Source organism: Thunnus maccoyii, chromosome 13 (genome assembly GCF_910596095.1).
Source record: "Thunnus maccoyii chromosome 13, fThuMac1.1, whole genome shotgun sequence".
NCBI classification, from domain to species: Eukaryota; Metazoa; Chordata; class Actinopteri; order Scombriformes; family Scombridae; genus Thunnus; species Thunnus maccoyii.
In genome coordinates, this window is record NC_056545.1 from 20,909,598 (window position 1) to 21,014,767 (window position 105,170).

At 39.9% G+C, this 105,170-nt stretch overlaps 4 protein-coding genes and 2 long non-coding RNA genes across 12 annotated transcripts; 1 reads left to right on the plus strand and 5 right to left on the minus strand.

Moving 5' to 3' along the window:
- Window positions 1-988: 988 nt before the first annotated feature.
- Window positions 989-28,315, minus strand: LOC121910711 (sodium/potassium/calcium exchanger 3-like). Its single transcript, XM_042432002.1, has 17 exons — window positions 27,826-28,315; window positions 21,029-21,139; window positions 12,340-12,416; window positions 12,040-12,114; window positions 11,825-11,909; window positions 11,096-11,199; window positions 10,940-11,014; window positions 10,823-10,848; window positions 7,870-7,923; window positions 7,614-7,756; window positions 7,352-7,518; window positions 7,026-7,263; window positions 6,567-6,733; window positions 6,327-6,441; window positions 6,111-6,223; window positions 5,880-5,945; window positions 989-4,734 (listed from the first exon to the last, which is right to left on the minus strand). Exons 1-17 carry the CDS (start codon window positions 27,926-27,928, stop codon window positions 4,624-4,626), a joined length of 1,830 nt encoding a protein of 609 aa, XP_042287936.1. The 5' UTR covers window positions 27,929-28,315; the 3' UTR covers window positions 989-4,623.
- A 7,798-nt stretch (window positions 28,316-36,113) lies between these two features.
- Window positions 36,114-68,889, minus strand: zmp:0000001168 (signal-induced proliferation-associated protein 1). 6 transcript variants are annotated; one of them, XM_042431873.1, is made up of 16 exons: window positions 68,563-68,889; window positions 51,496-53,094; window positions 51,173-51,297; window positions 50,900-51,088; window positions 49,831-50,005; window positions 49,388-49,491; window positions 48,277-48,434; window positions 47,161-47,767; window positions 46,798-47,072; window positions 45,577-45,969; window positions 44,419-44,545; window positions 44,171-44,303; window positions 42,862-42,960; window positions 41,884-41,956; window positions 40,569-40,647; window positions 36,114-39,139 (listed from the first exon to the last, which is right to left on the minus strand). In XM_042431873.1, exons 2-16 carry the CDS (start codon window positions 52,604-52,606, stop codon window positions 38,996-38,998), a joined length of 3,792 nt encoding a protein of 1,263 aa, XP_042287807.1. In that variant the 5' UTR covers window positions 52,607-53,094; window positions 68,563-68,889; the 3' UTR covers window positions 36,114-38,995. The 6 variants fall into 6 exon arrangements, with proteins under 6 accessions (XP_042287807.1, XP_042287810.1, XP_042287809.1 ...); XM_042431876.1 differs by lacking the exon at window positions 68,563-68,889 and adding an exon at window positions 56,652-56,734; XM_042431875.1 differs by lacking the exon at window positions 68,563-68,889 and adding an exon at window positions 53,768-53,904.
- On the plus strand, window positions 43,219-45,975 carry LOC121910624. Its single transcript, XR_006099693.1, has 3 exons — window positions 43,219-43,294; window positions 45,598-45,700; window positions 45,888-45,975. It is a non-coding gene; the product is annotated as an uncharacterized LOC121910624 (long non-coding RNA).
- Window positions 68,890-69,416: 527 nt separating the features above from the next.
- LOC121910890 lies at window positions 69,417-70,513 on the minus strand. The gene is made up of 3 exons (XR_006099751.1): window positions 70,431-70,513; window positions 70,120-70,214; window positions 69,417-70,029 (listed from the first exon to the last, which is right to left on the minus strand). It is a non-coding gene; the product is annotated as an uncharacterized LOC121910890 (long non-coding RNA).
- Window positions 70,514-72,555: 2,042 nt separating this feature from the next.
- Window positions 72,556-82,389, minus strand: LOC121910636 (histone acetyltransferase KAT5). 2 transcript variants are annotated; one of them, XM_042431895.1, is made up of 16 exons: window positions 82,282-82,389; window positions 82,134-82,200; window positions 80,603-80,671; window positions 80,327-80,463; window positions 79,983-80,051; window positions 79,742-79,894; window positions 78,953-79,126; window positions 78,787-78,861; window positions 76,735-76,797; window positions 76,171-76,419; window positions 75,976-76,065; window positions 75,742-75,882; window positions 75,522-75,615; window positions 75,263-75,422; window positions 75,074-75,155; window positions 72,556-74,460 (listed from the first exon to the last, which is right to left on the minus strand). In XM_042431895.1, the coding sequence occupies exons 1-16, from the start codon at window positions 82,309-82,311 to the stop codon at window positions 74,326-74,328; spliced, it is 1,788 nt and encodes a 595-aa protein (XP_042287829.1). In that variant the 5' UTR covers window positions 82,312-82,389; the 3' UTR covers window positions 72,556-74,325. The 2 variants fall into 2 exon arrangements, with proteins under 2 accessions (XP_042287829.1, XP_042287830.1); XM_042431896.1 differs by lacking the exon at window positions 79,742-79,894.
- Window positions 82,390-87,928: 5,539 nt separating this feature from the next.
- On the minus strand, window positions 87,929-98,881 carry abcg4a (ATP-binding cassette, sub-family G (WHITE), member 4a). The gene is made up of 14 exons (XM_042431330.1): window positions 98,653-98,881; window positions 93,767-93,884; window positions 93,472-93,604; window positions 93,336-93,386; window positions 92,968-93,113; window positions 92,744-92,867; window positions 92,406-92,520; window positions 92,174-92,313; window positions 90,884-90,982; window positions 90,609-90,777; window positions 90,422-90,522; window positions 90,176-90,334; window positions 89,334-89,452; window positions 87,929-89,170 (listed from the first exon to the last, which is right to left on the minus strand). Exons 1-14 carry the CDS (start codon window positions 98,879-98,881, stop codon window positions 88,945-88,947), a joined length of 1,929 nt encoding a protein of 642 aa, XP_042287264.1. The 3' UTR covers window positions 87,929-88,944.
- Window positions 98,882-105,170: the final 6,289 nt, after the last annotated feature.

The window sequence follows — 105,170 nt, forward strand, 5'->3', positions numbered from 1 at the left end:
TGAGTTCAGTGGTAGGGATTAAAATAAATACAGAAAAGGGAAAATCGGAGTAGCGTCCATCTTTTTATAGGATCTGTTACAGAGGCTATGATTGGGTTGTAGTTCGTTGGAACCAGATCTTCTATTTAAGGCGTAATCTTTATTCCTAAGTATTTAAAACCCTTGGGGGGAGTTTTGGTTGTTTTTTTCCTTATAAAGAATAGGAAATTTGAGTATCTGAGAAGATAGAATTTTGAAACCCTTGAGATAATGTGCTAATTTTGAACTACCTGAATCAATGGCATCATGGCTTTAGTACCTGATAATTTGAAGTCCTCCACTCAAAAATGTGTTTTTCTCATTGTTGCTGCACTTGGATCTTTGAGCAGAATGATGAGTTTGACACTAGAAGCCTCCAGTGTACAAACACTGAAAATGGACTTTACAGTGAATAGGTGAATAGATGCCATTTTAAGGTTTTTAATGTGTTAATTGTACTTTTTTTGTAGAAAAAGAATATCAGACATGCATTATTATTCAAAGCAGAATAATTTTATATGTCTTAAAACATGTATAGAGAGGATCATTGACTATGGAAACATTTTCATTTAGTTTAATTTCTCCATAATAATAATCACACTCACAATGATGCTCAAACAATTTGCTTTGACTTTCAAACAGTAAAAAAGTTTTCTGTATCCCAGAACAGAACTGCAGATCAGGTTTGTGTATGTTTACTATGTCTGATTATAATCAAGACTGATATAGAGAAACCCGAGGAAGATGTGTGAATTGAGCATTAGTATTATATGAAGTGCTGTTGTAGAAAGGCAGGGTAGGAAAAAAATACCCCAAACAACTTAAGATCTGTGTGTATTTCTGGCTTTCTCCATTAGATGGCAGTCATGGACTAAACTAAGTTCCCTTTCTAACCTTTCAGCTTCAATCAAAGCCTCCATCCATTCACTACCACTGCTTCCTACACAAAATAACAGGTGAAAGAGATGAATTGTTATTGCACTTTTTTTTTTATTGCACTCAAGATACAACAGTCCTCTATGATTCAATACGACCTCTAAAGCATTAAATTTGAACTATAAAATATCTTCTACCTCCAACACCACAGCAGAATAAACAGAACATTCTTGGAGTGCTGCGAAACCACAAGTTCAGCTGTTTGGTTTGGTGCCGTTGTGTCTCTGTATGAGATTATTACCAGGTTTGAATGCAAGAGCTTACAGCAGAGACTCCAAACAGCCAAGTGAACACAAACTGCTGGCGAAACACAATGAGTTGTGAAGGTTGAGGGTGTTTAACAAGCATGAAGACACGCAAAGACAATTTCTGCCTCAGCTAAAGCAAATAATAAACTCAAACTGTTAAATTAAGAAGGGAACTAACAATTATTTTCATTCACTGTTGATCATTTGTCTAATTAACTATCCATTTAGTCCATAAAATGACAGAAAGTATTTAAAGTGTTAGCTCAATTTCCCAAAGCTCAAGGTGCTGAAGTTTTTGTTAGATTCGACCTTTCGTCCCACAGAGAAAAGCAGTAAATCCTCACATGAGAAGCTGTAACTAGTGAATGTTTAAGTCATTTATCAAGAAAAAATGTAATCATTGTCCTCTGCAGGAAAGGTCACACGTAGCAGGGACTGTTAACAACCTGCCTACAAAACTATTCCTCAAACCTAGACTGCACTTTACCCTTAAAATGTGTAACTCCTGTACTTTTATTTCTGTACATTTTAACAGCTCTTCTGTCACCCGATAACCTCTTTAAGATGCATTGATAGGTAACAAAATTCCTGGCATGGCATTTGAGCAGATCTGATAAGGTGTGTTTATATGCAACTTCACTTTTAAAACTTGGGCTAAAAAAGAAAATATGACAAACAGATGTTGAGAATTGTTTTGCTAGTTGGACAATTTAGTGTCAAAAGGGATAAATACTTAATGTCATTTAAGATAAGTGGAATTTTCTCTCCACTAAAATACAGCACTTTGTCCTCACTGTACACTGAAATCCACAAATAAATATTCTAAACAGTTATTTTGCTTTCAATAGACACTGTCAGCTTCAAGTGAAAACTCATTGTAGCTGTTAACAAAACAGGATTGACTGCTGCTACACTCACAAATTGAAATATTCTAGCAGTTTCTTAAAAACATTTTTCAAATGATGGCGCTTAGTTTTCCGTGTTCCCTTGAATGAAATAAGGTTGAGTGTATAAACGAATGAATACTGAAATAAAAAGAACATCTTAGTGCTGAAGAGATTTTAAGACACAACTGCAATTGAATTGAAAACAAAGAGAGTGCTACAGCCTTTGTATTCCACAAACTGACAAAATATGCATTCATCCTGTTACAATAATTCACAAGTAGGCATACATGATCTATTTCTTTTTTAAATATCAAAAACACCACAAAACTAGTCTGTCAGACATTCATTATTGTAAAACTATGTAAATTATTTAACATTTACAAACAGTAAAAAGTATTGTCGAGTAGACAATAATAATAATTATACAGCCATTTGAAAAATAAAACACCCCGATCCCTTTGGTGGAACATTTAGTCTTGAATTCACAAGTTTCATAACAGTAAGTACCAAAAGTGGCAACTTGTTGTCCTCACCACACTAAAAATCATTATATAATCTAAATTATGTTCAGATTGTTCTGTTTTCCTAATTTTCATATAAGGACAGAAGAGCAGCAGTGTGAATATGGAATATGCAGCATTGCTTGCCATAACATGCAAACAAACACACACACACACTCACTTATGTGTATTGTGGACATTATGGCAGATTTGTCTGCTTCTGTCCTGATGTGCTAAAAACAAAAATGTTCCACCAAAGTGAAATAATCTCATAAAATGTACAAGAAACAATACAAACATCGATTGTCGTACCTAAACGTGAAGTATTACAACTAACCTGCACTCAAAGTCATCAAAGTTGGTGACACTCATAGAAGTACATTATATATTAGATTTCATAGTAATAAGACTTCTAAAAATACTGTAACACTGTTAATCTCTTTACGTACATTTAGCTGTACCAATACTTGCTTATAAGTAGTGAGGCAAAATGGTCAAAATATTGTCACAATAATGTGCATTTTCATATCAATGTTTCTATTCTAAAAGTATTCTGACACGTACATGTACATGTCCTGTATTGTAGGACTTAAGTAGCTCACCGTCTGTTCAGAGGTTGTTCGCTGTAATTCAGTGCCACCTGCTACATTTGAATGCATGTTAATATTTCCACACAAACAGTAAAAGTCTGTTAGGATGTACATTCAAAACATACAAGGGTACTGAAACCTAAGGCCAACAGACAATAAAATTAATCTGGTCATTTTTGTAGAGTTCTTGAGTAAATTGTCTCAAGCATGACATGGCAGATTCAAGTACCTTTTGTTTGTAACATCTGTGAAATCTTCAGAGAAAACATCGTTCCAGCATTTTAACCTAAAGCTGTTTATGCTGTTGAGACGGCCTCCAAAACCAGGGTAACACGTCAAATAGAACAAATCCCTTTAATACCGGTAACTTTGTTAATTTGGTCTTCAATGAGTGAATTTCTCCTTTCACTACATAGCCTTTGATTTCATCCTCTTGTCACGCGTCCTGGTCCCTGATGTATTTTAAAGACAATGTGTTCTGGACTGTAGCCAAGCAGGGTTTTTATTGGGTAGTGTCATTTCAACGCTTCGTTACCCCTACTGTAAATTACAACTGCAGCTGTTAACTTCATCATGTGCCAAAGAGATAAAGGCTATAATGAGCAGAAATGACTTTTGCTTTCCATTTTGTAAAAAGCATTTCATTTACTTGGCTGCGGCTGCATTCAGAGCATGAACATTAAAAATATAAATAAATTAATTCAACAGTAGTCTCAAAGGAAACAGAGCTGCAGTGACGGGAAGCAACAGTCCCTAAAAGAACAAGACCCTTGTGCTCACTGCATGAGATATTAACAGGTGATGTGCTTCAGTGTGCATAATCTAAGTTTGTGAACAAGTAAAAGGTTGTACTTGTGTTTTTAGACAACTAAAATATAAATATATGTAGTTGTGCAGCTGTGCATTATAGTGATTTTGAGGAGTTGAGAGGAGCCTCTGAGCCTGTAAAACTACTGTACTGTATGTACTACTGATTATTGCTTTAATGTGAAGGTGATAACACAGTTTATTAAAACAAAACATCATTAAAATATTAGACACTACATCATTAATACTAATGAGGCACAGAACTATTGATTTGTCTTGTAAATCACATTGTTTTAGTTTATGTCACTTCCAAATAAATCTGCTGCTTCCATCTGCCATGTCATCATTATTTTGGTACGTATTATATTTGATACTTAGATACTGACTGCTTTCAAACACTGCACTGTACGAAAAGAAAAAAAAGTGCTATTGATAAAATAAAGACTTCAGTGTGTGTTTGTGTAGTTGCATGTGTACAGTATTACCATATTGAATCCTAAAGAGGTGCACAGAAACTCTCACGAGGAACACAACAACAGTCACTTTTTTTTTTTTTGGCTTCAGGAAAGAGGACTTGTGGTAGATAGGTAGGTACTCAGCATGTTGTCTGACAGGGTTGACCTTTGACCTTAAGGCCTCACAGCTGCCCGAAGAAGATGGAGCAGAGAAGGAAGATGGCATAGAGAAACAGCAGACCCAGACCCAGCCGGCGATCCAGCTTCCAGTGGTTCAGATGAACGCTCATCACCTGGAAACAAAGAGAGATGGCGGTGAGGAAGAGACAAAAAGATGCATTCACCTTGAACACATTTTTTTAAACCAAATTTTAGCTCTATAATTTATAGGCAGTATGAGAAAAATGATTTGTGAATCCTTTTGTGTTTAAAGCAGGCATGAAGTAGAGCCGTTGATGCTGGATTTTCTGATCAAATATCAGTATTTATTGATTTTTTTTTTTTTTACATTTTTGATAAGCAGGAATCTTCTAATAACCAGTATGAACAGGAGGAATGATCGAATTGTGACCCTATCCTTTAAATCTGAATTAACTGATTTTTGGCCACTTTGGGGCAGAGCTATGTTGCTAGGTTGTTGCTAGGGCAAAATGCTAGCACACAGTTGCTTTTTTATGCATGCAGCAGACACCGAGCTACATTAGCATTAATTTTGAGTGGTGTTTGTGTCCTCCTGATGGATCTAATATTCACTCTCCTTTTAGCTTGGTTTTGCTTTCCACAAACTGCTGAGGGAAATATCTGGCTCTTTAGCTGCTAAATGCTCCACTATGTTCGTTAGCTAGTTGCTAATTTTGCTGAAATCAGTGAACTAGACAGAAAAGTTGTGGGACAGAAAAGCAAAATAACGAACTGAAAGAAGCTGAAATGCTCTGTAGAGCTGATGGGATCAACAGCACAACACCGTATATACCTAACACATATTATTGGAATTTCTGTACTGTACATATATAGTATAAAGAAACCTGCATAGTGAAAGTGTAAGGCCTCTATGTTACTTAAATCATAAAAAAAATACCATTTATATAAAACAAAATATTTAAGCAACTGTTTCTGTTTTTTCCTATCACAAATCTTACAGGTTTAATGAAGTTAAAACACTCTGCATGACAACCACACATTTAAAATGTTCGGTTATTTCATCAAACGTGCCCTGTGAGCTGAAATTCCTTCTCAAAGTTACAACCAGAGGACGTGTTTGCATGCAGATTTGAATAATATCAGGAGAGGGATGGAAGACACACAGTCCAGCTGTAGTCCACCATGTCTTAAAGTGAATTAAATCCAACCAAGCTGACTTATTTCACACAATGACAAACATGGACACCTAACAGACATCAAAACAACTGTGAAACTGTGGTAAACTGTTTTCACTCACCGTCAGAAACACAGACGCCAGCAGCAGGACGACAGAATACACCAGTCCTTTATTATTTATGGAGATCTGTGAAAAGTAAAGCACATGTCACATTTATGAACCTAAAATCTCTCTCTGTGTATCGATAAGTCTCTCTCTCACACACACACACACACACACACATGAGTAACCCAGAAAAATCTGCGTCGGAAGGAAAAAACAACAAGATTGTTGTAGAGATAAAGTGCATACTGATGATCCGTGGTCCACCACAAGGGTACGCAAAGCCCAGGGGAAACCCAAACCCAGCAGGATGTCAAAGATATTGCTGCCTATGGAGTTAGACACTGCCATGTCCCCCATGCCTGAAAAGAGACGGGAAAAGTGACAGAAAAATGCACCACAAGGAGGGAACAGGAAAAAGATTTGGAGCTGGAGATTCAGGATAAAGAGTCTGACAGTTTTTACCTTGTCGAGCTACAATCAGACTTGCCATGCAGTCTGGCACGCTGGTCCCTGCTGCCAGGAACGTTATGCCCATGATGTAGTCTGGGATGTCTAGTGTGTAGCTGATGATGGTGACCTGTTAGAAACATTAGGACACATCAGCTTGTAAGCAACTGTATTTCTGTGGTAAACCAAAAGCCTCTTGAAGCTCAGAACTGGAATTGTTGAATCCTAACTGGAGTGATTCTGCTTCCTTCTTACCATCCACACCATGAGGTAGGAGAAGACGGCGATCCACAGGGTGGAGGCCACAAAGGTGACCATGAACCAGCGGTGCCAGCGTGGCAGAATGCAGTTAGGTACAGTGCAGTAGAGCAGGAGGCCAAGAGGCCACGTTATCACCCACTTCACCCGCGCACAACAGCCACCTGTGAAGAGCAGGAAGTCAGACTCATGGAATCTGTCAAATTGTTGACTCATAGGTCATTAAACTCAATAAACGCTACGATTTACAGTACCAATGAAAAATTTGGATGCACTTGAATGAGAAACTGTCCAAACTGTTGACTGGTACTGTATATAGTTAACATATAATTTAGAGTCTTGAAAAGTTCACCAATTTGAGAATTTTTAATTAGTAAAATCAACAGTATTGATTAAAGCCAATATTCATCACACATAAAAAACTATTGAGTGTGTCAAGTGCTGGATCTTCCTCACCTGGTATGCGCACGGGACTGAAAATCCCATCTTCATCATCCTCCTCTTCCTCTGGCTGGCTCAACTCTACCCCCGGCTTGTCTCCTGACTCTGCATCTCCTATTCCAGGTCTCCCGCCTCCGTTCTCCAAACTGCAGGATTCCGTCCTCTTCAGGCTGTTGCTGGTTGACTCCCCTCGTGACCCGGGCCCGGCCTCGCTGCCACGCTGGTTTTTCGAACTCTGGATCAGCCTCTGTCTCTGTGAGAAGAGAGCGAGGAGTTTTTTGTTGGAGAGCCCCGAGCCGATGTGTGTTATAATGTCTGCTGTGAGTGTGTGTGTCAGATACCTCACTGATGAGCATGCGTCCTGCCATGGAGAGCCTAGTGCGAGGGGAGAAGTGGGGGGTGATCATCATACGCAGGCCAGCCTCTGAGAAGGACAGTTTGTGGGGGTTGAGGATGAGGAGCTCATCCACCATGACGACAGGAGGGGGCTCCTGACCATAGGCTTGACCTGTGGAAAAAGTTTGGAGAAGACAGTATTTTAAACTTAAAATTTTAAAAAGCCCTTGGATATGGTGATCAGCTGGAGCAGTGATGTCTTCTGACCTTTGTTGAGGAGCACCATGGAAGTGTTGCAAGCGGAGGCATCCTCTCCCGTCTTGTCGTCTCTGCGATCCTCTGATCTGAGGCAGCACGGCCCGACGCTCCTGAACTGACGCGTCACAAACACCATAATCTGGGAGTTGAACCTGCGACCAAACAGATGCTGTTTACTTACATCTACATGTGCAAGTGTTTATCAGAACTCAGGTGTGTGGAGGCTTGATGATTGATGAGGGAGTCTGGTCTCTAGTGAACTTACTTCATGATTATAATGTAGATCCCGTACATGGTCATGAGGAGCAAGGACTCCCACCTGCACAGCAAGTAGAACATTTAGATTTACACAGTTGGTGTTTGCACTGTAACTGAACCCCAATTAAACGTTTCATAACACAAATAATAGTAAGTTAACCTTTAGTCTTTCTTTAATCATAAATAAAAAAAATTGAGAATAATAACAAAGGTGATGGCAGAAGGATGTATGCGCACAGGATTTATGTGAAGACAAGTGGTGCATGTTGTCATTATCTGCATTGATACATAATCACCCTCCTCTACTCATAATTATCTTAAAGCAAGTTTTCTTTCTGATTAAAATGCACAAAGGTAAAATGTAGTATAATCTGCTTACTATGAACAATGAGGTCTTTCATGAGCACACTATATTCTGCCAAAGTGAGAACACTTTCCCACGAGAGATTTCTGTAATTGTGTTTTTATTCTTGCTTTTCTCACTGGTTTGAAGTGAGCAAGGCTCAATTAAAAAATGTCATGTATTTCTGTGCACCAATCAGCGGTTAGCCACATTTAAATCAAAATGTGATGACTGTTGCAGGGTTGTTTGGTTGTACTGCAAGCACTGTCGATCAAATCACAGGCTAACACTTTATTTTACAGGTCCTTTAAATTTTATACTAATTTCTTGGAAATGTTCTGTGTAGTTTGCAGGTATTTAACAGTTAAATTTTAGCACATTTTTTTTTCATAGAAAGTGGTGCAATTTGGTACAAATTATAAGAAAAAACAAAAAAAAAGTGTTAAGTTGGTTTAGCTTTTAATTTGCTAAAATTCTTAATAAATTAGACTCAACAGTTTTTAAATGACAGAAAATACTTTGTTTTCAGTGTGTAGTTTTGTGTGTCAAACTATATATTAGCATATCAGGTTGTTTCTTAAAAACTCTATAATGAGCACACTTCCCATATACTACTAAACTACATAACCCTTTTTAAGAAATGACCTAAGAATTAAGTTACACAGCAGCTACTTTTAGGAAATATTGAAGAAATCTAATATGCTACTGACACACAAAACTATACACTGAAAACAAAGTATTTTCTTTCAGATAAAGAATTGTCGAGCCTAATTTACTAAGAGCTACATATGAACCAAAATATAATGAGTGGGTACTTAACAACTAAACCAAATTAACACTTTTTTCTGTTTTATCTTATAATTTGTATCAAATTGCACCTCCCTCTCTGTAAAATGTCAGAAAAATTTAAAAAATGCTATTGCTCAAATTTTCAGGAAATTAGTATAAAAGTAAGAGATCTGTAAAATAAAGCATTACCAGTCACACACCCACACAGTCCTAAAGAAACGAGATTAACTGAATTTAAGATTTTTTTTTCCTGAACTTTACCTTTGATTGTTGCTTATTTGGTCACAATTAAAAATACTTGACATCTGAAATCAAGTTTTCAGAGTCTCTAAGCTGGAGTTCCTGTTTAGCACTTAGTTACATTTACCTATTTTTTTTTCTTAAAAATAAGAATACAGTAACTGTAAAAGATAACAGAACTGGTGCATAAGCACAACTCTATAAAATGCATCAACACTTCATTGACTTCTCCAACAAACACCCAAACTGAACTTGTGCAGACAGGTGTTCCACTGAGCCTGGATACAGACTGGAAGACCACACCACTGCTGCGCATGTGCAGACTCATATCTCAGATATTCAGAGCATGCAGTGATTTGGCAAAGTCAGCTAAAACACAAATCTGCCAAACTGCATTCAGAAGAACAGCAGTGAGGTGAAATACAGCGGGGCAAGCTCAGCTTGGCACACTGCGATTCAATAAACGGTCTGCCGTACATCACTGATGAATCCACTGTTAGAGCTGACATTAAGTCTGTGAATAAATCTACAATTTCATTAAAACCACTGACAAATACAACAATGAAAAGCCATTTCATACAAAAGGCTTCAGGTCGACAGAATAGAAAACATTCAGGACAGGCAGCTAAGAAGCTAAGCAGGCATTGAAGAGCACCGAATGAGCCTGTTAACAAGGAAAAGCGAAACAAAACAAATCAATCTAAGCTTCAAATCCACTGTTCATGTGTGAAGTGGCTTCCACACCATCACCAAGTACAAGATGTCGGCTGCCACTGATGACACACACCTCCTCAACACAAATTAAACAAATGAAAAGTCATTTTACAGCAGATTTCAAATTGAACTGATCTCCACTCATCACCTCTGCTGGCTCTGAAATGAGCTGAGGCTGACCGGAAACACATATTCAGGTGTTTTGTTATTTGTCGAGTACAAACCAGGAACCCAAATCGATTTAAGTTCCACAATCAGTGATTATTGAACTTGTTGACGTCCTCATCTTCATGATTGAAATAACAGTCATTTGTGAAAGAGGTTGTGACACCAATTAGAGCCTGAGAGGAAAGAGAAATTTGAAGATCTGTGTCGGTGTGAATACAGATTCTCGCTGTAGGAGTGCTTGTATGGAAATGTGATCATATGATGTGCATTGTTTGCTCTGTTAGTAGTGAATGATATTTACAGAGTTGTACATAGTCAAAGGATTTTTAGTAGAATAATAAAACTATCAATTTGCTGTTATAAATGAGCCTGAAGGTGCATCTTTGAGATGTTTTCAATCACCCTCCTACCATCAGCTTCAGTGTACAAATGACATGAATGTGAGTTCATGTTAACAGAAATGTCAGTTCGTTTTCCATCCATTGTAAACATGTAATCCAACTCTTCTTTTTAAATCACATTTCAGGTATAGTTTGAAGACTTTTCAAACAGACCAAGCCCAAAAATTAATCTAAACTGGTTTATACAGTTAGTATCTACGAAAACAAGTAAGCAGTGTAAAATATCATCTTGTGTTCAACATCGAGCAGTTCCTACAACAGCATTTATTCAAGGTAGTGAATGTGGTATACATATGTGGACTCACCAGACAACCATGGCATCATAGATAACCTAGAGAGAAAGAAGAAGATACATTTTTAAAAACATAATGTGGAAAAGTAAAAGGTTAACAGAGATTTCACTGACGAAATGCACATCTCACCATGATGAGAGTCAGTACAGAGAGGATGTAGTAGGTGGAATCTCTAAAGAGGGACCACCATGTCAGAGCCACCGTCTGTGGAGAAGAGATAAAAATGTTTAATCACTCATTAAACAAGTGCATCCAGTATGAGTTTAAAAAGAAAAGTTTTTCTACCTGGCCTGCAAAGATCCCACTCAGGCCGATGATGACCAGGATGTTGAAGACAGCGGAGCCGACGATTGTGCCGACTCCGACGTCTCCTTTAGTGATGAAGACACCTGAAGGCGGGCGACACAGGAAGGAGGAATGAAAGTCAAATATGTCCATTCAGAATCTGTGTTTGTTTGGTTTCAGATTAGATCAAATCCTCGCAATCTGTCATCTCCTATTGGTTTCTGTGGCCGAATGACACTCTTATTTCCACTTAAACACACAGTCCACTCAGCTCTGGCCTCACATGAAAAGATGCAAAAACAGTTATTTTATGTGTTGTTTTTTTATTAGTTTTATTTGATTGTTTTCTCCTAAGTTCTTTGAGACAAATCTGTATCTAGAATACAGATGAATTTGACTTTCAATTAAATGGACTGACAACATTTATTGACATGTCTGAAATAGAGAGATTAATTTTTTTTAAAAAGCCTGACAGTAAATTAACTACGACAATACTTTTAGATATCCTGTTCATTTGAAGGGGATTCTTTATGTTGTAATGTATATAAAACACTGATGAAAATAAAGAATATGTTTGTGTATGTAATTAAACTCTGCTGACATCTACTGGATGATTCTGGCACTGCAGAGGATGGGAAGACTATTTGAAATTTCTCCGTTTAAGGGGAAAAAAAGGACATGCTCTCTGGCACAGCTGGCACAGCTGTCTAGAATGACTGAGCAACTAACCAATGAGAGAGGTGAAAAGCTCTGGAGCAGAGCTTCCCGCAGCCATAAATGTCGCTCCGGCCACATCTTCACTGAGCTGCAGGTTCTGAAAGAGAAGAAAAACACCCGAGACGGATATAGACTTATTGAAATGGCTAATAATTGGTATAATCCAATTTTGATCTGTTAAAAGAAGCAAATTATATCTGCAGGCAGGCTGGTGATGTTTTCCTCACCTCAGATATTTTCTCAAGGGAAGGAACAAAGTAGTCGTCACAGACGATGGCCAGAGCGTAGAACATGTAGATCGCCTAGAAAGTAAAGATGAGCTCAGATAAGAGAGTGGACGGACATATACACAATCTCCCTTTGTATATAATATATCTACTGTGTAAGTGTTGGTTTGTAATACTTGTGCAGTGCAGTGATACACATCTGTTTATAATGATGTCAGATCTCAGCAGGATGAGTCAAGGACATAAATAAACAAAAACAGACCCAAGAAAAAATATGCAGAGTTCAGGTGAGGTACTCACACAGAGCGCATGAAGAAACACGGCCCCTTTCTTCCTCTGCTCCTTGTTGAAGATGTCGTCTGGAAACTCATGAATGGCTGCAGGGAGACAGACAACAGATTTCATATCGCATGAGTTAACTTTTTAAATATCTTTTTCCAATCTTAAACAGATGTTCATTTCACTAAAAGCAAAATGTGACAAAACAAACTAAAATATACAAATTATCTGGGCTATGAGACTTACAACAGTCTCACAAACTGCACAGGATTTGTTCATATTAGACAAAGGGGATGTGAAATGTTTCTCTTAAAGTTGGGTAATGCATTACACAATTTACTTCTTGTCCTCCTCCTCCTGTTCTTGTATAAAAAGTTTCACTGTAAAATGTATTATAATGTTCTCTGTCTCCTGATTCCTGATCATGTACATCTGCAAAGCTTCATAACCTCTGTTATCATCTTTCTTTACATTCAAACATTTAAGAGAAGAAACTAAAGACCAGGAGTCATTGTTATAATTGTGTGTTCATCATACTGTGTGTCTCATTTCAGACACCATTTCTAACAACATGTTGTGTTGTCATGTAGACAATGTTTGTTGCTGCACAGTGCAGTGAGACAGGAAGTGAAGTGGAAGAGAAACTAGCAGCTGCTTCCTGTTCTTACTTGAGTGTACGAACAAGAAAAAACTGTTAATGACAGCTTAGCTTCCCCTTGTTCCCTTGACGTTACAAAACAGAGCCTCGAGAGTGTGGTACAGCTCCAATTTACAACTCTGAGCTGAGCTGGATGAATTTAAACTACTGGGGAGCATGGAGCTATTAATAGCTCCTCTGCTGTGTGAGACAACAGCGGGTCGACAAGCGCACAATAAGCACAGGGCAGCCGTCACAATGCACACTGCTGCATGGAAACTGAACAACAGACTGCATGGATTAAGAGAGGGTCCCTTGTGATCAGGGATATGAGATCTGATCTTTGACACTGCAGTATCAGTGAGTGAGAGGAGGAGGCCATATGGTCCCGAGGATGGGACAGCAATTTGGCCCTGTTGAATTTGAAAATGTAAATGTTTGTGCAGTTGTGTTTACACATTTGTGCGTGTGAAAGAGTGCAGAGCTGCCTGTCTGTCTGCATGCTTATTGTGCCATAAACAGCATTATGTGCATCCTCTCACTTTCAACATCTACAGTGAAAGCGAGTTTGCAGGTTGGCTCTGTCTCTCTGTTTTCTGCTCTCTTAGAGAACTGAGGAAAAAGCCTATCTTCTTTGTGTGCTAGCTGTTGTTGCAGTGTAGGGCTCATCCAGTAAATCATCAAGGCTTAGCATGTAAACTTTCTGTCATCTTATTGCACGAGAGAGCGAGCCTTGAATGTGAAGCTGCGCTGTATGCGTCTTCTCAAGCGGCCTGTCACGCTGATCAGCTGTTGGACATCTGTGTTCGCTCTGTGGCTTTGTTTCTTTCACCCTCTTCTGCATCCTGTCTAACAGCCCTGGAAGTCTTCCAGTCTGCTTTCTAGCCCAGAGCATAAACTCTCAGGTTATGCCATCGGTGGAAACGCAGAGCTGCAACATGTAGCTCAGATGGACGCTTCGCAGAGTTGCTCTGGTGAAGGCAGTTGCTATGGTGACCCTCTCCCTGGGGGCAGCTTTTTTTTTTTTTTTTTTTTTTTTTTGGATGGGTGGCAGTAGGAAGCCAAAGGCAAGGCGATTGCGTGAACAGTGAGAAAGGGGGAGGTGAATATGAGTTTCCCATGGTTTGAGTTTATGAAAAATGAAAAAAAGAGAAGTGACAGCAGCTCTGGACCGTAATGTCTAAAAATATTTATTTTTCCTTACAAACCCTCAGGAGAGGTCTGAGAGAGTGAGGGAGGGGGAAGAACGGCACAGAGACACAAAGAGAAAGGGAGACACAAACAGCATACTGGTTTACTGAAGGCTGCTGGACAGGAATGTGCTTTGCCATGACTCGTATGCCATGGTTTCACAACACAAAACCGCAAGCTGAAACACCCGGGTTAAAGATGATAGCACATCTGCAACTTCCCAAATCAGGGATTTGAGCCAGATGTGCCATCGGCTTGATAAAGTCAGTAGTTTTGTAATCAGAGGTCGAGCCTCTGTGAGTTTAGGGGAGATCTGAGCTGCAGCGTCGATGTACGGTTACTCTGACAATACAAGCACCTCGTACTTAGACCCGTAACATCATGTCTCTCTGTGCTTTACAGCCAGATCACAAACTGCCCCCACAACTCCTTCACCTCTGATCCAGTTCTGACTGTCGCTGTCTTCACAGCAGCTCACATGTCTTTGTTTCATTCCTACACCATCTGAAGTACTCTTAAAGAGATAATCCACAAGTGTAAATAGCGCCGTATATTTCTTCAACCTTCTCACATTTATTGCACACAAACTGCTGCTGTTACATCTGTGAAAACATAAAGGACATTACTTCATGTGCAGCAGGGTGCACACAGATGTTAGCCAGAGCAGCAACAACTTTATGAACTGGCTGAATCACTAATATATGTTATACATCACTGATAAGAGGGTAAAGCAGGAAATACATTTCATTTATTAGCAAGACAAAGGAGATCCTAAATTATGACTTTAATGTGAACACCTTCTAGTAATTTTGTATATATAAGCTCAAAGTTCCTTCATTTAACCATGCGAGCAGCTCTGTGAGGCTATACTTTGGCAGAGTGGTGCTTTGAGCTAAAGGCTAACATTGGCATGTTAACATGCTCACCATAAAATACTAACATGCTGAAATTCAGGAGGTATAATGTTTACAATGTTTATCTTAGTTTAGCTTGTTAGCATGCTAACTTTTTCCAGTTACCAGAAAACACAAAAGGTTTTGGACATGGACCAAAGAATTGGACAAATTGAAATTTTTGACCTGATAATACCACTGGAGGAAACGTCAGGGGGTCATCGAAAGGGGGTGGGGATAATTTAGTATTACTTATTTTTGTTCATAATAAAATGAGCATTATTCATGGTCAACTGACCGACTCGACCTCCCTTCAGCCTGGGGGTGGGGGTGGGGTGTCCTGGGGGAACTCCCACAGAATAAAATTGTAATTTAAAACAAATTTCCTGCATTTCTACAACACTTAACCTCTTGGATTAAGTCAAAACAGTCTAGATCAGTTAGATTGAGGGTGCTATGAAAAGAAGAATTATTAGGAGAATGGCTATTTCATATTAGAAATTATATATATAAATACATTATGTAGCCTAAAATTTTAGCAGGTTGCAGGCTACTAAGCCATCTTCAAGATCAAACAAGGATGAACATTTATATAAATTAAATAGCCTTACAACACATCACAATATGATTTGGATAATTAAACCTGGTTAAACAATGTTAAAACTGAGAGTTGCTATTCTTAATACTCACAAGGCCATATTCAAAGTCTAACAATTGCAACAAAGTAGAAACAATTTGGATAAATGAAATGGCCTCACAATTATAACCTAAAAATCTATTATTGGGAATCGCGAGAAAAGTTTCAGAGCGACAGATACACAGAGCGTCCCCATAACCATAGTAACTCGCTCTCTCTCCTGCCTGCATGCACACGGCATCAGAGGAGAGGGAGAGACGCTGTGCTGCCGCCAGAAGAGCCGCTGACTGAGATTACTCTGAGCAACGTGCATGGGAGTAAATTACAATATAATAGATTTATGTATATTCCTTGCTTTCCCCCTGATCGTCTGAATAACTCACTGCTGCACGATGCTGCTCTGTCTTGTCTGTCCGTGCACTGTCAGTGTCCTCTTTTGACACCATGAAGTTATCAGTTATAAATTTATTTTTCACTGTGTGAGAAAATGGACGTGAGGCGTGAGAGCCTGTGAAAAGTGTCAAGTGCGTGAGTCTCACTGTCAATGCATAAGAGTTGGCAGCCCTGTTGTGTACCATATTACTTGGCAATCCATCCAACAGTTACTGCGAGATTTCACTCAATACCACATGTGAGCTCATTGTGGTGCTGGAGGAAAAAATCAGGGGATCACCAAAATCAGTAGGATCCATTGCCTAGCAACAATGAATGTCTGTAGATGTTCAGATATTTCACTGGATAAGTGAAAACTAGAGGAAGGTTTCAGGGGATCACCAAAGTCAGTAGAATTCATCCTCTGGACACCATGAATATACAAATTTCATGGCAATCCATCCAATAGTTGTCAAAATATTTCACTAATAGCCAAATGTGTCAACCTGCTGGGGATGCTTGAGGAAAAGTCAGGGATCAAAGTTAGTAGGATTCATCCTCTGGGGACCAATGATGTCTCTACAAATTTTACATCAATCCATCCAATAGTTGTTGTATTATTTCAGCCTGAACCAATGAGGTGGACCGACCGACTGACAGACTAACATTACCATCCTCAAAGCTATGCCGCTAGCATGGCTAAAAAGGGATCACTACCTTTCAAAAGATCTTGAAGCTCTCTGATTATTTCTTCAAATGTCAGAAGAGGCAAAACTTTTATCTACTATCTACTAGAGTCAAATGTGAGGTTAAGTGAGGTGATGAAACTAGTATTATTAAAGGTGCACCTGAAGAAGGGTAGTGTTAAATTATAACAGAAACTAATTCAGCGATGAAAAAAGCACACTGAACAACAATTTTACATATTAACTCCAAAGCACTATAAAAGCCAGGAGGCGCATGTTAAATGGGACACTGTTTGTCAAGTAGCAAAGCGTAAATTTGCCCTAATGCATCTGCTTTCAGCCGTTACACACTAAGTGTCTGCTATATAAGACTTTATTAGCTTTTAGTTGAGTCCACATTTATAGCAAATATAAAACACTGTTTGCTGTTTAAACACTTGAACACTTTGTCTTTTTCTTATCTGAAATCGGTTTATGTTTCCCTGTTATGGTGAGAACAAACCTTTCTTATATATGTATTTTAGCAGAGTCCAGATCAATAAAGCCTGTGCAGTAGATAAGATCTTCAAGTATATTTGCAATGCCAAGCAAATTCTTCCCATGGTATTAGAAGTGAAATCCCAACAAAGTGAAAACAGCGGTGATGTGAGGAGCTAAGCTCTCTATCTGAGTCAATCTGCTGCAAGAGGCTTTAGACTGTAGCTGTGGGCAGTGGGCGGTACAGAATAATGTTATCGATCAGAAAGTCTGCAGGGTGTCCTGGAGTCAAGCTACGGTATCGACTGGCACACCGAGTAAAGTCGTATCATGCCCCAACCAAACCAACGTTAATGTATCAAGCACATGCACAGACCAACAGCAACGAGCCTGCATTTTTCATGAGGAATCAAAAAATAAATATTTCATCCAGGTGTGTGATGTAAATTCAATTATGCATTTGTTCTTTGATTTCGCTTCCCTTTGAGGCAGTTTGAATACAGCGCCGATGAAACGACAGCAGGCCTTCAAACCGCACCAACCACCTCGCCTATCAATAAAAACACTTAACATGTTACACTGTTGTGACAGAAGTGAACAAAAAACTGCTGGGGATGTAGCTCAAATGGAAACAGTAAAACAAACAACTTTAAAGAGCAATTTTTTAGAAACCTCACATTGAGAGCCTTAACCTGTGCCTTTTATTCCTTAAATGTTGAGTCATTTTTGGGAACGGAGTACATGCCTTACAGAGAAAACTAAAAGGAGAGAGTGAAATCCAACAGTTACATTTGCTGCTGTTTGCCTTGTGTGGCATCCATAATCAGACTGCCCTGATAAAAGTCCAAGATCATTTGAAGACAATTTTAGTTAGATTATCTGCCAGCCTCTCTTTCTCAACGCTTTCCCAAAAAAACCCTGAAAACATGGCTGTGGAAAAATACTATTCTCAGCTGACTGTTGCTTGCCAAAATAAACAACATAACAAGCCTCGACATCACACACAGTATGAGCCGTTTACTTCATTTACATCATTTGAATTCATTTGCCTCCCCCCTCTTCTCCTCACGGTCTATTTTTAGTTCTTCGCTTTGCACTTTTAATGCTTGAAAGACAGAATTGTCTGGGTTTCAAAATTTAGCATTCAGTTGCCTAGCAACAACGGTCTCAGCGGCCTGTCAGCTGAAGGCGGATCACACCGTATCCATCTTGTTAAGCAATGGAGGGATGAAAAGAAAGAAAGAGAGCCTGGGGCTGGACGTTACTGTGCAATCCCCAAGATAATATCCCCCAAGGTCCACGGCAGGCTTTTTAATCACACTACATATTATGCAATCACTGTCAGACGGCCTGCTGAGGAAGAGGGCGGCAACCTGAGCCTGGAGCCGCGCTCATTGTCTTATAGTATGTGTCTTATAGTACCTGTCCAGCTTTTTGTTCGCCTGCTTGTCTCCAGCGTATTACCACGATGAAGTATCTACCTGCAGAAGGCTTGTGTGTTTGTAAGAGATAATGAAGGAGAGCTGTTTGCAACAAGAAACTCAATTAAGGTTAAGTGTGTTATCAGGTAGCAAAACACAAATGTGCTGTGCAGAGCAAATGGAGCACTAGTGGAAAGATTATTTTCTGTCCTCAGTAAGTAAGTCTCCTAAGTGAAAAACACACCTCTAATTTAAGAGGATGTGTGGTAGACAACTAGACAGCAATGTGCCTGTAAGTGTGAATTCACTCTAAGTGCCAGATCAACTGTCTATGTTCATACACCTCTGAATATATAAGCTCTTTAAAACTATAACCAATATAATATATTATTTACAAAGAGCTGTGGTATTAAATTTCCACATAAGATCATCAGCAGCTAAAACGATTATAAAGAAAATGTTGTAAAAAACTAAAACTACCATCATAGCTGATTGTTTTGTTTTGTTTTATGCATTGACCAAAGGGTATGTTTCGAGTCGAGGCTACACCTCTATTTTATTGTGTTAAGTGAAATTATTTTAAATCAAACCTTACATTAGGCCTGCGACTAACAATTATTTTCACTACCAATTCATTATCATTAATCAATGAATTGTTTTATCTATATAATGTCAGATAATTGTGAAAAAATGCCTGTTATCATTTTTTAGAGCCCATGTTGATGTCTTCAAATGTATTCTTGGGTCTGATCAACAGTTCAAAATCCAAAGAAATTCAGTTTTACCATCATGTATAACACAGAAGAGCTTCAAACATCACATTTGAGAAACTGCAACCAGCAAACATCTGCATTTTTGCTTAAAAAATGACAAATTACAATCAAAAATATTTGCAGATTCATTTTCTGTAAACCGACTAATCGATCATTCAACAAATTGTTGCAGCTCTGCCTTACAAACAGAAGAACAGCCATGTTGTGCCAGTGTCAGATGCACATTATATAAACCTTTTGCAAATAAATGAGGGCACCCTGACATGGAGACCATTCCCAACTCCTGTGACAAGTAAAATAAAGGCGCTTCCCAGTGAGTTTAACTGCATATTTTACTATACACATCCTCACATGCAGGCGATGTCAGGCAAACGTGTTTCACTCAAATCTATTTTTAAAAGCTCAAAATTATTCATTGTGTGTGCATCTTTTTTAGGTTGCACTTCCTCAGTGGGCAGAGTCCACTTTAGGCCTGAACAGACTGCCTGCATGATATTTCATTAGCATAACTTGATTTGCATAATTGTCTTTGAGAATAAGACTGAAATTCTGTACTCAGGTTTCAACAATGAAGGTGCAAATAAGTGTGCAGTTTGCACACAATTCAACATTGTGACTGGCAGCCTCCAGTAATATTAGCACAGTATTCACTTAGTAAGGCAAAAGATTTTTCATTGTGCAGCTGTGTTATTCTATCTACTCCGTGCTTCTCCCCCACACATAACAATAAAGAGATTTCCTCTCCAATGTGAATTTTTAATAATAAAACTGTCAGCAGTGATGAATGCAGCTCATGTTAGCCAGCCAGCTAATCAGCTTGGGAACCAGAGAAACAGAGGTCTTATTATGGCTGTCGATTGGCTGCGTGTCTCAGTAATAAATTCATGAAGAGCAGTTTGAATCTGCCTAAACTATTCAGGGCACAACCAGACTCCAACAGGAAGCAAATATAAGTAACTCGGCGTCAGCTAAAGACAGACTACCTTAGAAAATCTAATCTGACTTTCACTCTGGCAGCCTCCTCTTGCACACTTCATCTGTCTCCTTGAATCTTTCACTGCACAAGCTTGACACTGGCTACACACTCCTGACAACTAACACTGTTCGGTCCGCGTGACCTTTCAGTTCACCTGCAGGGGAGAGGCATAATTCTCTGGTACACTCCGCCTTCCTTGTTTACCTGCACACACACCACATACACATGCACGTATACACACATGGCAGTAAAATGACATCTCTGAACCATTTCTGGATCTGAAATTGACTCCCTGTGCTTTCCGCATACTATATGACCAAATGAACTTGTTCACCAATACGATGAAGCATTTGAGGTCTTGTTGGGTGCGTGTAATTCCAAATACTGAATTAGGTGTTTGCAATACAACAATATACTGTATTGGGTTGTGATTGTGATTGAAGCATGTTGTTTCATTATAAAGTTTGTAAAATATTACAACACATATCGATATTGTGATATAATATTACATACATTATGATAGAAGATATTATCCATATTGCCCGCCCTGACACTGAATGATAAGTCTGCGTAGCAGACTAGGAGGGTTTGCTGGTCTGTCCTGGAGCGACACACAACATTTATCCAGGTAGAGAGGAGTGACTCACCTGCTCGCGGCTGCTCTAGGCTCTGGTTGTCTGATTTCTCCTGCATCAGCCTGCGTGTCCATCGCAGCGTCCCGCCATTCACGCCTGGCCGAGACCCCGAAGACTCCGTCTCTGTTATAAAACCACACCAGAGTCATTTTAGCAAACAACCAGCAAGACCTCACACACTGTAACCACAGAACTAAACCTCTGTATTTTGACTTATGGCTGAAACTAACAAGTGTCTTCATAATTAATCTGTGGATTATTTTTAAGATCGATCAACTGGCAACCATTTTGATATCGATTGAATTGTTTCAGTTATTGGTTAAGCGAGAATGCTAAACATTTCCAAGTTCCAGCTTCTCAGTTGTGAGGATTTGCTGTTTTTCTTTTTTCCTTTATGAACGTAAACTGATTATTTATAAATTTTATAGACCAAATGATAATCTACAAATCAAGGAAGTAAGTGGCAGGTTAATCAATAATGAAAATAATCAGATGCAGCCCAAATACAATGAAACAAAATAATGAAAAATGCTCTTGGCTGTGATGATTTCCTAGAGTGACTTCTTCAAACTGCCTGTTTTATTTATTCAATGAACAAAGACAAAAACCAGAGACGCAGAGAAGTTCTTAAATTTGTGAAGCTGGAATCAGTAACTATTGATCAACTATTCAATTAATGAACCAATCATTTTATCCTTTGTTTGATTTAGTGTCAGTGGTTTTCCAAAGAACCTCTGACTGAAAGATAATAACCAAACAATTTATCTTGTATTTTATTAGTTTGGGTGTTAAATTAGTGTCCACTCATCCTCAGAAAACCATCCAAGTATTGTTACTGCTGCTTTTCTCCAACCTAATAATCGTGTGCAGAGCTATTCTTGTGTCGAAAGAGGACTAGACAGACTATAGTTTCATGTTTCTGGCTGTGGGAGATAGCAACACGTTCAGTAATTCAGCCCATGCTGCAGTCAGCTGTCCTGAGCCATCATCAGTACTGAAATCTTTATGGTGTGTATTTCAGCTGTGTGTTTCATTCCTCGACAGCTAATCTCTGTTTTTACGGCTTTACTGAGGCGACCTCACAGACAGATCTGTCTCATCATCTCTCTCATCTTTTCAACGGGGGAAGGGGAGGAATACAGATATCCTTCACTGCCACCCACAGAGATCTTTCCACCAAGGGCTGGAGAAGATAGGGGCAAGGTATTACACCCTGTACTAAACACTGTCCTCTTATTTACGAGGCAGCTTGGTCCTTGTGTCTGATGCATTTCGTGATTGCCAGGCGCTGTAGTGTCCCTTTGTACCTAGCAGCTCAATGAGCCAATGCATTTCACGAGGGCAGCGGTCGTGGCTGAGAGGAGACGTGAAGGCTTTCATGTTGAGGTATCAAGAGGAGCTCGACTCGTATGAAATTCAAATGAGCTCCTGTCACTGATGGCTCTGCACCATCTTCACACTTATAACTGGGTCTAAACTGCATCCTGTCTCATTAGAAAACGGAGAGATAAAAATGGAATGCTTTTGCAGATTTGAGATTTTAGTAACTCAAGAAAATCCTAATATGGTATGGACAAACAACTTATAAAATACAACACTTACTGGTGCTGATAGTTTATATAAACTGGGGGCTTTTTTCTACTGTATTTCTCATTAGAAATACAGTAGCTTTTAATGAAAATAATACTGAGAAATAAAGCACAACATAAATTTCTTGCACAAAGGTGAAACCCTGATGATGAGCTGATCTGACTGTAAATTAACTTAAACATAGATTATCAGTATAGTATTTTTTTTTTTCAATTATTCTAGCATTCCTAAATTCAAGATGGTTAAAAAAGCAAGACTCCCTGAATCCTCTGCAAGTCTTTGTATCTTCCAGTAGGTTTAAATGTGCTGGTGTTGCTAATCCTAAACTACCCAGCTGTCTTGTGATCAATGTAGTTAATAGATGACAGCCTAAACAATCCACACTTGTGAAATAAATGGCATTTATTCTGTTCTTTGTCCTTAACGTTTAATGTCTTAAAAGTGTCTTAATTTTTATGATTGTATAGTAGGTGGTCTTTGTTTCAGGCTATTTAAAACTGGAGATAAAGATCACAACCTTGCATACTTTCCAAGCACGTAGTACCACTGTCTTCACTCTGACCCTGACCTTTGCCCTAAAAGTTTATCATTTTAGCAATCCAAGCTGTAGTGGTTGTTGCTTCAGACAAGACTGTCTGCTAAATGGCTGAAATGTAAATATAAAGGAAGGAGGTTAGAGAAGGATCAGTGAGCAGAGAGAGATGAACGCTGATGAATTATGAAACCTGGTGTTTCTACGGAAATATCTTCATCTTGCTGCCACACTCCTCAACATAAACACGCTGGTTGAAAGCAGAAAGGTATGTGTAAATACCATAAAATGAAGTGAAAAATGACATAATTCATTCTAATCATAAATCCTGCTACACAATAGTATAAGCAAACCTCTAAGCTGAAGCTTTTGCTCAAATTTTTTTTAGTCTTCTAGCAGAAAGAAGCAGAAAAGAAGTCAAAATCCCATAAATACACCTTGCGGAACTCGTACAAACTGCTACAAATCATTACAGTAATTAGCACCTGTTTGATTTTTACAGGGACTGAAAGAAAAGTTCAACACCATATACTTTCAGCTGTTCCTTTCAGGGAAGACAAACCACTGTTGCCTCCTTCTGTAACAGAAACAACATTTGATCCTGTCAATCACACATCGACTGGACAGACCGGCTTCCTCAGGTCTCAGTTCACTGCCTCCGCAGGGCTAGACTGCAGTCTGTGGTAGTAAATGTCTCTGACTGTGAAATCCTCAATAGGGGCAGTGCAGGCGAGCAACCTGAGTCTTTAAGACAATAATTTATAAAAATAATATTTGTATTTCTCAACACTTTGAGCTCTGTTTTCATGTGGATTACAGCACAGTCCTCCAGATCTCCAGTCTGACATTCAGACTGAACACTTATAAAGTGTCATGTTGCAGTAAACACATGCTGAAGAGTTGATCAGCATCTCATTTGACCTTTAATGGGATCCAAACCACAGTTACACAATGAGCATAGACAATACTAAGTTTAAAGTTTAAAAAATCCTAATGAGGAGCCAAAGCTCAAATGAGGATTCTGTCATGAGCGCAATTAGAGAACAAATGTTCCTCCATAAAGATGTAAATCAATTTCTGATGCTTTAAGTGACTTTAAGGCTTTGTTCTTGCTGTATCACTGCTACATGGTGGCATCTTTCACTCCAGATGTCTTTTGTTGCTGTATGTGACAATTTGCTTTTTTCAAAAGGCTACTAGAGTCAGCTTTATTCCATTCGTCACACTATGTGTATAAGTTTAATGTAATTTCAACATTTTACCATTTAATCTGATAATATTTGTTTATAGAAAAATGAGCCAAACTCATGCAGTGTATTTGTGCTTTCAGCCCATTCATCTAGCCTAGTTGTCTCTGGGTCAAATCCCTCCTGGAGGGCTCCAAAATCAGAAATTTTCAAATTCTACAATTAATGACTTTAAAGTGGCTATAATCAATATTTTTATATTAACAATGGATCACATGACTACTTGTACTACTTGTACCACTTGTAATGCATTGACAGGTGTAGCTTGTAGTGACAAACCCACAGATAATTATCATCTGACTGCAGTTCCCGCTCTACTGAGCTTCATAGCATCTTTAAGGTAGTTTTTTTGGTTTTGCCCACAACTTTACCGTTGCGTTTGACTCTCACTGCTCTCTTCAGCCTTGTTTTCTGTTGTAACATGCAGCTGTTCTCAGTGAGAGCTCTGATCAACTGATTGTATGCTATCTGCCCAGCACCCAACAGACAGACAAAGGCAACTGTTTGCAAGTTGTACCTTCATAAAGTGAAAATATGTCAGTACTGTGTTTACAACTTGTCTCCACTGCCCCCAAGTTGCCAAAAAATCAGTTATTGTTGGTTTAATATCTGCTAAACTGTTAAAAGGCTTTTCATACTCAGTGTGCAGCTAGCGCTGTCTCTCGGAAAATGACAAATTTTGTGTTGGGCTACAACTAACAATCATTTTCATTATCCATTATCGATAAATTGTTTTGACTACAAAATGCCTGAACACAATGAAAAATATCTGTCTCAGTTTCCTAAATCCATGGGTGATGTCTGTTTTTCTCAACCGTCTGTACAAAATCTAAACATATTCAGTTTACTATCACACAAGATCAAGAACAGCAGCAAATCTTCACAAATTACATGACGTTTGGCATTTTCTGCTTTAAAAATGACTTAAATGATTAATCGATTATCAAAATATGTGTTTTTCTGTTGATATCCTAGTAAACTAATCGCCTTATCATCACAGCCCTATTATCCAGCGTGCTGTTAGACAAAGTCATGACTTGGGACACAGTCAGGATTTATGTGTCAGCTGTTACAATCACTGCTGCTATGTTTTTTCAAATGCTTTGAAAGGAGTCCACCGCTTGATTGTATAAATGACGAACAGCCATTATAGAGATTAAATCCTGGCTAGTGAGGCTTGAAATGTTCAATTAAGCAATGAAACCCCACATATCTAAATATGGAGAACGGTTGGTCATCTAGAAGAACAAATTCAACTAATTTCTCTTGTTTGCTTTGCTGCTGTCTGGACATTGCTTGTACAGCTTTGTCATATTCTACCATAAGATTTTCATCAAGTTTGTGTTGATGAATAATACTTTTAAACTTTCTGTTTGTTTTAAGTTCTTTTTCTGATGTCAAATCCAGTGTTTAGCCAGAATCAGACCGATATTGGTACAGAGAATCGAATGAGCACGTCCATAAATGGTTATACAAGCAGTGTTATTCAAGATGCTACACTATGTGTAATATTTTCCGAGTATATTGTGAGAGTAACCCGCCTGTCGCCCTTACAAACAGCAGACTGCATGCTTTGCCCTGTGCTTTTATAGGGTTTGAGTTGAGTGGCCTTGGTCTTGGTTCAAAAAACCTCTTCTGGTTGATGGCACACTCATAATTTAAAGGTGAAGTATAAATATTAATGACATGGCTCATTCACCAGAACACCCTTCCATGAAGGACAGCATGCAATATCAGGATGAGACCAAATGTAAATCAAACACTCCTGATAGAACAAGTTCACTCATTCACATCTCTGTAATGCACACAGGACTGAAGAGAAAAAAAAGTCTTGGTGCTGAAGTGTCGACGAGTGTTTGTGACAGTGTGTGACGACATCAGCAAAGGTGTTGAGAGGATAACGAGGTGCAGGAGGGGGCTGATACCTTTAGGTGTGTTGCTGATAGATGAGACATTAAAGCATCTGGATCAGATTTCACTTATTTCAATCTGTAACATTAAATAATAACCTCATTTTGGCCATTAATGATGTGACCCAGAATGGTACTTAATATTACAGAGGTTGTTGATTTAAGGAGGTTTAAGGAGGTTTAAGGAGAAAGAAATGTAGAGAAGAAGAGGTGGGTACATGAATCGTAATGAAATCTAGTGATTTATGTGGCAGGAACTACAGTTTATGGCCTTTTATAGATGTACCGTACTCGCTGTGTCATATTTTTAAGTTCATTTTTTTATTATAAAAACTGACGGGGTAATGAGTCCATGGGGAAATCAGATAATCAGGATTATGTCAATAACGTGTTATAAATTCAGTGAAATGATTGTAAATAATCCAAAATACATACAATAAATCAATCTATTTTTCTATGTTTAACAAGAATTTATTTAAAACACATTCTTACAGTGACAGCCTGGGAAAAGACAAAAATTGGACGTGGAGTACATCTATTAAGAAAAAAATAATCCTTTAATATACCAAATAATACATTTCTTCTGAGATAAAAGATGAAATTTCAATGAATACCTGTTGGATCTGCATTAACCGATAACTTATCTACATTGATTGGATCTAAATATGTCAAATTCGTGTCTCATGTAATCATCAAACTGTCATCTTCCTGCAGTGTGAATCATGGCCCAAAGGGCAGATGCTGGGAAAGGTTAGCAGTCATGTTGGAAAATCCTAAACTAAGATTTAAATATTTAAAGCAGTGCTTCAACTGTCTGACATGCAGCACTGTTTGTGACTTTGCAGAGAAAAGCTTTGCTTTAACAATGACACATTCCTGGACAGCAATCAAGACTGGACTTTCAACTTCTGCACCTGCTTTCTTTCTTATATAGATTGTTACTTGTCATTTCTTCTTGGATACATTTTCATGAAGAATGTCACACCTGTCTACTGTAATATTACTGATCACACCTCTACACCAGACACTGTGTATTTCTTCATATAAAAGAAGACTTTTACATCCACATAGAAGCATAAATAAGGACAAAGCACTACATGTTCTGAATACATACATACAGTAGCTCTTTGTTTAGAGCAAGAATAATTATATATGGATGTGTTTTAGACTGTGTGTGGGTAAAATGTTTCTTACATTTATTCCTTTCCTTAGGACTGGTTATTTTACATGGTTCCTCTTCATTTTCAGTTGTACAGTAGATCAGTCAGTCAATCTTTTATCATGTTATCTTAATATAATATAAAATGTGGGCTCCTTTCTTCAGGGTACACACACATCAAATGTCTATAAATTCAAATACATTCAAACAGTGATCAATATGTGCATATGATGATAAAGTATATCGTGTTTTAGATTAGGTTTTATAATTATTATTCATTTCCATTGTATATCTAAGAACGCACATAGGATTATTATTGCTGTGCACGCTCGCAGGCGCGCGCAGCCTGTATGTCTATATTAAGGTCTCACCTGGTGCCTGGATGACCTGTGTGAGCCAAAGGACGGCGACCAGCCCGACTCCACAGCAGCAGAACCGCTGGAAGGGCCGCCGGTGCCTCGCTGCTGCTCTCATTCCTCAGCCGGCCGCATATCCACGAAAAACATCTGTTGCTCTCTCTCTGACACTTGTTTCCTCCACTTTCTCTGCAAACAGCTCCGGACAAACCACCAGGACCGCCGCTACGTACCTCAAGCGGCAACAGAAGCAAGCCACTTCTCTGCCAAGTTGCTGAACAGTGTCAAAAAAATTAAAAAAAAATTTTGAAAAATTCAGCGCCTGGTTTTCTCCCTCCAGACTCAGAGCAGACGCTGCGCTGCTTCACTCCGCCAAACCTCCAGGTCGCACATAGCGAGTAAAAAAGCTCTCTGCGTTCATGTGTGCAGTCTGAAAGGTCGACAGCAGATCCCACAGTGAGGTGCAACAACAGGAGGCGACATGCTCTGAGCTCTGTGTGCTTTCACTCTCTCTCTTTCTCTCTCTCTCTCTCTCTCTCTCTCTGTCTGTCTCTCTCTCTCTCTCTCTCTCTCTCTTTCTTCTCACACTGTGTGTTTACCTGCATGGCCACCAGGCGGCGACAAACTCAGAGCTCCTAGTTCACAAGAAATGTGTGTGACACCTTCATGTTTTTGAACTTTTGGACCCCTGCTGAGCTGCTAACAGTATATTCGTCCCCAAGCATTAAAGACTATGTTCACAATTTTTCAAGTCTGTCTTAAAACAACAGCCAGGTGCCCATATGAACTTCAAAACATCATTCCTCCTGTTCATACTGACCATTAAAAGATCTCATTTAAATGCACTTGCAGTGCAAGTGATGGGGGCCAAAATCCACAGTCCTCATTTTGAGCAAAATGTATTTAAAAGTTTATCTGAAGATAATGTGAAGCTTTAGCTCTCAGTTAGTTAAATAAAGTAGATATCTTCAACAGTCAAAGTCTTTTTAAGTAAAAATGTCCCTCTTTGTGTCTTGACGGTCAATGTTTCCCTTTTTTGTTACAGATTGTAACAAAAAGGGGGAATTTGGCACTAAAAAGACTAACTCTGAAAGATATCAAATGGATTTGACTTATTCATATTAGCGCCAAGTAAACTTTTAAATATATTTTTGCACAGAAGGAGGGTTGTGGATTTTGTCACCCATCACTTACAGTGAAAGTGCATTATGAAGGGATCTTATGATGGTCAGTATGAACAGGAGGAATGATTACACTAAGAAAAACGTGTATCAATGTTCATGCCTGCACCAGACTATTGCTTAAGGACAGACTTGAAATACTGAATATCCTTTAAAGCATACAGAACATAGGGTGGACACATTAAAGGCAGCACCTGTTGGGGATGGTCCTGCAGAGTCCCAGCACTGCAGCAAATTTTCCATCTCTCTCTTCTGCCCTCACCTGATTAGCTCTTGAGTAGCTGAACACACCTGATGCACTTTATCAGGCATGAATAGAGCAGGCAAATATGGAAAATATACAGTGCTGGGGCTCAGAGTGAACACCACTAAATGCATTACATTATTCCAAATAATCATCAGTATCAAATGCAGTAAGTAAGTGGTACTTCAGCAATTTTGTGCTGTACTTGCACATAGTTTGTGGACAGATCAAAGCAGCAGAGGCCAAGATATCCTGACCTTTAGCCCTGTATATGAGTCAGACTATTCCCTCATCGCAATATCTTTCAAACTCACCCGTTTTATAACGCAGACTTTCTGTTAAAAAAGTGTCCACACCATAGACTGTATATAAAGAGGTCCAAACTGAGACAACTGATGACATCACTAGTTCTTCAGATTTGACAGAGCTCCTCCAGAGCCACAGAAAACTTTACAACTGTTTTGACAGACTGAGCGGTACTCTGCATGATAGGTAAACTCGATGTGTAATCATGACCCTTTAAAGGTGATCTGTAGAGATTAGCAAGTAACAAACAAGTTATTTTTACATTCAGGGGTTCTTTCCAGAGAGCATTGTGTGTTTGTGTGAGGTCTAACAAACGTGTCAAATGCATTCCGTGTTTATCTTTGTGATTAACATTAATTTGTCTTGCTTTCCTATCAAGTGTGTCTGTGTATATCTGTTGATCTCAGCATCAAGCAGCCACATACAATTGCCCTTACAGGCATAACTTAAGTTAACTTAACTATACTGAATTTAATTTGATTGAATTTCCTTCCATAAAACATTTGTAAAGCTGATTTTTGGAATATTTTATATCCTGCATTGTTATTATCCATATTTAATTGCTATGCATCACCGATCAGTGGGATAGATAGATCACTGACCGGTCTGCCAGTATGGCGAGATGGCTTGTGGCCATCACATAGTAACTTGAATCAAGTTACATCACGTAAAATTATGTATTTCAACACATTTTTACTTCAGGTGACGCAAATCAGCTTTGAAGCCTTACAGAAAAAGGGAAAATATATTAAAATCTACATTTTTTAATCCTCGGTGGGAACTTAACCTGTGTGATTGACCCCAAATTGGCCGTATCAACATGTATGAACCAAACGGGATGTGTCGACCCATGGAGATTTCTTTACCCAAGGACTAAGGAATTTTCATTTTTCTCTCATGTGCATCACTTGTACACTAGAATAGTTTATTTTTTCATTGACAAGACTCTTCTTTCTTTTGTTAAATCAGTAGAATATAAAGCCATTGTGATCTCAGACCATGCTCCTCTCATACTAGAATTGTCCTTCCCATCTCCTGCCACCAAACTCCCTCTCTATTATCAGACAAATCATTTGGTGATTATATATCCACGTCCATTGATCACTTCTTAGTAACAAAACTGATGCTGTTTCTATTTCAGTGCTTTGAGAAATATTGAAAGCTGTTCTCAGGAGCTGAATTATTTCATAGGTCTTGAGGTGGGAAATTAGCAGTACAGATTTCCCTGAATATTGATCTCTGCTCCCATTCTCTCATGAACCCATGCAGAAAATGTTCCTGAACATTTCAGGGATAGACTGCATGTGTGAAAGGGACTTAACTCTGCTCACGTTGTTAAACAGCGCAGGATCAAAGTGCAAGAACCGACGAAATCCATTTTAGACCTGGATCGACAATACTCAGACGCACCTACCTCAGAGTTATATAAAAAGATATTTGGCCTCCAGACAGAGTTCAATTTAATGTCTACTGCCAAAGCATAACAACCGTTGCTCCATACACGCAGGACTTATATGGAGACGAGGCGAGTCGGCTCCTTGCTCATCAAATAAAATGTAAGTCTGCGTCACATATGATTTCTCAAATTGTGGACTCCTCCAAAATTTAACTACACACCCTACTCTCATTAATAATACATTTTCATCTTACCACTCCAACCTGTATACATCAGAAGCCCCTAGTGACATATCACCCATGAATAATTTTCTTAGAAACTCCTATTAGTACAGAATTAAATCTGGAGTTATAACAAACCTTACTTATTGGACGAAATGGTAAGCTCTATTCAAACTATACAAAATGGCAAATCCTCAGGTCCTGATGGGTACCCTAATGAAATTTTAAAAAAGTTTACACATAAATTAGCTGCTCTCCTTTTGGAAATGTTTGATGATACCATGTCTATAGGCTCTTTGCTGCCAATGTTGACCCACGCATCAATCTCCCTTTTGTTAAAACCTGGCGAGGAGCCTACAAACTGTACCTCCACTGTCCTATTTCGCTTTTGAACATGGATGTTAAAACACTGGCAAAAATTGTAGCAGGCTGATTGGATACTGTTTTGGTGGATATTATTTCAGAGGACCAGACAGGTTTTATGAAGGGCCGCCATTCTTTTTCTAATGTACATACGTCAGCTCCTAAGTGTTATTAATTCTGCATCTTCACTGGACACCGCAGAGGGAGTTATCTCATTAGATGCAGAAAAAGCCTTTGACGGGGTGGAATGGGGATATTTATTCACCGTCTTGAAAAAATTTGGTTTGGGGAAAAATTCGCCTCGATGGTCTGCCTTCTCTATTCCTCCCCACAGGGTTGAGTCTGTACCAATAATCTACGTTCTCCATACTTCCCCTTCTCACAAGGAACTTGTCAGGGCTGCCCCCTATCACCTCTTTTATTCACCATAGCCATTTAACCCTTTTCCACAGCTCTGAAAGCATCCCCTTTTTGGGGTGTTGAATATTGTTTGTTCTTATATGCAGACGACCTATTATTGTATGTCACTGACCTTGTTGTTGCTTATGTATCCGAAATATTAGATGTATTGAAAATATTTGGTTCTTTCTCCAGGTGTAAATTAAATATCACAAAAGAGCAAGTGTTTTCTGGTTAACAACTTGGCATTAATGATCAACCAAGGAGACCTTCCTTTTCATTTTTCTGAAACTAGTTTTAAATACCTAAGTATAAAAATCACTCGCTACATTAATCTCTACAAAAAGAGAATTTTACAACCCTGGTGGAAAAAGTGAGATCAGACATCCACAGATGGAAGATTATTCATTTATCTTTAGCTGGCAGAGTTCAGTGTGTAAAAATGAATGCTTTGCCCCGACTTCTTCATCTTTTTATGTGTTTTTCTGGACACAATTCTGGTCATCCCCCAATAAAATATTGTTGAAAAAAAAAATCTAGTCTTATTTTCTAACTTCCGGCTCTTGAAATAATACAAAATAAAAATGCTGAACTGCCCTGCTGTCTGTTTTGGGAAACAAAAACTACTTGTCACACAGAGACCTTCCAGAAACAGGGTGAAGATAAAGAAACACTGCTATCTACTAATAATAATCCACCCTGCCAGTTTCCAAGAAAGTACAAGTGCAAGCACTGTACAGTAGAAGTAGTCTGGTTAGTGTCTTCTATTAAAAATTAAGACCTTAAAAAAGGCAGATTTTCACTTGAGTGATATGAAATTTTAAAAAATGAAAGTAGCCTTATCCAACAAAAGTAAGCCTGCAGTGCCCTAGTGATTTTTCATTTTTTAATGTTTAACTTCAGAGTTTATAACAAGAGGGCAGGACTTTCTGATTAGTTTATGACCTGCATGGCTTGTTATATGAAGTGCATCACTTATTAACTTTTTTTTTGTTTATTTGTTTGTTTGTTTGTTTTTAACAGAAACTTGTTTAATGTGTGTATTAGTGTGTTGCTTTGGAGCACAATTTCAAGGGCAGAAATTAAAGAAGCTTTGTTTTTAAATTTGTTTAGATTTTATTTAAATTGTTTGTTGAAAGTTACTGTATGTCTGTAATGATTTTGTTCAACATGAAAAGTGGAAATACTCCATTTAATGCAACTGTTAAGTTAGATTAACAATTGTTTGCATTTATAAATATTAGAAGGGCTGCTTTATATTACATGTACCTGTCTATGTGTCCAGATGCTTATATTGATCAAACCAATGAAATCTGACTTATATATGCAATGTTTGTCTCTCCTGCTCACTTTTTATAGTTTTCAATATATTCGAACAACATGCAGAAGGAAAATGTACATGCACAAACAATGACACACATAAGTCTCATTTATGGCAGAAACACAGCAGTGATGTTGCAGAAAGGCCTCATCCACTTGTTGTGTATGGAGCAACAGTGGTCTGGCCATTTAAAATACAACCAGGAGTCTAAACACACTCACACCAGCACATGGCCTCTGTATTTACAGAACACGGATGAGTCAAACTGGCGTTAAGCCCTTGAGCTGTGTGTGACACATAGCCCTTCGTGAAGACTCCATCCTGCGCTCCAACCCCAAATAAAGACATAGGCCTGTGCATTGTTGTCATCAGTTCTCCTCCTGGTGTCAGGGCAGTGAAGATAAAGCGTTTTTCTACGGCTGGTGTTTAGGAAAGCCTTCCAGAGGACAGAGTCCTGGGAAATGTTTGTATGATGTTGTCGTGCTGTATTATGATCATAGAACAAACTTTGGAAAATGTATTTGTCTTACCTCATGCAGATGGGAATGCGCATCCAAACAGTATTTTAAAACTGTATTATCACTCTAAATCTCTGTATGTGTTATGTGACTGCAGGATGGTTTTATTTTTATATCTTGGCTCTGAGTCTCAGTCAAAGATGTTGTATATTATTGAAGGTGTTGATGTTGCTCTGACATGACAGAGCTGATGCAGAGTCCATAAGTATGTTAGTTTTGGGTGTTTAGTGAATACGCTGGCAGACAAAATGCAGAAAAGATACAAGTAAGAGTTGTAGCATGACATGTGGTGTATGAAAGCATAACAGTCCATCATGATTGTGTGATTAAGGTCAAATAATTTCAATAATCATGAACCAGATTAAACCAAAAAGTTTCTATAGTTGTTCTGTCAGCATTTCTCAGTTCCCTGTAGGATGTTAAATAACACATAATATCTCAACAGTCTGGTGGAGTTTTGAAGGGGACAGAGCTTTGTCCAAAGTGTCAAACAGGAAGTGAGACTGTCTGTTTATTGGATCCATTTTAAATCGGTCCAGTGTGACGATCACAGAGATTCCACTTCTTAAAATACAGCTAAACTCAGTCAACGTCAATACTTTCATTTTCAGTCCACATATATATAGTGCTTAACCCCTTATAATCCTCAGCGCCATTAGTTGACAATGTTTTATCTTTACTGACAATGAAATCACATTCAAGTCGAAGGCTTGAGATTAAATCAAAGCTTTTGAATCCTTGTCAAGTTGCTTCAAAAGCAAAGACAGTTTATTCAGAGAGATGTCATCAGCTAATGAGCAGTAAGCTACAAGATGAAAATACATTTTTAATTAAAAGCTGATCCAAAATGTTTGTGTGTGTGTATGTGTGTGTGTCATGCAAAAACCACAAAAATCTGATTTAGAACACGATGCAGTGTGATTGTGAAGAGATGATTGGTTTTTAATCCTGATTCTCAGAGCTGCTGGGTTTCATTTCAGCTGTGGGATTGATTTACACCTGGAACAACGCTGCAAATAACCAGCTGGCAAGACAGGAAAAAAATACTTGTATCTTAGTTGCACTGGGCTGAAATTTACTGTGACATTTTCGTTAATACAGATCATGCTAGCTGTTTGCTTTTCTCTACATTGTGTCTTGTCTGGTGCTAGTTCTTGTTTTAGTGTAAATGCTGATCTAGAATAAAAACCAAATAATTTTATCTGAACTTACAATTAAATTAAACCACCTAAAAGCATTTCCCTTTTATACCAAAAATATTATTTTATTTACCGATATAAATAGATTGAATACTTCTGTGTACTACTCATACTGTTGCTTGTTCAACAATAGAAGCTTAGTGTTATAAGACCTCTAACCAGGAGCCTGCTGGTTCCACAGAGAGTTTATATTTATACATACTTCTTTTATGTTCTATTCTCCTCAGCCAATCTGATTTGGCCGCGACCTCCATCTGACACCAATCATCTCTTTGCTGTCAAACCTCAAAAGTGTTTCTTCCTGAGCTGCTTTCAAGTTGATGTTTCAGAGCTGCCGCATCCACCTCCCATGTTCATCAGAGTCCAGTTCAGGAAGTGAGAGCCTCAGAAATCCTGCTCCTGAAAAAATCCATCCAGCTCTTTCAACAGAGCTGTAGTCACCATAGTAACAGATCTGCCCCATCACATTATTACTATAATATGACAATAATTCCCTCATTTACATTCCATGAAAATTATAAATTCACAGTAGGGGCTAATTGACTCTGACTTTGCTGAATGATTTCAATAAAGACATAAAATGTAAACTAATAACACCCCTCATTTAACTTCAGTGATGTTAACAGAAGTTGTGCAACAACTTTTCTGTTGTACAAGTCAGTTTTACTATATTTCAAATGGCCTGCAAGTTACCAGATTTGTTGTTTCACTCAAACACCAATTCAGCCAATAAAAGCACTTAAAATATTTTAAGTGATCTTGTTTTGTGGACCACCATGTTCTTTCTGCTGTCTGGTCTGTGTGTGAATAAAATCCCGGATTTCCCTCGGGACATACTTTTTGCTGTTTTTCTTCCACAAACTAAATGGAATGACTAACATCCCCCACAATCATGCCATCATTTCCTAAAGTCAGCTACACAAATATCCCAAAATTATGTGTCACTGTGTAGACAAAACATCTGTATCAGCTTTGCTTTGCACCAGGTTTAGACTGTTGCATTTCCAGATTAGGTCATGAAGTAAATCATAGCAGATTTATTTTCCCCTTTTTTCTCCTTTTAGGTCATTACCATCATCTTTTTGAATACTCTGTTGGGTTTTCTGAGACAATTTATTTTTAAATATTTAAATACCAAAATAATCATCCCTCAGGGGAAGCATACGTGGTTCAGCACATTCATGTCAATTTAAACTTGATTTCAATGCATCATCACTCATGTTAAGCACCTTTTTCCTTTTAATTCACTTTTTAAAAATCATATATTTGTCGGTTTGCTTCTTTTAACAATCGGTGGTACTCATTGAGCTGTAAACCTTCAGTGATGCTTGAGACCAAACAACACACATGTATTACTATCTGTTGTTTTATGTGTCACCCAATGACTTTTCCTCACATGGCAGATGAAAGACCAGCTGTTGTGACGGTCTCCTAGAAATCCTTAATCATGCCACATACACACACAAAAAAACCCTCATCCAGTGCAACCAAAAGACAAAGAAATGAGATCACTAAGCTGGGTTGACATACATTACATTTTCAGGTAGGCACAAAGTCAGAGAAATAAGCCTTCACATAACACCAGTTTGACCATCCATTCTGAAAGTTGCACTCATTAAGGCGTACCTAATGGTGTTTAAGACCTTATTAAATATGTGAGAGCTACAGCTGACATAGCTCAGTACTAGAATGATAATAATAGTCACATTAAGCAAGATTTGCAGATAGTATTTTGTCATATGATGGTTGTTGGTTTTCTAAAAAAGAAACTAAAGTGTATAACCAAGCCCACCTTTCCTTTCTGCTCTATTTCACATTTTTTCCTCGCGACTTCCCTCCAGTTTAAACAGCTACAAGAAGATCCACATTTGCATGATTAATAAGTTACATTTTTTATACATACACACATACAGAAGGGGAGCTTGGAAGTTTGCTTGGCACATTCTCATGCTTGGCCAACCTCCTACAATCTAAATAACTATACAAGACACAGTAAAACAGGTCTTCTCACACCGGCTTCTCCCTGTTAACTCATGAGGCTTCAGCATGTACAGGAGACGAAACAACCTGCATGGCCACGATGAACACTTGTCTGCATAATCATCCTGCAAAAGGAGGGCGTACACGACCCAATGCACTAAGTAACATGGAACAATTGAGCTGTACATACAGTATCTTCACATACTGATAAAGTTTAGATTCATAATTTAATCTGTATATACTGTATCTTAATATGCTGGTACCAGGTATTCACAGTGACTCTAAAATAAAATTACAAGAGGAATTTTGTACAAGAAACAAGAGCATTGAGAGTCTGAGTGACTGGCAAACGTTTGGCATCTGTTTATGTCAGAGTTGTTCAGAGTTCATAGTTTGTGGTTGGGTCAGTTCCGCTTGATTTCGGTGGGATTCAGGAGAGCTGCCTGGGCTTTATCGTTGGCACTGAGGAAAAGCAGTCCATCTCCTCTGAACACACTTTGTTATTGGCGCCGTCAGCAGCTGACACACAAAAAGGTGAGGTAAGGTGGTGTCAGGGGGATGAGATCTTATCCACCTTCTTATGTTGAGCAGGGTATAACCCGGGCAGGTTAAATAAAGTACAGTATGTGCCCTGTCCAGTGCTGATTTGACAAAAATAAAAGTGCAAGAACGACACAGAAACATACACAAACACACATCAGGGTGGGAATGGTAAGATTTCATCTATTGTCCTTACCGCTACCACTCATAAGCCATACTAAACAATTACCCAAAATAGTCACTGTAGACATCCGCCAAACACAAAACATATTTAAATACAATATTCTGTATTTTTCACTATTCGTTTAAGGTGTTTTATTCAGACACCTAAAGCTATTTTGCCAGCTGAAAGAAAAGCTGCCATTTGGCATTTTGTGGTTCAGGCCAGCAGGAGGAGAACTTCTACAGTATGGCTGCTACAATAGTGAGGTTAGAAGAAAACTGCTACAGGCAATCATGGAAGGAAGCTGAAGCAGTTCTTTCCTGCCATTGTCTGTGTCTTCAGGAGAGGTATAACCCTTTTCAGTTTCTGTTTTCACACACCCCTCCAGGAGGAACAAGCATGCTCAGATCTTTTTTTTTTCTTTTTCTTTTTTTTTTTTTTTAACATTTCCAGTTTATGTCCCTTTCATTTATGGGGTTTTAAAAATCGTCTCTCCCTAAAAACTCCAGAATTTCTTAAATACAGTACTACTGAAAAGTGAAGAGGGCAGAGAGTGATGTCCTTACATAACAGACCTTGCTCTGAGGCTAGTCAGTTAGCATCATTACATCTTTTGAAGTAGAAGGCTGCCTACAGGCCTGTCATTGTCACGTTCCCTTTTTTTTTTTTTTTTTTTTTTTTTTTCCTTTTTGTGTTTTGTTTCAAGGCCTTCCACACTATCAGCGCCACACGCAGACATTGCAACTACACGCCTGGCAGAGAGAATAGCAATACTACTGTTCACATATATTATTGGTGATATATATATACAATTTTGGTCATTTCAGATAAGACACCACCAAAACATGCTATACAGTGTCTCTCAGTCTTAATTGCCACTCTTTATGCAAGTGCTATTCAGCCCAGCTTGTCAAGTATTTGAAGCAAAGTACAGTAAGAGATGCACACATACAGTATACATACACACGCACACACACACACACACACACACACACACACACGCACACATGTGGCACACATCCACGCACATTATCATACACACACCAAGAGAAGCACTCTGGCATTGCGCAACAACACAGCAGCCTGAGAGCCGTTTGTTGGTCAGTCTGTGAGGGTCATGAGATGTTTAAAATGTCATTATTTTCTTTTTTATGAGTTGATTTGCATACTCCCTCACCAACAGGCAGGTCCAGGGTTCAGGACTGAGACTGTGGTAATACACGGATTGGAGAGGATACGTGTGTGCGTGTGTGTGTTTGCTTTAGCAAATATGTACGGACGAAATAAGTGTACTGAGTGCACAAGCACGTTGTACGATTTGCATCTTCGTGTGTTTGTGCGTGCTGTGGTGAGGCTAACAGGGCTTGTTGACGTTGCACAGCAGCTCGGTGACTTTGATGAGGCGGGCCACCGTGCTCTGCGACTCCTCCTGCAGCCGCTGGTTGTTCTGCCTGAGGCTCTGCACCTCGGCCTGCAGCACCGCCTTGTCCTCTTTCTCCTGAAAGACATCGGCACACAACAAAACAAAAGCCGTCTCTCAGATCGCTGTGGCAGGAACGGGAGGGGAGCGACAGGTTGGGCAGGCTGGCTTTAAGGAAACTAGTGGGCACACATAAACACAGAGCTTGAAATAAAACAACACAGACAGTGTAGAGAAGCACATCGCACTGCAGAGAGGGAGAAGAAACCCACACTCCAAAACAGTACTGAAACAATCAGTCACCAAACTCATCGTTTGTTTGACAGAACTGATTATTTGTTTTCGCCATTTTCTCTGTGGCATCTCGAAATTGCTTGTTTCAGTCCAAAAAAACATATTCAATTTACAAAAAATATAAAACAAGGAAAAGCTTAAACAATTAATCAGCTGTTGAAGTTGTTGTTAATTTTCTGTAGATCAATTAATCAACTAATTGTTTCAGCACTAAATGGATATTTTGTCGTTATCCTTGAGTTCATAATCTAAATAATTGATTGATGAGAAAAATCAGAATCGAAAACAGTGACAGTCCGAATCAAGAACTTTTAAATAATAAACTTTCCATATAATATAATATAATATAGTAATAATATAATAGGCTTTGTACACACAGTGACACATAGTTTTGTACACACAGAGACACATACTGTACAGTATTGACAAGAAAAATTTCAACACAACGCTCACTTGTCTGCAGTTGACTGAGGTACTCTATTTGCTGAAGAAGACCACAAGATGTGGCTGAAAGCTTCAGAAAACACAAGTCGACTTTGTGTTGAGAAGTATTTTTTTTGTCAAGCAGCTGTTTCCAAAGTTCATAATAAACCTTCAAGCTCATCACATACAGTATTTGTTCACATTTACATGAAAAATAAACAGAGCAACACTGTGGTTCGACTAAAACAGAAGCCGTAAATTTTGTCTCTCGATGACATCATAGCGATTAGTTTGCTGGTTTGTTTCATCAGTAGTCATTTATGTTTGACAATGTGGATAATAGCATGTATGTAGTAACATGTCAACACTGGATCATGTTTAGTAGAAATGTTCAGAAGAAAATATTAGAAAATGTTGATTACAGCGTTCAAGGATTTGTTTTAAATAACAGCAGTAGCAGCAGATTTACTGAACAAAAAAAGAAATATTCCAAAAATCTGAGATTGTTACTGTACAAAACTATTACAAAATAATTGATAAAAATGCCTTTGAGTGTTTTTGTATTTAATGCATCTCTACATTGAGTCAGCGGTTGCATGGATGGGAGGATTTGTCCAAGTAAACAAAAGGCTGCATCAGTGAACTCAAACCATCTTGCTCCAGCGACAGAAGCTGAACAATTGAAATACTTTTTCCTACCTGGTGACTTTCCCGTGCAGCTCACTGAAAATATCGTGACAGAGGAAAAAAAAAAATAAAACGTTTGAAGCATTCATGAAAGTCAAAGCACCTTTTGCAGGTCATCCTGCAGCTTCTTCAGCATGGCCTCCAGCTGCGATACCTTCTCTTCTAGGTGGCCTGGAGAGTCACTGCAACAAAGAGAAGCAGTGACACTTAGTCAAAAGCAACGACTTAATTTGAAATTTGGAAAATACATAAATGAAACCAGAGTCAATATGGTTTCAAACCAACAAATCAAGAGGTATCAGCCGCATTTTAAAGATGGTTTTCTTTCGTTTAAGAGAAAAAAATCCTTTCCTCCTCCCTTTATCTAATACAGAGTGAACTTTTCCATTTGCTTGATTAGTCGTGGAGCCGTCTGTCATGCTGGCAGCCTCATAGCTCAAGACATCGTCCTTGCTGCCTTTAATGAAACCTGAAAATACTCAGAGATCAATTAACAGTAATTGCTACGGCTGACAGGACGTGAGTGAGCGCAGTCATCCCATCATGCATTTCTTCTGACTGCGGCTCTACATAATGACTGCGCACTACACGGTAAAGCCCCTGCAGTCTCCCAGTGATTTCAAAAGTATGATGATGATACTGTATTTAGAAGAATGAGGCCTCTTCATTACAAGATTTTAGGTCAGCAGTGTGTTTTTAAGTGTCATGATTAATGATATGGTTGTATACTTCATTCTTTTGGTTGGTTTGAACAAAACAAATTAACCTCATGTTATGTAATATGTAACTATATGTAATTATTGTAATTTGCAAGTTGAGGCTCACAAACAGATGCTAACGAGTGGTGATTTACTCCAAATATTGTGCTAGTGTCTTTTTTAAGCTTTTTACATGTTAGCTGGATCCAAATTTAAATGCGTAATAGTTACCCATGCTGATCTCTACAGTATGTGGGTGGACAAAAACTGAGCTGTAAATACTACAACTCTGGACTGAGGAAAAGCTTTACATCTGTGTTTGCTTATTTTCTATTGATTCGTTTTCTCTTTCGCTTCTGAAAAATAAGGAGCTGGGAAAAGTATGAAGAAACTAAACAAAAACCAAAATGAACTGGGGTGGGAGTTATACAAACAGATGACAAGGACAGTGAGTCAGACATGCTGCGTGTATGTGTGTGCATCTACGCCTGCATGCGCCTAAGTCCATCACTGAGTCAGCAAGAGGGCTTTCTTTATGGGGGAGAGAAGCCATCACATTGAGTCAAACAGTTGGATGTTGGAAGTCTAAATAATTGAGTGAGAATAAAGGAGTATAGGTCTTATGCAATGATTCAGACAAAGAAAACCAAGAGACTAACTACTGAGATATTCAACAGTCTAGTTCATGTGCATGTACATACTGTGTGTATTGCAGCCCACCTGTCCTTTGAGTCTTTCAGCTTGCCGTCTGTCTGGTCACCTCCTGCTTGGGAAGGGTCTCCGGCTTTGCGGTCTGGGATAAGGAACAATATCCACATTATAATGATTTAAAACAAAACAGAACACAGTCATTCATACAATTTCACTTTTCACTTTTTATATAAATGCATTGCACTCATATGAAAAAGTCTGTTTTGTTTTCCAAAATACACTGGATGACCAAAAGTATGTGGACATCATGAACATTACACCTATACTGTATGTGATCAATGAACACAGATGGAGATTAATATGCTGCTATATCAGCCTCCTCTTAATGGGAAGACTCTCTACTGGGAAGATTCCCTACTGGGAAGACGCCACCAGAAACCTGGCTGCAGGGATTTGCTCCCGTTCAGCCACAAGAGCATCAGTGAGGTCAGGCATTGATGTGTAGCGATAAAGCCTGGCTCGCAGTCTGCGCTCCAGTTCATCCCAGAGGTGTTGGATGGGGTTGAGGTCAGGGCTCTGTGTAGTTCTTCCACACCAAACTCAGAAAACCTTATCAGTTCTCTATGGAGCAGGTTTTATGCATGGGGACATTTTCATGTTGAGACAGGAAAGGGTCTTCCCCAAACTGTTGCCACAAAGCCAGAAGCACACTATTGTCTAAAATATCATTGTTCTGTTTCATTAAGATTTCCCCTAATATGTAAGAGGCCCAAACCCTGAATAATAGCCTCAGACCAAAAGTATAAAACCAGGGGTCAAAATACTTTTGCACATATAGTTTATATACAAGAGATTATTTTGCCAGTACCTCAAAAATTTACTTAAAATTCAGGGTGAGATAAAAACAGGGAGAATAAACAAATCTAGATTTATCTTGGTGTCTGTTATTGTGCTAAAAAAAAGGCAGCTTTCTGTATGATTTTACACAGACACACATATGTATATATTTACAGTAAGCGAGGTGTTTATATACACATAGTTCCTCACCCTCTCGTGACAGAGCCTCCAGGATGCTGCGGCAGGCTGTGGCCAGGTCAGCGATGGACTGCCATTCCTCTTCGGTCGAATCTGTCGTTTCTGAGAGAACTGAGAGAAAGACACAGAGATGAATTAAGTTTCTGTATGAAACATATCTGAATATAATGTACCTATAATGGTAATGGTACAATACAGCAGAGCAGTGCGACTGCAGTTTTTACTGCATGAGCAGCCAGATTCACTCTGGCTCTACACTAACAATGAGTCACCACTGGGGGATGCTGCTGTGTTAATGTCAGATTGAGGCAGAATAAGAAGGGACAAAGAGGAAATGTTATGATGTATGCAGCATGCCTGCAGGGTTCACCGAATTATGTTTCTGACTTTTTAAGACGTTTTTGACACCAGTTAAGATTTGAGGGCTACTTCTGAACACAATTCTGTAAGTGGAAGTAAATATGATCAAGACAATGATCCCAATATCATTTGAATAACCAAGTATTGGTAAATTATTTCTAATTTTTATGCCAACTCTTAAAAAACAACAAAAAACAATGAGATAAAATATATTTCAGACACCACTATCGCTCCTATTTTAGTTAGATTAATGCATTGGTATTTTGTTTTCAAAAAGATGTGACACTTTTTAAAGACCTGAACCCTTCCTGTGAAAGAACATAATGTAAAAAGATCAGATGCTTCAGAGGCCACCCCCACAGAAATTATAAGAATCTGATGAGATGATGAGCAAGTATGCTCTTATGGCGGCTAAATGATGAGGCTCATAGTCTCAGCGGAGGCTGAGCAGATGGTGTAAAAGGGGTTTCTTGATTTGGGGCTGCCTAAAACTCCACCCCTCCCACTACCCATCTGTCCCCCTTTTATCCCAGCCCTGGCAGGGGGTGGCAGCAGAGCAGGGGTGATATTAGATTAGTGGAATAGGGGGCAGCGCAGATGAAAGAAGGGGGACAAAGGGGATGCAGTGGGGAGCAGAGGGAGGATAATGAAGAGAGGGGTTTAAGGCAGAGAAGATCTGGAAAAAAAGGAATTTGAGGCTTAAATCGGGCAGAGATGATTTGCAAACATGTGTAATTGTTCCATTTTGGCATCATTTGAGCAGTTGTGTCAGCTGTTGAGAGAAGAGCTTTGTTTTGAGTCCATGATCAGGGTCAAAGTATCTCTGCTATTAATTTTCCTACATTAATCTTTTTCATTTTAAATGCTGCAACCATTCGTTTTGCTAACTTAATAACAGTGCAGATAAATTAATATATATGTATTTAATTGTTTAAAAAATTAGCCAACGGGAATTACTTACTCTTGGTGATGGAGTTATGAAGACTTAGGGCTCGTGAATTTCTTTCAGCTCGGTCCACACATGACAACCGGGAAGTCGAGAGAGAGGAGTCACTAGCTGAAGCTTTGTCTTCACCAAACTCAGCCCCCATGAACTGAAGACACATAGATGGAGATAGACATAGAGATAGAGAGGAAATGACACTGTCAGAGAGGGGAGGGGTTGTTGAGGAGAAACCACTCAGATGTCCTTTCGTTTCGGTTTGTCACCTGTTCGTCCTCCAGGGGAACCTTGGGTTTGACAGCTAGGATCAGATCAGGTGTGGCGTCTCGCAGCTCCCCGACGTTCTCATAGATGTGGCGCTCCACCTTCCTCCCCACGTTGTCGTACACGTGCCTTTACACCGGGCAGGGAGGGAGAGACGTGGTGATGGTGGTGGTGGTGATGGGGGGAGAAACACAAAGTAAATCTGCTGTTTATGCTTCGTGACATTTTTATCAAATCCAGAGGTCAAAGCAAAAAAAAAAAAAGAGCACTCGGACAAGTAATCTCCAGGATTGCTTTGGTTTTTGGCCTGATTGATGTTTCCTATCCTGCACTCACAAAATGATCCATCAAAAATATCATATCTGATCCATTTCGGTCAAACTATTTAGTTCTGCTTTGTGTGACAGTAAAAAGTAATCAAATTCATTCCTGTGAGCAGCAGAGTTTAATATCATCCTAGGAATATTTCCTCTTCCTCCTGATGAGGCTTTTGGAGTTCTCGGGGTAAAACCAAGCAGCGTGCTAAAAATAATTTGCCAAGCAGATCTATTTAGGTGTCCTACATCTTGTTACATATGTGTTCTTCTCTCTCTAAGCATTTAATCTCAGCATTGAATGGAAACACATGTGATTTCCTGTTGTTGTTTACTGAGTTGTTGTCCATTACTACCGTCTGAAAAAGCTAAAAACTTCAGATCGCTTCTCATTTTAACTCTTTGCTGTTAAATCATGAAGATCTGCTGCTTAACAATCCAAATAGTTAGATGCCAGAATTTGAAAAGGCAGAAAGAAAGTGAGTTTCACATGGGAAACATTAAAAAATTGCATTAAGTTAACACACTCTGCTCTGCTGTGAGTGGTGTGAACCCTGTTCGGTGTCCTTTCTCAGTGCCTTGTCCTTTGCAGGAAAAGTGACGCACTGACTGAGATTAAATTGTGATGCGTCAGCTTCAATTTGAGGATATTTTCAGCCATGCTGGATGATTTAAGAGCTGTAGACCTTTTTAGCTGATGGTCTCCCCATTTGCAGATGTATCTAGATAGATTATGAGATCTTGCAAAGCAGTATACAGAAAGAGCTCTATTTTTCACAATAATGTCTCCATAACACTCATATGTCAGCTCAAATTAACAGCGTTATGAGCTTTATTAGCACTCACCCATCACATGTATCTCCATAGGACGGCTGTCTCTCTAAAGAGTAGCTGCGTGTGAGCTGCAAGGTGCTGTCCTCCTGGCTCTGATTGGCCGGTTGGTCCTGCAGAGAAGTGGCTCGTAACAAAGGTAAGCTGGGCGGTGTGAGGAGCAAGCCATGACTTCTCTCATTTTGCTCCTTATCAGACAACTGCTCCTCGACCTCTTCGCCCTCTACCTGCACCTCCATTATGTCCACCTCATTGACTGAACCCGCCTTCAGCTTGTCTTCCTCCTCCTCCTCCTCCTCCTCTTCCTCTTCTTCCCTCTCATCCAGCACCCAGGCCTCTCCGGACTGATCCTCGCCGGGCTTACACTCTGCGTCCTTGATGGCTTTCTGGTACAGCTCAGAGAAACTCCTGTGGAACATAAAACAACAAGATACATATTAAGAAGAAAACCATCACGCCTCTCATTTCCTTCCAGCTTCTCATTGCACCGTTGAGTCATAATTTATCTAGAAAAAGCCAAAAACAAAAGATGAGATGGAAAAAAAGCTCTATATTTGTCTAAGCTTCTGTTACATCCCTTTGAAATCACAGAGCCTCCACTACCTATCAACAATAATGACACATTTGTGACAATTTGTGCTTTGTTGTCACAGAACAAGCATGTCAGGACTGAAATATAAATAAACCAGGGGGGTTCTCTGAGGATATTTCTGCTGCTACCTTTGAAACATTGCTCTGAAGTTAACTGAGAGCTACAGAGGTGTCTGGTTTAATACTGGTTTTATTTATTTCAACAATTCTGTCCACACCAGGCTACAGCTGTTTCTGCCTTTTCTTTGACTTCAGTTGAATGGAAAGTATGCTGCACACAGACATCATGTGCCAGTATTATTTAAGATCATTAGAGGGATTGATTAGTTGTTAGCCAGCTGGTGTGACACTGACTGCAGGTCGTCATCAATAGCAGAGCTGTGACCCCTAAGTGGCATCTCCCTTGTTTTTCTGAACTGACTTGTCCCACTAACCCCCACCTTCTTATTTGCTGTCGACCTCTCTCTCACTCCCTCACTGGGACTACACCTCACTTTCCGCGGCACACTTTATCCCCATGAGTCTCTTCTCCAGTCTCACTGTGTGTCTGCTCTCCACCTTGAGTCTGTTGACCCAAACGTGCCCTCGTTAATGTTCCCTCTCCTCCTCCTTCTTCCTAACCCTCTGCTCTGCAGCCTCACCCACCTGCGAGGCTTGCCGTTCTCATCCGGTGGAATAACAGTGATGTGGATCTTGTGTGCAGTGCGGAGCAGCCTGGTCCTCTCCTCGGGGCTGAGGTGAACCAGGGAGTGTCCGCACAGCCGCACCACACGAGCCCATAGCTGTAGGCCTCCGCTCTCAGCGTAGCAGAACCGCTGCAGCTCTGTCACAAAGCCCTCTTCGTTCATCAGGAAGCCGGGCTGCCCCACTCCATCACGCAGGGGGGTGATCTCCAGAGCCTCGCCGCCCCTGGTAACCAGCTGCGGATGAGAAGAAGAAGATCTAAACCACCAACTGCAAAATTTTAAATCAGCAGTGAGATAAAGGCGGAAGGTCAAAATCACCCACCTCAAGCCTCTGCACCACCTCTTTTATATCCTCCGCTTGGTTCTCCATCACACTGATTGACACTGACTCCCCACGTTCATAATAGATATCCAAGCAGGGCCCTCCATCTTTAGTCTCTGTGACTGCCTTCCAGCCGATGACATCCCGGCAGGAGCAGTTAAACACCACCCTGCGTGTGTACCTTTCAATGAGCACCACCGACTCAGCCGACACCCCAAGCAGACAGGGCAGCTTGTGCTCTCCTGCCTCCCCATCATCCCCGCTGTTGACCATCACAGCCCACACCAGAGCCCCGGCACTGTGCAGCTCGGCCCCTTTGGCTCCCTTCAGCTTGTCTTTGCGCTTGCCTCCCAGGGAGAGCAGGGGGAACTTGGTGGAGGAGTCGATGGGTGTTGTGGTCACATAGTTTTCGGCCAGGTCCTTCAGGTATTCTTGCCGCGTACGGGTAGCCATGGAGCGGAACTTCTCTGACTTCTCCGCAGCGTTTTCAGCGTTCACTGCCTTCGCCAAGAGGAAGTCTCTGAAGGCAAGCGAGCGAGGGAAGCGGGCGCCCTTAGGGAACAGTGGGCCAAATAATGGTATGTCTTTAGAGCGTGTCACAGCCACCCTGAGAGGGAAAGAGGAAAAGAAGGAATGACAGAGAAAGAGAGAGGGCACAGCGGAAACATTTAATCTGTGTCTGTATTTCAGTGCTAGAGAGTGTTGTGTGGTGCTCTCTGTGTACTCATATCTACGCAGGATTTGCCACAGAGATGCAAAAATTTGTGTTTTCCCCCGAGCTGCCTCACAACTATTATTATGTAAGCTAAACTTGCATAAAAGTGTATGTAGTAACACCTTTCTTTATTGCATAATGCTGATGTCAATGGATATGTATCACTCATGATACAATGAAGAAAGGTCTGTGCAGTATTTTTGATCAGTCTTCTTTTAGTTAATTTCACTACTTCCTGTGACACATAGGCTTGACATGAATTAATGTCTCAAGAGATTTCAGATTGGAAAAGAAGGGCAAAGTAACTTTGGGGATGAAAAGACATTTTTATTTTTATTTAAATACCTGCGTATCAATAATCATATTTTGAATAGAATATAACAGATAGGCTCAAATCAGACCTGTAATAGGTGTTGTCTGTGCAGGGCTCGTGAACTTGAACGATGATGAAGACATGTTGGAAGTGGGAGCGGATGGACTTTGGAGTGAACGGCAGAGCGCCGGGTTCCTGGAACACGATGGTCACGATGTCATTACCGATGTGCCGCTTTCTCAGCAACTGATGAAAGAAACAGAGACAAACAAACAAACAGGCCAGAGTCATTACAATTAATTAAAACTAAGAGACGAATGAAACAAATGAGACAAATGATAAAAATCAATAATTAATTGGGAAAAGAGTACAGCTGACGTCACATACCTAAACCTAACTGAAATAAAATAAAAAATAAAATACAGAGCTGTAAGTACTCTTTAAAATAACTTTGTTGGGCCATGACCAGTTTTCCTGACAGAGGAAATGCTATCGCCCTCACTGTTTGCACAACTCAGTACAAAGAAAATACTGTACTTACGCAATTGAAGAGTCTCGTCATTTCAAATTTAATCATATTGCATTTGTAAACCTATTCTAAACTTGTTACTGACAAGAAAAAATGCCCCTAGATATGAAAATGGATTAAGATAAAGATATAAATACTGAATAAATGATATATTGTATGTTAATATATATAACTAAAACTACTCACCATGAAGCAGACAGTTTAAAGAGGAATCTCACAGCTTTGTCGCTGCCATGTTTTTTTTTTTTTAAACCTTTAATCTACATTAGTATGTCATGTCCAGTTCCTTTGCAAGTGACAGCAAATTTAAAGGCTTACACCATAAACCGCACACAAAGAACTGAGCAGGAAGGCTGTCTGAGAGACGATGCTGAATACATTCATGGTGGGAGTGAACACTGGGGGGCAGGATTTTTATGTCATGCTTGTTGTTGAACACAGAGGCTTTTTCTAAAGCATTTCCCAAAAGCATGAAAGCCTGAACACAGATGGGTAATGAGTGTTTAGCCAAGACTGATGCTATTTCTTTTTTAGAATAGATGTGAAACATTTGAGAAAATTGCCATTTTGTGACCTCCAAGAGATAAATTAGGTTTGGGAGAGGACAGGGAAACAAAATGACATGACGTATCTCTGTAAGGTAGCTGAAACATTTGTGGGTTTATTTTACCTGCTGTGTGTTGTTGGCTGTGTAGGGCAGCATAGTGGACACATGAAACATAATTTCGTAGTCCTGGTAACGCGTGTAGAGGGAATGTGTCCCCGTTGAGTCCGCTGTACAGACACAAGACACACACACGTATCACACAAAGAGACAGAAGTAGAGCTTCAGTGAAATCAGTCGACATCTCTGAATGGAAGACCAAACTGAAACTGTCACAGCCGGGATGAAATCTGTCCCATTTGCTGTTCTCTGCTGCTCACTGAAGGGAAAACAGCTCTGAGATAATCAGCAGTGACTATGCTACTTTACAGGCGTTACTCAGATTACATGTGGCTAGATAGGAGTTATCTTAGGCTTTCACTGGTGCACTGATGCCCTTCAGATAATGGGTTTGCGACAAGGTGAGATGCTGCCAATAGATCCGGGTGTGGTGCATGTTTTCAGCTCACTCTTGTTGTCCAGCTGAGCTCTGTACTTCTCCCAGCCCTTCAGCCGCACCCGCTCCCCAAGCAGATCTAGGAACTCCTCAAACGCCGGCCCCGAGCTCTCGTTATTGTACATGTCTTCCTCCGAGCTCTGCCCGGCCCGGCAGTACATCACCCCGACCTTTCTCTGGAAATTCAGCTGAATTAGAAGACAGAGAAGCAAAGAGTTTATAATTAGCATCCACTACACACTGTTAAATTTGCATGTTTACACCATTAGTCTAACCCTCTAATAGAAGTCCTGAACATTTGACATCTTACTTTACAGCTCAAAAAGGTTGTTTGGAAAAGCACATCTATATAGTAAAATGTTGTACACACACTTATACAGTATATATTAACCCTATTAATCCCTCTCAGCTTTAATTTCCAACAACGCCTTCAACTCATCACTTGGCAGTTTACTGTTTCCTTTTCTCAACTACTCAAAGGTGGAGCTAGGAGCTGCGTGGGTGGGTTTCAATGTTGAGCCAAGGGTGTGACGGGTCATAAAAATAAAGCTTCTATTCATGGTGATAGGGCTCAGTGATTAGCCATTCACCAGAAACAGTGCATTTGCTGGTTGCAGTTTCTCAAACTTGCATGTTTTTCTTAATTTTCTTCATATCATCGAAAGTTGTTAGTTTTTCTTTTGTCGTGTGTTTGTCAGATAAAATAAGAATCTTGAGGACAATACTTTGGGCTCTAGGAACATGTGACAAGCACTTGTCATTATGTTTAACATTTCATAATAATTAACCGAAAAAAATTGACTAATCATTCATGAAAATAATATGGCTATGTATGGAACAGTGGGCACGGTGGCAGGAGGTAGTTGGCAGAAGGAATTCATAAATGTAATGTAATGTTTCACACATTAAAACACCTGATTGATCACTGTGGACAGTAGATGTTATGGTGTCAAAGTTACAAATAAATGTTTTGACTCTGGACATTCCAGCCTGACCTTGAAAAACAGCTTTCTGATGCTATTTAAAACCATCCATGTCCTGAAAAGCATTCACAGGCAGCAGCCTTTAGTAGCCGTACTTACCCCCTGTTCATCCAGCTTCAGCAGAGTGTCCCGGACCTTGGGTGAGTTTGAGGCCAAGCGAAGGCAGTGCAGGTTCAGTTCAGGCATGATGAACTCCAGCAGCCTCTTGGGAGACAAGCCCCTCGGGGTGGTGTGACGAGCGGCTGAGGGCACCGACTCCTCCAAGATGGAACCTCGCAGTGTCTTCATCTGAGGAGAGGAATCATGTTCATCGCATCCAGTCAAATCAATTTCACACACACTGAACAGGAGGAGAGGAAAATGCCGGTTTACCTCTGTGGTGCGAAAGATGATTCTGTAATTGTACTGAGCACCGCTGGATCCTTCCTTCTCCTCTCTACGGAAACTGATGGCCACAGGACCGAGGCGATCATCCATACCAAAGAAATTCTGATGTTCTGTGATGACGATAAAGAGAAGAAGAAAAATAATGGAGGCGCTTTTATGAGCATCATAAATTATAAGATAAGAAATGTGAGAATTTGTACCCTGATGAAGAATTGATAAGTGTATTCCTGTGGTATCATTCTCTCCATTGACTGGGCATAAACAGAATCAGCAAAAATGTAAGATGACTTTCATGTCGTAGCACATACCTTTCATGTAGAAATATTTGCGATAGTAATGGGCTCCCAGATCTGCATGCTCTATAAAGTAGTTGCTCTTGCCCTGCTGTTGGACGTGACTTTCTCTGGGCTCCTCCAGGACCGACACTGCGTCATTGGGTGTTCGCAGGCTCGACCAAAGCCACCGCCTGCCCTGGGATTGACCCAGACCCACCTGTTCTTCTCCCCCCGTCTCATTGCGAAAGTGAGGGCAGCTGAGCAGCAGCTCATTATCATTGCCATCACCTTCGTCCAGCAGCAGCGATTGCTCAGGGTCATCTGCGTTCCCCCCGTTGCCTCCCCCACCCTGTGCAGGTGAGGACGGGGTGGCCTGGGAGAGTGGGCGCAGCTGGGAGGCGGCTGAAGCCCCTGAGGTGATATTCTTTTTCCGTCCAATGCTGTCTCTGTTTGTGGCTGCCTCGGTGAGGTCAAACAGGATGCTCTGAACATCGTAGTGGGCAAAATTCCTCACCCAGGCTCCGCCACCGAGGTTATCATACGGGCCAGGTGGAGGGATCTGAGAGTACACAGGTTTGGACTTCTTACCTAGACCTTCAGGCTTCGGCGGTTTGGCAGGTTTCGGGGAGTCCCCTGTGGAAACAGACAGACCCCGAAAGAAGCCATCAGGCTCCGGAGGGTTGCCCTGCAGTCCTAAAAGCAGGAAAGGGTCTTTGAAGCGGAGAGCATTTGGACTCAGGGGCCCCTGGTCGTCTGCGCTTTGCTCCTGGGCCTGAGTCTGTCTCTCCAGTGAGGACAGGCTGCCGTATTCCCTGTGTAGCAGCACACCCGAGTCCCCCTGAGCCCCTGCACCTGCCTTCTCACCAACCACCCGTGCTACTTTGCCCCCCGCCTTCCCAGAGGAGTCCAAGTCTCCTAAAGTTACATCGCTGTTACTTCTCTGCATGATGTGGCCTCGGCCCACCGACCGCAGCCCCACGAGGCTTGGAGTGAGGCTGTCTCCATCAGCTCCATCACCGTCCCTCCTGGGCGGCCACTCCACTACACCTACGCCCTCCCGCTTGGGGTCAAAGTTGACAGCGGCAATAGGTGGTCGCACGTTCTGACGGCGAAATTTGCGGATGAAGAGGTCGTCTGACTGCATGGTGCCTGAGAAACCGATCTGGTCCAGAGCTTTCTGCTCTCCCAGTTAAATTTCTGTCCTGGTCTCTATGGTGCTGGTGTGGTGTGTGAGAGCTGTGCACAAAGATGAAAAACCCCGCTGAGTGAAAGCAACAAATATAGTCCTCATTTACACCACTTAAGATGGTTGAACTTTCTCAACCCTTGGGCCACACTTTGTTATCACAAGTCACCGAGTTCTTGAGTGTAAATTAAGTTCTGATGAGGAGAGTGTGCAGCTGTTTCTCGTTGCAGGGGACCGTCCAGGTGTGCAGATGTGTGTTTTGGTGGTACACCAGTTGCAGGGGGCTCCTTCCTGTGGAGTGAGGATGAGAGGATCATCACTGGAGCCTGACTCTCCGCCCTCTGTGTAGGAAAGGCCCTGCCTTCATCGACACTTTGAACATGACATCCATTCGTCTGCACTCTTCAGTGCCTGCAGCTTCCCTTTTGGTCTCGTCCACTGGCCACCTGTATAAAAAAAGAAAGCAATGCCATTTTCAATGTAATCTTTCCCATCATTCACCCACGTTGCTATTATCGCAATAGACAGCTTTATATTCAACCCAGTCAGTGAGTAAACAGAGACACTTTGTGGAGAGGAATGGTTTTGATAAACAAGTATTGAATTCCAACAATAAAGCAGCCGCCAGGTCTGACGTGTGTTTTATTGTTGGGTAATGCTAGTACCTCTGTTTTCTTTCATTATTATTCTTTCCTTTACACACTTTCCGTTCCAAAGTTTCCCTAAATAGTTCCATAGCGGGCCTAATGCTCCACCACATCCACCATGCACACGCTCACAATAGACAGTCTTAACACAGGGGAGGGGGCCTTCCTGGCTTATTGAAAGTGTGCCAACATGCAAGAGAAATGAGTGTAAACTGTCTCTCAACTTCACATATGTTCGCACAACAACAGACTCTCGGTTTTGTTGTTAATTCCGGCACCAGTATTTACAAAAAATATAGAAATAATAACAAAAAGAAACAGTGTGAATAATACCAAGACGTTGTTATGTATCAATGAAGAGGTAAAGAGTCATTTAAAGGCAACAGCTTTGTGCTAAAGAATATCAAGCACTACGCTTCCCTTTTTTAAGTCCTAATACAGTTAATCGCTCAAAGTTTCGATTGGAACTTACCAATTAAGAGGAGTTTGTGCAAGATAAAGTTCATCTTTTGACGCAGTTGCCCTGTGTCTGACCAAACTGACGTCAAGCAACTGAAGCTGAAACCTTTTGTCGTTCTCAATAATATCAACCTTCTTCCTGTCTGGTTTTTTCACATGCATCTCTTCTCTCGTGCTTGCACCCTGAACAGCAGGTGCAATGGTGCAGAGCTGTTACCAGAAACACACACACACACAGACACACTCACATACACATAAAATGCTAGAGTAAGTGAGGAAGTCACAAGAAATCTTTGTTTCCCTTTCTTGCCTGCTCTCACTCTCTCTTGATTTCCTTAAAGTAAGAGAATATATTAGCAAATCTTTACATTTTTGCAAATCTTTAAACAAAATATGGAAGATGTGTGACTTGTTAAGACTGGAGGTTTCATTTTGTGTCAAAATATGCTAATGTGATGAGGTATTCACATGCCCTTTTAAAGACATGTAGAGGCGCTTGAGGTGGTCACCACTGTTAACAGGAAGTGGCTGACTTCAGATTCAGCTTTGTACTGAGTTTTTTAACAGTCATGTCCTGGTGAACTGCTATTGTTTTTTACTGTCTGATTCAGCATTTGATCACTTCCAGCTTCATCTCCTTTGCTTGTTTTCTTTATTTTGGTCAATAATAGCCATCCAAATGCATGAATGCTTGTGTTAAATATAGATTAGTCTATTTTATTCGATCTTGTTTCACTTGTTTTCTTTAAAATAACAACCGCACGAGCTGTGTGACATATTTTGATGTCTCCATATAATTTTTGGAAGGACACAGTTTGCTCTGCTATGACATGATAGCCTCATCCCCAGCTGATTCACCTCCCAGCGACCAGTGTCTTAAAATTTGCAACATTTGATGAACATATATTGATAAAAACATTCAAAATTCACATACATTTAAATGCTAATACAAGTCAGGACTGGGGAGGTGGAGCTAAATTGATAGAAACAGACAGACTGCTCATGTGTATACAAAGGGCTATAACCATGACTTCAGAAATTCCCCCACCAGCTACCAAAAAAAAAGGTGGAGAAAGACTATTATTCTTTCTTTAAAACCTGTTTTATTGGCCTAGAACAGTCACATTTAAGAACACTGACTCCAAAAAATGAAAATGAAACTTAAAATATTTACCATTTTTGTAATATGTAGAATATAAATTTCTTTTTCAGGTCATTTAATTTTACAATTTTTTTGTGAACACCTCTGGTAGGTCAAGGCTACTCTCACTCACACTGCCGGACTAGATTTCCGGCAGTGTGTGGTTCCCCATCTGACATAGGAGCAGTGGTTCACACAGAGCAGCCTCTGTGTACCGTCTGTATGGTGCCAGGGCTGCTGACATTAAAACCCTGCTCATGTTCCTCTCTGGGAACCTTCAAACTCTTCTCAAACGTCATTCCCCATGTGGACACAACGTGTGTCTTTCTGAAATCATTAGGTGCAGCATCATCTGCGGGTTTCACAATGCCTTCAAAAAGTGTGAGCAATGCTCTTTCTCCTCTGTTTCAAAGAGGGAGAGTAGATTATTAGCAGTGGGATCTTTTTCCCCCCCAAAATTAGTTTGTCTTCATGTTGATCCAACAACAAAACCAACTTTCAGGGTCAGAAACACTCCTGCTCTCCACTAACACTGACACTTATCACTCACTGCCTTTGTAAAAATCACATACTCCTGAGCTTCTTAAGACCCCCAACCCATGAATCAGTCCTTGTTTCCATAGCAACCGGTCTGGTGCCACCCTCTAAATGTGGTATCCAGTCCACCAGTGCTTTGTAGTAACCCAGTTTACTCTGCTCAGTAGGTGAAATGGCTCCACTTTTGTCAGATGAGCCTATGACTGATGATGTTTATGTCAACGACCCCGTTCATATTCCTCAGCAGACTATTACAGAGCCAACAAAGACAAACAAGGAGGAGAAATGAGTATGTCATGATTTAACTGCTCCCTATTAAAACACAGGAGAATGGCTGTCTAGTTTATTTGTATCTCAACTCTTCAACAACACATACAGATATTGTATAGATGTGTGTTTGCATCGATGTTAATGGGTTTACTGGCTGCAGAAACAAGCTGGTTTAGGCAGATATAAAAGCAACTTAATCTGTGCCAAAGCACAGACACTATTGTACTTCTCACGATAAAACTGGATACTTAGACCAAAAAAAGCATAAAATCTCAAACATGAGAAAAAGTGCAGGTGGCACTCCATCAGGAAACACTTACAATACGCTACAGTGTATGCAATGCCAACCTTGTTAAGGTTGTAGCTGTGCAGCATCTTATCTCATTTTTGTTATTTTGTTAACTTACTCTATACATATGCTAAGTGCCAAGCATATTTAAGAGGCTGTCTGTCTAATAAAGCCAAGTTAAAATAACATTTGTTTACAAAACTCTCTCTATTTGATCCTCTGGATTGCTTGACACCAGTGAAAAGAAGTGGCTCAAACCTCATAAGACATCTGTAATGTGCAAAAGAGACTTGTATGTACTAATCAGCTATGGCTCTGGTACCTCAAACTATCTGGTCAAAAAAGGGTATAATACACTAAACTACTGGTAGAAATAAGACAGTGATTATATAATATATATATTTTCAGACTACAAACTAAATGAAAAAATTACTGGCTTTTTAAGTGGCTTTGAAGAGTAACCGCAAAGAACCTGGATCACCAAGTTATTTGCATAATTAGCATCTACACAATCTTTTGGGTGTTTCTTTTTCATCCATGTTTACCACTGCGAGGGCAATAACCACATTCTCTTTGAATCAGAATCAAGCACAGCAACAGAAAATGGCACTTTGTGGAAAGGAGCCAAATGTTTTAAAAGCGAGGCGGTCTTTTTCTTACCATTACTGATATGTGATGTCTTCCATCAAATCTTCAGTCATCCAGACTAGTGTTTAGAATACATATTAACACCTCTCTTCCAATACAAAGTGTCCTCTGTTACTACTGTAGAGAAGTGTGTGGTGTACCTTATGTAGAAGTACAAAGTGAAGAGGAACTGAAGTGTTCTGTCCCTGCCTCCTTTCTGCACAGTTCATTAGATAACCCGTTGCTTGTATTATGAAATATGTTTTCTGCTGAATGCATTAGGCTGACAATTTAAATGTAATTGTACATCCTGCCAACAAAAAATTAGTGAAGCTTTGTCATTTAAACAAACTTAAACAAAAATGTGCTACCTTAGAAAAAAAAAACACATAAATTATTAACAAACAGCTTAATGTTTTCCAGGGATATTTCTAGCTGAACAACCGTCCGACTTTATATCACTCTGACTTAAACCAGACCCTAATATTATAGATCATTTCGTAACAGCAGAACTGACTGTGAGTGGCAATAAAAAAGAACTTAAGGATATCATGAAGGCTTGAGACAATAAACAGTAAAGGAAAACTCTTTTTTCAAAAGCTCTCAATCCACCTGATTGTAAATGGGTTCTGCTTTTGGTCTGATGATGCTGTGTCTCGCCTTTTTAAAGATTGTTTTCATAGCAATGCACAATAACACCACATCATTCTTGAGTTTTGTGTCATGAACGGGTTCAATGTGGATCTCCTCAAGTATGCAAAATTTGCAAAAAGATGAACATTGACATTATGGTGTAGATGCATCATTTTCTAAAATAATAAGTACATAAAGCCAAAACATACAATCATCCACACAGAGATATCTGCTATTGAGAATATTTTTAGCCATATTAGGCAGCTGCACACGTCAATGGTGCTTACTCTTGTACAAGGAACTGAAGCAAATACTGTTTCCAGTTAAAGTTGCATAAACTCCCCCACGTCCACATCACACACACATTTCTTTAAATCAGTCGGTGCAGGAGTTGATGGGAAGAGTGTGTGACCCTGTGTGTCCTCTGAGCCACAAATCTAACACCACATCAACAGGAACTTGACCCCCACTGGAACCACGTTGAACACTTTGTATTAAATGGCTTTGAGGAGGAACAGCACAGACTTTGATTTGACTGTTGTGCGATATTCTCCTGCCTTGAAGCTGATTCACCACAGCGAGGATCATAACTTTGACATATACTCATATGGTCAGACTACTTCATAGAAACAGCTGAGTAGCCCGTGCAGAGCTATTGAAGCGTTGCATCAGTTTATGTAATGAACAGCATAAAGCAACTTCTTTGTTTCTCTCTTCTGCCACAGGATCATTCCAGGGGAGGGATGACCCAGACATGTAGCCGATGCTCTCCAGGATTTTTTTTTGAAAGATTTGGAGCATTCACTAAGACCACTGGGAGGCTGCTGCCCTCCACAGATCTCCTTATGGTACCAGAGCCACTCTCAGTCCCCGAGAAACTCAATAATGCATGTACAAAGCAGTGTTTAATCCTGCGTCTCAGAGCTTAAAAGTCCAGTGGACAGTAATAACCTCAGTATTGTCCTCACATGTTCTAGATAAACTAGACTTATTTTAGTGCTGAAAAAAATCAATTTCTGCGTGTGCTAAGCTCCTGTGTCCATCAGGAGTTTGTTCCTGTGTGAAACCCTCAAATCACAAAGAGAAATCTGAAATTATTCTGTGGAGTTGAGGATTATATCTCTTCCTTTGCACCAGATTCGGTTTGAAGGGCCATGACTACCCAGGGTAGATGTTTGGTTTCACTGACAACAGTTAATGACGTCCACTTCCATGTTAAATCCGGGACAAAGTTAATGGGTCTCTAGAGAACGATGTGAGGACACTATCTGAAGTCAGAGGAGAGTCATACTAAGCACACACCATTTTGGGGAAGTCATGGCCGCCTGACATACTTTGCACTTGCTCGTGCAAAGTCTGCGTCCTGAGAAACAGGAAGAGATGACTGACTTCTGAACTCTGAGAGGATGGGTATCGACGTCATCATTTCTACTCAACACTTCCACACCTATGACAGCCTGACTGCGACACTGCGGTATGAATGAGCAGCTTTTCTAACCTCGACATTCAGCGCACTTAATGCTGACGGTGCAGTCGTTTGAAGTATTTAATGGCGGAAAAAAAGGAAGATCTGATATAAACGACTGAGATCTGATCTGTTTTCCCTTCAGGTGAAGCCATGAAAATCGGCTTAACAGCTTAGCAGCAATTAGATGTGATCAGTGACTGCGGCCTTATCAACTCCATCACATCAAGTTTAGAAAAAGCCTTTGCAGTGACTGTTTATACTTGCAACTTATTGTCATGCTTGTTGTTTTTCTGTCAAAATTGAAGGCTGAAGTTGCGAAATACTCTGCCCGCCTGCACATATGAGGCAAGCAGTCTTTCATAGTGCCAGACTCCCATGTTGTCATCTGGTTTTGACATGTGAGACGAAATAACACATAAAGATGGAGAAGTGAATATTTCTTTTGGCTTAGAAATCCTTTTAAACGTCCAGCCTCAGTGTGGAGGTCAGCTGTCAGTAGTGTCACTGTCTATCCTTTTAGTTAAAAGCTGCCTCGCCAATTCTAAACCACAAGGTCTAAATCAACTCCCTAATAGTGATTGATTTGGGGAAATTTAAAGCCAGGCTCAGACTCACTGTCATTATTGATCCCACGCAACCCTGTTACATTCAAGATCAGGTTGCATCCCCGCTTTGCTGCCCGATGTGTGACACCGAACTGAGAAAGAAAATTAGTTAATTCTCATGCACAACACTTGCCCTCCCCCCACTCACCACACTGCGGACGGTGAACTGGGCCAAGTCCAGAGGCTGGTAAGTGGATGGTACTGCAGCACTCTCTTTTTTTGTAATGTGTTGTATCTCTCTTTTTCCATTCAAACAGTTTTCAAATGTCAGTCTAAGTTATTGCTCCCTAAAGAAATATTATCCTGCATCACTGGCACCTGTCCTCAATAGACTGACTTTAAAAAAAAAAGAAAAAGAGGATGACTGTCAAGGTGGCAGGAAGAAAAGAGCAGTATTTTTGAAGAATCTTAGAAATACAAGCCATAATTGTGAGCAATATTTTGCAGCAGGCAGGCGTTCTTCCCAAAACATATGACCGTAACTCACAGTTTGATCCTGTCACTGGTAATCGTTCATGTCCCTGCTGTGCGAGCGACTCTCCACACATTTTCTGCCTTAAATGTTACACTTGTATCATCTCTAACAGAGTGATGCTTTTTGAACACTTGCTCACAACACTTCAAGGTGATGCAGACAGATAACAGAGGAACAGTTACAGAAGTTGTTGACTAGGATGACTGCGGCATCACAACATGGAGAATTTAAAGCGATCACTACACCTGCCCTATTTTATGTTTCTCTTGTCATTTATGGTGACAGCATGCTGATGCAAACTGGATTTTTCAAGGACACTATGAGAGCATGTTTTCCCCTCCAAACACATTTTTACTTTATCCGAAAAAAATGTCACTGATATTTACTTTTTCAATGTCAAAGAAGAGGCATGATTCAGTGACTTGATGATTCAATTCATGAGTCAGTAAAATGCTGTCCTTGTCTGCATCAGCTCTGTTGTTATGGTTGTATGTGGAGGTCAAGCCTCCCTCCACACAATAAAATACCTTTAATTTCAAGAAGAGCTACCCTCCCTTACATGTGTCCTTCAAAAATTGAAAATAAGTCCTAAGCCTTATAAATTATTAATGAGGCCGGGTGAAAGCGGGCGAGGGTCACCAAGTTGTTAATTATTCATTGCTGCTGGGTTGCTCCCTTGTCCAGTCTTGTGCTGTTGGGGATGCACACACAGACACAGCTTTGGTGAACTAATTTGTCATGATTTATGACCAAGTCTGTGTTTGACTTCTTTGTGCATGTGTGTCTCATGTCTTACAGTAAACCAGTGTGGCTGAGGTCATCCAGAGTGTGATTTCAGCAATGTCTGGTCCAGTTTCAGTTCTTTTTGGGATGTTTTTGACATGGTTTACTCAGAAAACAAGTCAGACACTATGACGGTAGAAACCCAAATGCTTCACAAATCAGAGAATGTGGACATTGTTTTTATTTCTTACTCAAGACGCATACATCACAATACATAATCAGTGAACCTCCCCCTTCAGTATACAAAGAGGAAGTAAGCTCAGAAAAGCTCCTTCTATAGAATCGTCTATATTAAAACCTTACTTCCTCTTGCAATAAATAGTACGACCTTACACTAATACTCTCTCGATTACATTTCCAAACACTATTGTTTCTACTGTAACCTACGTGCTGCTCTGCGACAGCAAAAGAAAGTACCTAACGCTATTGTTTGATATGTTATTTGCCATGACATCAACACTGTGTGCTGGCAGAGCACTGCCACTTCCTGTGTATCTGAAAATACACCTTGTGACAGACTATGTGTGTGTATGTGTGTGTGTGTGTGTGTGTGTGTGTGTGTGTGTGTGTGAGGGGATGGGCTGAGAGGTTTCAGGCCTAAATGTGAGAAAGTTTGAGTACTTGTCTTTGTATGTCTCTGCTGACTCTATAAAATAGTGTGCAAGCCTTATTGATGCAGCACACTGTCCACTACATTGACAGGAAGAGCAGCTGTCCTTCTGTGACGGTTTTGTGTGTGTGTGTGTGTGTGTGTGTTCTGCATGTGTGGGCGTGTGCAACAAGGAAAGGAACTGACCCTCAACTTCATGACTGTATCTATTATGTTGAGCTCAACGGTTCACTGTTACTCCTCTGTCATCCGTGCAACCAGCTCTGAGGCAGAGGAAAAGAGATTGCCCGATATTGCTTTACAGTTTTTCTCAGGTGCTTTGGCTCAATTCTCGAATGGCAGTTGAAGTGGTCAAAACAATATGTGAGATTCTTTACAACATTTTGTATTTGTGCACAACAGAAAGAGCATTTCTTTGTTATCATTTGCAAATGTTGTCGCACATTCAGGCAAATGACTAAGTACAGTTGTCTACAAATTTGAACAATTATTGGTTGTATATGTTTTTGTGAACAAAATAGATTATGTTTCTTCTCAGTTGAATAGTTTTACTCTCAAAAATATGTTACAATTTTTTCATTGTATAGGTCATCACATGCAGAATAGTCCGTGTAATTGTCAAAATGTGCTGAGCCCATGTTTCATGAATTGCATTGATATGGAGTGGTTGTAAAATCTGCTAAACTGATAAATTTGTTGTCGGGTGAAACTCGAACTTCACTTATGAATGGGGAGTTTCTCACATCTTAGATCAACCGATTGGCACGTGCCATCCAGTCAGTTTACAGCTGTAAGTCATGAGTATACGTATTGTAAAACATATTGTGAAAGAGTGAAGCATATAATCATCGACCACCAAATATTGTGGTCTTAACTTGCTGCACTGAATGCTGCATGATGTGATATAACAACAGAAGCGTGCAGAGATGGTTGTGGCATACAAGACAATTCTTCCTCTGTTGCATTGCAAGTGAGAGCATAAGGTGTGAAGTCAATGAGAATCTGTAACCAAACAGACAGGAGACTGTGATTCCCAGCACTGTAACTTTATTTTGTTACTATACTGCTGCATATAGTAGGTATGTTTTGTTTTAATTTTTAGTTATTTTTCTGTTTATTATATTGTACTGTGTTGTTTTTCCTCACATTACATGCAAATCTAAGTGCTCTTTTGCTTTATAAAGTGGAATACCTGCAGAGTTTTCACTTCGATACACAACAGCAGTCAGTTCGCTTCCGAAAGATCTGGTCTGGTACAGCAGGCATTCAGCTTCAGTGAAAACATGATGGACCACACTGTTTGGAAATTAGGAGATGAGGAACACACTTCCTCAGGGTCCACTTTCATTCTGACAAAACATCTAAACATTTTGACCACCTTGGTTTTACACAATGTCAAAGGAACATGTTATTTTGGTGGCAACTTAATCATTGACACGGTAACTTCATTTTGAAACATGAATTAAAGGTTTTAGGTGAGTTATAGCCTTCTGCAGGTTAACTAGAATGTTTTGCTTCATGTATGAGCTGTTTTGGGAAACACATCTTCAGTGCTGAGAGCTTTAAAACTCTTTCAAGAAATATACCAAAGCATGTGAGAAAAACTGTAATAGCAATCTGAACTGTTAGCCTACCTTGTGCACTTTTCAGAGGAACAGATGCTGACCTCCCTCGCTTCCTCACTGTCCCTATTGTACAATGAAATGAAGCTGAGTGCCCATGAAATGGCTGCAACAGTACCTATGCTCATCCCCATTTCTCAGCTGAAAATCTTTATTTGTGGGAGCAAATCTCCTGAAGAAAGCTGTCTTCAGTTACACTCAATAAGTGTTGTTTATGACTTGCGGGTAAAGGCCACTTCTAAATTGTTGCCATCAAACTTACAAGCTACACCGGCTCCGTCTGTGTCCATTATGATCTTAGTGGACACAAATTGCTATCATTATTTGGTGAAATTGACTAGTCTCTTGTTTACTTTCATGGTGCAGGCATCGGTACAGCGATCCTTTCTGCTTTTCTGCTAGTTCACACACCTCTGACATTAATATCAAGGCCCAAACACAAATTGAAGAGGATGGCAGCAGTTGTGTAGTGAAGGAACCACTGCAAATAGTACCTCTAAAAGTCTCGCATTTGCATGAAAACCTACACCTTTACCTGGGAGCTAGTGTAGCGAATCACAAATAATCATAAGGATTAAAATGTGAAAAAAATATCCTACTAAGATACTGTTTTATTGGGGGGGGGGGGGTCACTGTAAATTGGCACATTGCAGGCGAGCACTTGCTGCAGCTTACAGCCTCTCCTCTGCTTGTTGGCCTCGTGTCATTTACACCGGCGGCTCTGCACCTTCTGACCTACATAAAAACAAGCAGCTCATGCACCATTATGCTAACTACAGTGATGCAGATAGCAGCCGATTTACTGTAGCTTTGCTGTGATGCTCTCGTACATCTAGGCTATCATCATCAAGAAGGTTCTGTGCCTCTGCGGATTTAGACTTGTGAATGAAAACATGCAGACTTCCACGTGAATTACTAGTGTGGACTAATGCTTCCATGGAATAATTCACTGAGCCATTACAGCACCTTGCTCAATTGCAAAGTTTATCAGTGCATGCCTGCAGCCAATATTATTCCTGCTGCTAATTTTTTCCCACTAAGGTATTAAATTGACACATAAAGGCTATGACTTCAAGGCACATATTTGTGTCACATTATTAAAAATGAGCAAGAATAAGGGAAGTGTGGCAGGACTTCATTTCAAAGGAAAACACTCCTCTCCTCTCTTCCGTAATACACCACCATGGTCACATCTTTCAGTTTCCTGTGTGAGGTTTCTGTTTTGCCCTGTGAGAGCAGACAGACAACCCAGCACTGAGAGGTATCTGCTCTCTCCTCTCACTTCTTGATTGTCAATGCCTTTAACCACGCAAATGAAACAACTGAGGTTGCAACTTCCTCCTCATACAGACCCAAAAGGTCCTTTGGTGGTAAATAACAATATGCTGATAATCTTTAATTTGTCATGCATGAGCCTGAGAATAGAATATTTTCCATTAGGCTTCTTGTCCGCCTTTTTTGATCTGTATCTACCAAAGCTTGGCGATGAAGTGACGTGGTGCGAGCGTGAATAGTTGGCCCCGATCTGCTTTCAGTGGCTCTGAATACCCCTGAGTGCACTTCTCCTGTAATAGCAACGTGAACAATGAGAAGGAGCCGCTGCACCACTTAATGGTTTATAATGTATGTATGACATAATTGAGAGGGACATTGTGATTAAGGACAATAAGTTTCAGTGTATTTCTGAAGGGCATTTCTCAACATGTGAACGCAGTAGGCTACATGTTTATAGGGATTCTTACACGTGAGTTGTCTAAATATAACTTAAGTATTCACAGCAGATGCTTACATAAATATGTCTATAAAAACAGCAGCTTCCACATATTTTAGGACTATTACATCAAGGTTTTGTTGTTGAAAGTACCTGGCTCCATTTCTTATTCTCTCTTTAGCTCTACATAGAGCATCGAATGACTAGCAAAACTCTAATAACATCATTTATTTAAAATAGGCCTCAAACTCATCTTTTACCAATAATGATTATGTTCTTTGTACTTGCAGGACCCATTTCTCTCTTCATCTCTGACTTCATACTTCAACAGCCGATGGATTTTGTTTTGAAGAGGATATTAAAGAGAATTATTCCCGTGTGTAATTTTTGAGAATCTAACAAAATCGTTTTGTGCAGAAAATGTGTGTTGCAAAATCATTCAGGGACATTTTGAAAGTCTTAAAATGCTACATTTCAAAAAGACAACAGCTATTGAGAATTGACTCACCAAATGATAAAAATCTCACTGAATATTTGTCATACTAATTTATCTCCACTGTGCAGTCCTGCTCTGTCCAACTCACTGAATGACTCATTCTTACATCTTTTATGTTCTTTCTTAATATCACAAATTACTACTACGCAGCCACAGAAGGGCAACGGCCTCGAACAAAACTAATGATGCCTGATCTTCCATTAAGACCAGTGGCTGCAGGGGACAGGTGACAACAGAGAGCACAAGCTAAGAGGATCCACCCAGTGGCTTACGCTGCCGGCATCCTGCCATCCGACGAAGGGAAGGCTCCGCCTGTCCAACTGCCTTCCTTGCTGAGCCCCCACAGGGAGCCTGCTGGGTGTAGCCATGCAAAATGGCTCCAAATGAGAGGAATGATGTGATGCTGACTCAGACAAAAACAAAATCTGCCTGGTAACCTCACGACACGTGAACAACTGAGCGCACAAACAGGTCAAAATGTTCATATTGCTCATAGCTTTTTGTTCACATGCAGGGACCATCTTGTATCAAGCAGCACAAACTAAAAATACCCTCAGAAATCACTTTTTTATAGCCTTAATTTTCCTTTTATTGTCACATCTGTACAATCTGCTAACTGAAGACTGCTGATTAATGACTGTTTCTTTGTGAAAGATGAGTCATTTTAGAAGTCATTGTATTATTTTGCAAAAAATGGGTCAAATAACATGAGCCAAAGTTTAAATCCTGACAAACAACTTCAGAATACATTATCCTAGATCTACCGCCCCTCACAGTGACTCAGTTTTACTGCACATCTGTGTGATGCTGGTAAAAAAAAACATCATTATCATTATTCAGCGTAAAGCACACAGAGGTTATTCACTCCTCCACCTGCATTTACAAAAGGGCAAACAACAACAGCATTTCTCCCTCTTCTATTATTCCTTCTATCTTTTATTGATTTGGTTTCACAATGATGATGACTTCTCATGTTAGAGGTTACCGCTGGCATAAACAGTCACTGATTGAGCATTTAGGATTATCTTCATGGCATTATCTCTCTGCTAGACAAGAACTGACAGTGGGGAGAAAGACGCTGAGACATGTGACAGTCTGAATCTACGACATGACACACGCATGTATATAGTCAAGCTCTCCTGGTTCTTGTTCGGTGAAGGAAATAAAAGTGGGTCGATCGATTCAAGAGTGTCCTCCACCTCTGCTCCCTTCCTATGCAAGCTGTGATTGTCCCACATGTCCTGCAGAAGCCTCCCATAGGAAAAGACTTTTGTAGGTTATTGCCTTAAAAAAATCTACTCTGAAACAGAACCATTATGCTGAATCCCGTTCTTTCGGCACTAGACTTTTAAGTTTATATCTCTGAGCATGGACAACGTCAACCTCTAGTTTCAGTGTACAGGGATCTTTTTGGTGATGGTGTTTAACATATTAAACATGTCAAATAACTCTGTCATCAACAGTTAAACTGCTGCTGACTGAGTTCCAGTACAATGGTACAAACTGGATGTCAAGTGTCGAGTGTGTCAAGTGTGTCCGGCCCAGATCAGACACCGAAATGTGCTCATATCCCGGACACAGATCCACACATCTCTCTTTCCTCAGTATCATAATGAAATACTTTATCTACACTCATCTATCATTCACATTACAAAGCTGCACCTCACTGGTAATAGCAGGCAGACATGTAATTGTTTGAGGTGATTTGATTATAGAAAATAATGAAAACCAACAGGCACTAATTGCTAAACTACTTTGCCAATAGAGTGGATTTCCATCAAATTGACTTAGAAAACATGTCTTAAGGAAAAAGTGCCAACACTAAAGCGATATAAAATCTAAATCTATCATTAAATATTGATGGAGATAGAAAGTAAATTATGAAGCACAGTGCTTCACAATGGCTGCAGTTATTCTGGTACTAGTAGGCTCTTAAATTAAATTAAATTCTAAAATATCTCTCTATCAATTAAATAATACACAAGTATTGTCAATTAAGGAACTACCAGTGTTTGTAACTGCTAGTTATACCACTTAAACACGGCCACTGAGTGAGAACTGTACTATTTTATATACATTATATATGTAGTGCAGTGGACAAGTCGACAGAGTTGGATGAACGGGCTGCATTTCCCATAAAAAACGACAGGAGGTAGAGAAAAACAAGGTGGATTTTCAGACACACACACACACACACACAAAGTTGACCCTGACGAACAACATCACACCCTCCTGCCAGTCTAGCCAGGAACACAAACACAATGCCATCAGGTCACATTCATATTTCTACCAATCACACATCCTTCCTTCCTGCAGAGAGTCCTTCCATCATGCCAGTTCAAAATGCCTTTGATGGTTTAAAACATCAACCACAGTGGCCACCACACTGCATGCGGCTCAATGTAAATTAAAAGGCCTGTCCTTTGAGTGCACTGGCTTATGTAAGCTGCTGCTGCGTGTCTCTTTTACCCGCCAGCCCTCCATCCCTGCCTTTCTTTCCCTTCAGCATCCCTGAAACCCCAACGCCTCGTAAACACACAGCCCCATCCAAAATTAAGAGAGTGCAGGGGGTGGTGAGGAGGGTGAGGAGGGTGAGGAGGGGAGGGAGGAGGTGGGGATGGGGGGGGGCCTGACTCCCGCATCCCTCATTTTCTCTGCCACCTTGAAAACAACACCCCAAATCCGGTTGTGGCTCTCCATTCCATCATTGTCTGTGCACATCACATGCAGGCGTATTACAATCCTCTTTATCTCCGTGCACCGCAGACTAAAGATGGTGGCTTTTCTTTTTTTTTTTTTTTGTCTTTGAAAATATACATTTGAAATAAATTCTGCTCTTCTTTTTGTTCCTGCATCTTTAGCTCATCCCTTTCTCTCTGTCTCTCTCTCTCATTCTCTCAGTACCCCCTCCATCCATCCATCCCTCCCTCCACCTTGTCCTGCAGCCGCTCTACGGCGAGGTTTTGCAGTGGCTTCTTGACAATGTCATAACACTGTTTTTAAGACAATTCTGCCTCGTTGGAGAGCGCACAATGGAGAGAGACAGGAAAGATGGGGGGTTAGTGTCGGGAGAAGGGAGGAGGTGGTGGTGGTGGTGGGGGGGTTAGAAGAAGGAGGAGGAGGAGGAGGAGGAGGAGGAGGAGGAGGCCGGGGATGAAATGCGACAAAGGTTGCAAGCTGGATTCAAACCCCACAATGTCGCGTGTAAATGGCACCTTAGCTCTCTGAGCCACTTGGACGCCCCAATAAAATGCATTTTTAAAGAGCTGACAGCAACACAATGAGCAGAGAGGCAGAGGGAGGACATGCTGGAGGGTGATATGATCATGCAAAGCCATTATTACATATCCTCTGTCGTTTTCATACATTGTCTCTGATTGGATTGTGTGAGCTTAAGGGGCATATGCATGCCTGTACAGAGGTATGTGGCATACACGGTGTGCAGATCCATCTATCTGAATCCATTATCATCAGAAAGAGGACCCTGTGAGGTTGGAATGTGTATTCTCCGTAATTCTCAACACAGAAAGAAAAGGCTTACCTCCACATTTCAGCTCCGTTCGACCCTGCCTTGTTTCATCCTGTTCCTCTCTGCCGACTCCCTCCCCTTCTCTCCCCATGACAGCATTTTTCTGCTATCTATCTCCACGGTTAGGCTCCTTCTTCTCCTCCTTCAGTTCCTCCTGTCTGCAGTTCTCTTCCTCTGTCCAAAAATAAAAGAAACACAACACACACACGCACACACACACACACACAGAGCACACACTTCCCTGATCTCTTGTGTCTACCGGCTCCTCTATTCTGTTGTTAAGTCAAGAGGCAGGTTGATTTGTGCTGTCCTCCTCCCTCTTTCTCCCTCTCGCGTTGATTCCATTCACATCACACTAGAGCCAACCCTCTCTCTCTCTCTCTCTCTCTCTCTCTCTCTCTCTCTCTCTCTCACACACACACACACACACACACACACACACACGGCTCTACCCAGCCGTTCTCTCCTCCCCCCTCCTCATCTCCTTGTCAGAGAGAGGTTGAGGCAGCGGACAGCAGTGGCCAACAGGAGAGCTCTCTGTGTCTTAAACTGAAGTTCAAAAATGCTTCATTGTCTCACCGGCAAGACTGCGATTTTTTTTTTTTTAAAAATGGCTGAAATAAGGACTCAAGAATGCTCATTTAGAGTGTAATATCATGTTGTGCATAACCAGAAATGTAGATGCTGATTAAATGTTAGTAAGGCAGTCAGCTCCTACAATTAGCAAAGGTTTTTCCTGGTCTCTATTTTATTCAGACTAATGAACACATTCATTTCAAGCAGGGCACAAATTAGCACCAGCCACCAGCCAAATGCTGGTAAAATATGTTGGCTGGTAGATTTGCTTCACTCACCAGCCAGAAAAAACAACGGTAATCTATTGAGTGGCTGGTAAAATTCACTAAAACACTCACTAGCCATTTGGCCAGTGGACAAAAAGTTAATTTTGCAGCCTGGTTTCAAGTCTCGTTTGCTTTGTGCCTAAACTGACATTTCTGCACGAGAGAGATAAAGGCTCAAAAGCCCACTCGGGGGCAAAGGTGAAAACGGCAGTGTGTGTGTGTTTGTTTATGTGTGTGTGACAGTTTGTTTATTTGTAGAGACCTCTGTGTACTCCCCAAACAGTGTAGACCATAACAAACAATCAACCTGCTTGAGAACAATGACAGCGCAGGAGTGAGTGCACCGACATACTGCAGATGGCTTTTTGCTTCCCTGCCAGCCACCGCACCTTCTAAAAACACACACCTGTGAGTTTGGATAAAAAACATTTCATGATGTTCAGGAGAAGAGGAGGAGAATCAGCAGAGGCGAGTATGCGGCACCACCATCCCCCTAATTACTGTATGGAGTCTCGTGCAGGCCGTACCATATGGCTGTGTGTGTGTTACCAGGTCAGTGACTCTGGTCAAGCTCAGAGCAGTGTGGGGGGTTGGGGGCGGGGAGGAGAAGGAGCCTGCGCTGCTGGTGGTGTGTGTCCTGAACAGATAAGAAAAATAAAAAACAGAGGCACAAGTTGATAGTAGTTAAACAGTTTTTTCCCCCCCTCCAAAAAAACAAACAACATACCTCAGTGTGTGTTCATCAGAGGTCAGGAGGCGTTTTTTTTTTTGTAGCTGCTGTGGGAATCTTTTGCTTCTTCCAGTGTTCAGCATTGTTTTAATCTGCAAAAAGAAAAATTACACAATACAAATGTCTAATTTTCATGACCTCACATACAGTATTAAACCCAAGTGAGACAGAGTTCATGCATACGTATGCACTTGTGTGAAAATAAAATCTAAATGTTCATAATCTTAACTTTCAGACTGGTCTAACTGTCTTTAAAGATTACACCCCAGTCTGATACCATTAATACAATCTGCCCTTCTCTTACTTACTGATACAGTATAGTTTTCAGTGCTGGAGCTTGATTTGTGATGGTCTGAATCCTCTGAGCTGCTCAAAGTATTAGTCACACCAGAGGTCATTTTGGGTATGAATTAGCTCACAACAATCAGTGCTACACTGACACCATGTGGAGATGTTCCACCAAGACTGCTAAGATTGTTTTAAGAGTTTGCAGAAAAACATACTTGTCCCTATGAAGTTTTATCCTTCCTATGACTACCAGGGCTGCAACTAATGATTATTTTCTTTACAGATTAACGAAAATAATCCTCAAAGATTAATTGCTTGCTTATCTGTAAAATGTCAGATGTAGTCAAATGTCCAGAACCCAAAGTTACTCAGTTTACCATCATAAATCACAAACATCACATCCTAATATTTCACATGCCGCAAACAGTGAATGGTGGTGGTTTTGCTTGAGAAGTGACTTGATCATGAATATAGTTTCTGATTAATTTTTCTATAGATTGACTGATCAGTTGCAGCTACGAAATATATAATACATAACATACTTGGTTTGAAACAATGACAGAAAATGAGCTCTGCTCAGCCTGTCAGCTGAGTTCTTTCTTAAAATTCAAGCCAAGTAAAATACAGCACTAAAGCTCTCTGCTCTTTGATTATTATTCTTTCATTATGATTAATGATTCATACCATAGATCACATTTCTTCACATTTCTTGCTCCTAACTGATAGATATTAATGTAGCGCTACCGACAATCTAAACCAAGCATTATGTGCAATGGCTACAACCCAACAACAGTGTACATCAGAGCTGCAACTAGCGATAATTGTCATAAACATGCTTGATTCATTGTTATAAAATGTTTATAAAATGGGAGTGATCAACAGTTTTCCCAATAACTGTTGATCACAATTCCCCTAAAGTCCAAGATGACACATTCAAATTGTTTGTTTTGGCCAATGAACTAACTGTCCAAAACCATTAGTGTCAGAATAGTATCTTATAAGACAAAGAAAAGCAGTGAATCATCACATAAGAGAAACTAGTAACAGAGAATGTTTTGCTCTTTTCTTGAGAAGTGACTAAAATAATTAATCCATTTTTCATAGTTGCAGCTCTAGTGTACATATAATATTTTCTATGTGAGTTTTTTTTTTTTTTTAGACTAACAGCACTTAATACCAGAAATAGAAAACAGAAATACCAAAGCTCTTACAGAATGTGCCACCAGGCAGGAATCAGGATGAGGAGGAAATGTATCAGAGGCCAGGATGAACGCTGCAGCTTGGATATTAACATTAGATTAGTGTGAAATTCCTCTCTGTCCTCATGGGTACTGGTGTGGCTCTGCCAGGTGTAGAAAGAAAATGGGTGAGATGTGATGTTGGGAGAGGCTTCACGAGAGCTGCAGCACAACTAAATCTCACAGTGGAGGGATGATTGAAACCTGACTTGCAGAAATGGAAAAAGCATCAGGCAGATTCACACAAAAGCTAGTTTATGTGATTTATGGTGTAACGCAGGTCATCTCTTATCAAACCTATCTGTGTCAGCAGCAGTCATGAAGGAAAACTACAGTTATGTTGCACCTATAACTTTAGGCTACTTGCTCACTTTAGGATCATATTATTACAGTTATTTTTACAGTTGTTTAATAGTTCTACCTGTAACATGGGTAGAGAAATTTAATACACTCCAGGTGCCCATTTGTTGTCCAAATTGACTCAGTCCCTCCAGCTGTAATACAATTACAATGGTCAGGTTGCACTATTACATTTCCCTTTCAGCAGGCAACCCTCTCTCTTGCCTAATTTTAGCCTGCGGTTTGAACTTTTGTAATGCAATTTTGCACACAGAGGGGGGTGGAGACTCATAATGCTGCCCCCTGGTGGCTACTATACAGCATGTTATTGTAATACATGACTGGTGTCCATATTGCATGTTAATTGTATTGCACTGACTTCTTTCATTTATTTTAAAAGCCTATAAACGGATTTAACTTTTACAAAGCCTACACATCTATTAATTACCATGTTTTAATTATATAAAAAACACATTAAGCTTTGTTTAACCTGATTCTGAAGCCTCTCTGTCAATGAACACACAGCATAGCGAAGACGAAAAGGCAATATATTCACATTGAAAGACACTTTCAAGGTTTTTAAGATTTTTTTATCAATTCAACAAGCGTTTCATATCAAACGTTCAAATCATACTCTCAACTGTGTTTCACTTAAAGATATACTGAATCATTTCAACAGAGTAAATTCAACGGCCTTTGCGACATGTAAACATAAAACACAAATTGAAAGTAAGATCACTCTTTTTTCTGTTCCTATTAATATTGTGCAGTTAGTTTACATTATGAAAAAAAAAAAGAACTAAAGACAACTGTACACAAAATTTACATTACTCTAAGAGTTCAACATGGCTTCTGTCTTCAAAGCATTTTTTCTTTACAATCAGGTTCAGTTATGTACAGTTACAGGGAACATATGTTTAACCGGGGAGTTGATTTGTCTCAGTGCACAATGTGTACAGATGATCCTGACAGGACATTATCTGAGGAAAAAAAAGAAAAGTTTACCAGCATGATCAAGCATAAATACTATTTATTACTATTTAAATATAGTGAAATGAAAAGAGGGACTGCTACTGTAAAAGATGAATTGACTGTTGGTTCTTAAAAGCAACGTTTTAACTGCGGGTCTGGATGTCCAGTTTTGTATTTTTGTATGAATCCAAACTGTTCTGGCGGTTCTTAATTTGGATCTATTATTACAAGTGAGTCATATTGAATTACGTAGTTGACAGTGAAAACAACCGGAAGCCTACAGCAGGAACTACCAGTACAGTTCTGCTCTCTCTGTTAGCTGAGCCACTGGAGAAGAAAGGGCAAAGATTCAGGCACTCAAAGAGAATGAAAATTACCATCTGTGTGTTGAGATGAGAATTTAAATGAGCAGGTATCTTACTCCCGAAACAGATCTGAATTGTAATTCCTTGTACTTTTTCCCTGTATGCACATTCTGTTTAATAAAAACGTTTGTACGCAGTCAGAGGCATTTGAAAAATGTATTGAAGCCTGCACACTTTGTATAAAATCACTATTCAAGGTAAAAGTGCTAACTAAATGTTGGAGTGCTGCTCAGATATTAGTTGTCTGAATGTTTAATGAGGACATTTTCCATCAACTAAGGTTTCCTTGACATCACCAGTATGAGGAGCTGAAGTGATGTTTCTGGAGTCAAACAAGGAATTTTGTTGAACTACATTGATAAACAGAACTTTGGGATACATAAATATTGATGACAACATTTTAACTCTACTTCTTTATGAGGCAGATTAAAAAAACCAAAACACATGTTTGTGTTGGCCCAAAATAATAAAATAAAAATCTTTCATTGCTGCATTTAAGAAAAAGAAATCCACTTTGTGGGCTTTACATTATGTGGACATCAACAGATGAAGCGATTCACTGTAGAAATCAAATTATCATCAATAACCTTACTGTCTCACCTTCATGAGGTGGCCAGTATGTTTGCCATTTAAGGCTTTCATTTACACTATTACACAAACACCATGTCCCACTTTAAAACACACTGTCTCAGTCATAAACAGGATCTTTTACACAGCAGAGGGTGTGTTGTATTTTTTGGCGGCGTCACTGTTCACCAGTCTTTGTCCCCAAGTTTGACCGTTGTTTAAGTTCACAATATATAATGAATATTCACAATAAAAAGCATATGCATCTCAAGTGACAATTTATGTTCACTGTTTTTTATCTGAAGAGACGTCCCGCGTTCAAAAAGGTTTCTGTATCGAGGCTCTCGGTGAGACCGCTTGACGAACACCTTGATCTGATCCACTGTTTTCTTCAGGTTCGTTGGGGAGAGCGTTCAGTGAACCAGGCTGCGGCTTTACCACTTGCCCCTCTTGCTCCAGTCCTTAGGTGTGAAGTGAAGGCATTTTGGATCTATGCGCAAGTGTCTCTTCTGCATCGCTCTTTCATGCCCGTCCACAATGTCCTCTGAAAGAGTCAAGATGTATTGACCCTAGATTCAAGACGGAAGACAAAGTCAAAATATTAGAAAAAATAATCCTTTCACGGCTTCTACAGCATCCTTTTTACATTTTGGGGGAAAATAAGTGGACACTGACTGGACGAAATATATATGAGCTGTCCAGACTTGGTGTCAAATATCGCTCATTTCATCAGTTTTTAAAATATTTTATCACTTTCATCATTTTTACACAAACAACAACTAAGTCCTGTCAGACAAATTTCTGCATCTTCTGCTTTGGATATTGCAACTCTCTCCACTTTTAGAAACAGTTTAACTCCCAAATGTGACCTAAAGAGTCAAAACAGATGATGGGACATTTTTTGGCATCCAGTCTTGGCCTTTCAGAAGCCAACAGTTTAATGAAACTTTGAGTAAAGACCAATGGCAAAGGTGTAGAGGGTCACTGTTCTGTCTCCGACTTCTAGTGTTGTTTTACGCCAAGTGCAGTGGTAAATAAAGTCCGCATTGTGAGGCAGAGTGGGATGTCTAACCACAATTTAAACAGCTGACTTGTTGAGATAAACCACCATGTTGCACATGAAGGTGCAATCAGAAAGGGCAGGGTTAAGGATGACGATGATGAGGAGTGTTGGTCTCTCACCTTGTAATAGTTGATTAGGTTGAGGTACTGAAGTGTCGAAATGACGTCTTCTTTCTTTACACTTGTGATCTCACTGATCTCACTGGAGGTGGAAAAGAAAAAAAAAGTCAAATGAAAAAGGGAACCAAACATTAAAATGATTCAAACATTAAAATGAAAAGTTGAGACAAAATGCCAACAGTCACATACTTGATGGTGATCTGCGGTCTCTCTCCATTGTCGGGTTTAAGGTCCATAAGAATTTCCAAGATGGTCTGGGACCAGTAGGAGCGATAGGACAAAAGACCGAGGTCAGAAAGCGGCTTCTCAGGTGTGCCTGTCTTCCCTTCGACTTTGGACAGCTCGTAACCTGACAAATGATGATTTTCACATGTGAGGTGAACACAGAACATGAAGAAGAATTCAGATACACAGATATTTACTGAACCGTTTTTAAATCTTCACTTACTGAACTCAATGAGCAGTTTGCCATATCCTCTCCGCTGGTACGGAGGCAAAGTCAGGATGCAGGCTACGTTATAATCTTCAGTCGACTCTTTTTCCTATAAACAGAAAATAAAAGTTACATTTCATTTTGGAATCCTTTTATTAGATAGAAGACTGTTTCTAAGCTGTTACACATAACACACTCTACCAGTTATTTAAAATGCTTTGCATAATTTGTGTACCTTGGAGAAGTAGCCCACTATGTGGAAGCCTTTAGAGTCGTACTCCGTCATCACATAGAAGAGGAAAGGGTCTGTGTCGTAATACAAGGTTTTGTGGTCCAGGAAACACTTAGCAAGTAAACACAGGTTCTGGGAATAAGTCTGTAAAAAATATGACAGACATACATCAAAAACGAGAATAACAAATGTTGTACACAATGTTGAAAGGAGAGAGATATAAATACAATCACTAACTTTGTTTTTCCTGCCGTCAATCTCAAAGAATGAGATGGTTCCTTTGCGGTAGATCTCGTTGCCTGGAGGATGTCTCAGATTACATTTTGTCTGTCAGAGATGAGAGACGGGAGAGCAATTAGCAACAAGCTGAGCAGCAATAGATTGAAGGCTTAAGATGGTGACATATTGATGATGTTTCAAAGAGATTCTCACCAAATGCCTCTGCAGACACTTGAGACTTTTGAGGTACTTGAGGCAGAATTCGCAGAGGTAGAGAATGGGCAGTGTGGTGAGTTCCTGTGGGTACGGTGAGAAGTACCAGGGCTTCAATCTGTGACGTCCTAGCTCTATACACTCTATGTTTTTCATTCGGGTGACGATGTCGTCATGGCTGCGGTCGGACACCAGACTGCCCGTCATGCGGGGTGCAGACGGGATGCCATCCGAACTGTCCTGGGAATCCTGGTGGCAAACAATGTGGACGTTAGACATGAGCATCGTTTGTCTGGTTTCAGTGCACTTCTGCTGCAGTTATTTTCAAGTACTTACATTTTTTTTATTAAAACAAAAAGCTGCTTGATCAAATGTAGTTTTAAAATGTTTAACACATTTAGATTTCTGTATATGTGTATAATCACAGTGGTTGTACATGTTACCAGAAGGACTAAACTTGGGTCTGAGGTAAACAACACCTCCGTTCTATTGGACCCACTAAGGCACAGCTGAATTTGGACAGCAACACACAATCAATTGGCAATAATAGGAAATAAAACAGACCTCTGGTGGTGGTAGAAAGACACTGGCACTTTGAGGCTTGTTATACTGCAAAACCTTTATCATCTAGCAGAAAGAGACACAAAAACACGGGCTTTTGGAAACTAAAGAGGGGAATAAAATGATTTGTATTTACGCTGAACAGTTTGATTAAAGGGGGCAGATTGAAAGCAATATTGAACTTCAGTGTAACATTTGTCGTTTTAGTACATTCCAGGGTGGGTTTATCAGTAGCTGGCCAGCGATACTGGCAATCATCGGTATAAGTGATGCTAGAATTAAAAGAGATTTTGGAAAAGAGCAAACACAAATATTAGGCCAATTATTTCATGGAGGTTTGACAGACTGTTTTGTTAACTTATTTCAAGAACCCATTGGCCTCTTTCATCAGAGGTGATATAAGAACGTGGGAGGACAGCTGCTGCAGTTTTCTAAACTCCATACAATAGCTGAGCGGCTCATGTGAGTAGCCTGAAGGAATAAATAGAAACAACTCAGAAACCCAGCGGAGGTCTGACTTGCTAAATTTGATCATTTTTCTGCCTCATTTAGTAAAAACATTCAATCTTTCTTCAGTATGTATACAGTAACTGCCTCATCATGTGTATCTAATCAAAACGAACCAAGTTACAATCAGTTCTTCTGCCGAGTTACTCCACCAACATCTCAAAAACAAAAGGTCATACATTTCAGATTATTTTGTCAGAGATTGTTAACACTTTAACAACTGTAGGATCCCCATACAATGATAATTTAGTCATAGATCTTTTTGGCATAATACTCAAATGACTCATGTCAACATATAAATAAATACTCTTCCTTTTCAAAGTGATTAGTGCAGTTGCAGCAATTAATTTGCACAACAAAAAGGAAATAGCAGACCAACATAAACCAACTCAACTTAATGAAGCACACAAGACAAAAAAATAGATACTCCAAAAGTGAATGATAAGTGAAAACGTATGAAAGCAGAATCAACATTTTGTCCCTAATACTGGCTGCTGCTATATGTCATAAATTATCATGTAAATTTTTGTTAGTCTGAAATTTAAGCAAGATCCTAACAAAATATGTGTTCAGTTTGGCAGCAAATAACAGCAAACAACAGGGACTTTAAACACCATGACAAACATAATCTGCAAACACATTATAAACAAACTGAAAGTGATAATTAGCATAGTTTTGTCAGCATACTCATATACTTGTAGTTTCTGTGGCGGAGTGAATAAATCATTTAAATTTGGTGCACGGTAGTCTTCACCTTAAAGCTGGAATGCGGGTCTTTTGTCTCCCCCTTCTGGCAGTGAGAGTAATAACAAAAACACTGTCTACATGCGTAGGTCATAGGCTCTGCTGAAACCTACTCCATCACTACTGTTGCAGCTGTAAAATAGTGGATAAATTGTTTTGAGCTTCACTTTCAGAATTTGATCCATTTGGTCCGATAACATTTGGAAAGTCTAGAAAAGCTGCACGATCAAATGATTTTATCCTCATTCAAGTTAGCAGAGAGCTAACTGAAAGTTAGCCAGCTCAGCCAGTGGAAGTCTCTAGTGCATATGCTCTGCCCATTGAGCATGCACGAATGTCAAACCCAACATCAAATTAAAAACTCTGATATACTGTGAAATACAAATACAGAGAAATGTATCTGACAGTGACAGGCTTAATCAGCATTGTGTGACCTCGTTTGGCAAAGGCTTGAATGTAACAGACATTCATTTATATGTAAAAGTTCCGCACTGCAGGTTTAAAGTCACCTTACTCACAAAACTATGTTTATATATCCTCATCTGTACCAAAATTAAAAGCAAAAACCACCACAGATATAGCCCGTATTAATGCAGTTTCATAAAGTATATCAGAACACAATGAATCTCAAATATGTAATTTTAGTATGTATTTTTTAGTTGCAGTGCTCAAAATTAAGAGGATATAATCATGTATCTACAAAATGAAAACATGCAGAGACTCACATAAGATATAAATTTGAAATAGGAAAATAATAAGTTGACTGTGGACTGTAAAAGATTAAATACATTCAAGTTTACATACCTCATCTGTGGCCCCACAATTAGCTTTCCTCTTCCTCCCGGGCTGGGAGGGGACGAGTCGTCGGGCAGTGCCGTTCTATTGTTATACAGAAATAAGGAGTTATGCATTAACTAATGAATAAAACCTTCAACTCAAACATTTAAAAATCCCAGAAGATTTGTTTTACTGTTGTGAGGGAGGAGAGCTGCTCATGGTCTTCGCGGGACTTGAAGGTGTTGTTGGTCTCTCTGACAGCAGGGAAAACAGATGCCTGAGAGGCTTCAGCTGAACTTGGCAGGGAGGGCACGGGGGTGGCCGGGGGTACCTGAGTCGCCAAGGGAACGGGCTCTACTTTCCTCTTCTGCAGCGAACAAATGGTGTTACATATGTGGCTTAAAATCAGCACAGACAAACCAAACATTTAACTGAATGATAATTTTAGTTTACAAACAAGATTTTTTGATTCCAGTTAGACCAGAGGTGTGTGTGCTCAATTTAGCAAGATACAAACCAATGTAAAGACTAAATGATGGGTATTCCTGTTCTATTTCAAATCATGGGTGTAAGACCTGCAGTTAGTCCACTGATATGAGCTGAGACTGTGTCTGTTTAATGACCACAGCATATTAAATTAAGCATATTTACTAGTCCATTGCAAATTATACCCGATTTAAACCTGGTATTAAAATGCGACAGACACAGATCAACTGTAACTGCATTGGGTTTAATCTTAAAACTAAAAATGTGTCATCAGGAGTAAGACATAATTCAAAGTTTTTACTCTCCTGAAATGCCAGTTGGAATACATCAAAAACTTTTCACTTTCATTCCCTGATGTGCCATTGAAGTAAGCGTCTTCAGTGCATGTGATTTGTGATTTAAAACATTTAATTTGATGCAGATGGTGTGAATCATAGAACAATCCATTTTCAGCACTATATGAGAGATTACAACATAGACAGAGCATGCCAGGTACCTTGAGAGATTTGAAGAGGAAATGTGGCTTTACAAGACCAGAGCATACACCTGTCAAACATTTGGATGTGATCTGCACGACTGGATCGTCTTCCTTTTTTGTATCTTGGTTGTTTATATCTGGATTTCCATGCAGTTCAGCATGACCTGATAGCTACATGAACACACAAGACGCATGTTAACACCAGGAGTAAACAAGGTCTCAGTCATGGCTCTCTAGAATGGGTAAATTCAAGTTGTACCGGTGTGGGGAGGGTTTTGCCTCTGGAGGGAGCTGTGGCAGATTGTACGTTGAGATCTAGACTCTTCCTCTGAATTGAACAGAAAGGAAGAGAAGGAAGGGGGTTAACTGACATTCATGTTAACCCTCAGGTTAATACTCAGGTATTCATTGTGCATACAGTCTAACTAATATCTTTCATGATTAACACAACATTAAACATTAACAGTTTCTATGGCAGTCATTGGAATCCGAAATAAGTATGAATACAAAAACAAAACAAAACAAAACAAAACTCTGAGCATGTTGTGTCACTGTTTGAGTGTCTGAGATAAACATTTGGTGGTGTAGTATATACACACTTACCACTTCTCTCTCTGGAGAACTGGGACGGGAGCCCGGAAGACCATTCTTGGTGGGTGTTTTAGCTTCTTTCTTAGGAAACTGGAGCTTTTTCATGTCCAGCCTGTCCGCTGTGACCCACTCATCCAGACGCTTGTTGACTTTTAACACAAGTAAATTTTACACAAACAGGAACACGTTTTCTGTGATGTTTCTGTATAATACATTTCAGCCTACAAAAGAGCCTTTAACAGTTATGTCCAAGAAATACAAACAAGCAGTGACACAAATCATACTCACAGTCAATATAGTGAACATAGAAGAGCTTTCTCGAAGACACTTCCTTCACACTTAGAATTTCTGCCAAAGCTGTAAGAAAAGCGGAAAAGTCCAATTAAAACTTGCACTGAAATCTTACTCAAATTAACAAAATCATTATGATTGATTGCCAATAAAATATTACAGATTTAACACCAAATTGCAAATTCTCACATGAGAGAGCCCAGAGCCATGAATGTTTGGCATTTCTGATGAAATTACCAATTAAATTCCTTTTGATTGACTAACTGATTAATCATTGTATCATTTCATCTCTACGTGTGATGATAAAAAGAAACTACAGGCAAAAAACATACATGCTGAATATCAGCTACACATTTTTCTTTTTTTTTTTTTTTTGCCATTTTTGTTGTGAGACCGGGTAGGTAAATCAACTAAGGTGTCTAAAAACTATTCAAAAAAAGAGAAAAAAAAAAATCAAGGAGACATCACTCTTCTCATTTCTCAGACATATGCAGCTCATGCCAAGGGCTAGAGAATAGTTGTTTTTCTTTGATTTAGTGGGTCACAATAATGACACTATAATACCCACTGCACCTATAAATGATATATACTATATATATATATAAATATATATTTTAGTCTAACGCACCAAACGCGCAATACATTGCATTTATTAGTGTATATTTGAACAGGCTGTATATACTGTGCATAACCACCTACTATGTGCATGTAAAGTAACATGTCACTATTTTTCTCACCATTCAATATTTATCTCATCACTCCTTGCATGCTTCACTTCTTAGCACTATTTATATCCTGTTTACAGTTCACAGAAACGGTTTCACCTGTGTATAGTCATTCCTTGTGTATATTTCTGATGGTTGTCGTCTTGTTTTCTTGTGTAAGCACACTGAGAGCCACTAAACCAGAGTTAAATTCCTTATATGCATAAACATACTTGGCCGATAAAGATGACTCTGATTCTGACTTGATCCAAAAAGTTTAAGAACCACTAAACCCATTTGGATGTGAAGATACAAATGTCAACAATGTGTATTTTTGCTGAGATGTCATAGTAGTAGTAACGTACTGTCACGATGAGTTCTGTGAAGCTGAGCAATAACTTTTTTAAACTGAGTGAAACGTCTTACCTGTCAAAATAAGCAGGGTCGACCACCACTTTTTGTCATACTTGACCCTTAAAATGAGCCACACTGTCTCCATCCAAACAGCTGCTGAGCTTTAAACATCCAGTTTCACATTCGTAAACCTCAGCCTGATGTCAGATGGATTTCCCCTGGTTTATCCCAATAAAATGTATTTTTTATAAAAATGTCTTTGCGAGTTGGCTAGTTAGTGTCAAAACATTGTGTCTGAAGAGCATTAAAACAACACTGGTTAACATAATGCAGCTTGGTGTGTCCTATGAGTGTTGTTTTGTTGTTTACAGTGTTTTAACTGGAGGCCGAGGCGTCTGTTAACAACAGCTGAGGCTCGCCACTTAGCATTAGCTAGCTTAGCATTGGAAAAACAACCGGACAATACTTACGCCATTCGTCCTCGTGTTCTTGGTTTTTACGAAGAACCGGGAGGCGACAGCCCTCCACGATTTCGACCTGTCGAAAACATGCGTTAGTTTACATCCTGAAACTAGTCAATGTCTCTAAATTAAAAATAACATCTTTTTGGAGACCTACCGATGATGCGCTGTCCGCCATTTTCGTCATCTGTGAGAGCAGGAGCAGGGTGTTGTGGGAAAATGCCGGTCCACGCCAAAGACGACACAAACAGCAAGATGAAGCTCCGAGAACCGGAAGTCGGGAAACGAACCCGGAAACGAACCCGGAAAAGATAAGGAGCCTTTTTAAAAACTTGTTCAGTACAGTCCTAAACATGCCTTTACTCCATGTTTTACCAGTTTAACTGTCTGGTTAACGCCACTGTTCAAAACATTAACAAAACATCCACTCATTCCTAAATCCCAATCAGAATAATCTTCACTGGCCAAGTATGTTTATGCATACAAGGAATTTGACTCCAGTTTAGTGGCTCTCAGTGTGCTTATACAAAATAACAACACAATATTCTTCAGAAATATACATAAGGAATGACTATGTACAGGTGAAACCATTTCTGTGAACTGTAAACAGGACTCAAATTGTGCAAAGACGTGAAGAGTGCAAGGAGTGCTAGATAAATATTAAATCGTAAGAAAAAACATGTAATTTTGTATACAGTAGGTGGTTGTGTACAGTATATATAGCCTGTTCAAATATACAGTAATGAGTGAAATGTATCGCACATTTTGTATTTTAAACTAAATAAATATGTATAATTTGTAAGTACTGTGGGTATTATAGTGTTATAGTGTATTATAGTGTTGCACTCTCTAAATCCCAATTGGCTTGATGTGGGCCCTTGTATCTCAGCAAGCAGTGATTGGGTGGTTTGACAGTAGAGGACATTAGGCTGTGCTGTCTGTCATCATCCACCTGTATCCTCATATCTAAACTCTGTGGCTCATTTATCTCTTAATGCAGCTCCAGTGAGAGTACTATCTAGTAGCCTACATAGTACCTCTTCCTCCATTTTTCTACTCAGCACAGGTTGATGTGTTTTAGACAGTGTGAACCCCTGCTCAGTCCTCTACCATTTCTGTCCGGTCAGGGGCTGGACCTGGGATGTTGTTGTGTATTCAGGCCCAGCTAGGAACACATCACATCACCTCTGGTTTCTAACCAGTAGTGAAGCGCATTAGAGAACAGAGCACTTGTGAAACAATAGCTACCTGCAGTAACTCCAATATTATGAGCACATGCATCAACTTCTAACTGCATGCCTAACTGCCCCCCTGTTCTCAGTTTGCTGAATTTAAGGTGACCCAAGTGCAGCACCTTTATCGGCTACACCACCACTTGATTGGAGAATGAATGCATCAATCTGTCTCAGGGTGCTGAGGCAGAGCCCTATAAACCAAATAAAGTCCATTCGATTGCTATGCAGCAGTCATAAACAACCAGAATAGCTAGCGCACACACCAACCTACCCAAGGTAACTACTGTTTTGTTGCCTAACTCAAAATAATTAACATCAATCATTCAGTATCTTCATTGTGTACGTTTTCACAGCTGGATTCAGGATGTATTAGCACTGGTATGAGTAAAGAAAACATATTTGGCTGTGACAGATTATGGACCAAACCAGACACCAGCTATATAATGTCTAGATTAAATGAGTTTTCACATATTCATGCTCATACAGAGTACCACAGAGAGATGGCGTGATATATAAATACATAGGACATGCAAAAAATACTGATATAGTCCTATACTTGTCTGTGCAACATATTTTTGAGGAACAATCATATTCTTTCCAGCAGGGGTCCCTCTCGTCTACAACTTAATCTAGACTCAAGGGAAAAAATAAACAAGCTTTATACAGAATGTCCTCCTACATGACTTTGGTTGATAACATTAGCTAAATGGAGATTTATATATTGTGTATTTATTGTTTGTTTAACCACATGGCATCTCAGTCTGAATAACAACCATGAAAACTGTGAGTGAATTCATAATAAATGATATTTTATCGTTTCATTTTTCCCCACTGACCCCTATATTACTGCTGCCGCAGCACCCTCATTTATTTTTTTATTGTTTTTCTCAGCTACTCTATTTGCAAAGATGAGAGTAGCTCGAGGCACAAGTCTGAAATCTAGTTTCCTATCCTGACTCGTTCTAGCTCCCTGTCCTTTTATATGTTGGTCCTGTGGGTGTAGAACATGGCAGTGTGACTGTGATGGAGGCAATGAGTCCAGCTCTTTGTTAAAATCTCAGTTCCTTTTCTTTTGTCACCTGCTCTTGGCTTATATTTACAGTGTATTTGTACAATGTAGACATATTTATCCCTTCTTTGTTAACATGTCTCATGTAGTGTAAGTTATGACTAAACTGCTTCACCACACTGAATAAAGCCATATGCACATTTGTGGAAACACTTAAATCGCGCTCTCTGATGCATTATGTTTTCTTGCATTACTGCTCTCGCAATCAACAGGGCAATGATGCCTTTGGCCTCTAAAATATGTAAAAAAAAAAAAGTGTAAAAGTCATGCTGATTTTTCTGGTTCTTGATGATATTCAGCCTACACTCAGCTTTCCTTATTTAAAAAAAATTGATACCTTTACTTCTTGACTCACTCATTTCTGTACTCAGTCAACCTTGTCCATTATAATAATGCTTACATTTGACAAAGTTGTTCGAAATTATGGCTGTTTGCTTTTAATAAAGAGAGACATAGATGACATAAAACACAAGCCTAGCTATTATTGTGTATTTTAGTGCCTCTGAAGGTTGTTGAAATGCCTGATATGTAGCCTGCTTGTGTGTGTACAAATCCACAATGTGTATATATTATAATAAGCAATATGCACTGATGGCAGCTCACTCACTGTCTGAGAATAAACCAGTTTTAAGAGAGAAAGTTGCACATTAAGTAGAGTAATTTTAGTTATTCAAGCAGAACACGCCCTTGAAAAAGACAAAAACACATGTGACCTTAGAGGTAGAAGCAATGTTTCTTTTGCTCATGGCACATTTATACAGAGAATAAATGTGGTAAACGCGGTTATGTTTAAAAATGTAACATTTCACACAACCACGATTGGCTTCACTGGGGATTTGTGGATAAGTGTAAGCCTTGTAAGTAAAACATGTGAACTAACAGCAGTCTGAGCAAATTACCTCACCAAGCGAGGGCAAAGGTTATAAATGATCTTTATTATAATCCTTAGAACAGCGTTCAGTATACAGAACTTGCATTTTTTTGAGTTGAAAAACCATATATTAAACTGTAAATGATAAACAAATGATTTCAGACAAAAAAAAGAATAATCTGTGTATAACAGCCTTCCATTCCTGTACTAGTGTTCAAACAGACAAACCTTTCTTGAGGGATAGCCTGCATATTGATATTTACCACACAATGATAAAGTGCACTAAAGTCTGGTTGCTTATTATGACAGAGAGGTGAAATAGTGACATGATAAATAAAAGTGTAAATGAGGTGATCTTCATTGATTTGAACATGCGCTCATCAGCTGCACCCCACACTATCACTTTCAGAGCCCCTTAATACTGTTTACAGGTGATTACATTTGATTAAGATTAAATTATTTAGCATCTCCGCCGGAGCCAAATTATATCTGTTAGTAACGATAGATTTCCCAAGCTAGAAGGGATACCAAGAAACAAATATCAAGAAACACAATAATTTTAGGAGGATTGAAAATAGAGTTTAGAAGGCAAGTAAGATGTCTTCAAAGCAAGTAGAGTGTGAAAATTAAATCCGAGTCAAAGAGATCTTCTCAGAAAACTCCAGTGGGATTTGAATAACTCCAAAAAGTATTGTGAATGCCTTTTCAGAGAGCTTTCTTTGGTCAGAAATCTAATGAGAACATTGGACAACATCATCTCACTCAGAATTGCACCAACTATATTTCATCATTTGCAGCAGAGGAAGGATGATTTGTTTTGTTCTTTGGTACTACGGGCCTTTAGACCTCAGGCTGAGACTTTCCCAGACTGGTTAATGACTTCGATGCTGCTAATTATCCCTGCTTTGTTCCCGGGTTGAAGCTGTTTCTTTTTCTGAAGTCATACCTGCAGGTCTGCTACCAACTCCAGGGTTTTGATATAACTCGGGCAAGGTTAAAACACATATCTGCTGTGTTGGCAGTAAAACTGACTTTATGTAATATTTCTCTTATATGCTACACATTTTCCTGCACTAACGTAAGAACCAATTATCTTTACGGGGTCTGACGTTAAAATGGCAACATGTGCCCAGTGGCTTTAACTTATCCAGCACCCAGCTACAGTACATTTGTGTTATTCCACTTTCATCCCTCTAATTAAATTGTTAAGATCAAACATATACACCAAATTTGCCTCTTTTACTGAACAGAAGTAACAAAGATACAACTTAAATGAAAAGATGAAAAAAAAAAAACAACATTTTCACATTTTTCCTTCATGAAGTTATTTTCATAGAGTTACAATACCTGTGGATGGTTATTGCACATAATAAAACAGATAAGAACAAAAAGACTAAAATCAAGTTCTTAATATAAAACATATACACTGACTGACGCCACAGCAGTAGGAGGTATAACAATCAAACATCACAATGTTGGCTATTGCTATTAATGACAGAATCCAAACCTCCCCTGCTGCACCATTTTCTGCCCACAAGCTACATAACAATACATTTGGTTGACTCTTGTAGTTCATTATCCTCCCCTTCTGCCATGTCGTGCCTTTCACACACATCTATGTTAGCATCTCACTCCTGATTCTTTCTTTGTTTTTTTTAATCTAAACCGGTGACGCACTTGATTCCAGGTATTCTAAAAATGTTCTGCAGAAAGCAGAGGATTTGCATCTCCTCAGACATGGCAGGATAAATACATTTGGATGAGGAAATAAAGCCATTACGCTATTGTCTGAAATTTAATATTTCATAAATTTCATTCCTAAAGTGAACATGCAACATTCAGTTGCTGTTTTCCCGTTATACTTTCAAGCAGCACTCATCACATACGTAGATATATAAAAATAAAATTAAATACAAATAAATAAAAAATAATAAACATACATTGAAAAGTGCAAATGTACATTTGTTTACAGCATAACATATCCACTGTACAATCATTGATTATATACTCACATTATTTTATGCATTATAATAAGGATTACTAAGTAGCATAGTTTAAGTAAGAAATATTTCATAGCAAGTCTATTTGAAAATATTTGCATTGCCCTGTGACAAGGAGAGGCTCTTCTAAACATTGCGAAATGTGAATGCGTGTGTGTCTATGTGTGTGTGTGTGTGTGTGTGTGTGTGTGTGTGTGTGTGTGTGTGTGTGTGTGTGTGTGTATGTGTGTGTGTGAGAGAGAGAGAGAGCAAGAGAGATAGACAGAGAGAGAGAAACCAGCATGAACAATATGTTGACATAAGGTGTATGTGCAAACAATGAGCACTGAAGCAGAGGAAACTCATATCATTCTAGTTCAGAGGCACGGAAACTGCCCAGCCAGCATTTCAAGTATCTAGCATTGTTTTGGACAACACACATCTGTCAGACATCAGCAAAGCAGAGAGAAAGAGAGGGAGAGAAAGAAAAGGATATTTCCTTTTGTAGCTCAGGGAGGAGGCAGCTAAAGAGTCATACAACGAGTGAAAACAAGCAATTCAAAGAGTTGTGTCAAAAGAGTGACACTGATTAGACGAACATCACTTTTTTTTTTTTAACCATAGTAGATGATATTGCACTTAACCTAAAACACCATTTTCTCTTAGCCACCAGTATGATTAGGACAGCCCTCCGCATCAGGCTGGAAACAGCTTTCATGCTTGCTTTCACATTTTGCTCAAAAGTATTTTCACAGTTCACTGAATGCTTCCTCGTTTATGGCAGAAACAATAAGGAGCAAGTCATTGACATTTTTACAAACACTTCATCCATGTCTAAATGTTCTACTGCCGTCAATGGTTGGCCTATAATGGCCATGAAAATTATCCACATCGGAGATGGAAAATGAGGAAAGTCATCCAGTTGCAGTTGGTTTGTTAGGAATGTATTCCAGACAGAAAAGCCATCGTGTTCTGGGTCTTAGTAAGGATACCTGATGAAATGATCCTACAGGAGAGCAAGAGGCTGCCAAAAGTTCTGGCACTGAAAGTTTCCACTTTCCCTGATGGCAATAAGAATGAATCCATCTTGAAATCTGGACATCGTGATGGGTGCTGCTCAATAATCAATTAACGGGCTTCTAATGTGGATCTTGGATTACCTTTTTAGGTATTGGATTGAGAGGCAACAAGTACTTGGGCACTCCTGCACCAATATGGCAACTATGGCTTCCCGTTAACACAGAGGTGTACTTTCCAGAAGTGGACAAAGAAGTACACATCTCAGTTTCTTGGTTAAAATAAACATGCTTTCTGTAACTTTGTTGGGTATTTTGTTCATGTATGGTGCAGGTACACAGTAATGGTCATCTTAGAAATACTATCACCTGGAGGACAACTAATAATGGGAAGGTGGGTACACGACACTCCGTAGTCTAAACTTTCCTTTTTCTTGAATAACAAACCATTTCAAAGATAATATTGTACTGTACAGTTTGGGTAATGGTGCAGCTCAGCTTCCCAATGATTTTATGTGCTGGATTTGTGTATGTCTGTACATGTATGTGAAATAGAGACAGAGAATGAGAGGCTATATGTTTGCTTATGATCTCGCACTGCCAGGATATGTACGAGAGTCTAAATCCATCAGTGGTTGCCTGTGGACGTCCTAACGCTCTGACTTGACTTTGTAGCGCAGGACCAGGTAAGTGGCCAGTCTGAGCACCAGGAAGAAAACCCCCAGCACCATGAAATCCACATAGAGCTTTGCATCCTCCACATCCAGCAGCTGCAGGACCTCCTCTGGCTTTTGGAACTTACACGTCGGACCCGGACACTCCAGCTCTGACCGGTTCATCCCATAGATAGAGAGTATCACCCCTTCAAAGCCATACCTGAAAGCAGACATTTTTGACAAAATCTCATAAACCCATTTAAAGAGGACAATTCTACATCAGAGATAGCATGACCACAAAGACTAATGGCCAAAATAAATTTAGTAAAAGTCTAATAATAGTGGTTGAACATTCTTCATATAAACAGAATAGCTTACAGTACCTGACATATGAGACATAAGAGCTCCACTGTAGGTATTTGGGAATGGTGTCAAAATTAACGAAGAAGCCAGAGAAGAGGAGCACAGGTATGGCTGTGACTGGACCCACAAAGGTCGCCACCTGTGGAACAAATTAATTTTAATTCATTTCATTGAAAAAAAAAAAGTCTCAATGAAATATCTTCTAAGCAGATACTTAAAGGGGACATATCATGCACATTTACAGGTCTATACCTTTATTATTTTATTCTGGGAATCTTTGCATGATTCTCACTTCAAAAATCTCCTCATTTAACTACTGGCCCTTTATACAGCCCCTCAGTTCAGCCTCTAAATGAAACAGGCCATTTTAGCTCCGGTCTCTTTAAGGCCCCCCTCCCGATGAATACACTCTGTTCTGGTTGGCCAGCTTCAGGAGGCTACCCCTCAACAGACTGGAGGCCGTTCTAGAGGCTACATACGTTTCTTGTTCTTTACTCAAAATGTCAACTACTCAAACATATCCGTACATGTTCAAGCCAAAAATCTGATCTGAAAAATGTGAGAGGACAATGTGAATAGCCTATGGAACAACCTTAGCAACAAAGACAGCTGAACAGACTGCCCTTGGTGGGCATGTGCGAAAAATCTGACATCAGTTCGATGGGGAAGTAGAGGTAACTTTCCAAACAGGCTGAAGCCCTGGCTTTTGACTTTCATGAAGCATTTTTATACACGGTCACCTCAAGTTTTGGATCTTTGACCATGTTGGATGTTTATACATCCAACATTATAACAGTATAAAAATAACAGAAAATCACAAAAAGCATGATATGTCCGCTTTAAGGTATGCAGGTGTGCCTACCTGCAGGGACGTGGATGCAGCCCCTATAAGCAGACCCAGTGACTGGGCTACCAGGGCCGTGGATGTGGACAAGGCCATGAAAAGCAGGTAGCGACCTGCCTCTGGGGGCTGTTCAGTCATCCAGTAGACTATACTACAGTACATGATTGGACAAAGCACCTGTGAAAGAGATTTGTTAGTGTCTGTAATTTGAACTATACTGCATGCATGTCCAAACTACGGCGTGTTAAATCATTGAAACATTACCTGGAATGGTACATCAGCCATGGTTTTGGCCAGGTAGTAGGCCTTGAGGCTGTACCAGTAGTTGAGATGTTCCCTCATGAACACGGACATCTCTAGAGGAACTGTAGAACAACAGCAACGTTAAGAGATTTTCCAGAAAAACAACAAGGCAAATGTTTCCAATCCCTCGAAAGACTAAGCATCTTACAGGTTACAACAGTGGGCATGAGGGCAGCAAACATGAGGAACAGCATGGAGAAGAAGAGGAAGCCAGTGTTATTGAAGACCTTGCTGGCATCATTTCCGATTTTGAGATAAAGCAGGCCAATCAGTACTCCAATACACAGATGGGACATCACCCTGAGGTGGGTCAGCACCTGCAAAAGACACAGACATCAAACCCCTAAATCGATACCAAGAATTGAATGTTTTTACTGTCAGAATCTGTTTGAGCAGGAATAGTTTGCTGAGTATTTATTTTACCGTGTCCCTGCATATTGTGATGAAGGTTCTTTTGAAGAGGATGCAGAACTGTGTGAATGAACTGGTGGCAAAGCTATGTTTCTCAAGGGTTCCTGTTTCCTGTGGAGAGAGACAGTGAGGACAAAGAGTCAGTTACGCTCAGATAAAGGGAAAAACGTTATCAAAAAAGGAAATTAACCTCTCTCTTATATCATGCTGCAAGTAAATCATCAATTGGTCTAAAGAGTAGAGGAGAGTCTGAATTTATTTAATTAGAAAGTTTTTCATGTAACATCTGTGTATTTTTTGTCATTCAAGAAATATGTGTTATTTGAGTTCATGACTGTTTATCAGTGATTCAATATGTGTCAGACTGATGCAGGAGACAAAGTTCACTTTGAATGTAAGCTGACAAGTTAATGCAAAATGTTTCTACTGTTCAATATTATGTTAAATCATGTAACCAAAGAAGAAAATGAGGATATGGACATATATAGGAATAGAAAAACATTATAATCTCTTTGTTTATGGTTAGCGTTGCTGGCTGATGCCTACATATAAACACCCATATCAAGTTAGAAAGGGCAACAGAGAAAATCATTAAAGTGAAAAATGTTTAAAGGAGTAGATAAGCAAAACTGCACCATGCAGGGGTAGTGGTTTAACAGAGAGCTCTTGTGGTTTACGTTTACAGTTTCAGCATCTAGATGGTGCTCTTATCAAAAGCGACTCATGAAGCTGAGAAAGGGAGACAGCGAGAGGAGGCTGAGGAGACAAATTAATGGACTGGAGGAGAGGAGGAACTGTTTAGGAAAAAATGAGCAATAATGTGGACAGGGAAGGGTAACAGTTTATGAATGTAACACAATTCAGTGGGCGTTAAATTTGGGTTTTTCCTTTATTGGTTCAAATAAGTAGAGCACCTTTGGTCTCCAGTAGACTTCAAGTGAAAAGAGAGTCCACCTTGAAATAAGAGCATCTAGACTACTTTATTAAAATTTGTTTAATAAGGAGAACATTTATCATTTCTATCACACTGTGGCTTTGTAGAGTTGACATATCTGCCTGCATATTTCATGTAAATGAGTAGATCGCTCATTGTTTAATGAATGCAGTTAATCCATCAGAAACCACTGAAGAAATCTAATGAAACCAAATGTAATTTCCTCTCATCGAACAATTCTTTGGGCTGAATAAAAGCGAACATTTGAAGTGCTCTGTGGTTGGAGAGCTTTCATTTTTTGTTATTATAGGATATGAAGCTATGATTGCTGTTGATATAACACAGACACAATGGCATGCATCACTCACACTGTGACACTGAGAGTGACAGGAAGGGTCGCTCTTGTCTCTGGAATTCTTTTTGCCCGCCTCGGAGCACAGTCCACCCTGAACTGCCTCAAACAGCACTGGATTCAAGTCTCCGTACTCTCCTGACGCCACCTCAATGACTGGAGGAACATGAAGGACAAGCAAGTGAGGACAATTACACAGAAAAAGATACTCGCACATAAACTTGTACTCAAGGAGACGCAGGACTTACTGAAGTCAGCAGGATTGTGATACGTCGGGCAGTGGAGGCCCAGATTCTTCAGATAAGGGATGAGGTAAGGGACTGTGCCCTTGTATATGCACTGACCCTGACTGAGGATGTACAGCTGGTGGAGGAACAACAAGGGTACAGAGTAATCAACATAGTTTCCTACACACTGAGTCTCTGAATAATATATGAACAACTGACAAAACAACAGGCTGGGATATCGACTACGGTGCTGCTCGTCAGCTGGATAAAATGAATCACGCTAACCTGTAGTGCCTTGGTCTGAGCAGCAGCTAATGGAAAGCTGGAAGTGTCCAGCACTATAAGCACTCAGGTTATACCTTATCAAACATCTCAAAGAGCTTGGCACTAGGTTGATGAATGGTGCAGATGATTGTCCGTCCTCCCTGAGCCAGAGACTTCATGAGGGAAACGACCTGGAAGCAGGATGCGCTGTCCAGGCCACTAGGATGGGAAACAAGATGAGACAGATGTAGTATTCAGTCTGGATTTATGTTGAGATTACAATTACTCTAGGTAGGAAACTAGGTCAGTGATATCATACCTGGTGGGCTCATCAAAGAACATGACAGGAGGATTGTTGACCAGCTCGAGGGCGATGGCCAGTCTTTTACACTGGCCCCCAGAGAGAGAGTTAGTGCGTGTCTGAGCGCAGTCCAGAAGGCCCAGAGCGGTCAAGATCTCATCCACCTTACACACAAACAGACAAGTGTGTCATACATGAGGAAGCAAGTATGGAACTGACAACAGGGGTAGACAATATGGTTCTTCTTCTTCTATTATATATGACCTACATTGCAGTATTGATATATGTTGTGATGTAGATACATTTCTTGAAATTCTGGTCATTTTTTTTACTAAAATGCAACAATCAATGTAAAATTGTAGTGCAATCAATATATTCAAACTTACAAGTTCTTTTTTGACCTGAACGCTCTCATTCAGTTTCAGATTGGCAGAAACCTAAAAGACAGAGCACAGCATGTTATTTGATTGCTGAACATTTGGCATCAATGAGGAATGGGAGTTATTTTTTTGATGACCTCACCATCATGGCCTCCCTCGTAGTGAGGTGTGGCAGCAGCATGTCATCCTGCATGATGTAGCAGGACATCTTCCTGAAGGTCCTCAGGTCCCTCGGTCGGCCGTTCACCAGGATCTGACCCTTCATGCCCGTCTCCCTGTTTCCAAACAGAAAACTAACTGATCCTGCAGCCATTTTCTAAGCAGGGTATAGGCTTATCTGTGCACACAAATCACTAAATGAAGTCAAAAAATGATCTTATGCAAATACGCCAGCTGTTCAGGGATCTGCACAAACATCATACAGGTCTTAGTCTCACCTGTACCCCGCCAGAATATTCATCAAAGTGGATTTCCCGGCTCCAGAAGGCCCCATGATGCCGATCAGCTCTCTGCTGTTGAATCTTCCAGACAGACACTTGAGGAGGGCTTTGTAACCTGACAATGAGGAAAAAGACCAATTATTTACATTGCTGTTATTGGTCTTAAATTGTTTGTCGGGCATTTAACTCCAAAGTTTGTGTGTATCTTTTTTGACACATGTCAGGGGGTCTAAAAAAGCCATTATTGATCGACTGGTATCAATAAATTATTTCTTTATATTGACTATTCTAGCCAATTTACAAGAAACACATTTATGTTACATTGTTTTTCACATTGTCAACAAATATGTCTTTCCTGGGTGTATTTTGAACATCCACAACAACATTTACTGACAGTACTCTTATATTTTTATGGCACCAAGGAATGTCAAGCAGATAAAGAGAAGGAAATAATTAGTAAAACCACATTAAAAAGCAAGACCAGTAAAGATATAAAGATATAAGCACAAAAGCAAGCGTATAAAAGTTTCATTTTAAGAGCTAATTTGCGTTACATTGTACCACTCTCACACATCACAGGGAGACAGGTAAACTATCAAGGGATGAGATTCCATTTTTAGTTTGTGTGTACTCTTGTATAGAGTATTGAGTTTCAGATTACTCAATTGAAAAATTAATTGTAAAGAGAAAACACTCAAAAACCAGATGTGAAAGCAATGTGAGGAGAAGAATAATAACTGATGAAATCATTTTACATTTTGTATTCAGTTTGCATTTTCCTGTGCTAATTTTACAGTCAGTGTCCATCTGCTTGGTCAATTATGAGTCTGCTCACTATTACACCTTTATAACCTTGTGACAGTGAGACATTGAACCCTGGTTGTAATTTACTGAGCTGTGCTGCGCTGGTTCTTTAAGTGTTTCTATGGTTGGTTATTCAGATAGTAGTCAGAGCCTAATTTTACCCCAGCTGGGGGAAGTCACAGGCTGCTAAATCTGAATCTGCAGAGCTAGCAGTGCTGTCGATCTTAAGAGGTCCAGCAAACGTGCTGTCATGTACAGTATATAAACATTATCTTAATCATTATAACTAAATCAAATTACAAAATATATTACTTGTCCAGGCTACACTGATTACAACCACCATTTTAAAAAAAATAGAAAAAAGGAGTATCTGGGCAGAACAAAGAATTCAACGTCAACTGGAATTGGCTGTGAGGAATTAAAATGTTCAAAAAAAAAAAAAAACCTTAAAAAAGAAATACGACCACAGAAAGATTTAATATCATAATGCACTCAGTGGCGCCAACAGAAAAACCAAAGGCATTATTCTCAGCAATAAATATATAATGGTTGTAGTGGTGTGGCCTGCTGATGAAGATGGCTCTGGTTTTTTAGTGACGCATTTCCTGACCTTTGTGCTGCTTAAAGCACTGTGGAGACAGTAAAACAACCAGTTTTAGAACTGACAAATTCTGAAAGCTTCCAGATATGGAGAGTTAAAAAGGACAATAAGTATCCTGCCTTGTTGTCACCCGTCTCCCTCGCCTCACCCATCTATTCACTGCCTGCAGGGATGCTTCTTCCTGTCTCAAACTGTGTAATTAGGGTCTCAGCAGATCTGCCAGCCCCCTTAAACCCTCACTCTATGAGTAAAGTAGCCGAATGGCAGTGCCCCCCCCTCCCTCGTAGTGTTATTACATCAGACAGTCTCCACTCAGACATCAGAGCAGCCTGCTGTCAGTGAGGCAGCCCTGCTTTGGCATGTGGTGCATACTGATGATCTAACCCGGTGCTGTAGGTCGTGCATAATAACGGTCTTATCTGTGCGAGGCTGCAGGCACATCCTGATCACCCAGTCTCATGGGAGCCACAGAGTATGTAGCTAACCTCACCATCCACTCCTGACACCACAGAGACACACTGATGTAGCAGCGTGTGACAGTAAACGCTCAGTGTTCTCAGCCTGGTCTCACAGGTAATCTCAAAGTAATTGCTAGACAAATTATTATGAGTCATGATTGAGGTGCAGGTCATCAAATGCTTCAATTTGGAGCCTTGAGACAGATGACAACTTAATTCACACACCTGGAATATAATGTTTCCAGAAACCAAATGTTTATATGCAGTATGATCTGAACAAATGTTTATTTTCCCTCACGCTTAATTAAGATTTGCTTCTTTACTACAGTCAATCTAAATTCTCTAATTTAATTCTAATCTCATTACACAAAATCTTTGACAAATGGGCTCTTTGATTAAATTTTCTGAGATGCAATGAGTTATGGGTGCTTCTTTTATATTGGTACATTTTATATTTATCTTGTTCCATAACCTTCCATCATCATAAGCGATAACTCGTTTGTATTAACGAATCATGTGCACATGATATTTAATGATGATGATTAAGTGCATATATTTAAACTACATATAACTGCATAATTCAACTCAGCTCAAGCAAATTCAAGTAATAATGATTAACAGTAAGTGGCTTCAAAGACAGGAACAAGTCTATTAAGCTGCTGGCACATTATTAAATGAATTTGTCCAAGCTGTGAAATTGTACACACAGAATGAAGCAAAATGAAGCATGATATTTTTGCCACTGGGCCTTCCTCCTCTATACTAACTCATGAGGACATTTAACAAACTCAGGCTGGTGCTACTATTCTTTATATAACAAATACATAGTGCATTGCTTGACTTGCCCTTGTCTGAAGATACATTTGACTGGAAAACAGGTGAAATAAGCAAATACAAGACTGCTATACATCAACACAACTGTGAGCTGCACATACAGAATCTGATGAGACCTTAATAATAAATTTTAATTGCCACTCTGAACAAAAATAATGATAAACGCAGCATGGATTACTTTGCATCACAGTCATAAATTTGAGTTATGTGCATTATGTGTTTTAAAAGCAGCACAGAGCATGTGATGCGATTTCATCTCTGTACGATGACAACACTCCTCTTCCTCCTAACAAACTCAAATCATCAACACAGGTGCAACGAACGCAACTCTTAGTAAATAGCAAAATGCAGAGCAGTAATCACCTACAGGCATGTAAACATCTTCATGCTCTCCCTCCCTCTTCCTGTCTTTCCCCTTTCACAGCTGAGCTATAGTGTTTCACCAGTTATCTCCCGTGGGAGGAGAACACCCTCAAGATGAAAGCAGGTCACAGCAGCTTTATCCTAACACGGATAAATGGCTGCCCTCACCAAGAAGAGCCTATAATAACAAATGCAGACAGAGGGCAGCTCATACATCAGCTAACCTTTCTGACCCCTTTTTACTGTTCTACCAAGAAAAGAAGCAACTCTACATTTACAGTATCATCCTGTGAATTTAATTTACGGAACAAAGTGAAATCATACACGGCCCTCTCCAGGTAATCCCTCGCTGTTTGTCACAGACATTTTTAGAAATGACTCATAAGTAGTGTTTCAGTGACTCAAAGGCTAAAAAACATGGAATCACATCTGACATCATGGGTTCAAGGATCATGGTTCGGGCTGCATGTCATCCTTTTTCTCCTCTACCAGCTTCAGCATATGATTCAGTAGCAGTGATGTGTTTTTTTTTCCTCAAGGAGGAATAATCACTGACTACAAAAGTGTGTGTGATTACACCTGTTTTAAAGCTTTGATCAGGCAGACAGGCACTGCAGAGAATCAGCTTTGAGCTTAGCTGGTTAAATGACAGAAAAACACCAAGAAGCCCCTCAGAATGAACTACAGCATATGTCAAACATAAGCAACACAGTGTTTATGAAGTTAGGCGCGGCCTGTTATTTTCTGTGAGTGGCAGATGTAATTGGAGAGGCAGAGGGGCGTTATAAGGCGCAGTATGTATACAACAGGAGGTTCAGTGAGATTGTAAAGAGGGTAAAACAGCAAGAGAGCCTCTTCATGAAAGGCACCGCTTAATTAGTAATAGCTCAGACACTTCCTGTTCGCACATCGTCAGCCTGATAAACTGAGGCGGGGCCCCCCCTAAGAGACAACACAGACAAAGGCAGAAACCACAGGTTGATTTTGATGAGAAAGGAAAAGTGTGTGCATCAATGCACAGATAAAAGCTGATTTATTGACCGCTGCTCAAGAATCTCCTGCTGCTCCCCTTTCTATCCATGATCCTCCTCATGAATACTCTCTCTACATTCAGGTTTCACAATGGAACAACAAACACTCCTCTGCCGGGCTTTTAAAATGCACATCCACATTACACAAGACTGAAAATAGCACAAGAATACCTGCAATACATCATGCATGGCCTCTCTTAAGGATACTATGAGGGGAATGTAAATAAAGGATTCCTCTGAAGTCCTCTATCCCCACCCTGCAAAATATACAGAGGAGCTATACATTATAGTTTACAGAGGGTGGTTCAGCTGAAAAGCAGATATGACCAAAGGTTGGAGACTCAAAGTCTCATCATTAATAAGGGTGGTGAGTTTAAATGCTGTTCATATTTCATGAGCGGATCAATCGTGGGCCTGACTCACTGCCACCGCCTATCGTCAGACAACACAGGAAAAAGAGAGGCAAGCAGTGTGCCAACCTGCAAGTGTAAATTATTTACTATGTCTAAACTCTGCTGAGTGCAGCAAAGCTTAAAGGCACACTGCCTGCTACAACATGGTGGAAGTCTGAGTGTGTGTGTAGGGGGATGAGGGTGGGGAGACTAGGCTGTGCTACATGTGTCAGAACATTAGAGCAAGGCAAGAGACACGAAGGGAAAAATATTTCTCTTAAATGTCACAAAAGCTTTTAAATGCCTCCCTTGAAATTTCTGCACTCCAACCATTGGTCGTCATGGGTGGTGCTCGCTTGCTCATCCATCACGGTTACTATGTGAACTGAGCTTGCAGTACCTCTCCTCCTCCACCAGGGACCCTCTCGGATAGTGTAGGAGAGCTCATTGAACTCCAGGTCCACAGCAGAGCGGCGTGGGAGGTGGGAGAAGCGCTGAGCCTCAGTGATGTGGTTCTCCACTTTCTTCAGGTGGGTGAGCAGGGGCGCCTCCTGAGGCGTGCCGCCAGGGAGTTTGGTCTCCTCCATGGGGATGCTGACCGTGCCCTGCTCCAGTGTTCTCTCAGCCATGCTGAAAGGCTGCAAAGGAGCACAGACATGTCAGTTTACAAAACTGTTTTCAAGCTTAATTCTACTCTCCTGCTTCAGAGGAGGATGTTTCTTTCTTTTTTTTCTTTTTTTTTTTTTTTTTTACATCAATCCTGCTTTATATTATACACTTTCATATATGAAGAACCTCAGATACAGATTTATTTTTACCTGACAAATTCCTTCATGTAAATGATTTCCCCTAACTTCTTATGCACCAACACACTACCAAGTGCATTTTCCTTTTGAAATTTCTAACATATGGAAATGGAACAGAATAGTTAATTAGGTCAATGAATTTTTTTTTTTTTTTTTTTTTTTTTAAAAACTTAAAAAATTAGTGAAAAATTAGCAACCAAGTCTGACAGCAAGGGTTTTTATTTCAAGTGCTTTAGAGATTCAATTAGAAATAATATTGAAAAAAAATATGACAGACACAGCAATAAGACAGATGAAATGAAATTAAATCCATCCAAACATTGGCAAGTAAAAGAGACAAACATGTCATTTTCTGATTCTTTTAATTTGTTTTCTAGTTGGTCGACTGACTGATTGGCCTCCATAGGAAACTGCTGCCTCAGCAGATGTGTGGACACAAAGGTTTGTTGTAGGAATGATTTTAGCATGAGTGCAGATGTCTTCTCAAAACCAGGTGCTGGACATGATCTGATTATAGTTTATTCTATGGACTGGCTGGTTGAGTGGAATGAGATTCTGAGTGTGAGGAGTTGGGATCTGGTTTCAGCCACATGGCACCGTTATACTGCTGATTCACATAAATTTCCTCCTAGACGAGGCGGCCTGTCTGAAGTGCCTGTTAAACCATGTAGCAGCCTGCCAATCCATTAGCTTTCCAATAATCTGAAACTATAACAACACATTGTTTCCATGACATCATGTTACTGTTTCTTCATTATTCAAGTAAAAGTCAGTAATTATTCAACAAAAAATACTCTATGTAATTAATGAAGAGGATTATGTGCACGATTCAAACATTTGCTTCAAAAGTTAATCAACTGGCCTACTTTCGATTAGTATTCTAGCCGTGAATAAAGAGCGTTGCAGTTATGAGTTGATTGTTTATGCTCATGTTTAAATGATATCAGTGAAACTAATGGGCTGACAATGTTAACTGTGAACTAATTATATTTATCCCACTCACTAATGGAACCACAGTCAAGTTGAAGGTGGACTTAAAATATTTACTAAAAAGTACTATACATGCAAAGTACGTTTTATAATACAAATGTGAGATTTAACATTTAAGAAAATGCATGACATTGGAAATACTTCTACTAAGTCAAGAAATATTTATGTTTATTAATGACTATGTTTAAGCTTTGGTGCTGAAGCATTAATACAGAACTTGCTTGTTGACTGTGGTTTACTTACAGCAATGTCACATGGCTTCAGATTATGATTTGGAAACTGAGGTTTGATAACCTCATTTCTTACAGAAGTCAGTAGCCTGAGGATGATTTCTTCCAGAGATGAACTTTTACAGGCCATGATGCCTATATTATATAGTATATTATATTATACGGTGCCATTTAATTGAAATAGTATACTAAATAGTATACTCACCAGGATCACTTAAATTCATTTTTTTAAAGAATTGTCACTACGATGTAGTGACTTGCTGGATGGGACATTTTACAATTCAAAAATTAATTTGTCAATGCTTTCTCCTGGACAAACTGTGTATATTCAACACGATTTTTATATGAACTCAAACATAACTTTGACATTTCTGTGCTGCAAGTTCTTGTTTCTCATCAATTGACATGTACACATCGATATATCTTTTATAAACTAACATCAGCCAGAAATATCGGCCCAGCTGACTTATCTGTCAGGCTCTAATGGAAACATCTTTCGCTTTATGAGTCTGGTACAGTGGAATTTTGCAATAAGAGATGCATCAATCAATATATTTTAAAATACCTCCAATTTATAGCTGACAATAATTATTTTCCTTCTTACAGTCTCATTAGTACTGAGAGTAGTGCAAGGAATAATCAAATAACACAGCTAATATAATGAGATTCTGTCCAAATAGTTAAGAAACAGTCGAAAAACTGCCTTTTTATGTACATAATAGAACTGAAATTGGCTTTAAAATCACCATTAAGGAAAGAATACCTTTGGGGCTGCTTTGAACATTTTGAGCAAATAAAGTTAACATCACATGGTCACAGAAAGACAAGCTAATAAAGTCTGTTTAGTCTTCTGGGTCACAAATGAATCAATGAAGCTATACTGTTTGTTCTACTTCTGACATATTTGCAGCTGCTCCATCAGACATTTTTTCACAAAGTTGTGATTGGCACATTCGGATGCTTGTCCTTGTACTACAATCATTTTGTGACACCTTTCATGCCAGAAACAAGGTCACAGTGGTGAATACTCACAAATATGATACAGTCACCACTCTCATCAGTGGCAAAAAGATGAGAGAAAACACTATTGAGCAAAGAAAACCTCAAAACCAGCAGCCACAAATGTATATGACTGACTCTCATATTCTAAACTCATATCACATTGTGTACACATAATCAGTTTGTAAAAACATTCACGTCTGTCACCCAATGCCACTCAGACTTGTAGTACTCTCCAGCTACCGTCTAGCACCTATACTGTGTGTGTAATAAAATATCCTCATGTGAAGAGGGCAAGTGAAGAAAACTGACCACGGCTTCTATTGATCACCCTGCCATTAGCGAATTTCCATTACCAGCCTGCATGTACAGTAAGCTCTGTAAAACACTGACATACTTGAATGGCCTCTCAGTTAGATGAAGGCCTCCTATTCTGTCATGTGCGGCTCCAAAGCCAGGACACGTGAGCAAATAGTAAAAGTCTCCTATAATGGATGAAATATGGTTATTAAATGTATCCAGCTTTTCACTGGTGTGGTGATTCTGTGCTCTGCAATGACTTGTGAGTGATGAGGGATGCTTCTGAAGAAAACACCTGTTAACAGCAAACTGATGAGAATGAAAACATGAGGAAGTGTTTAGGCTGGAAAATGACAGAGCAGTGGGGGAATTGGACTTTTTTTTTGAAGGTAGATGAATCATAAATGAATGTTCTGAGGACATATTCAGAGTACTGTGAGTTGACCAGTCATTCCCACAGTTTGCATCAAACATGCACACGCACACACGCACGCATTGCACATACTTGTGTGTTGAAATGACCAGGTGAGAAGCTCAGCCTGCTCTCCTCTCCCGGTGTAAGAGAGCAACAGTGCTTAGTTGATCCCTTCAGACAAAACAGCACAATCCCTCCACATCAGAAGGTCCCCCAAAACCGTCCCAGTCAGCCGAAAAAAAAATTAGAAAAAAAGCCCCAACAACAACAACAAGATGCTCACTGCCCAGGAAAAATCCGGATCGGTTGAGAGGCATTTAAGGACCGAGCCGTGTTCTCCTCATCAATATCTCTCGGGGTGCGGCGCGCACCATCCCGCAGCAACTCCACAGATTAAAATCATGTCCGGCCTCAAACTATGACTGCATCCCTGAGAATCGCCAGGGGAACAGGATGCCTGTCATATTTTTTTCCTCAGCAGGATTATTCCTCTCATGAAATCCATCCGTCCTGAACACGCGTCGCAACACTCACACACATCTTTTTTTTTTTTTTTTTTTTTCTAGCAGCGGTGTTGATGACAATTCTCCGTCTCTGACATCTGGAATGAAACAAAAACAACCAAACAGTGCTGCAGATGCTTCAGCAGCAGCAGCAGCATCAGCATCAGCATCAGCAGCAGCTCGATATAGCAGCCTCTCACCGGTTAGTGCGTCTGTGTGGTACGCACGCCGGATAGCCTACAGGGCGTTGCTGGCAGGATGCTACTGGAGGAAAAACACAATGTTTTGGTTTGGATTGTTTCCTCCTAATCCTCAGGCAGTTTCTGACCTCATGTTTTAGGATGAATATAGTCTAGCAGATAAAACTCTCTAGAGCACCACAGACACATTTTAAGCGCATGTGAGAACATTCTCAGGATATTATGGTGATTTAAGACTAGGGCTCTGACCTAAAAGAAGCAATTACTCCACAGTTAATTGAATTGATTCCGATCAGATTGACCGTCATGGCCTGTTTTGTTAAATTAGTCTCTCAGATGCCAATTTAAACCTTTTAAGTATTACATTTTCTATTCTGGTGCTACTTTGGGGGGTGCTGTCTCTGGGGAAATGAGAGAAATGGGAATAACCCTATGAAATTAGGATGCTGTGAATAAGATTCCCCATCTAATCACAATATTGATACAGGTGTTCAGTTTGGCTCCGTCTCATCTCTACGTCCTGCTGCTCACAGACAGTGTAAACACGGGGAAGGTTTTTTTGGGTGAAATTTAGGCCCCGCTGTCTCTTTAACAGCTCGCACCTGCGCAGCTGCCCGGTGCTGATGCTGCAGTGCCCGGGTTATTTTCGGTAAAACAGCCGGGGTTACTCGCGTTCAAGCGGGCCCTACACGCCTTACATCACCCCTGAGAGGAAATCAAAACCATTTTTAGTGAATCGCACCTGCCTCTTAATCAGACCAATTTAAAACGAGCTCTCGCGTCTCCACATGAGCGATCTCAGCACAGAAAACCATCTCTCTGTGATTTGCCTTCATATAGCTGCTAGGATAACCAGTTTCCTATTCTTAGACGCAGACAGGGTAACACATATAGACCTGAATCAATGATTGAAAAGCCAGACTACATGAATATGTCTGTAATTCACCACAGATTTACACTGTGTTGCCAGCCACTTGTGGTTTCTTTGTATAAGTCATCCCTGATGGAGACATGTCAGCATCCAAAATAAAGATCAAGGCTCCAGTGTATGTGATGCATTATCATTTTCAAGCATGATTGATAAATGCAGACAAACTCAAAGAAGGACACCATGTGCTACTTCCATCTATTATTCTACTTCAAAGGCCAAATCCTGATTGTGTAATGACATAATTTCCTTGAGGAAAGAGAGATGACCTTTCTTACATCCTCCATGGAATGAAGTTTGCATGCATGAATTATATTAAAAACATCCAACCATTCTCATTCATACCTTCTGAGAAAACATGTCCACCAGACAGCTCATTAATCATCTAAATGATCATTAAGTGTGTCCATTCATAAGCCACCACATCAACAGTAACTGCAAACACTTGTGTTAGTTTGCAGTCTGTGATTATTTAAACTCAACAAAAGCTGTCTTTGCAGAGCGACGTGGTGACTGCAGGATTAAAGGTATTCGGGGACTGGAGTTTGCACAAATGAGGGCTAGGCAGAGTATAAGTACTGAGCTGCTGTGATATTAAACAGACATCAGAAGAGAAACATCACACAGGATGGCACTTAGAACAGCTGCTGTCCTCTCTGTGGGCCTCCTGCTGTTACTCATACAAGGAATGCTCACAGATAGAGGTGAATATATGAAAAAAACTAACCTTAAATGACTCATTTTGGTAGCTTTGTGTGTGTGTGTTTCATGAATAAGAGAATGTAACATGGTGTGCAGGTCCAGCAACTCTTCCTATCAGACTGTCTGTGGTGAATGACCTGTCCAACATGACTCCTGAGTCCTATTCCAGCTCTGTGGCAGAGGGAGGTGTGCTGCTGGGCGCTCTGAGCAGACTGCAGGAAACACAGCGGGACTTCAAGTAAGACCTGCCCGTGACATCCCCTTTAATATCTTTGCATATAATCCTTTATTCTTAAATGTGGCTCAGCTGTTTCCTCTACGTATTTAAGATTGCGATGAGACATTTCAGCTCCTGTGGACACATTTTACAGGTTCACTGTGAAGGTGGACCCAGACTTTGGCCTGTTGCTGGAGAGTGTGAATGGAGTAGGTGGAAGTGAAGGTGAGCAGACGTACTGGGAGATCCTGTCGGAAAGCTCAGGAGAGTTAACCAGGCTGGATGTGGGTGAGTATCCTCCCCTGAGTTTTAATAGAACTTATCTGAGGAAGACTTAATAAGGAGTAATGACACATGAGAATTGGCTGTTCTTTCATTTATTGCCTCAGGATGTCCCCTAATGTGATTAGACTAAAATCTTATTGTTGTGACAATATTACTCAATCTCTGCCTTTTATTTCTTGATGTCATCTTTTTGGTGCAACTATGTAATTATAGCAAGTCATTTTTTAATTATACTTTGGGTTATTCTAGAGTACTTAAGTTTTTTTTGGAGAAAAGAGGATGTACTAATAGTTCCTTATTATCCTCTAAATGCTATTACGGCCAGAACATTGTCAACTGAACA

Bases quoted from the DNA above. Each gene is read 5' to 3' on its own strand.
- LOC121910636 (XM_042431895.1), bottom strand. From the start codon at position 82,311: ATGACGAAAATGGCGGACAGCGCATCATCG. The intron at 82,201-82,281 runs GTAGGTCTCCAA...TGTTTTCGACAG, and splicing joins TGGCGGACAGCGCATCATCG to GTCGAAATCGTGGAGGGCTG. The intron at 75,423-75,521 runs GTAAGTGAAGAT...ATCATTTGTCAG, and splicing joins CAAACTGCTCATTGAGTTCA to GTTACGAGCTGTCCAAAGTC.
- zmp:0000001168 (XM_042431873.1), bottom strand. From the start codon at position 52,606: ATGCAGTCAGACGACCTCTTCATCCGCAAATTTCGCCGTCAGAACGTG. The intron at 51,298-51,495 runs GTATGTGCTACG...TCGTCATCACAG, and splicing joins CAAATATTTCTACATGAAAG to AACATCAGAATTTCTTTGGT. The intron at 47,073-47,160 runs GTGGGTGATTTT...TCTCATCCGCAG, and splicing joins AGGTGGTGCAGAGGCTTGAG to CTGGTTACCAGGGGCGGCGA.
- LOC121910711 (XM_042432002.1), bottom strand. From the start codon at position 27,928: ATGAGAGCAGCAGCGAGGCACCGGCGGCCCTTCCAGCGGTTCTGCTGC. The intron at 11,200-11,824 runs GTTAGTTGCTCA...GCCCGCCTTCAG, and splicing joins GCTTTTCACCTCTCTCATTG to GTGTCTTCATCACTAAAGGA. The intron at 7,757-7,869 runs GTAAGTTCACTA...GTTTGGTCGCAG, and splicing joins ATCTACATTATAATCATGAA to GTTCAACTCCCAGATTATGG.
- abcg4a (XM_042431330.1), bottom strand. From the start codon at position 98,881: ATGGCTGAGAGAACACTGGAGCAGGGCACGGTCAGCATCCCCATGGAG. The intron at 93,387-93,471 runs GTGAGGTCATCA...TCTGTCTTTTAG, and splicing joins CTACGAGGGAGGCCATGATG to GTTTCTGCCAATCTGAAACT. The intron at 89,171-89,333 runs GTACTGTAAGCT...GTCTGCTTTCAG, and splicing joins TCTTATGTCTCATATGTCAG to GTATGGCTTTGAAGGGGTGA.